The sequence below is a fragment of the Mesoplodon mirus genome (genome assembly GCF_964341445.2).
Source record: "Mesoplodon mirus genome assembly, chromosome: 12".
NCBI lineage: Eukaryota > Metazoa > Chordata > Mammalia > Artiodactyla > Ziphiidae > Mesoplodon > Mesoplodon mirus.
The window spans coordinates 52381961-52525668 of record NC_138988.1 but is presented as its reverse complement, the minus strand read 5'-3'; the positions used below and the strand labels follow the sequence as shown (position 1 = coordinate 52525668).

At 44.7% G+C, this 143708-nt stretch overlaps 2 protein-coding genes across 4 annotated transcripts in view; both read left to right on the top strand.

The window, feature by feature from the left end:
• CNOT10 (CCR4-NOT transcription complex subunit 10) overlaps window positions 1-57817 on the top strand; it is a 66273-nt gene extending 8456 nt beyond the window's left edge. For 2 of the 3 annotated variants that reach the window (XM_082637817.1, XM_082637815.1), the window contains exons 2-19: window positions 2756-2850; window positions 4216-4377; window positions 9344-9494; window positions 11955-12097; window positions 15001-15087; window positions 15642-15725; window positions 17211-17328; window positions 20685-20834; window positions 22606-22808; window positions 27385-27506; window positions 29271-29447; window positions 30397-30477; window positions 47274-47387; window positions 50841-50971; window positions 51535-51570; window positions 51767-51894; window positions 56341-56416; window positions 57381-57817. In XM_082637817.1, the coding sequence (XP_082493943.1) occupies window positions 2756-2850; window positions 4216-4377; window positions 9344-9494; window positions 11955-12097; window positions 15001-15087; window positions 15642-15725; window positions 17211-17328; window positions 20685-20834; window positions 22606-22808; window positions 27385-27506; window positions 29271-29447; window positions 30397-30477; window positions 47274-47387; window positions 50841-50971; window positions 51535-51570; window positions 51767-51894; window positions 56341-56416; window positions 57381-57532 (2210 nt within the window). In that variant the 3' untranslated portion in view covers window positions 57533-57817. The remainder of the gene's footprint in view (window positions 1-2755; window positions 2851-4215; window positions 4378-9343; window positions 9495-11954; window positions 12098-15000; window positions 15088-15641; window positions 15726-17210; window positions 17329-20684; window positions 20835-22605; window positions 22809-27384; window positions 27507-29270; window positions 29448-30396; window positions 30478-47273; window positions 47388-50840; window positions 50972-51534; window positions 51571-51766; window positions 51895-56340; window positions 56417-57380) is intronic. The other variant, XM_082637816.1, reaches the window with a different exon arrangement.
• Window positions 57818-85487: 27670 nt separating this feature from the next.
• Window positions 85488-143154, top strand: TRIM71 (tripartite motif containing 71; the record flags this gene model as incomplete). The annotated part of the gene is made up of 4 exons (XM_082637541.1): window positions 85488-86348; window positions 132399-132566; window positions 137991-138125; window positions 141703-143154. 4 exons carry the CDS (start codon window positions 85488-85490, stop codon window positions 143152-143154), a joined length of 2616 nt encoding a protein of 871 aa, XP_082493667.1.
• Window positions 143155-143708: the final 554 nt, after the last annotated feature.

Genomic DNA, 143708 nt, shown 5'->3' with positions numbered 1-143708 from the left:
ATTACTGTTTGAATCTGCCCTTTGGTACTCAGGAAAGGTCTAGGAGCCTGAAGCTTTTTTCTACAAAGAAGAAAATGGGGTGGGAGGGGTGTTTGGAAGGGTTTTTCTATTCAGGAGGGCCCCACAGACAGGGTCCTGCTCAGTTTCACGATTGAGAAGAATAGGAAGGGAAGTAAAATCTCTCCCTCTTCCGACCCACTCCCTGAAGGTAATCACCGAGTTTGATGTATATCCTTCCAAAGTTTATTCTGTACATATTCAGAAGTACATATCTATGTATATATCTTTACAAAACATGAAGTTCAGTTGTATAATATTGTTTGCAGGACTTCCCTGGTGGCGCAGTGGTTAAGAATCCACCTGCCGGGCTTCCCTGGTGGCGCAGTGGTTAAGAGTCTGCCTGCCAATGCAGGGGACACGGCTTCGAGCCCTGGTCTTGGAAGATCCCACACGCCGTGGAGCAACTAAGCCCGTGCGCCACAACTACTGAGCTGCGCTCTAGAGTCCGTGAGCCTCAACTACTGAAGCCCTCACGCCTACAGCCTGTGCTCCACAGCAAGAGAAGCCACTGCAATGAGAAGCCCGCGCACCTCAATGAAGAGTAGCCCACACTCGCCACAACTAGAGAAAGCCCGTGCGCAGCAACAAAGACCCAACTCAGCCAAAAATAAATAAATAAGGAAGGAAGGAAGGAATTTACCTGCCAATGCAGGGGACACGGGTTCGATCCCTGGTCCAGGAAGATCCCACATGCCGCGGAGCAACTAAACCCGTGCACCACAGCTACTGAGCCCGCTAGCCACAACTACTGAGCCCACGCTCCTAGAGTCCATGCCCCACAACAAGAGAAGCTACTGCAATGAGAAGCCCGCACACCGCAATGCAGAGTAGCCCCCACTTCCCGCAACTAGAGAAAGCCTGCCTGCAGCAGCGAAGACCCAATGCAGCCAAAAATTAATTAATTAAAAAAAAAACTGTTTGCAATCTGTTCCTTTAAGATGTTGAAGATATTTTTCCATGTCAACACATGTAGGCTCAACTTCTTTAACAGTTGTTTAGTGTGCCATTGTATTCCTATACCATGCTTCAGTTAGCAATTTTTTTAAAATTGGAATATATAGTTAGCAATTTCTTAACTGAGGGATATTTAAGGATATCTCTAGTTGTGTTATTTCTAGACATTCACTTTTATAAATAGTGCTGCAGTGAGCATCTTTGTGTATTTGTAGAGTGAATACCTAGAAGTGGGATTGTTTGGTCAAGGCTATTTATATAGACAGGTATTGGCAATTCCTCACCAGGAGGTCTTAACCAGTTTACGCTCAGACCCAACAGGTGTTGTCCTTGAGTAGTTTAAGACTTGGTTCAGCTGAGATTTTTATGTTTATTTTTTTAAATTTAAAAAATCTAATTTTTAAAAGAGTAAATTGGGTAGAAATTGTGAATATTAGAATGTACATTGACAGTTCTGTTAAGGAAGCTTTTTTTTTTTTTTTTTTTTTCTTTTATGCGGGCCTCTCACTGTTGTGGCCTCTCCCGTTGCGGAGCACAGGCTCCGGATGCGCAGGCCCAGCGGCCATGGCTCACGGGCCCAGCCGCTCCGCGGCATATGGGATCCTCCCAGACCGGGGCACGAACCCGTATCCCCTGCATTGGCAGGCGGACTCTCAACCACTGCGCCACCAGGGAGGCCCTAAGGAAGCTTTAAAAAAAAAAAAAAAAAAAATATATTTTTTTTGGCTGTGTCGGGTGTTAGTTGCAGCACACAGGATCTTTTCATCATGGTGCACAGGCTCTTCGTTGGGCGCATGGGCTTCTCTCTAGTTGTGGCATGCAGGCTTCTCTAGTTGTGGTACACGGGCTCCAGAGCGTGTGGGTTCAGTAGTTGCAGCGTATGGGCTCTCTAGTTGTGGGGTGCGGGCTTAGTTGCCCTGCAGCATGTGAGATCTTAGTTCCCCAACCAGGGATTGAACCCATGTTCCCTGCATTGGAAGGCAGTTTCTTAACCACTGGACCACCAGGGAAGTCCCAAGGAAGCTTTTTAAATGTATTAATCTTGGCTTTTGGATTTCTTTGCCTGGAAATTACCTATGAGTTCTTATCAATGTAGTTTTCTCATTGTTAAATGTTGCTGTGTTCCAACTGGATTATAAACTTTTTGAAGGCATTGTATATGTATTTATAATCTCCTTGTGTCTGCAGGGCCTGGCATATTTTCTTGAATATGTAGGATTTTTGGTATATGGCTGGGGGACAGATCTAATATTTTTAAGAGAACACAATATTCTCAGCCTGAATGACCTGACGGACAGAGCTGTAATCCTTACATAAGGATTTCCACAGCAAAAGGAAACATTTCTTAAGTTTTCGAAGGAATGGCTTCTTCCTCACTTATGACATTAATAGCCATTGTGGTTGAGAGAGGTCTAACTTTGGCAACTTCATTAGGAAGAAGACAATTAAGAAGAAAACTAGGGGGCTTCCCTGGTGGCGCAGTGGTTGAGAGTCCACCTGCCGATGCAGGGGATGCGGGTTCGTGCCCCGGTCCGGGAGGATCCCACATGCCGTGGAGCGGCTGGGCCCGTGAGCCATGGCCGCTGAGCCTGCGCGTCCGGAGCCTGTGCTCCGCAACGGGAGAGGCCACAACAGTGAGAGGCCCGCGTACTGCAAAAAAAAAAAAAAAAGAAGAAAACTAGGGACACATTCACTGCATTACTGTTATTTCTAAAGAACTATAAAACTTGTGTGTTTGCAGATCAGGGATCAGAGAAACATGAAGGGACAGGTCAGTCCTCTGGGATCACTGATCAAGAGAAGGAGTTGTCCACCAGTGCTTTCCAGGCTTTCACAGTAAGAAGTGGTTTCTCTTAATCTGTTCCATTTTTAGTAACTGTCAAGCATGAATATTTTCACAGTGAATTTTTTAATTTATAATTTTTGTTCTGTACTAATTCAAGAGTTTTAAGTTTATAGAGTAGGTTTAGGTTTAAAAATTTTTTTTTAATTATAGAGTTTAAATATGGTGAAAGGAATGGGAGTAATTTGAGCCATTCCCAAATTTTTGTGTTTCCATAAACATATTTTAACTGTCATAATGTTGTTTTTAAGTCTCTTAAATTTAGATTTGTAAATATGTGAGTCAGTCTTTTCATTTTACTGCTCTCTTCAGTTCTCTTCCTTGACTGTACTTTATTTATTTATTTATTTATTTTTCTTTTATGCGGGCCTCTCACTGTTGTGGCCTCTCCCGTTGCGGAGCACAGGCTCCGGATGCGCAGGCCCAGCGGCCATGGGTCACGGGCCCAGCCGCTCCGCGGCATATGGGATCCTCCCAGACCGGGGCACGAACCCGTATCCCCTGCATCGGCAGGCGGACTCTCAACCACTGCGCCACCAGGGAGGCCCGTTGACTGTACTTTAAAATGGAACCCCAAAAGTTTATTGTCAAAACTTTAACTTCGGGCCTCCCTGGTGGCGCAGTGGTTGAGAGTCCGCCTGCCGATGCAGGGGATACGGGTTCGTGCCCCGGTCTGGGAGGATCCCATATGCCGCGGAGCGGCTGGGCCCGTGACCCATGGCCGCTGGGCCTGCGCATCCGGAGCCTGTGCTCCGCAACGGGAGAGGCCACAACAGTGAGAGGCCCGCATACCGCAAAAAGAAAAAAAAAAAAAAAAAAAAACTTTAACTTCTCTAACATTAAACGATATGAAAGAAAACATTATTTGATTATCAAGTTACATACATGTAAGTGGAAGAACTTGATACTTGGGTATTCCAAGTATACTAGAAATTAAAATTTGGAGTAATTAATCATATTACCTTTCTTGGCTAGCCTTGGCTATTATACCTTGCTAGCAATATGTACTAATATATATTATATCTAATTATAATATATATTATATGTAGGTATATTACATACCCATATATGTGTGTGTGTGTGTCTTGTAGATATAATGCACATGTATCACTGTTAGAGTTTCATTCTTAGGAAATAAATATCCACAATTTTTTTTTCAGTTTTATTGAGATATAATTGACATATCACAGTTTCTTAATTGGCATGACTCTTACTTCAACTAGTGACTTTAATTAGTATATTTAGGGGAATTATATCTGTCTTTGTAAGAATTTTTAAGTAAAGATCAATGAAATATATTTGGAAATGAATGTATAGTTCTTAAAGTTGGTATGTAATTTTGTTTGTTTTTGTTTTAGGCTGGAAATTATGATGTCTGTCTGCAACATCTTGCCTGCCTACAAGATATAAACAAAGACGATTATAAAATAATTTTGAATACAGCAGTAGCTGAGTTTTTCAAAAGTAACCAGACAACAACAGATAGTTTAAGACAGACACTTAACCAGCTGAAGAATCAGGTGATACATAAATGAATTTCATTATAAAAATATTGTGGTGCTGTCTAGATTGTGAAATAAAGTTAGTTAAGTAAAATTAATTTCACTTCCTATCTGATATTAATAGCATAATTTCTAATATAAAACATTTGTTGGTATTAATTTTATTTGTATAAAATTCTTATTCCAGGAAATGAAAGGTATGTTGTGTGATTTTATTTTCTATTGTTTTTTTTTTTTTTTGGCTGCATTGGGTCTTTGTTGCTGCGCACAGGCTTTCTCTAGTTGAGGCAAGCGGGGGCTACTCTTTGTTGAGGTGCACAGGCTTCTCATTGTCGTGGCTTCTCTTGTTGCAGAGCACAGGCTCTAGGCGCTCAGGCTTCAGTAGTTGTGGCACATGGGCTTAGTTGCTCCGCGGCACGTGCAATCTTCCCAGACCAGGGCTCAAACCCGTGTCCCCTGCATTGGCAGGCAGATTCTTAACCACTGCGCCACCAGGGAAGTCTTTCTATGGGGTTTTGAACTTGAACAGAATAAGCTAATACACAAAATTTGAATGAGCTTTGGAGTTTTGAGAAAGAATTAAAATAGAAATATATGAGAAGAGTAGCTGCCGAGATTTTATCTTATTTATAACTGCAAAGATCTGATCATTAATAATAATGTCAAACTGTTTTAGCATTTCGGATTAGGAGATGATTAACTGATCAAATAGAAGATATTCTGATTTATATATGGTTTGGGACTTGCCTTGGTCATTGGGCATAACAGCATCACAAGGGTAGACCTTTGATATTCAAGAGGGCTAATAGCAGACCTTTAGTGCTTACTGTGTAACAAGACCTTACGTAACTAAGAACCTCGTATAGGACATCTCACTTATTCTTCCCAGTAGTCCTGTGAAGTAGCTACTATATTTTTTCTCATTTTACAGATGGGAAAGCTGAGGTACAGATGGCTTGGATAAATTGTCGAAAGACACAAAGCTTTTAAGTAATAAGAGCTACATGAACCCAGTTCTGTTTGTGTTTTTAGTTACTGCTTCATGCTGTACAAGGTCTTGAGACCTTTTTGAGCCCCCGTCCTGGATTCAAGAGTACCACCATACTGTGGAAGCATTACCTAAAACGTGACATGGTTAGAAATAAGAGACCCCTTCAGGCTCTTCATGACTTTATAGGAGTAAAGTAATTTTTCAACCCTATTAAAATTTGTCAATGAAAAGGAGAATAATAGCCAACATTTATTAAATGGTTATTACTTGATTCCATATTTCATATTAAGTGCTTTTTATGTCATATCTCATATAATCCTCACATTCAACCCTTGTGGTAGGTATTTGTTATCTCAATTTTTATTTTTTTTTGTATTGTATTTATTTATTTGGCTGCATTGGGTCTTAGTTGTGGCATGCAGGATCTTGGTTGCAGTATGCGGGATCTTTCCTTGCGGCACACAGGCTTTCTACTTGCAGCACACGGGCTCTCTAGTTGTGGTGCACAGGCTCCAGAGCACGCGGCTTCAGTAGTTGCAGCGTGAGGTTTTAGTTGCCCCTCGGCATGTGGGATCTTAGTTTCCCGACCAGGGATCGAACCCGTTTCCCTTGCACTGGAAGGCTGATTCTTAACCAGTGGACCAGCAGGGAAGTCCCCTATCTCAATTTTAAATTGAGGTTTAGAGGGCCTACTAATTTTAATTTTTACAGCTAGGAAGGGGAGAAGCAGGATTTGAACCAGACCTTCTGACTCTTGAGCCTCTTCTCATAACTGCCTCAGTCTTTGTAAATGTGTATGTCATCACATTACATCATTGCTCTAGTCTTATTAACCATGATTTATCTGGAGCTCCAGAATCAAAGGAAAGATGATGTTTGCTGATGTCTAGTACTTGTGCCCTACAACCCCATAGACAGTTTATTGCAGGGGACATTAATTTGGGCTTTGAGTACAAGTTCATCCTGAAAACTTTTTTTAGAATAAGAGGCTCCTGGGGACTTCTCTGGTGGCACAGTGGTTAAGAATCCGCCTGCCAGTGTAGGGACATGGGTTCGATCCCTGGTCCAGGAAGATCCCACATCCCGCAGAGCAAGTAAGCCCGTGTGCCACAACTACTGAGCCTGCTCTGTAGAGCCGGAGCGCCACAACTTACTAAGCCTGCGTGCCACAACTACTGAAGCCCATGCACCTAGAGCCCATGCTCCACTATAAGAGAAGCCACCACAATGAGAAGCCCATGCACCACAACGAAGAGTAGCCCCCGCTTGCCACAACTAGAGAAACCCTGCACGCAGCAATGGAGACCCAGTGCGTCCAAAAATAAATAAAATAATTAATTAGTTAAAAAAAAATAAAGAATAAGAGGCTCCTGCAAACTTCCTGTTAAGCCAAGACAACTTGAAATCCTTTCATCAGCCTTTATTCTTTTTTTTTTTTTTTTTTAAATTTTTGGCTGCATTTGTTGCTGCTTGTGGGCTTTCTCCAGTTGCACCAGGCGGGGGCTACTCTTTGTTGTGGTGTGCGGGCTTCTCATTGCGGTGGCTTCTCTTGTTGTGGAGCACAGGCTCTAGGCATGTGGCCTCAGTAGTTGTGGCACATGGGCTTAGTTGCTCCGCGGCATGTGGGATCTTCCTGGACCAGGGATCAAACCTGTGTCCCCTGCATCGGCAGGCGAATTCTTAACCACTGCACCACCAGGGAAGTCCCAGCCTTTATTCTTAATAAGGTTTGTTCAGTAACTAACACACACACACACACAACCCCAGTGCCTTCCAACTCTCTTGAGTTTCCTACAAGTGTTTGTACTTGTGTCTCCTTGCTTTCTGTAAATCATACTTCTGTTCAGTAACATGTTCTGGGCATAGTGACACACCTTGTCAATCTATTCCACTTTCAGTGACTTTTTATCTCATTTAGTGAGTAGTTTTTGTTCTGGCTGGAGCAATTACTAGATTATTTTGGTGAATAAGTTCAACCTTTGCTGAAACCAAAACTCCTTAATTTGTCCAAAACCCCTTTTTCTGGCCGAGAATTATCCCTTTCTTAGCTTATTCTCTCTTCATTGCATAACTACCTAGAAGTGTTATCTTTCTTTGGAAATTGAGTTTTCTCTATTTAAAGAGACTATTTTTAATCACTTGAAGATAGAGACTTGATAAGTGAAAATTATAAAGACCCCAAACTCATTGAGATGCACATGCTATTAGCTAGCTAGGACCAATTGTTAACAATTGAACCCTCCTGTCAGGCTCACCACATGGGTGATTGAAATCTGCAGAAGTCTGATTACAAATCACTATGTATCATGAACTTTCTGTTTCTTATCATTAGCTAGACCAAGGTTGTTAAGTCCCTGTACAGTTGAACCTGGAGGTCCACGGGGGTTTGATTCTGGGACCCCCCCCCCCACCGTGGTAGCAAAATCCACAGTTCAAGTCCCTTATATAAAATGGCATAGGGGCTTCCCTGGTGGCGCAGTGGTTGAGAGTCCGCCTGCCGATGCAGGGGACACGGGTTCGTGCCCCGGTCCGGGAGGATCCCACATGCCGTGGAGCGGCTGGGCCCGTGAGCCATGGCCGCTGAGCCTATGCGTCTGGAGCCTGTGCTCTGCAACGGGAGAGGCCACAACAGTGAGAGGCCCGCGTACCGCAGGAAAAAAAAAAAAATAAAATAAATTAAAAAAATTAAAAAAAATTAAAAATAAAATGGCATAATATTTTGATATAACCTACACGCATCTTCCTATCTTCCTGTATACTTTAAATCATCTCTAGATTATTTATAATACCTAATACAATGTAAATGCTATGTAAATAGTTGCCAGCGCACAGCAAATTCAAATTTTGCTTTTAGGAACTTTATGGAATTTTTTCCCCCAAGTGTTTTCAATCTGTGGTTGGTTGAATCCACAGATGTGGAACCTGTGGATACAGAGGGCCAACTGTATGTCAAAATTCCACTGCTTAATTTAGGAAAATGTCAGTCTTAGAATTAATTACTTAACATTCCTCATTAATTTATTGCAGTCTTTGTGGTGGCAAAGAAAGATAAATTTTAATACAGGTAGAATTCCATTTTAATGTGTTCCATGGGATTACAGAATGGTTGTAAAACTTGATAAAAATTTAAAAGCCTGTTACAGAAAGTGGGTATACAGATAGTCATTAGCTTTAAAATGCTAAGTGTTGTGACTTTTCTTCTTTTGGTATTGGATGTGGATGTTAGGGTTCTAGTAAAGCCATTAAAAGCTGATTTTCACCACCATGTGTGACAAAGTGTATTTTTGTTGTTCATTACTTTGAAAAATCTTTTTTTTTAAATTGTGAGAATAAAACCTGAACATAATAGGAAAATCAGAAAATATACTTTCTAGCCACATGACCTCAGGCAAGATAATTAAGCTATTTTTCGCTTGTTTCCTTATTTATAAAAAGGAAATGATAATATCTATGTCCTTGAGGTATGAGAAGGATTAAATGAGGTATTCTCTGTAAAGGGTTTAATGTAGCAGGCCTGGCACATAGTTAAATAGTATTATTTGTTAATGTTTAAATTTACTTTGGTTTTTACAAAATGGAATCAAGCTTATTATATGTACCTCATAACATCCTCATAGGAAAGGTCGTTTTGAGTTTTGCCCACTCCCTATGTAGCCTCTTGCTACGTGAGGCTGGAAAGTGGGAATCCAACTCAGAAGCCACACTGGCTTTTAGAAAGCATTGAGGATACCTTCACAGTGGCAAGGAAGAGACTCGCCTTGCCTTGGGCGAGGTACTTAATATAGTCCCATCAGAATGTTTTACTTAGCAGAATTTTATATGAATGAAATAATTTTTAGTATGTGAGAGTAATTAAAATCTAGAGGTCCTATTAAAAATGTGGAAAATTTTAGAGTAAGAAATGTTGGCCTGTGTTCCTGTTTATTCATTTAGATTCTTTCACTTTTGCTCTTTAGTACTGTTAGAACATAATCCCTGTTGATTGTTTAATAGGTGCACTCGGCCGTTGAAGAAATGGATGGATTAGATGATGTTGAAAACAGTATGTTGTATTACAATCAAGCAGTCATCCTGTATCATCTCCGGCAGTATACAGAAGCCATATCCATTGGTGAAAAACTTTATCAGTTCATAGAACCTTTTGGTATGTTATCTGTCAAATCAGAAATTTGCCTATCTTCTCATACCTGTGAAGGTCTCTGATACTTTTATCTAGATAATAACCTGAATCAGAATTACATGTGAGTGTTCAAAGAAAGAAAACAAGCTGTGTCGAGTTTTCTTAATGGTTAGAAAAAATAAAAATTATATCACTTTTAGATGAATCCAGGTTTTCCTTTAATATCCCAGTTACCCCCACCCCAGTTTTTGATGATAACCGTTAGAAATGCTATTTCTAATTGAAAAGATTTACTGATTTTTTTTTCTTTGATGTTTAAACACTACCTCAGTGTACTTGATCCTTTCTTTCTTAAGTAGTGTATTAAGGAAGGAGTGTTTTGGAATGTTAGGGGACAATGTAGTATTTTATTTTGTATATTGCCTAATTGAAATTTTTGTGGGTAATCATAGAGTAGATAGTATAGAACACAATTAGCTTTTTTGTTAACTAGCTTACAATTACTAACCTCAAGTGAGAGTAGTAAGACAAGTAAGGGCAAAGAAAGGAGAAGGAGCAAATAAAGCAGCAAAGCTGGACCCAGGAAATGTTTGAGGGGGCCGTTGGTTTCCAGCCTGCAAGCAATCAGATTTCAATTTTCTTTTTCTCCATGGCTCCTTTCTTTTAAATTCAAAACACTGGGGCGAATTCCTGATTTATAAACCCCTTATTGCTGTTATGGTCACCACGGGACGGGTGGTGGTCTGTACTTGCTCTGGTGCTTTGGGAAGGTCCCAGGGTCCCTTGTGCTGACGGCTGGCTGGAGAGCTCTCACTGTGGCTCCAGGGAGACCTTTTCTGGGTGCTCTTCTGCCCCTCAGCCCTGAGGGTGCAGTGGCTGACAGACTAGGCAGGAGACATCAGTGGTGAAGGATTGTGTGCTAGAGACCAGTTCCTTTCCCCTGTAAAGCTGGAAATCAGTTATACTTCTAGGATGGCACAGATGTGCTTTTGCTAGAAAGCTGGTTTTTAGAATTTCCAGAACAGTTAATGAAATGAAGTTCATCTTTACTATGGCTGAGCAGAATATAGCAACCAACTAGTCAGTTTTTAGATCCACTTTTCCTCCTTCTTTGAAAACCTTTTTTTTTTTTTTTAACTTTATTACTTGGCTCTTCATACAACGTAAATTTATTGAGCATACCCTATGGAGCAGACACTGTTCTAGGGTCTGAAGATAATACAGTGAATGAAAGAGAAAGTCTTTACCCTCATTAAGCTTATGTTCTAATGGCAGAAAGAGGCAATACGATAAATACATATGGCGAGGTAGTTAAATGCTACAAAGAAAGGCTAAAATTGGGTAAGAGAATTGACTGGGGATGTTATTTTTAGATAAGGTAATTGAGGAAGGCCTGGGATAAGACAGTATTTGAGAGAGGCTTGAATGAAGAGAAGAGGTGAGCCATGCAGCTGGGGGAAAGCATCACAGCCAGAGGTAATAGTGCGTGCAGAGGCCCTGTGGTGAGCGTGGTCCTGGCACGTGAGAGGAGCAGCAGGAGTGCCGTGGTGACTGGAGCGAGGTGGGAGCACAGGGTTAGCATTTTAGCCTAGGGAAGGACTCACTCTTTTTCAGGTGTAGTGGGCAGCCCTTGGAGATGTGTGACCTTTGCACGTCAACTGCACTGACTTTAGTTCTAAATGGATTCTACTCTGACTGCTGTGTAAGAGCGAGAATGGAATCAGGAAGACTTGTTAGGAGGCTCTTAAGGGCTTTTGAAATGTTCAGTTCTTGATTATAGCAGCCTTCTTTTAGACCCTTTCCATTTATCTTCTCTTTTGAAAGGAAAGGAAAATACTGTTATGTCATATACCAGATTAACCCTCCTCTCTTCGCTGGGCTCTTCTTCCTTTGAAGTTCTTGTCTTTATATTTTCCTCTTGGCTATTTCAATTTTCTGGTATACTCCAGTCCACACCTTGTTTCTTTTGTGTCTGTAATCACCCTGTTTCTTTTCCTCATCTCTGTGCCTAGAAAGGAAGTCTTTTTCCTAGAGTCATAGACCTTTTTAGAGTTAGAAGGAACCTCAGGGGATTGCCTGGTCCACCCCCTGCCTTCAGGCATGTGAAGTATTCTCCCCATTTTACAGGTCAGCCAGCTGAGGTCTAAGTAGTTAAGTGATGTGCAGAGGCTGCACATCTATTAAGTAGCCAAGCAGGCACTGGAACTAGGGTTTCCTTCCATCTAAAGTAACACTCCTCATTTCATGTGCTGGTATTTGGTAGATATCTTGCCAAAGGAATTTCAGACAGTAGAATCCCTGATATGAGAGGCCTTGAGATGCCTAATAGAATGACATTGTCACTTCCATCCACAGCTCTAGGTAATAAACATTCCTTTAAGTCAAGACTCAGGCTTTGCTTTTAGAGCTTTTCTGTGGGGAATGGTCTGAGATACTTGCTTCACTTTGGATTGTGACTTTTCTTTTCATGTTTTTTCCCCCCAGAAGAAAAATTTGCCCAAGCAGTGTGTTTTTTGCTCGTAGACCTGTATATATTAACCTACCAAGCTGAGAAAGCTTTACATCTTCTTGCTGTTCTAGAAAAAATGATTTCACAGGGCAACAATAACAAAAATGGAAAGAATGAGGTGAGTGTTCTGAGGTGATCAGACTAAAGTGTAAAGTATGATTAATATTTATGGTTATTAAATATTATTTTAACAGCTTCATTAAAATATAATTTACATACACAAAATTTATCATTTTAAAGTGTACCATTCAGTGGTTTTTAGTATACTCACAGAATTGTGCAACCATTACCACTATATAATTTCATCACTCAGGAAAGAAACCCTGTACCTGTTAGCAGTGATTCCCTTTCCCTCCTTCCCTCAGCCTCTGGCCACCACTAGTTTACTTTTCTATCTCTGTGGATTTGCCTCTTGTGGACGTTTCATATAAATGCAGTCATACACTATGTGACCTTTTGTGATTGGCCTCTGGTATATTATTTTCAGTTTACCATGTGTAGCCTGTAGCATTCCTTTTTCATGTATTTCATTCCTTTTTATGGCCAAATAATATTCTGTTATGTAGATATGCCACATTTTTTAATCCATTCATCAGCTGATGAATGTTGGGTTGTTTTCCTCTTTTGTGTGTTACAAGTAATGCTTCCATGAACACTGATGTACAAATTTTTGTGGGGGCATATGTTTTCAATTCTCTTGGGTGTGTATTTAAGAGTGGAATTGCTGGATCATTTGGTAACTCTATGTTTAACTTTCGGAGGAACTACCAGACTGTTTTCCAAAGTAGCTGCACTATTTTATATTCCTACCAGCAACTTTTGAGGGTTCCAGTTTCTCCACATTCTCACTAGCCCTTACCCGTCTTTTAAAAATTGTAACCATCCTAATGGGTATGAAGTAGTACCTCATAATAGTTTTGATTTCCCTAATGACCAAGGATATATGTTCACATCTTTTCATGTGTGAGATATTAGTTTTACAGAATGTGAAGATTAGAATGAAGACAACAAAATTCCATAATCTGGGAAAATTTCATCATTAAAGTTCTTCAAAAAGAGGACATATTTATTTCAATTAAGCTTCACCACGTTCTGGAGACACTTGGTGTAAATTAAGAATACATCTTCGTTCTTGTGTTTTTCATTTTGCTTATGCTTCTGGCCGCCAAGGGATGATCCTTCTTCCTCTTCCTGCTTCTTTGTTGAAAAAGGAGTGTTTGTAGAAAACAGATTATCAATACATTTCTTTCTGCCTGTATAAGTTCTTGAGGTTTAAAAATAAACATTTAGCATTACTTTTTACAAGTGTGTGTATCTGAGAGTTCAGTTAAATAATCTTAGCATTATTCCCAAACACTGTTGTGTAGTAAAATATTTCATTTTTATATTCAGTACTTGTAATAGTTGATGAAATATAACTCATTTCAGCAGATGCTGTGTGCTCTATGAGGTGGTACTAAGGTGACAAAAATGAAAACACTGCAGTTGTTGCTTTTCAAGGAACTCACGTCTGTGGGAAGAGAAAGATGGAGCAAAATCTGTTCATGACAAGGAGGAAGGAGGTTAGGGAACGTTTCAGAGCAGTTTGGATGTTTGATTTGAGCCTTGAAAGATGTAACAGTTCAACAAGTCAGAAGAGGAAAGATGGAGCAGGATGACCATCCTGGCAGAGTAGAGAGTCAGAAGGAGTGAGAGTGGTGTGTGGGAGGATTTCTGGTAATCTGACCTGGGGAGTACCTGAGGAATGTGATGGAGATCATTGGGGTGAGATTGGCAGCTCAAATATGGGTCAGATCGTGAAGGACTTTGAATACCTTGCTAGGTATTTAGGGTATGATGTTGTTGGCAGTGTTGATACCAGAGAAAGTTTTGTTTTGTTTTGTTTTTTAATTTATTTACTTATTCGGCTGCGCCGAGTCTTAGTTGTGGCACTCATTATCTTCGTTGCTGCATGCAAATTCCTAGTTGTAGCATGTGGGATCTAGTTCCCTGACCAGGGATAGAACCCAGGCACCCTGCATTGGGAGTGTGGAGTCTTAGCCACTGGACCAGCAGGGAAGTCCCCAGAGAAAGTTTTTAAAGAGGGAATGACATGATCTATTGTGGGTTGCAGAAAGACAATCTGAGTTCTGACCAAGTAATATCCAGGCTCTTTTTTTTTTTTTTTAAATAAATTTATTTATTTATTTTTGGCTGCATTGGGTCTTCGTTGCTGCGCTCGGGCTTTCTCCAGTTGCGGCGAACGGGGGCTTCTCTTTGTTGCAGTGCTCGGGCTTCTCACTGAGGTGGCTTCTCTTGTTGCGGAGCATGGGCTCTAGAACACGCGGGCTTCAGTAGTTGTGGCACACAGGCTCTAGAGCACAGGCTCAGCAGTTGTGGCACACGGGCTTAGTTGTTCCACCGCATGTGGGATCTTCCCAGACCAGGGATCGAACCTGTGTCCCCTGCATTGGCAGGCGGATTCTTAACCACTGTGCCACCAGGGAAGTCCAATATCCAGGCTTTTTAAACCCAGCCCATCACTATACTAAACTATGAGCTTCTTATAAGTAGAGTTTCTTGTCACCCACTCCAAACTATTTTTTTTTAATTTATTGGAGTATAGTTGCTTTACAGTGTTGTGTTAGTTTCTGCTGTACTGTAAAGTGAATCAGTTATATGTGTACATATATATCCACTCTTTTTTAGATTTCCTTCCCATTTAGGTCACCACAGAGCATTGAGTAGCGTTCCCTGTGCTAAACAGTAGGTTCTCATTAGTTATCTGTTTTATATATAGTGGTGTATATATGTCAATCCCAGTCTCCCAATTCCTCCCACCCCCCGTTCCCTGCTTGGTAACCATAAGTTTGTTCTCTACATCTGTGACCCACTCCAAACAATTAAACCTGAATCTCTGGGACCTGGGATTCAGAATTTTGAAAATGTTCTCTAGGTGATTCAGATTAGCTCACTTGGAAATCAGTGATTTCAATTATGGTCAAAAATAATTTTGATTAACTTTGTTTCACCACCCTACAGACTGGTAATAACAGCAACAAAGATGGGTCTAATCATAAAGCTGAAAGTGGAGCTCTAATAGAAGCTGCAAAGTCAAAGATACATCAGGTAGTATAAATTTTAAGAGAAGTTATATGTGACATGTATTTACTAGTAGTTATGAATGATGAAGAATGTGATAGATCATTGAGAGCAGTAAATAATTCAAGGCATGTATGTTTATTTGGCTTTGAAGTATTACAGTTTAGAAGCACATTTATCCTTCTAAATATATTTTGCTCAAGATGATAATGCAATGTCATTTCTTTTACTTCTTTATAGAAAATTGAGAGAAATGGCCTGGGAATGTATTGGATGATAAAAATCGGTTTGTAGAATTTTAAAATTCATTGTTAGTTAGCCATATGCAGTTAAGAATTAATAGGATTTTTGCTTGGAACTTAGTTATAAATTTCATCCTGCCATGTTTTAGTTTTTAAAAGTATATTCCAAGAGTACGATAAAAATAGATTATTTAAGATAATTTTAAACTCGCTTTTGCAAGTAACTGGTATAACTGTTGTGGACAGATTGGGTTTAATTTTCTTAACTAGAAAGTAAAATTGCTTCAGCATCTGTAAATCCACTACAGTTCCTACATACTAACGTTTTTCCTTTGACAGTATAAAGTAAGAGCGTATATTCAAATGAAGTCCCTGAAGGCATGCAAAAGGGAAATCAAGTCTGTCATGAACACAGCTGGGAATGTAAGTTTCTTCTTGAGTTTTCTCTTTTTTTTTCAATTAGCAGCTTTTATGTCCTAAATTTTCTTATTTGGACAATAGGTATTTTCAGTTTTAAATAATTTATCACAGTCTATTATAGTGTATATATACTGCCAGCTGTAACCCTTTATACTGAGTTGTGAAGTAGTTATCATACTGTGTCTATAATTTAACATCGTACTTTTCTCACTTAAAATTATAACAAGCATTTCCCTTTGGTATATAGCCTTCAAAACCACCATTTTGAATAGCTGTCCAGAATTCTTTGAGTGGTTTATCACAATTCACTTAAACACTTACTGTTATTAGACACTTTAGGATTTTTTTAGATTATACTCAAAACATTTATTGAAGATAAACAGTTTGGTTGTAGCCCAAACCTGCCCCTTCCAAATGATCTTTGGCTTGACAATACCTTCAGTTTGATTAGCGCCAGAGTACCTGAGTTATAATTACTCCTTCATTTCCCTCCACCCCATCCCTCCACTAATAAGTAATTTTTTTAAAGACAGTAGAGGGAAGAGACAGATATGTTTAGGAAAACTGTTAATTAAAAGTGCAAAATCATAAAGAGATACGGTTTATAGAAGGAATAGTTCAGGAAAATTGACTCTAGAAATCTCAGGCAGGATCCAGATTGGCCACTGGGTCAGTTTTACTCAAGTGATTTTTGAGAACAGTTGTTGCCTAGACCTGAAGGGTAGACTTGAGGCTAAGAGGGAAAGGCTTAAGTATAAGTAGCCAGCCAGCCGTTATCAAACCTTTTTTGGGAGAAAAGACATGATTCCCTTCCTTAAAGGATGCCATCGTCAGAGGGGAGAGACAAACAGGAAAATAAATAATTGTTAGTCATACCCAAATCAGGGAAAACTTCAGGAGGAAGTTTTAGGAGAAGCAAAAGGTGGTCTGTGATCTAAAGCATGATTTTTGTAACATCAAGATTAGCCCTTGAAAATAAGGAATTCTGTTAGGGAATTTTTCCATTCATAAAGTGACACTTTTTTCCCCCACTTGGAAAAGCATTTGATTATCTGTACTTCTTTGGGTTCTAATGGAGGTGTATTTATATCCTAAAAAATAAGGGAGATCACCAGTCTCTATAATAACCATTAAAATGAAGGACTTAGTTTCTGCTGTTAAATTGGCTTTCAATTAATAGTGTAATAGATGAAGACAGTCAGTGGATATTTTGCAGACTGTATTCTTACTCATATATGTTGTATGTATTTTTTTAGGTAGACCTTTAATAATTCAGTTTGTAGAATTATTATTTGTAGAATTATTCTCTGCCAGGTTTCATTGTTTTAGATTGTGAGAGCGATGGAAAGCTCAGAGACCATAGTTTTTGTGACCGTGGCTTAAGTGACTCATGTAAGCTCTTGACCACATGCCGGTGCAACAGTCTGATTATGATCTCACATTAGGCATCTGAGCACAAACTGTAAGAAACTTATGTTTTCTTTACAGTCTGCACCCTCCCTGTTTCTTAAAAGCAATTTTGAGTACTTAAGAGGCAATTATCGAAAAGCTGTGAAGCTGTTGAATAGTTCAAACATTGCTGAGCATCCAGGATTCATGAAAACAGGTAAAAGAAAATTGTGAAGTTTGGGTATTTTCTTCCTGACTCTTGTGCCTTGTTCCTTGGTTTTTTCCCCTAGACTGCTCTTCAGAGTGATTTTTGCTAATTTTTTAAATGAAAATGTTTTATTACTGCTGCTTCAGAAAATTCCTGGTATTTTATTACTCATTTCCATTTTAAAAGAAGCCTCCCTTCTTATTTTACTTTTCTTTCACTTCATATGCTCTTTCTATCATTTTGGTTTTAATACCAGCTTAGAAATTATGTCTAGGGCATAATGTCCTTGGTCTTTTGCTTTGTGAAATGAGTCCTTTTAAGGAAATGAGATCATAATGTTTTTACTTTTCCCTTCTCTCCCATAAAAGCAGTGAATAATATGATAGTAAAATGAAAGGTAGAATTTGTAGCTGTCATTTAAGTTCATATCATTGCTGTTTTATGGGGAAGAAGGAAAATCAGTTTTTTCAAGAAATGAGAAACTATTTTTTTTTAAGATTTTTTTTTTTAATGTGAACCATTTTTAAAATCTCTATTGGGACTTCCATGGTGACGCAGTGGTTAGGAATCCGCCTGCCAATTCAGGGGACACGGGTTCAAGCCCTAGTCCAGGAAGATCCCACATGCTGCAGAGCAGCTAAGCTTGTGTGCCACAAATATTGAGCCTGCGCTCTAGAGCCTGCATGCCACAACTACTGAGCCCGCGTGCCACAACTACTGAAGTCCGTGTGCCCTAGAGCCTGTGCTCTGCAACAAGAGAAGCCACCACAATGAGAAGCTCGCGCACCGCAATGAAGAGCAACCCTCGCTCGCCGCAACTAGAGAAAGCCCACACACAGCAATGAAGACCCAACACTGCCATAAATAAATAAATAAAATTTCCCTTTTTTTTTGTTTGGCGGTACGCGGGCCTGTCACTACTGTGGCCTCTCCCGTCGCGGAGCACAGGCTCCGGATGCGCAGGCTCAGCGGCCATGGCTCACGGGCCCAGCCGCTCCACGGCATGTGGGATCTTCCTGGACTGGGGCACGAACCCGCGTCCCCTGCATCGGCAGGTGGACTCTCAACCACTACGCCACCATTTCTTTTTTAAAAAAGAAATCTAATTAAAGTTTCTATTGAATTTGCTACAATATTGCTTCTGTTTTATGTTTTGGTTTTTGGCCACGAGTCATGTGGGATCTTGGCTCCCCAACCAGGGATCGAACCCACACCCCCTGCATTAGAAGGCGAAGTCTTTAACCACTGGACCACCAGGGAAGTCCCCAAGGTTAAACTATTGAAAATATTTTGTACCAAGTTCAGAATGCAAAGAATTAATATAATGTTTGTTTCATTTGAGATTCTATTCAGACCAATGCACAGAACACACATGCAAACATACTCAAACCTTCCCACATTCATTCACCCCTTCAATTCAGTGGAGTCACAGAGGATAGAGAAAGTCCGTTTTTTCCATTATAATTCTCTTGGGTACTCCATTTGTTCTGAGTACCCATTTCTGATTCTGTTAAATTTTTATTTTTCATGTTTTTATTGTCATAGTTTCCCCTCAGAGACCCTCTAACACCCAAACTGGAACAGTCTCTCAGACTAAAAAGGTAGTATATACATTGCAGAAACTTTACTTAGAATTGTCTTGACACAGATTTCAGAATTTCAGATATTGTCAGTCTTTAAAATGGAGCAGGACATGTAGTTGACTAGTCAACAGTTATGATAATCTAATAGGATAGATTTTACATAAAGTTATATACTTTAATGTATTGATATTTTTCATAGTATTAATTTTAAAATCTTTAATTTGCTTCCCACACATAAAATTCAGTGTTTGCTGCTGATAAAATAGGCCTATTAGAGAAGATTTGGGAATAGAATTTCTCCTAAATTGTTCATAATGCCACTCGCCAGAAGCAGCCTCCTTTAAAACATTAGTGTATTTCTTACTCTTTTTTCCTCAGCCTAGTTTTTTTTCTTTCTTAAATATTCTCATTGTTTAATTTTAAAACATATCAGAGGCCAACCTTTAGTTTTTAGCATTGAATGAATATTCTGATTATTAATTTTATCAATCTAGTTGGGTGTTTTATATCATTGAGGACAAGACAGACTACCAGTAAATTGTTTTGGAATGTTCGGGAAACCATTTAGAAAAAGAAACAATGTAGAAAAACCTGGATTTCTTTCATTACACCAAAATAAAATCTAGAGAGATGCAGGATTATAATGTAAAAATAAAATCATAAAAACAGCAAAAGAAAACTTGGATGAATATTTTATTTTGTGGTGGGGAAGCCTCGATTAAACATTATCCAAAATCTAAGAACCATGCAGTTTAGAAAAGATTACTAAATTTGACCACATAAAAATGTAAAACTTTTGGGCTTCCCTGGTGGCGCAGTGGTTGAGAGTCCACCTGCCAATGCAGGGGACACGGGTTCGTGCCCCGGTCCGGGAAGATCCCACATGCCGCGGAGCGGCTGGGCCCGTGAGCCATGGCCGCTGAGCCTGCGCGTCTGGAGCCTGTGCTCCGCAATGGGAGAGGCCACAACAGTGAGAGGCCCGCGTACCGCAAAAAAAAAAAAAAGTAAAACTTTTTATGATTGAAAACATAAGCACACACACACACTCTGAACCAAGTCACAAGACAGATGACAAACTGGCAGTGGAGGGAAATAATTGAAACAGATGTGACAGAAGGTTTCTATAACATACACACTCGCAGGTAACCAATAGGAAAAACATCTGTAACCAAATTTTTTAAATGGGTAAAGAGCAGGAAGAGGCAAGTGTACAGGATAAGAAATACAAATGCCCAGCACACATGGGAAGATAGATGCTCAGCCATAGTCATATTTAAAGGAGTGTGAACGGAAAGAAGAGTGGAGACTTAGAGTTGAACAAAGCAAAGCAGGATTTTACATGTTCTGTTTACATACACTTGCTATTCTTCACTTAATATATTTTGACTGTTTCTGTAGCTTGCTGCATTCCTTCCAGTTTGTACATAATATTTTGTTGTGTGGATGCAGTGCATACATATTATGTTACTAATAAATACTTCTTGTCCTTTGCATTTTTGTATCATTTGCCTATGATTATTAAAAGTTAAATCAGAAGAAAAAACTAAACAGGCTAACAAAATCAATATGCAGGATTAATTATAACGTTCAATAAGAGATTTTAAGAGAAAAGGAGTTTACAGAATTTTCAGATGTTTCCTAAATTTCAAATGCCTTGTAAACTGTTCTGTAAGGACTGAGTAGAATTGCACATATAATTAACTCTTGCTCGCTAAGCCTGATTCTTGTATGATGTGTATCAACAATAAAATGTGTGGATAAACTTATGTATGTTTTTCTCAGGTGAATGCTTGAGGTGCATGTTCTGGAATAATCTTGGTTGTATTCATTTTGCCATGAGCAAGCACAATTTGGGAATTTTCTACTTTAAAAAGGCTCTGCAGGAGAACGACAACGTCTGTGCACAGCTCAGTGCAGGTAGCACTGATCCAGGTAAGCCCATTAAAGCGGGACAGTTTATATTTTACTACTTGAGGAAAATATGATTTTAAAGAGCAAGCATCTGGTTATAAAATGCATGCCATGTGTTCTTACATACACTTAACACTGATCCTGCCCAAAAATTTGACTCTGGGGATTTTTAGTAGATGTTGCTCCTTTGAGTAATAATTAAAGAAGTTTAAGCTACATTCACTTTTTCATGGATTTGAAAGTCAGTAATCCCATATGGTAATGCTATAAAGCAAAATATTTTGCTGAGATTTCTTGACTGTGCCAAACTAGTTTTATTCTAGCTTCCTTTCAGGGTTTCAAATGTGATACTGTTGACAACACCTAACAATCTTTAAGCAAATTCCTGGAGTTTATTCCTTTAATATTCATAGGATGTGGATCCTTGATCTGAAATGCTTAAAATCAGGCAATTATTTAGCTTTTTAAAATATTTAAATTTTTTTTAATTTTAAAAAAATTATTTATTATTTTAAAAAATATTTATGTATTTATTTATTTGTCTGCGCCTGGTCTTAGTTGCAGCACACGGGATCTTTGCTGCCTCGTGTGGGCTCTCAGTTGCGGCATGCAGGATCTAGTTCCTTGCCCAGGGATCGAACCCAGGCCCCCGGCATTGGGAGCACGGAGTCTTAACCACTGGACCACCAGGGAAGTTCCGCTTTTTAAAATATTTTAAAGACTATTTAATTGATGGAAAATGTATCCCAAAAATCACAGTCTCTTTTTTTCTTTTTCTTTTTTTTTTTTTTTGTGGCCACGCCACTCGGCTTGTGGGATCTTAGTTCCCTGACCAGGGATCAAACCTGGGCCCCGACAGTGAAAGTGCCAGGTCCTAACCACTGGATTGCCAGGGAATTCCCTAGTCTCATTTTATTATGGCCTGCAAAAGTTAAATAAGTGAGTGGGACTTCCCTGGTGGCACAGTGGTTAGGAATCTGCCTGCCAATGCAGGGGACACGGGTTCGATCCCTGGTCCGGGAAGATCCCACACACGGCGGAGCAACTAAGCCCGTGCACCGCAACTACTGAGCCTGCACTCTAGAGCCCGCGAGCCACAACTACTGAGCCCACGAGCCACAACAACTGAGTCTGCGCACCTAGATCCTGTGCTCCTCAACAAGAGAAGCCACCGCAGTGAGAAGCCCACGCACTGCAACGAAGAGTAGCCCCCGCTCGCCGCAACTAGGGAAAGCCCGTGTGCAGCAGCCAAGACCCAACGCAGCCAAAAATAAATAAATAATTAAAAAAAAAAAAAAAGAATAAGTGAGTGAACAATAGTCATTGTAGGTATAGTACATAAATTTTTTATTTCCGTGGTAAAGTTCCCTAACACCCTAAGATTAACTGAATGCTTCTGGTTAAGAAAACACATAATGATAACATGGCTAACTGAACTGAAAGTGAAAAAGAGTGGAATCTTCTTGCAGGCTCTAAAAGTGTGGAAAGGTAGTGTAAGGTTCAGTGGAGTAAGAGTGGGTCTTTGCCTTCCTGGAACATTGTTGTCTGAGGAGCTGGTAATGAGAAGACACATCTCTGGCCCCACAAGCACAGACAACTGAGATGCCTCTGGAGGATATTTGTGGGGTTGGGGATGGAGATCATCATTGTGGTGAGAGCTGTTTACAACTTCAAATTGGGGATTGGGGTCATTGGTGTCAAAAAGGCAGTAGTTGAGTACTTTGTGGAATAAATGTTTTCAGTGGAGCTGTTGTTTTAAATCTGATGATTCTCATCTGCTTTTTATCATCAGGCAAAAAATTTTCAGGAAGACCCATGTGTACATTACTAACCAACAAGAGGTATGAGTTGCTGTATAACTGTGGGATTCAGCTGCTTCACATTGGAAGGCCTCTTGCTGCATTTGAGTGTCTGATTGAAGCTGTTCAGGTTTACCATGCAAACCCCCGCCTCTGGCTGCGGCTGGCTGAGTGCTGCATTGCTGCCAATAAGGGGGTGAGTCTGTCTTTTTGAACCCCCACCCCACCCCAACTTGTTGCATAGAGAGCAATAAATACTTGGTAACATAAAGACCTCCTCCCCTTTTTAACTCTCAGGGAATTTGTAAAGATAGTCTTCTGTTCTTTATCAGTTGGACAAAACTTAGTTTCATGAAGTCATGTGTTCACTTTCTAACTCTTGGTGAGCACAGCAACATGTGTCAGCAGTCACGTTGAAAAGTTGAAGCCATTAAGAAGGTCATATCTGTTGAAACAGTGGTCTGCGAGCTGCTGGGGCAGGGGCCACGCCATCAGCTGGTGTGAGAGTGGTGTGTGCGCCCAGTGATTAAAGGAGGGCTGCTGATAACGCAGTGAGTGTGGAAAGAACCACATTATGCTGTGCTTCCTCCAGTGCCTGCAGGGTTTACTTTTGATTCAGTAAATGTCCAGTTAGTGGATTACCAGGCTGTTTCTCTCTGACACGTGTTCATCCATGGTGGCCGTGAGAAATAGGCCAGTTTACAGTAGTGTCCATGCCTAGATTATCTCCAAACTGCAGTTGGTGAAAGCCTTTTGAATCTCAAGTGGGGAGGGGTCAGTGGGAGGTAGGGGAAAGACAGGTTGTATCAGAATCACCAGATGTCTGTACCACCCCATTTCCTAGCCACCCCCTACCCCCCGCCGTTGCGGGGCTCAGGCTCATCAGGTCTGTGGAGGTGGGGGGTATGGCATCCTGAGGTTTTGGCTGGCATGCTTGCCATAGGTGATAACACTTCCTGAAAAGCAACTACAGGAACTAAAGGGATTAAAGAGGTGTGTTTGCCTGGCAGTTTTCACACTTGATACTTAAAGTAGTTTATGATTTGAGTATGCCACTGGGGGAAGAGATGAATGTTATCTTTGAGGCTTTAATGGTTTATTTCATTGTCCCTTTTAAGGGACAACATTCTTACTAGATAATTCTTAAATTAGCTGATAAACAACTCTAGGCAGAATTTACACTTTTTTAAAACAAAAGAATCTGTAGAAATTGCTTATTCTGTTTAATGTGATGAATTTAATCAGTGTTGGAGGCCTTAGTAAGGTTTAACATTTTCTGTTAAAATTACTTATTTTTAGAAATAGTACTTTTAGGATTGTCTTTCTTCTATGGATTTCATTCTGAAGGTTTTTTCCTCCCGTTTTTTCTAGAAAGTTCTAAATTTGTAACTTTTAAACGATGGTAAAGGTGACTTGGTTGCCATAACTTGGTGGATACCAGAACACTCACAGTCTGTGCTACTAATAGGAAATTTGCTATAAATAATTATCTGTTTATCTCTGTGCTTCTCCTCTTTCTAAAACCTGAGGTGGGGAACTCCCTGGCTGTCCAGTTCTTTCACTACCAAGGGCCCAGTTTCAGTCCCTGGTTGGGAAACTAAGATCCTGCAAGCTGTGCACAGCACGGCCAAAAAAAAAAAAAGATTGAGAAAAATAAAGTAAAATAAAACCTGAGGTGACCGAAAAGGCAGTAAAAACAACCCCAAATTACACTTGAGGAAAATCCCAACAGGAGAAATTTTGAACTCCAAATAAAATTTCGTAACATTTATTTACTCAGGACAAAAGGGATGCTGAACAGAGCAGTTTGTACCTTCCAAAATAAATTCATTTTTTAATAAACAGAACCAATTTAATTATTAAATTGGTGATGCCAAAGAGGTCATTTTGTCCTCATTATCTGATGCATGTTGTTTCAGACCTCTTCTGGCAGATGCAGGGTTTATGTTTACCTGGGCAGTGTATGATATATAAGAAAAGATTTGCTAGATAAAAAACATAGACTCAGGGACTTCCCTGGTGGCGCAGTGTTTAAGAATCCGCCTACCAATGCAGGGGACCACGGGTTCAATCCCTGGTCCGGGAAAATCCCACATGCCGCGGAGCAGTTAAGCCTGTGTGCCACAACTACTGAGCCTGTGCTCTCGAGCCCACGAGCCACAGCTACTGAGCCCGCACACCACAGCTACTGAAGCCCACGTGCCTAGGGCCCGTGGTCCACAACAAGAGAAGCCACCACAATGAGAAGCTTGCATACTGCAATGAAGAGTAACCCCCGCTTGCCGCAACTAGAGAAAGCCTGCACGCAGCAACGAAGACCCAACGCAAGGCTACTTAGGACTTCCTGGTGGTCTAGTGGTTAAGAATCCACTTTCCAATGCAGGGGACACAGGTTCAGTTCCTGGTCGGGGAACTAAGATCTCACATGCAGGGCAACTAAGCCCACGTGCCGCAACTATGCCGCAACAGAAATCCCACGTGCCACAGCTAAGACCCGATGCAGCCAAATTCATTCATTCATTCATTAAAAATAGTAGAATTTCCTTCCTTCTAAAAAAAAAAAAGAGAGAAGGCTACTTAAAAAATCACCATGGGGCTTTCCTGGTGGTGCAGTGGTTGAGAGTCCGCCTGCCGGTGCAGGGGACACGAGTTCGAGCCCTGGTCTGGGAAGATCCCACATGCCGCGGAGCGGTTAGGCCCGTGAGCCATGGCCACTGAGTCTGCACGTCCGGAGCCTGTGCTCCGCAACGGGAGAGGCCACAACAGTGAGAGGCCCACGTACCGCAAAAAAAAAAAAAAAAAAAATCACCATGAACCATTTACTTTTCTGAAACTGTGCCGTTTATTTTTCTGAGTTCTGAAACTCGTATTTCTTGAGTGCAGTTCCTACTGCCAAGACACTATAAAATTGCAAATACTTTAATTACATATCATTATTTTACATTAAGACTGTTCTGGGGGCTTCCCTGGTGGCGCAGTGGTTAAGAATCTGCCCGCCAATACAAGGGACACGGGTTCGAGCCCTAGCCCTGGAAGATCCCACATGCCACAGAGCAACTAAGCCCGTGTGCCACAACTGCTGAGCCTGAGCTCTAGAGCCCGCAAGCCACAACTACTGAGCCCACGTGCCACAACTACTGAAGCCTGCACGCCTAGAGCCTGTGCTCTGCAACAGGAGAAGCCATGACAATGAGAAGCCCACGCGCCTCAATGAAGACCCAACACAGCAATGAAGGGAGGGAGGGAGGGAGGGAGGAAGGAAGGAAAGAAAGAAAGAAAGAAAGAAAGAAAGAAAGACTGAAAGACTTCTGGCACACTTTTTTGGCTACTGATCTGTTATTGAAGCTATGGTATATTATTGTGGATTTTTAGTTCCATCCAGATCTAGCCGTCTGATCAGCTTCTACAGCCTTAAGGATCAGGGAAGAGAGTATGGACAAACCATCACAAATTTATCACCCCACCAGGAAAAAAGGTCAGAAGAGAAGGCCTTCCAATCATGGTTCAGAATATCCACTCTTTCTTATTTTTCACTAATGTTCCTTAGCCACCTCCTCAAGACAAAATAGTTCCAGTCAGTTTTATTGTATTTTTTGTGTTACGTAATACTTTCTTTCTAAAATGAATCTACAAGTGAATCCTTGTTTTGTTAAAAGTCATACATATATGGAAGTACAACTATATGAAAGTTCAGTTATGGAGCAAGAAGTAATAAATAGTACAGAAACATTTGTGTTTAGAGATGGACTTTTTGCAGGGCAGAGTTTATCTCTGCAAGTTCCTATGAATTGGCTCCAGTTTGTTCCTGTGTATGAGAATCTGCAGGACTTTACAAAATGCAGGTAAATCGGAGACTTAGAGTGAAGGGGGAAGATAAAGGAAAATGGCACCACCAATCTCCTGTAGTGAGATGATGTATTGTAGTGAAATATCAAAAAAAAAAAAAACTATGTATATGTGTAAGTAGCTTTTACTATTTTCAGTTTAATTGTTACAGGGCTTTAGAATTTTAATTTTCTAGAAGGTAAGAATTGTGCCCACGTAAATTTTGACATATATAGCTTGTTAGTGTGTATATATTGTTGACACTTTAATTAATACTTTCAATTAAGAAGGAAAAGATCCGTGTTTTATAGGAAGTGTAGCTGCTTCCCTTCTCTTGTTCACTGTGTTTCTGTGGCTTTTATTTTCCTTACTCTGACATCAACGTGCCCATCACATGCAGCATGGTGCCTGGGGCACAGAATGGTCCAAATAAATCATTCTAAGTAAATGCTTGAGTCATTCATTTTTTTCTTTAATACATTCTTTTTTTATATATATTCTTTTCCATTATGGTTTATCATAGGATACTGAATGTAGTTCTCTGTGCTGTGCTATATAGTAGGACCTTGTTAGTTGAGTCATTCTTTTTTTTTTGGACGCACCTTGTGGCATGTGGGATCTTAGTTCCCTGACCAGGGATCGAACCCACACCCCCTGCAGTGGAAGCACAGAGTCCCACTTGAGTCATTCTTGAATTGCTTTTTTTCCTCAGAACTACCTCAGACCTTATACTAATAAAGTGTAGTGTATATTGCAGACTTTCAGACTCATGTACTCTTCTCTTCACTACCAGACATTTCCTGTATCACCCAAAACTCCACATTGATCTTAAGAATCTTAAGGATCTTAAGAATTTTCTTAGAGTAATTGTAAAAGGTACTGGATTATTTTTCATACCCCATCTTACAATTCCATTAAATTAATTGGAAATTATTTGTATTTTGTAGACTTCTGAACAAGAAACTAAAGGTCTTCCAAGTAAAAAAGGAATTGTACAGTCTATTGTTGGTCAAGGCTATCATCGGAAAATAGTTCTGGCATCACAGTCCATACAAAATACTGTATATAAGTAAGTATTTTGCTAAGAGAAAGTGTATAATAATATTTCATAGTAATGTTATGTATGAAAAATATGCTTAGGAATTACTTCATAGGAGGAGCCACTTTGTAATTAGATTTTATTGCTACTTCAAGAAATAGACTCCTATACATAGGTATGTGGTGAATGTTATTTGACATATGATTTTGGTTTATTACATCCATGGGTGCTGAAGTTGTTGATGCCCTAAGAAACCCTGGTCTATTCAGTGCCATTATTCAGAATGTCCAGAAGAGGGCATCTTGATGTTTCCTTTTTATATAGTTTATCATTGATACTTTTCATTTAGTTATTTTTATTTTCTCATAGTCCCTAAAGCTAATTCTTAGTATCAGGAGAAAAAAGTACTAACACATATATAAACAAAAGTATTATAAAGCTGTCACTTGTAGAACTACTTTCCAATTGAACAACTTTTAAATATGAACATCTTTATCTTTTACAAAGATTCCAATTTGGAGTTGCTCTTATTTCTAAAGCAGTAGGCTTTGTAAGAAACTTGCTCCTTTTTTTTCTTTTCCCAAAAATAAAATTGTTCACTACCATTTAAAAGTTTTCCCAAAGTTTTAAAAAAGTATCTGGCACACAATATTTTGCTCTTAATTTATTTCAACAGTAATGCAGATTTCTTTCAAAAGACAAGTTAAAGCATCACTTTCCTACAGTTTCAAAATTGTTACTACTTTTCACTTTTTTCCCCCTAATAAAGCTGACTTAGTTTGATATATAAAACCAATAGGAAGTTATATAAAATCTCAACAAAGTTATAAGACAGATAACACTGCTTTTTCAAAATGTGTAAATAAGGTATTTCCAAAAGCAAACATCAACCAAAACAAGGCTCAAATGTGAAAAATCTACTTTCTTCCCTTCTTTACAGTTCTGACTGTACCTGTCCTGGCCTTCACTACAATTTTCCTTGTCTATAACTCCTTTGTTAGTTTAACATTGACGTTGCAGATATCCTTCAGGATATCAGGGCTCCTAGCCTCAGTCCCATTCCTATAGACACAATGTGGTGTCTAATGTATATACTTGCAATCTATTATTTATACTTTTTATATCTTATACACAGACATACCTCCTTTTACTGCACTTTGCTGTATTGAGCTTTGCAGATGTTCCTTTTTTTGTTTTTTACAAACAAGGTTTGTGGCAACCCTGCATAGAGCAAGTCTGTTGGTGCCATTTTTCCAACAACAACTGCTCACTTTGTGTCTCTGTGTCACATTCTGGTAATTCTTGGAATATTTCAAACATTTTCGTAATTATTTGTTATGGTGATCAGTGGTCATCAATGGTACTATTGCAAAAAGATTATGACTCGCTGAAGGCTTATGATGGTTAGCATTTTTTTTTAACAATTAAGTATTTTTTAAGGTATGTACATTGTTTTTTTAGACATAATGCTATTGCAAACGTAATAGACCACAGGGTAGTGTAAGCATAACTTATATATCCACTGGGAAACCAGAAAATTCATGTGACTTGTTTTATTGCAATCTTTGCTTTATTGTGGTGGTCTGGAACCGAACCTGTGATATCTCCAAGGTATGCCCGTATAATATTTAGGATTTGGGTTCTTTAGCATTCTCTCATAACTGCTTATATTAAAATTTCTACCTCTTAGATGGCAAAGTTTTTATTTACAGTTATATTGGTTTTATTCCTGATAATAGAAAAGTTTTATTTATTGTTTTTGTTTTCTCAGCTAACTTGGTTTTGTTCTTTTAGTGATGGACAGTCTTCAGCCATTCCTGTAGCCAGTATGGAGTTTGCAGCCATTTGTCTCAGAAATGCCTTGTTGCTGCTACCTGAAGAACAGCAAGATCCAAAGCAGGAAAATGGGTCTAAAAATAGTAATCAATTGGGTGGCAACACAGAGAGCAGCGAAAGCAGTGACACTTGCAGGTATTCTGACCCCTTTGACCTCCCTTGGTGAAATCTTCAGGACTTCATTAGTCAGCCTCTGTCTTGTAGTTGAATTCCTGAAATCTGCACCCTGAATTTCCAAAGTTCTCTGTTTTGAGTAATAAGAAAGGAAAGTATGAATGTTTAAGTATTTCTGGAAGAGAGAAATAAGGTGAAACCTAAGTGAGGAAAGAACCTTAAACGAGACAAGTTGAAAGTCACAGCTTTTCACTGCCAGGAGGAATCACTGCAAGAAATCCGGTTGCTGTCAGGGATGACTTTTTTTTTCTTTTTTTACTTTTATTAAAATAAATACTTAAGTCCCTAAAACTTCTCTTTTCTTACTATCTTCTGCCTTTTCTCTTAACATACTGTAAACCACTGACCTCCAGAACATTTCTATACATTTCTGGTTTCCTACTATCAATTAAATATTATGCCAATCTATAGAAATTGGGAGAGTTTATCTAGTAATAAAACAAACACCATTATATGTAGAGAGTTCTTTTTACACATGGCACTTTTAAACTCAAGTCTTCCATCTCAGCATTTTTTCTTGATTATAGTAGAAAAACATGTTTATTATAGAAAATTTGAAACAAAATTGTGGAATGTTTTTTCCTCCATCAAGGGGTTATGCTTTACTATACTTAGTAAAAGACAGAAGAATGAGAAATGTGTGAAAATACTAGAGTGGTTTCCTTTGTATAGTAGAGATATTTTTTCTGTTAGAGACTTTTTAAAGCGGTATCATGTACTGGGAAAAAGAAACTCATGCAGTGTAGCTTTAACATGTTAGTGATACCAAGTTACTACGCATTTTTCAGTGTTTTGGTTCTTTTACACTTTTTTCATAAAAAGTTGCATGGGAGTGGGTATAGGGAAACAAAATTTTACATTTAATTGTTTATTCGTGTGCTTCATAATTAGCAGTCTATCTTTATTTTAGCAGTAAAAGCCACGATGGAGATAAATGCATTCCAGCTCCACCTTCTTCCCCATTGAGAAAACAGGAATTAGAAAACTTAAAGTGAGTATCTAAACAAAATTAGCATTGTATCTATTAAGTAAGCACATTGTTTATCTCCTTTATTTTGTTAATGTTATGAATTATGTTGATTAAATGTCAAATATTAAACCAACCTTTCAATCTTGTGACTAAACCATACTAGTCAGGATTTATTACCTTTTTTATAAATTGTTGGATTGGATCTGTTAATATTTTGTGAGGAATATTTGCTTCTGAGTTCACGAGGAAGGGTGGTCCATGCTTTTCTTTCTTAAGGTGTCTTGGTTAGGTTTTAGTTTCAGAGTTATGCTGAACATATGAGTGAGTTGGGAAATGCTTCTTCCTCTGTTCTCTGAAAGAGTTTATATAAGATAGGTATTGCTCCTTCCTCAAACGTTTGATAGAATTCACCAGTGAAACCCATCTGGCCTAGGTTTTCTTTGTGGGAAAGTTTCGATAATGAATTCAAGTTCTTCAATCGATGAGTGCTCTTCAGATTTTCTATTTCATCTGTGTCAGTTTGGTTAAGTTATATTTTTGTCTGTGTAGATTATAAGCCCCATTATTTTTGCTTTGAACAGTCATATATATGTTAAAAGGAACAGAGTAGTCTTTTATGTTTAGCCACATGAGTACCATTTTCTCATGATTCTAGTTTTTATATAAGATAGCAAGCATTTCCCTTCCGTCTGAAGATCTCCCTTCTGCATTTCTAATAGTACAGGTCTTTGTTTTCCTAAGGTTTTGTGTTTTTTTGTTTGTTTTTTCTTTTTTAAATCTAGAATTGTCTTTATTTCATCTTCATTCTTGGAGGATGTTTTCACTGAATACAGCATTTTAGGTTTTGTTTTTGTTTTCTTTTCAGTCAGCTCTTTCAGGATGTCCCTGCATTATCTTCTGGCCTCCACTGTCTGATCACAGCCATTGTATTGTAGGTGCCATTTTTCTGTCAACATAGATTGTCTTTGTTTTTCAGCAGTTAGACTATGATGAGTCTAAGTGTGATTTTCTTTTTTTTTCCGTACGTGGGCCTCTCACTGTTGTGGCCTCTCCCCTTGCGGAGCACAGGCTCCGGATGCGCAGGCTCAGTGGCCATGGCTCACGGGCCCAGCCGCTCCGCGGCATGTGGGATCTTCCCGGACCAGGGCACGAACCTGTGTCCCCTGCATCGGCAGGCGGACTCTCAACCACTGCGCCACCAGGGAAGCCCTAAGTGTGATTTTCTTTGTTTTTAATCTTCCTTGGGGTTATCTGACTTTCTTAAGTCTATAAATTTATCTTTCAACAAATTTGGGATATTTTGACCATGATTTTTTCATATTTTGGAAGTAGGATTGATTAATGGTTCAGCATTACTTTTTTTTTTTTTTTTCGGTATGCGGGCCTCTCACTGTTGTGGCGTCTCCCGTTGCGGAGCACAGGCTCCGGATGCGCAGGCCCAGCGGCCATGGCTCACGGGCCCAGCCGCTCCGCGGTATATGGGATCCTCCCAGACCGGGGCACGAACCCGTATCCCCTGCATCGGCAGGCGGACTCTCAACCACTGCGCCACCAGGGAGGCCCAGCATTACTTTTAAGAATGATTTCAATAATAGGACTTCAAATTAAAATGGAAAGAAAACCATCATTGCTTATTTTTTCACCTATTAAGTTGCAAAAAGTGACAAGAGTATAGTTAAGACATTTATATATTGCAGGTACCATTGCAGGTAGTTTATTCACGTTTTTTCCAACAAACATTCTTGTGCTAGTTGCAGGGGATTCAGAGGTAAAAGAAAAAGCACTGGGCTTCCTTGGTGGCACAGTGGTTGAGAGTCCGCCTGCCGAAGCAGGGGTCATGGGTTTGTGCCCCGGTCCAGGAAGATCCCACATGCTGCGGAGCGGCTAGGTCTGTGAACCATGGCCGCTGAGCCTACGTGTCCAGGGCCTGTGCTCCGCAACTGGAGAGGCCACAACAGTGAGAGGCCCGCATACCGCAAAAAAAAAAAAAGAAAGAAAAAGCACTGCCCTCAAAAGCAGATGGCAAACACTTAGGAGAAAATTATATTACTTAGTAGATTAGCTACTAGGTGGTGAGATTCGGGGCATCTTTTCTTCTTATGATAATTTGATCACCCTGATAAGTGGAAAATGACCTCACTTTAAAATTTTGCATTTCTTTCAGTCCATTCAAGGTGCTTAGTCTGATGCCAAGGTTTATTGATCACCTATATTACTTTTTCTGTGAACCTCCTGTTTGTAGGATTTACCATTTTCGTATTGGGTTTTTCATCCTTTTTGTTTTTATAAGAGTTTTTCTATATTAAAGAAATTGGCCTTTATCATTTGTCTTGTAACATTGTTTCTGGTATTTAGTTTAGTTTTGTTTTGTTTTGGCTGCACTGGATCTTCATTGCGGTGCACGGGCTCAGTAGTTGTGGTGCACAGGCTTAGTTGCAGTATACAGGATCTTAGTTCCCCGACCAGGAATCGAACCTGGGCCCCCCGCATTGGGAGCACGGAGTCTTAACCTCTGGACCACCAGGGAAGTACCTCCGGTATTTTGTAAAGCAGAGTTTCATTTATTAAGTATCATATTTATCAATCTTCTTTACTTTTTTTTTCCATTTTGTGCAATGTTTGGAAAGGCCTTCTTGCCTCTAAGATTTAAAAAATAATTTAGCCATGTTTTCTAGCACTTTTACTGATACACTATCACAACCACCAATCTAAATTTTTGTTTTATCTAGAATTTATTTTATATAAACAAGTAAGGTATGGCTCTATCCATAATTGTGTAATTTTTCATAGTATAGTTCATTTGATTAACGTCATTTAACTTTCCAAATAAATCTTGGAACAGAGCTATAAAATGCTAAGATTTGTGTCTAAACAGTTTAAAATTACATTTTTATAAAATAACGTACATATATGTCTGTTGGCATAAAAAAAAGTCTGGAGGGATCGATGTCAGAACCTTCCTAGTAGTGGGATAACTGATGATTTTTATCTTCTTACTGGATATCTGTTTCTTCCAACTTTTAAAAAATGAAGTAACTTCATTAATCTTAGTGAATCCCTTTGGAGGAAAGACTGGCCAGCAGATGTGCCCTTTTCTGCTCATGTATTGTCAGGTCAGTGTGTTCATGGCACTGCATTGCTGTCAACAAGCTCAGGGCTCCAGGCACCCTGTTCAGCAAAACAGCAGCTTTTTATCTATTTTATTCTGTCAGATTCCTACTTTGCAGTAATAACCTTTCTTTCCTGGGTTTTATGTATGTGTATATTCCCACTGTATCCTATTGTCAGGAGGAAAGCATTAATCTTCTGATTATATGGAGGAAAATCTAAAATCTCAAATTTAGTTAGAAATGAGGAGTTGGTCATATAAGGTTTGTTTTTTTTTTTAAGATTTAAATCAGGTATTTGCTCAGATTTTGGAACTATTTTAGGCTAAGCTTTTTTTTTTTAAGATGTTGGGGGTAGGAGTTTTAGTAATTTATTTATTATTTATTTTTGCTGTGTTGGGTCTTCGCCTCTGTACGAGGGCCTCCTCTAGTTGTGGCAAGCGGGGGCCACTCTTCATCGTGGTGCGCGGGCCTCCCACCATCGCGGCCCCTGTTGTTGTGGAGCACAGGCTCCAGACGCACAGGCTCAGCAGCTGTGGCCCACGGGCCCAGTTGCTCCACGGCATGTGGGATCCTCCCAGACCAGGGCTCGAACCCGTGTCCCCTGCATTCGCAGGCAGACTCTCAACCACTGCGCTACCAGGGAAGCCCCATATAAGGTTTTGAAAGCAGTGTTTTGATTTTTTAAAACTTGACAACAGTAATTGTTTTTTTCAATAACCTTCAGTTATATTAAAATTTCTTGAATTCTTATTTCTTGTATGAGTCATAAGATAGCAAGAAAATAAAAAAATACTATGACAAATTACTGGTGAAACAATGGCAAAAACAAAACATACAAAAGAATATTGTGGGACTTCCCTGGTGACGCAATGGTTAAGAATCTGCCTGCCAATGCAGGGGACACAGGTTCAATCCCTGGTCCAGGAAGATCCCACATGCCACAGAGCAACTAAGCCCATGCACCACAACTACTGAGCCTGCATTCTAGAGCCTGCAAGCCACAGCTACTGAGCCCACATGCCACAATTACTGAAGCCCACACGCCCTAGAGCCTGCACACGGCAACTGCTGAGCCTGCATGCTGCAACTACTGAAGCCTGAGTGCCTAGAGCCGGTGCTCCGCAACAAGAGAAGCCACCACAATGAGAAGCTTGCGCATGGCAACAAAGAGTAGCTCCCACTCGCCACAACTAGAGAAAGCCCACGTACAGCAATGAAGACCCAATGCAGCCAAAAATAAATTTAAAAAAATTTTTTTAGGGCTTCCCTGGTGGCGCAGTGGTTGAGAGTCCACCTGCCAATGCAGGGGACACGGGCTCGTGCCCCGGTCCGGGAAGATCCCACATGCCGCGGTGCGCCTGGGCCTGTGAGCCATGGTCGCTGAGCCTGCGCGTCCGGAGCCTGTGCTCCGCAACGAGAGAGGCCACAACAGTGAGAGGCCTGCGTACCACAAAAAAAAAAAAAAAAAATTTAATTCCATTTTATTTCACTCCACAGCAATACTTTTTTTCTTTTTTTTTTTTTTTTTTTTTTTTTTGGCTGCGTTGGGTCTTCATTGCTGCCCACAGGCTTTCTCTAGTTGTGGCGAGCGGGGGCTACTCTTCATTGTGGTGCGCAGGCTTCTCATGGTAGCTTATCTTGTTGAGTAGCATGGGCTTTAGGCGTGCAGGCTTCAGTAGTTGTGGCATGAGGGCTCTAGGGTGCACAGGCTTCAGTAGTTGTGGCGTGTGGGTTCAGTAGCTGTGGCTCGTGGGCTCTAGAGCACAGGCTCAGTAGTTGTGGTGCACGAGCTTAGTTGCTCTGAGGCATGTGGGATCTTCCCAGACCATAGCTTGAACCCGTGTCCCCTGCATTGGCAGGAGGATTCTTAACCACTGCGCCACAGGGGAAGTCCCTAAAATGGAATTAAAAAAAAAAAAAAAAAAAACAGTCAAATTTGGGGATTCCCTGGCTGTCCAGTGATTAGGAATCTGCCCTTCCACTGCAAGGGGCACAGGTTCGATCTCTGGTCATGGAACTAACATCCCACATGGCACGGCCAAAAAAAGAAAAAAATCAAATTCCAACCATATAACTAAAATAAACTCACTATGCTAGATTTTCATCCGAGTGGAAATGTGTAAAAACAGAGCCAGTTAAGTAAAGCTAAACTGGGTTTGGTATAAAGTGAGCTGATGGGAAGGGGTGGATTGTAAATTTCAGCCAGGACCATATTTGGGAAAATGCTTTAATTTGCCCAAAAAATGTACCATTTCTTCCCCAATATGCCTGATATTTTCTATGCATTTCTCTGTTTATGGAGCCACCTGCATTTTATAGCTATCTCCGGGTTCATCTATCTTTAATAGGTTATTTTATATGGTAAAAATACAAGTAAGACAAAAGGTTCTGCAGTGTGAAGTGAATATTGGCCAGTCCCAGTCCTCTGCTTCCTCTCCCTTGAGGGGCAACTGCTGACCAGTTTCCTATGTGTCCTTCCAGTGAGATTTCTCATTATCATCCCAGTATATGTATATATGGGAATTTTACACTACAGCTGCAGAGTTCCACACTGCTCTATACCTTACTTTTTGCATTTGACAATATGTCTTTAGAGATTGTTCTATTTCAGTACAGAGCTCTGTTTCATTCTTTCTAATGGGTGCATAGAATTGCATTATATGGATATGACAGTTTATTTAACACTGATTTATATTTAGCTATTTATAATGTTTTCAGTCTCGGCTATTACAAATAATGCTGCAGTGAATATCACTGTGCACAGTTTTTAAGGGGAATCCTTAATGATGAAGGTATTTGAAACGATATTTAAGGTTAACTTAATTTTTACAAATATATTTAAATGAATACTAATCTTAGGGTTGCTTTATGTATGCATATGCAATTTAAGAAGTTTATGATTCCACACTGGTTGAACAGCTGCAGAGTTGTGTAATTTAACTTTACCTTCTGTAAGTGGCATTAAAGAGAAGGGTATGTGCAGGGTGGCATACCTCCTCTCAAAGAGTTTTGTGCCTTTCACAACTCTTTTCTTTCCACACACCCTAGTAGGAGGATTGGTGGTTTTCAGAGAAAATAAAACTACTTCCCTATTTTTGTGGAAAGGGGCAAAGGGTCTCCATAGGGAATTCCGTCATCATAAAGTGAGGTAAAGATGGGTTTGCTGATATATATTAACCTTTTTTTCTTATGGAGCAGATGGGAGAAGGGAAATGGAACAAGACAGAAGGAGCCTTAGGGTAGATTTATAAAAAGAACCGCTCCACAGGACAGTAGTAACGGTAATGTGGAGACAAATGGTGTGGGGGAAGGAGTCGTAAAAGATTTGTGTCGTAATTTTCAAAGCTATAAAAGCTCCCAGCAGCAGTTGGGTGTGTTAAAGGGCAGTTCCCTGGCAGGAGCCAGCTGTCTTCTACAGAAAGGGGTCTGAGCACAGTGGTTCTCCATTGAGATCCTGGAATTCTTAGAGATTTCATCCATTTCTGACCTGAATTCTTTTATGTGACTGGAAATGTGTGTGACTAGTGTATAGTTTAGTTTTTATGGACTATTATATTTGACCCCTCTGCTCTATAATACCCAAGACACCAGTGCAAAACCTCATTTCCTATTTCCAGCATAACTAATATGCTGTAAATTATCATGACTGTTCTAATGGCCACTTCTTAGCATATGGTTCAGAGCTTCTTGACTATTTTTTTTTCATTTGTATGTAAAAGAAGATGGGGCCAAAAAAAATTCATTCTGAGTTACAAGTATGTTTTCAGAAGGCATAGGACACCTGAAGCAATTATGAGATTCTGTATTAAAATCAAGGTAGCTTTCAGAAAAATATTCTCACAATTAAAACAGAAATGTGTCCTCCAAACAGGAAAATGTCTCAGAAATCAACTAAATAGTTTAATTGTGAGGCTCAGATGAACTTAGAGATACCGATACAATGGATGAAGAAAAGCGTATATATAATGACACTGTGAGAATATTGCTTCAGTTCCCGAACCACCTAAAGCTCTGCAAAGCCATTGGTTTCATTCAATTAAGAAAACACACACAGGGACTTCCCTGGTGGCGCTGTGGTTGAGGGTCTGCCTGCCCATGCAAGGGACACGGGTTCGGGCCCTGGTCCAGGAGGATCCCACATGCCGCGGAGCAACCTGAGCCCGTGCGCCACAACTGCTGAGCCCAGGCACCACAACTACTGAAGCCCAAGCGCCTGGAGCCCATGCTCCACAACAAGAGGGGCCGCCGCAATGAGAAGCCCGTGCACCAAGCGAAGAGTAGCCCCTGCTCGCCGCAACTAGAGGGGGCCTGCATGCAGCAACAAAGACCCAACACAGCCAAAAATAAATAAACTAATTAATTAATTAAAAAATAAAATAAAATAAAGGTAGCTTTCAGAAAAATATTCTCACAATTAAAACAGAAATGTGTCCTCCAAACAGGAAAATGTCTCAGAAATCAACTAAATAGTTTAATTGTGAGGCTCAGATGAACTTAGAGATACTGATATAATGGATGAAGGAAAGCATATGTATAATGACACTGTGAGAATATTGCTTCAGTTCCTGAACCAGCTAAAAGCTCTGCAAAGCCATTGGTTTCATTCAATTAAGAAAACACACACAGGGCCTTCCCTGGTGGCGCAGTGGTTAAGAATCCGCCTGCCAGTGCAGGGGACACGGGTTTGAGCCCTGGTCCAGGAAGATCCCACATGCCGCGGAGCAACTAAGCCCGTGTGCCACAACTACTGAGCTCGCGTGCCACAACTACGGGAACCCACGTGCCTAGAGCCTGTGCTCGGCAACAAGAGAAGCCACTGCAATGAGAAGCCCACGCACTACAACGAAGAGTAGCCCCCGCGCACCATAACTAAAGGCTGTGCACAGCAACGAAGACCCAACACAGCCAAAAATAAAATAAATAAATAAATTTATTTTTTTTTTTAAAAAAAGAGAAAACACACACACTCTGTAGCCTTGAGTTAAATAAATGCAATGACTTTAAATTTTTAAAACAGAAGATTGTATTTCTAGGTTTTGTCTAAGAGAAATGAGAACTTGTCCATACAAAAATTTCATAGCAGCTTTACTTGTGATAGACAAAAAGTAGAAATAGCCCAGTCATGCATCAGTGGGAGAATGGATAACTAAGTTACAGGCCAGGAATTCCCTGGCAGTCCATTGGTCAGGAATTCACGCTTCCACTGCAGGAGGCACGAGTTCGATCCCTGGTCAGGGAACTAAATCCCACATGCCCCGCAGTGCAACCAAAATTTTTTAAAAAGTTAAAAAAAATAAAGAATAAAAAATATATTGCAGGCAACTCCATGTATTGGAATGCTACTCAGCTGTAAATAGGAACAAGCTGCTGATGCACAAGTCAACATGATATGAAACTCAAAACATTTCGTGTTTCTTCTTTTACTCAATATAAGGTACATGCTGTATGATTTTATTTATACTATTTATACGACAGGCAAAACTATACAAAACTAACTTACGTTCACAGAAACCAGGTGAACAGTGGTTGGGGAACTGACTGGAAGAAATATTTCTCGGGTGAAAGAAATACTCTGTATCTTAATTGGGCTGGTGGCTACTTGTGTATATTCAAACTTATCAAACTGTACAGTTAAAATGATGTATTTTAAGGTATAAAAATTATACCTAACTTAAAAATTTTAAGGTATTTTGAAATTTTTCAAAATTAATATAATTTTAAATATATTATTTGGGGAAATATAATTTAACCACTAATGATAGATAAATGGTCAGTTTCTCTAACATATATGTCACTTATGGGGTGATATGACATGGAAAACTTGGTTTCTTGACAACAACAAAAAAAACCTTTCTTTGTATTTTACATGTATTCCTTGGACCCTAAGGCCGCAGTGTCCGGTACCAGAACCACTCATCACATGTGGCCCCTGAGCACATGAGACGTGGCTGGTGAAAGGTCAGATGTAGGACACACACTGTATTTCAAAACTTTAAAAAATGTAATATATGTCAGTAATTTTTTATATTGACTGTATGTTGAAATGATATATTGGATTAATTTAAATCTATTAAAATTAATTTCACCCGTTTCTGCTTTTTTTAATGTGTCTACTAGAAAATATAAAATTACACTCATGGCCCCAATTATATTTCTGTTGGACAATGCTGCCTCTAAGGTTTTAGAACTGTTTGAAGTGTTTGTATTTGTTGATACATGGTTTCTACAAATGTGTAATATTGTTCCTATGCCAGTTTTCTCACATGCCACAAAATTTAGCTGAATATCTCTTCTGAAAAATTTGTCTTTAAAAGGCCTAAGGTCCAAATGAATCTTAGAATGTAGAAGCATGTGTGGGATTGATATGTTGGCCATTTGCTTTGATTTAAATATTAATGTTGCCACATGCATTTGGGAGATAATGATTGTCATATAGTGATTGGTTATAAGGATGTACTTTTTTTTAAAAATAAATTTATTTATTTATTTATTTATTTTTGGCTACATTGGGTCTTCGTTGCTGCGCCCGGGCTTTCCCTAGTTCCGGCGAGCGGGGGCTACTCTTCGTTGTGGTGCGCAGGCTTCTCGTTGCAGTGGCTTCTGTTGTGGAGCACGGGCTCTAGGCACGTGGGCTTCTGTAGTTGTGGCTCACGGGCTTTAGTTGTTCCACGGCATGTGGGATCTTCCCGGACCAGGGATCAAACCCATGTCCCCTGAATTGGCAGGTGGCTTCTTAACCACTGTGCCACCAGGGAAGTCCCAAGGATGTACTTTTAATATTTTTTTTTAAGTCAAACATTTATTGACTGTCACTCATATCTTATATTTTTAAAACAGCTTTATTGAGATATAATTCACACATACCATACAATTCACCCATTTAAAGTGTACCATCCAGTGTTTTTTAGTATATTCACAGCATTGTGCAGTCATCAGCACAGTCAATTTTAGAACATTTTCATCACCTCAAAATGAAACCTTGCACCCTTTAGCTGTGACCCCTTTATCTCCAGTCTACTCCCCAGCCTTAATCTACTTTCTTTCTTTATAGATTTCACTGTTTGGGACCTTCCTATGAATGGGATCATATAATACATGGGCTTTTATGACTGACCTCTTCCACTTAGGATAGTATTTTCAAGATTTATCCAAGTTGTAGTCTGTATCAGTACTTCATTCCTTTTTATTGCTGAATAATATTCCATTGTATGTATATACTACATTTTGTCTATCCATTCATTGATAGACATTTGGATTGTTTCCATCTTTAGGCTATTAAGAATAATGCTGGGCTTCCCTGGTGGCGCAGTGGTTGGGAGTCTACCTGCCAATGCAGGGGACACTGGTTCGTGCCCCGGTCCGGGAAGATCCCACATGCCGCGGAGCGGCTGGGCCCGTGAGCCATGGTCGCTGAGCCTGCGTGTCCGGAGCCTGTGCTCCGCAATGGGAGAGGCCACAACAGTGAGAGGCCCGCGTACCGCAAAAAAAAAAAAAAAAGAATAATGCTGCTGTAAACATTCATGTACAAGTTTTTGTGTAGACATACATTTTTCTTTTTCTTGGGTGTATACCTAGAAGTAGAATTGCTGGGTCCTATGGTAACTGTCTAATCATTTGAGGAATTACCAGGCTGTTTTGTAAAGTGGCTGCACCATATTACAATCCTACCAGCAGTGTAGGAGGGTTGCAGTTTCTTCACATCCTCACCAACACTTGTTATTCATCTTTTTGAATATACGTTGTAGTGGATATGAAGTGGTATCTCACTGTGGCTTTGATTTGCATTTCCCTGAAGACTAATGATGTCAAGCATCTTTTCCTGTGCTTATTGGACATTTGTATCTCTTCCTTTAGAGAAATGTGTATTGAGATCCAAGACCCTTATCAGATATATGACTTGCAAATATTTTCTCCCATTCTGTTGGCTGTCTTTTCGCTTTTTTGGAGGTGTCCTTGAATCGCAAATATTTTTCATTTTGATGAAGTTCAATTTATGTTTTATTCTTTTATTGGTCGTGCTTTTCGTGTCATATCTGAGAATCCTCTTCCAGATTCAAGGTCGTGAGGTTTACCCCTATATTTTCATCTAAGAGTTTTATAATTTTAGCACTTAAGATGAGGTCTTTGATTCATTTTGAGTTAATTTTTGTATACAGTATGAGGTAAGAGTTCAACTTATTCTTTTGCATACTAGTGGTATCTTATGATAAAGAAATAAGTTCATAGGATTAGTCACATACTAACATTTTAGGGAATTCCCTGGTGGTCCAGTGCTTATAGGACTCGGTGCTTTCACTGCGTGGCCCGGGTTCAATCCCCAGTTGGGGAACTATGACCCTGCAAGCCAAGTGGCACAACCAAAAAAATTTTTTTCATTGTCGCATAGTGTTTTAATAACTGTCATGGATGTGTACGAAGTCTTATATGTTGCATAATATAGGACATCTTTGTTATTCATTCTGAGATTGTGATATCAGCAAACTTTTAGTTTCTAAAACTAAATTGGAGGCTTCTCTAGAACCTGGAAAAGAGTATAACAACTAGAAAAGGGTAGGAAATAACACTGGGGCCACAACTACTGAAGCCCACGTGCCTAGAGCCCGTGCTCCACAACAGAAGCCACTGCAACGAGAAGCCTGCGCACCGCAACGAAGAGTAGCCCCCGCTCGCCGGAACTAGAGAAAGCCCGGGCGCAGCAACGAAGACCCAATGTAGCCAAAAATAAATAAATTAATTAATTAATTAATTAATTTTAAAAAAGTACATCCTTATAACCAATCACTATATGACAATCATTATCTCCCAAATGCATGTGGCAACATTAATATTTAAATCAAAGCAAATGGCCAACATATCAATCCCACACATGCTTCTACATTCTAAGATTCATTTGGACCTTAGGCCTTTTAAAGACAAATTTTTCAGAAGAGATATTCAGCTAAATTTTGTGGCATGTGAGAAAACTGGCATAGGAACAATATTACACATTTGTAGAAACCATGTATCAACAAATACAAACACTTCAAACAGTTCTAAAACCTTAGAGGCAGCATTGTCCAACAGAAATATAATTGGGGCCATGAGTGTAATTTTATATTTTCTAGTAGACACATTAAAAAAAGCAGAAACGGGTGAAATTAATTTTAATAGATTTAAATTAATCCAATATATCATTTCAACATACAGTCAATATAAAAAATTACTGACATATATTACATTTTTTAAAGTTTTGAAATACAGTGTGTGTCCTACATCTGACCTTTCACCAGCCACGTCTCATGTGCTCAGGGGCCACGTGTGATGAGTGGTTCTGGTACCGGACACTGCGGCCTTAGGGTCTAAGGAATACATGTAAAATACGTGGGGCATACAAGATAAAAATGAAATTTCAGTTTGTCTTTTTTTTAAATAAGAGGCTCAAAATGGATAAAAGGAAATGTTCAGACCAAATTTAATTAGGCCCAGTTATTCCACAGGTATAAATTATGGAACCTTAATTAGTTCTTTTAGACTCTGATGTGACACTCAGTGAATTATTTCCCATTCAGTTAAAAGGGACCTCCCTTGGGCCAGTGTTTATAAAAGAAGATGAGTCAAACAAATGGTTGATAACATTAATATTACAGGCAGTTTTAGTGTACTTAAGGAATCATATTTCTTTGGGTCATACACAAGTGGTTCTGTTATAGCTCATGAGACATTCCTAAAACAGGTTTATAGCTAATAATCTTTTGAATCTCATATTGCTCTTGCTAGAGACTTGACCCCATTTCAGTCTTACAGCTGGGTCTGGTCCTACTGAAACTTTTTTATCTAATAAACTCTGCCAAAGCGGGAACCTGCCCATGTGACATATCCTTCACCTTATCAGCAGTTTGGGTTCACATCGGCATGATTCACACCTGAGTCCCAGGACCCCATTCAGCTGAACTGATGTTCACATTGATCACAAGCCAGGGTTAGAATAATTCTTCAGTGGTCTCCCACTCTGAAAAAACCCCACAGGGCTCCTGCTGACATTAAACAAATCATTTAACCCCTTTGGGCCTTTCATTCCTCTTCTGTCAAATTGGATTGCATGATCTTAAGGTCCTGTCCATGTATAAAATGCAATGTCTGTGACTGTTGCATTTTATTTGCCACCAGGGGTAAGACTGGGTTCCTTGAGATGCTAGATTTGGTTGAGGAGGAAAACTTCTTCAGCTTCTTTGAGCTGGGCTTATATTAGTGTTGGATTTGGGGTGTGTTTGTCAGTAAGAGTCTTTTTGCACAGAACTGTTATTAGAAAGCAAAATGTTAAAAAAAAAAAGCAAAGTGTTTACAGAAGACATGAAGTGAAAAACTTATCTAATTTAACTTTTTAATTTTCTTGAATTGGAAGTTGACAGGTTTAACATTTTCTAGATTTTTGTAGCTAAATGGGAACAGCTTGTATATTTTTTTTAATTTTAAAATCCAGTACCATGTTCAGTTTATTGGAAGAAATTCTTTATAGGATTTTTTAAGCCAGTTTTTCAAATAACATTTGCCATGAAGTTACTTTGAATTTATTTTCCTTTGACCGATGGTGACTGACTGGATTTACCCCCATTTTAGCCTCTTTTGATATGGGTTGAGCTATTTCAGACACTTGGTTCATTTCACTCACAGAATATATGGCTTGACAAATTTTAATGCCCAGTCTTAACATAGCTTGTTGCTATAGTTTGGTCCTTTAAGGAAAATTATTTCCCCATTTCTCTTTCTTCTTCTTCATCTTTTTGTTCCTTTCTTTTCCAAGGGTTGGCATTCTGTGGACCTAAAACCAGCTCCTCCAGCATGTGGAGGAGAGGGTGGGGCTGTGTCAGATCCGCCGCAGTGGTGGGGAGAAGCTAGCGTGTCCTTTCCCTTGAGGTATAGTTCTTCCAGTCTGATGAACTGTCAGATCCACTGAGTGGCTGGTAAAGCAGATTGGACAGTGACTCAAGGAAGTAAGAAAGTAGTGGGGCAGGCTGGTGGGTGGGGGTCAATATTTTAAGTAGCAGCTATCAGAAGTAAAGTGATTTCTCCAGAGGCTCAGTAGAGAGAGCCGTGCGTGTTTCTACTGTGACTGGTCTGCAGGAATTATGTAGAGTGGAGTGTTGTTTTCTAAGAGGAAAAGGAGGATGAGTGAGAGGGTGGTGAGAGATGAGTTAGGGTGGGTTGGAAGGCACTCTGAGAAGAGGAGCATAAATGCCCCAGAGTTTTGCATTCACATATTCAAGTATTTTTTAATAGGAGGCTTGTATTACTAGTATAAATCTTTCACTCTGTTCTAATTTGATATGGTATCTTATGGGGAAAGAGGTAAAAGCTAAGGAAAACAAGATTTTTACCTTATACATAATTATAGTTGGGAAACAGAATCCTGCTGCAAATCTTACATGACTGATTTCTGGACCCAAAGTGGGCTTGACAGTGGGATGGAGCAGTAATAGCCCCCCTACTGTCAGGAGAGGCCGGGGCAGGCTTTTCCCAGCAAGCCTGCCCGAGGTGAGACCTGTCCTAGACTCTAGGACCTAGAGTGTGCAGGTTGACTCCCCTGTGTTTGGGAGCCGGGAAGGAGCTGGCCTGGTCAGCAGGGTGGCCTGCCAGCAGGACAGGTGGGGGTCTGGGTGCCTGGAGAAGTAAATCTAAAATGTTGAAAGCTGTGGTCTTCAGTGATTACCTGTTAAACACCTACTGCAGATGGTGAGAAATTGCTCTCGTCTTTGTGTAGGAAACAAAAGATGCAGGCTTCTGCTTTTAAGGAGCTATGCTTTACCGTGGCCTTTGGCAAAGTCACAGATGAAAACGGATATTAAATTGTATGACTGCCATGAGCTGATGATGGTGGTCTTGGGCCTCTGGAGACTTAGGCCTTTAAACGTCATTCTTTGTCTTCATAATGCATATCTGGCTGATGAATGAATGTTTATTGCCATTTAAAAATAAAACTACAAATAAACCAAAAGAGGAAATTAAGTCACCTAATCTCACCACACAGAGCTGAAGTGCTCCTGAAAATGGGAGATAATTAGCCAGTGCCTCCGTCCTGTGGGCCCTGGAGTCTTCCATCAGGGAGAGGACTCCCCCCGGGGCCGTGGCTACAGGGTAGCTTTGCTAAGTGAAGACAGCTCTTGGAGACACAAGGATGACAGTCGTCTTGTCAGGAAAATCCCTTTGGAAATAACACTACTTGCCTGCTCTTAAATTACTCTCTTCTATGAACAGGGTTCAGATTTTACATTAGGTGCTCAGTAACAAAATTTAAACTTGTAATGTTTCAATTAAATTCTGTTTTCTTCCTTTTTAAAAAGACAGATTACATATGCGTGCATAGTTATGTATGCATTAGGGAAATCATAATGTAATCTTTTCTTTCTACTTTATTTTTAGGGCAGTCTTATGAATTGACAGAGAAGCAGTGTGATAGGATGGGAAGAACTGTGAACTGAGAGTCCACAGTGTTGCCTGTTAGTCCAGACTTTAATTACATACTCTAAGCGAGTGAATATATTTAATCACTTTGGATCTCAGTTTCTACACTGATATAAAACAAGGACCCACAGTGGGCCATCTTCTAGCCCTTATCATCATAAGCTAAGGCCATAAATACCAATTTCCTTGTGCCAGTCTACTTTTCTGTGTTGTTAGGAGTTGAGGGGCTGCTTTTCGTTTAGTAGATAATTTTCTAAGGTTCCAGCAACCAGGAGTGAGCCAGTAAGGAGGAAACAGCAGGCTGCTTCTGATTTTGCCTGGCTGTGCTTTTACCAGAGGGGCATTTCTGGTCAGAGGATTTCAGAGTGTTAGAAAACTCTGTGTTTGTTGCCAGGATGGTTACATTCTTCCTTAGACTGAAATTACAACCCAAGTGCACTTCATGATATACATATGTATTGTAATTTGTAAACATAATTCAAAACCCTGCATCTAAGTCAGGTCATTTGTGGTCGGCCATTCAGACCTCATTTCTATTTGACAAGGGTTTATTTTAAGATTGCTTTGTGGAGCGGTTGTTTAACATTCAAATGATCTATTAGTGTCAAGTCTTTGGCTAGACTTGTTTTAAATGAGCTGCCCCTTAAGTAGAAAACAAAACAGAAATTTAGGTTTCCAACCCAACCTAGCAAAATCGGTGTAACTTAAAATTTTTTATCTTCACATGTATTTATTCAGCCTGTTTTTTTTCTTGAATACTCATTTAGGATAATAGTACCTATGTGAATGAAATTCTTTTAGTTACTCTTGATACTGTTGCTTAGCAAGACCTATAGACTTCTTAATAGTTTCAGAGGAGAACACTTTACAGTAAGCTGAGCTAAATGGATTTTTTGTATTTCTTAGAGTCGCAAGTGTGCTTCCATAGCATTTCTAGGATGTTAAAAGAAATGTTCTATGGAAGTAAGTTCTCACTAGGCCATTAACTATATTATTTTTTTACAGGCTAAATATATATTGTAACTCTATTTGGTTATTTTGTTGGAGATGGGATGGAAGCTAAAGATGATTTAGGTAAAGAGCTAAACTGAGCCTCAGATGGTAGTTTACACATAATTCTAATTCTTACCATTAGTACCATGGCTTCCTCTCTCCTTTCCTGGTGTCCAGATTGCCACAGCTATAATTAGGGAGTTCTTTCCTGTTTAACAAATATCATCATTGTCACTTTGTAACTCAGGTCTTCAGCCCTCGCCTTTTGTGTTCCAGGTGCTCCATACTCGCCTGTAGTGCTTACGTGGCTCTGGCTTTGGGTGATAACCTTATGGCTTTGAATCATGCAGATAAACTTCTTCAGCAGCCCAAGCTGTCAGGATCCCTGAAGTAAGTGTGACTTGCCTGTGTGTCCCTGGTTTGTTTTCTTTGGAGAGTTTCGGTTAGTTTGTGATGCATATTGCTTCTTTTACTCCCCCAGTGGAAAATTATCTTAGGGAAAGCAAAAAGTTTTTCTTAATTTGGTAATTGTGTGTTTGGTAGTGAAATTTTTTTCACTTGTTGCACCTCAAGGGTTATTGGAAATGGCATTTGCTGTTCTGAGCATTGGGAAGCAGAATCTTTGGGCTCTGTAGTGTCCACTGCTGGGTCTGACTGGAGCATGTTATCACATATTAGCTCCCAAACAAGCCGAGTCCTCAGGGAGAAGACCCACACAAAAAGGAGTTTGGTCAACAGGATAAATCTGCTTTGAAGAATGAAATTAAAGTAGACAAATAAGAATTTTAAAATATTTTTCCAGACTACTGTACCATTTCCTGAGTACATGAGTTTTATTTAAACTCTTCAGATGCCTTTTCAATATAATGTCATTGTCATTCTAAAATTTTTCTAAAGCACATCATCTTTTCTTTTATGGAAATTGAGGAAGATGCAGCATTCTTTGAATCTTTGTATGATGCTGATGCTAGAAATTTTACCCAAGATCACAAGTACTCTGCATAGCATTAGGACAGTTGTTTTTTCATTCATCCTGTGGGTATATAGTTATAATTTCAAAAATATGTTCTTTTGCCTTTTAGCGCCCTTTGTTTGTAACATGCAACATTCAGAACTGTGAGATCGTACTCTGAGGAACAATTCTATAAATGTTTAATTATTTTTGTCGTTTAAAAAAATATTGCTTTATACAAGCATCTAAAATTAACATTGATTAAGGTTGTTTCAGGTCAGTGTTCCCCAAACATGCCTTGTGTTTTATTATTTTTTGTTTTTTTCATGCTTTGTGTTAAAAAAAAAAAAATTAAAAGAGCATCCAGGAACATAGGAGACTTTGTCACAATTCAAGTGTGAGCGCTCCTGCTTGCCTGTGAGAAAACCTTGTCTAATATCCAGGCCTGGAGGGTCCTGAGCTGGAGGTCAGGGTGGTCGCGTTACCTCTCAGGCGCCTTCCCTCCTTCCCGTGGCCCAGCCCCGTGAAATACCAGTCAGGAACATCAGCCTGCGCCCCACTGGACATGCGCTGCTCAGATGTGGTGTGCATGTCCGTCAGTAGAGCAGAGTTGTGTGTGTTTTTTTTCTTTTTAACAAAAATGAAACACGAATCCTCTCTGCTTTTTTTAATCCTCTGGCTGACACTGTGATCACTATTCTCAAATAATCCCAGTTAGATTCTTTACTTGGCATTTATTGGAGGGTTTTTAACCTCATTTATCAACGTCTTCCCTCTGAACGTCAAAACAATAAAATTCTTAGATTTTATGATTTCTTAGCCAACCCTGAGGGGTTGGCCAAGCCATGTCTGATAACTTCATCTTTAATTCTCTTAACTATTCTATCCTATGCATTGGTTTCTAATTACTGGCCAGACCACTATCTTTCCAGTGAGGATGAGCATTTTCTGCCCGTGGCAGCCCAGATACCACAGCAGCTTTACCCAGCTGCTTGTTGCCTTCCACACACCTCATCTGGAGTTCTGGGCTCTGAGTGTCAATGAAGGCATTTAATTTGGTTTAAAAAAATTTTTAAGTAAATTCACAGAAAACAATTTGAAGTAGTTCTTTGAATTTGTGTGTTTGTGTTTTATAATGATTATTGGCTTATAGATACTGCTTTAATGAAGTTTTTTAAAATATCTTATTTCAAAATACATTTGAGGTTACTGATTTTTTTTAAAGCTGTCATTTCTTTTAGGGTATTTGGTGGGGAAGCAAAATAGAAGGGCATTACAGCTCCTGCTAGTTAGAAGAAAGAAACTGCTTAATAAAGAAATAGCTCTTGAGTGATTAATGTGCATAAATCCCAGAAAATGGCCAAACTGAAAAGAGCCTAAGATTTGAGGACCCAAGATCCATGTGGACAGACTCAGTTGGGACAGGCCAACTAAAGGAGGTGAGAACTGAGCTGGCCTTTAAAAGGAGTTGGATTTTGGCCTGGCTTTGCACCCCAGGAGGCAAGGCCACAGGGAGCACAGTGGGGTGTCCCACCCAGGACACTGTGTCTGGTGGGAACAGAAGAATCTTTGGGGGAGTGAGAATGTTGACTAAGTACAGGGAAGTGGGACCAAATTGTGGAGAGCTTTAAATCTATAAGTTTAGCTTTGTCTTATTTTGTTCTCAAGTAGAAAAAGTCATTAAGATTTTGAGCAAGGGTGTAATATGGCTGAGGCTGTTTTAAATTTTGAAAAATCAATCAGATGATCATGGGGAAAATGGCTCAAAGGAAGACACTGGAAGAAGCAGGCTGTTGTAAACCTGGGGAAAGCACATCTGCCCAACATCAGTGGACATAAAATAGACGATGTGAAAAGGAGGACACCTTTGGAATAGAAGTAAAGCTGATCCAACCCAGATCTGGTCTGGCGTCCTGGTGCCTTTTGACTGTTCCAGCAGCAGAGGCTGGAGGACCCTAATTCTTTTTTTTTTTTCTTTCTCTCTTTCTTTTCTTTTGCTGTGCTGAGCAGCTTTCGGGATCTCAGTTTGCCGACCAGGGATTGAACCCTGGTATAGCAGTCAAAGCCCAGAATCCTAACCACTAGGCCACCAGGGAACTCCCTGGGGGACCCTAATTCTGATCCTCCACTCCCGGGGAATCCGTGCTCAGATCTGCCTCTTATTTTAGAACTTCATTACCTTCTTATGTTATTTTCTGTATAAACAGAACAGCGTAAATTTGCCAACTTTATTTTATTTTATTTTAAATTTTTATTGAAATATAGTTGATTTACTGCCAACTTTAAACTGCTCTCTCTTTTTTAAAATTTATTTATTTTGGCTGTGTTGGGTCTTTGTTGCTGTGCGTGGGCTTTCTCTAGTTGCGGCGAGTGGGAGCTACTCTTCGTTGCGGTGCGTGGGCTTCTCATTGTCGTGGCTTCTCTTGTTGCGGAGCACAGGCTCTAGGCGCGCAGGCTTCAGGAGTTGTGGCACGTGGGCTCAGTAGTTGTGGCTTGTGGGCTCTAGAGCTCAGGCTCAGTAGTTGTGGCGCATGGGCTTAGTTGCTCCACAGCATGTGGGATCTTCGCAGGCCAGGGCTTGAACCTGTGTCCCTTGCATTGGCAGGCAGATTCTTAACTGCTGCGCCACTAGGGAAGCCCCTAAACTGCTCTCTTAATTGATATGTCATTTGTTCTTACTTAGCGAACATAAAATTATTGTATATTTAAGATATTTTTGAAGAGATAAAATTTAAATGACTCTTAATCAATCCAGTTATAAACTTAGATTTCAATTGAAAGACTTGAAATATGTGAAACACACATACACCAAATTCTATTATACTTGGGTATTTTTGTGATGACCTACTTTTCAGTTTGGAATCTGGTTGGTTTTTTTTTTTTCATTTTAGGTTTCTGGGCCATTTATATGCTGCAGAAGCCCTCATCTCTCTGGACAGAATCTCTGATGCTATTACTCATTTGAACCCGGAGAATGTCACTGATGTCTCCTTAGGGATCTCTTCAAATGAGCAGGACCAAGGTTAATGAGGACACATTTGATCAGAACTATTCACCATTTCCACTGCCTTTCCGTTGTAACTCAGGATGTGTGGAAATTTAAGAGCACGGTTGTAAGGGAAGGGAGTTTTAGGTCGGCACTGTACGGTTTTGGCTGTACTTACTTTATACTAATTGTTTGCTGAGGAGACCTAGGAGTTGATAATCACATGGTCTAAATTCTAACTTTTGAAAGGCTGATAGTGTTAGAACAGTTTGTTTTTGATTCTTATATTTTTCTCTTCAGAGGGATTCCACAATCCAGGGGAGAGTAAAAGTATCGCATTCAAAAGTCAGTTTTAAATCATGGCTAAGTTTTTGAGGGAGTGAGACTAGTTTTCACTTTATTCAGGGTTATTTCTCAGGCCGTGGTGGTGGTGGTAGGTAGCATTCTCATATCTTTTATTAGAACCTCTACTACATGAAAAGGAAATACTGTGGTAGATTGCTTTAATATTAAGATTTCCATTTCATAAAGAAAATTAGGTTTTTAGAAAATAAACTCTGTTGTCCGACCCCCTCAGATTTATTTTCATTTCTTTGTAGGATCAGACAAAGGTGAAAATGAAGCAATGGAATCCTGTAAGTAAGACGTTTTGTAAAGACTTAAGTAGCCTGGCCGGCTTCCCAAAGACTCACCCTCGAGCCTCTGCGTCCTTCCTTTGTCCGCCTGAGGAGTAGAGCTAGGCTTTATTCTGGGCAGCTTTTCGGGCAGTAGAGGGGGTTACGCCCTGGCCCGTGGCCTGGCCTCTTCACATGTGTTTGGTCTTCTCCCCAGCTGGGAAGCGGGCCCCTCAGTGCTACCCCAGTTCCGTCAACTCAGCCCGGACCGTGATGCTGTTCAACCTGGGCAGCGCCTACTGCCTGAGGAGCGAGTATGACAAAGCCCGGAAGTGTCTCCACCAGGTGAGGCTGGGCCAGTGCCAGACCATCTTGCGAGGCAGCCAGCAGAGGGTTTGGAGTTTCTAGGCTCTGTTATTTTGTTTGAGGCTTCTGATCAGTTTGTTAAACTTTGGAATATTACTCCTCCAGACATGTTCTTGGAAGCTACACAACTGATTGTTGTTGCAAATGAATCTAGGCACCTAATGGAGAGTTTTCCTGAAGATTTTAATCATTGAAATTTCAAAAGATTGGAAACCATCTAAATAAGGGCTCACAAAAATTAATAATGGTGTGTCCATATAGTTGAACACAATGCAGCTGAAAACCCTATATACTAAAATGGTAACATATCCAAGACATATTAAGTGAAAAGAACAAGATGCAAAACAGTTTTTATATAATCCTGTATATGCAGAAAAGATCTCCAAATGAACACACCACAAACTGTTAACATTGACTGTAGGGCTGGCAAGATAAGTACTGTGTAGATGGAGCACTGAAATGGGAGACTTTTCACTGGATACTCATATGCTTTTTAGCTTTGAATCGTATGAATCTCTGTCCACTCAAAAAGTTAAATTACAAATACATCTTTTAAGAAGAAGGGTTCACAAAGTCAGTACCAAAGAAACTCCATATACAATAAAGAAAGCTCCTGGCAATGTGTAACTAAAATAGACCTCTGACTTCTACCACTGAGAGGGGCCTCATCAGCAGGTCTCAAGGAAGGTTCTGATTGGGCCTCTTTAGGTCACCTGCCCATCCCTGGACTGATCATGGGCAGGGACCCATACCTGTAGTAGGAGAACCGGTACTGCCATTGGCAGCCCCAGAGGAGTTTCCCAGAATTGGAAAGGGATAATTCCTCAGAAGGATATTAATTCAGGACTTCCCTGGCAGTCCAGTGGTTAAGACTCCACGCTTCCAATGCAAGGGGCGTGGGCTCGATCCCTGGTCGGGGAACTAAGATCCCACATGCCGTGCAGCACGGCCAAAAGAGTTAAAAAAAAAAAAAAAAAATTAGGGGGAAGAAAAGGGTATTAATTCAGCGCATGTACTTCTGGGCTAAGCCAAGGGAATAAGACAGTAGTAAGTAAGTGGACATGATACAACCTTGCCCCCATGGACCTTCAGTTAGATGTCTTCCTAAAAAGGGAATTGCAAGATCAGGGGTTATGCAGAACTTTCAGACTTCTAATATAGTAAGTTTGTGCCAGGGACTTCCCTGGTGGCACAATGGTTAAGAATCCGCCTGCCAATGCAGGGGACACAGGTTCGAGCCCTGGTCTGGGAAGATCCCACATGCTGCGGAGCAACTAAGTTCATGCGCCACAACTGCTAAGCCTGCGCTCTAGAGCCTGTGAGCCACTGAAGCCCATGTGCCTAGAGCCTGTGCTCCGCCACAAGAGAAGCCACCGCAGTAAGAAGCCTGCGCACCGCAACGAAGAGTAGCCCCCACTTGCCATAACTAGAGAAAGCCCGCGTGCAGCAACTAAGACCCAACGCAGCCATAAATAAATAAATTTATTAAAAAAGAAAAAAAAAAGTTTGTGCCAGATGGTGTATTCACCAGCAGCACATAAGAGAACCCACATCCCCATATGTTTGCCAGAGTAACTGAAACTGAAATTAAACCTATTCTCAGGAGGTAAGGCAGCTTCCTATGAAGGTGACCTTGTTGTGTCTAGAAGTGAAGATTTACCACGTGGAAAATAACCATGAGTGATATTTCGTCGACTTAATGGCATCTGGTCAGCATTTCTGATCCAAAATCAGCAAAGTGAAGTGATGGACTGTCCAGGGAACACGTTTGATCTTATCTAGGAGTTGAGTGCAGGAGTTAAACGGGAAGAGTTAAAATGTTGCACTGTTCTCCGTGGCAAGGCTGGGCTGTTGAACAGCCCTTTGGAAAGTGCCCCTGGACCTCAAGGCCTGCAGCACACAGGCTTTGGATGTAAAGTTGCAGTGTGTACACTGTAGCTCAGGTTCTTGTGCAGCAGGTGGCCATGGCGGCAGCCACGCTGGGAGAGACAGATGGGGTCAGGCCTGGTTTGGGGTCTGAAGGGGGTTTTGTTTTGGTCCCTTGGTTTTTAGGTTAATCCAGTGGCTGGACCTTGTTAATGGGGAGGCCCACCGTGCCTGGGAGGGAGAACAATGATGTGTGAAGAGTTGGAAAGGGCTCAAGTAGAGGTTTCCTAGGTTGCCTGCCCACCACTAACCATTATGAACAGCCAGTAAGCAAAATACCATTCTGTCATAAAGTTGTTGCCATGAGTTCTTGTATTTTAGAAAAGGCTGCAGTCAGTGCAAAGAACAATAGATGACCTGTGTTAACTAGCCAGTTGGAAGGAAAATGGAGATTTTAATATCCACAAAATGATGTAAAGGTGGTCTTGCCTATTTAAAGCTAGGCCAAAAGTATAAAATCTCATTTTTTGAACTGAGCTGTGGTATATCAGTGATGTGGTAGGAGGAATAAAAAGCCTCCTTGCTTCATTCACGAGGAACCTGGGAGCATGTGCTCTGGACGAGAACCACCACTAGTCTGAGATTTCTTCTAATGCTGCCCGGACCCGACCTTGTGCCCGTTTCTGGTCCCCCAGATGTCTCCCACACTCACCCCGTGGCCTGCACTGCCTTGCCTCCCTGCTTTCTGCCTCTCAGGTATCCACCCCTTGGAGGACAGAGACAGGCTTCCCTTGCCCAAAAGCTCTGCATTCGAAGAAACTCTTCTCTCTCTTCGTATTCATACTACGTTCACTTTCCTCTCTCCCTAACAGTAAATTTGTTTGGATTACTGTTAGTTATTTGCATGCTGTTTATATCAGGGTAAGTCCCTGTCTTACACCCACCTTTGGTCAATAAATATTTGTAAAGGACACTTTCTGATTAGATTAAGGGAAGACGCAAAGCAGTCTGGAAGCATGAGCACCTGAACCTGGATGAGGGAATACAAGTTGATGGTAAGACGCGGAAGAGGCTGCGGCCCAGAGGGGCCCAGACTGAGGGAATAAACCTACAATCTCAGCACCTTCAACCAGAACAGGACTAAATCAGAAAACGGCAGGCTGGTGTTATGGCTCTCAGATCTAGGAAATGACAACATGTTGCCTAAACAATTTTATTTGACTAAATTGTACTATTTCAGTCCTTAAGAATGGAGACATTGAACATGCTTTTTTTTTTTGGCTGCGATGGGTCTTCGTTGCTGCACGCGGGCTTTCTCTAATTGTGGAGAGCTGGGGCTACTCTTGGTTGTGGTGCGCGGGCTTCTCATTATGGTGGCTTCTCTTGTTGCGGAGCACGGGCTCTAGGCACGCGGGCTTCATTAGTTGCAGCACACAGGCTTCAGTAGTTGCGGAACGTGGGCTCAGTGGTTGCAGCGCATGGGCCCTAGGGCACGCGGGCTTCAATAGTTGTGGTGCGTGGGCTCAGCTGCTCTGCGGCACGTGGGATCTTTCCAGACCAGGGATCGAATCCGCGTCCCCTGCATTGGCAGGTGGATTCTTAACTACTGTGCCACCAGGGAAGTCCTGAACATGCTTAGTGGTATATTTTTTTTAATATTTCCAGCCTTTTAAGTTTGAATTCTTATTCCTGACATTGGGAATTTGCAGCTTACAATACTAAACTGTTACTTAGGGGAAAAAAATAGACATGCAGATTTGGATAGAGGTGCAACTGTGTCTGGTGAAGAACTACCAGCAGACCTGGATGGCTGACTGGAGTGTAGAGTCAGGAGTGTCTGATCACCCATCTCAAAACCAAATACAGCCAAGAGATAGAAGAAAACCAAGAGGGAAGGAAAGCTTTCTACTATTAAGAACTCATTATGGATTAGGCAAGGGAAGATAAATATTTAACTAAAAATAACATGTCTAGTTTAATCGAGAGGGATCAAGACAAAGACAGCTGGATTTCCGTGGTGGTCTAGTGGTTAAGAATCCACCTGCCAGTGCAGGGGATACGGGTTCGATCCCTGGTCTAGGAAGATCCCACATGCCACAGAGCAACTACTGAGCCTGCGCCACAACTACTGAGCCTGCGCTCTAAGGCCCGCGTTCCGCAACTACTGAAGCCCATGTGCCTACAGCCCATGCTCTGCCACAAGAGAAGCCACCGCAATGAGAAGCCCATGCTCTGCAACAAAGAGTAGCCCCCACTCGCCACAACCAGAGAAAGACCGCTTGCAGCAATGAAAACCCAGCGCAGCCAAAAACATAAATATTTAAATTAGATTAAATAAAAAATAAAAGAGTTATAATGAAGTAGCTTTTTAAAAAAAAAAACGACAAAGACAGCTGAGGACCATCTGAGCAGAACTGTAGTGTCCCAGTGAGGTTGAGTAAGTTTGCTAATTTGTCATTGGTAGGTTGACATTCCTTTTTTTTTTTTTTTTGACATTACTTGGAGTTTGTATCTTAAGCTATCAGTTTTTCATGGGTCTCTCTTTTGTTCTGAGCAAAGGCGGCCTCAATGATCCATCCTAAAGAGGTGCCCCCTGAAGCCATCCTGCTGGCCGTCTACCTTGAGCTGCAGAATGGTGAGTGATTCTTCTCGAGTTAGGACTGGAGCCCTGCAAAGAGCCCGAGATTTTTGGTGTCTGCTTTTTCTCTTTGAAATTTAAGAGGTATTACCCATCAAGTTCTGCTAAACAAAAATGTAGCGAGGGAGTTTTTGGTATCTTGCAAATTCCTACTTCTTGCAGGTTAAGCATATTTCCTTTTATCTGTGAAAATGGAGAATAGCATAACTTCTGACAATTATAATTAATCTCTACTAATTAACCTTTCTCTTAGGCATCCAAATGACTCTAATTGAGAACCTGAGTCAGAATGCTGTGGGTTTGAGTTGTATACCTTAGTGTTTTAAACATAGGTGTCGTTAATGAGTTTTACAGTAAGCCATTTCCTGCTGAGAATTTTTTATTCAGACCTAAATCCAGGTCATGCCTCTGGGGCATATACAACCTCCAGGATGTAGCTTACTGGAAGAAAGGCTGTGGGCCCTACATAAGAGAAGGCGTGCAGTAGAAAAGGAGAGCTGAATGGGGGAAATGAGAGGGGACAGAAGTTTTAAGAGTTCTTAGTCATACCCCCTTGCTGAAATCCTTCCAAGGCTCCCCTCTCTTTATAGCTGAAGAAGGAGCATTAAGTGCCTAGCACCCAGCAGGCCTTGTCCTCCTAAAAGGTGTGGTAGGGTTAGTGCATGGTCTTAGAGCCCTTCTTTTGCACGGTCCACCTGTAGACAAGTTCTGAAACTGAGCTCCACCTTAGAATCAGTGTAAAGCTTTTAAAAATCCCGTCACCCAGGTCACACACGAAATTTCTTATATCAGAATTTCTGGGGATGGTGCAGCGGGCATTACATGATTCCAGTGTACAGCAAAGGTTGCAGACCACTGCTTTTCTCCATCACCTTTTACCCCCTTGCGGGATTCTAACGGCTTGCTTTGTATGTGGTGGTATTGTTATATGCTTTTTTTGTGATGGGAAGTGTTTTTATAGGTAATACCCAGCTGGCCTTACAGATCATCAAAAGGAATCAGCTGCTCCCTGCAGTGAAAACACTCTCTGAAATGAGAAAGAAGCCAGTGTTCCAGCCTGTCCACCCGATCCAGCCCATCCAAATGCCGGCGTTCACTGTACAGAGGAAGTGATATTTTGCTCTTGGAAAACTGTTACCTGAGACCCAGGGGAGTATTTGCAGGCCTTTTTAGTTGTATCACAGCAAAATGAATAAAAGATAGATGGTAAAGGATACTAGTTTTGAAGACACAATTTTGAAGTGATTCTAATCCCTGATTTTTTTTGCCGGAAGCTTACATCAAATTAAGGATTCACAGCTCATTTTCATCAGTTTTCCTTTCATCTTTGCTAGACTATTATTTTTGAGCCATTATGTGATATATCTATGTCATAGGCAATTAAAACACACTCTTACCAGAACAGTCTTGTATAATACATTTTGTCTTTCTTGCAACGGTTAGAGTATTTTGGCGTCTGAGATTTAGTGTTAACGTTTTAAAAATGGAGAGAACGGTATGAGCAGGAGATGAGTAGCCAGTCCAGAAGCCGATCAGAGGGGAGGGGAGGGGAGGGGAGGCTGGTGTGCTGAACGCCTAGTTAGGACTAAAAGGGCCAGAAAATGCGTAATAAAACCCATAGGGCTAGTCAAATTGGGTTGAGAAGAGATGACTGATCTGATAGGAATCAATCATTTGCTTAAAAATTACAGATGAAGACAAACAGAGTTGAGGGCACTGGTCTCGTTCACCCTCCTGTACCCATAGGCAGAAGCACAGGTTCTGGACCCTGTTAGCAGGGAGTTCAAGGTTCATTGCTAACCCCTTTGGAAATGCAAACAGGAACTTAAAAGCTTCTTTCCAAGACAGGTATGTGTTGCAGGATTGACATGGCCAAAATTTGTCCATAGGGTCGATACACTAACTGTAAGTAGGAAAAACAAAACACACTACAGGCTTGCTTTAGAAAAACTGGGTGACTCCTAGTCAAGAGCACATTTGGTAGATTCATCAGAACTTGCCATTTAGGATCATCCCTTGCTGTCAACATCTCTTCAGTTCCCAAATTTGGAGAATAAGTTCAGATAGGGAAACTCACTCGCTGAAGCTACATGGTTACTCAGTTTCACAACTGGAGAGGGGAGTGTTTGGATAAGCACATGAATTTATCTGAAACTTTATCTGAATCATTCTGTTGCTGATATCAAACAGTTTAGTTAGGGATCTACACAAGAACTGAGTATTTGTGATGTGACTAGACATTGCCCACAGATGACTCAGAAAGGGAGCAATTCTTCTTTCACTTGAACACGGGATGGATGTGCACAAGGGCTCGACTGCTCTTTTGCCACGTTGCAGTTTTATATACAGAGTAGATTCTTCCCAGGAGGATACAGGAAACAGAGGTGGCCTAGCTCCCTTGGGCCTCTCGAAGGCTTTTCCAAATGGGATGGGAGTAGGACCCGTAAGCTGCACTGGTGCTGGTCCAAGTCTGCAGGTGCTGCTTTCCCAAGCTCCAGACAAGCAGCAGCACCGTGGGACCCCCTTGTGTGCTGCAGGGTGGTAGCATTGCTTAGCCAGGGCATTTCCTGGACAGTGTCCACATGCTTCATAAACTGCTGGGAACCCACAGGGTCTTGGGCAGTGTATGGTGGTAGAAGGCCTGTAATTGTACTCGAGGGCAGTACATCTTTGGAGAAATCTCAAAAAAATTAGAACTTTCCCTGCTTGCGGGTTGGTTTGGGGGCAAAGCAGGAACAGCTATGAGGCAGATTAGGCCCCACGTTGCTGTGTTAAATAATACTCTTGGCTGCACGTAGCACAAAATGGATCCGTGATTTAAACAAAGGTAGTTTTTCTCTCACTTGAGAAGGTGGTACATAGGCAGCTGGTGGCCTTTGCTCTAGTGCTCAGTGATGCCATCAGGGACTCAGCTCTGTTTTTCTCACACCACTGTCTTTAGCATTTGGGCTTTTGTCCCCGTGGTCACAGGATGTTCCAGCATTACATCTGCACTGAAGGCAAGAAGAAGAGGGCAAAGGCAGCCTATCGTGACAGGAGACCATCAGGAACAAAGTTTTCCCAGAAACCCCCAGCAGACCTCGGCTTCCCTCTCCTTTGTAGGGCAAGTCATGTAGCTATCCTTAGCTGCCGGTGCTGGGACAGCCCTGCACATCTTACGGGGAAGCCAGTGAAGTGTTTTCCCAAATGGAGAACTCTATATATGATGTGTTGTCAAATTATGATCCCAGCAGCCCAGCTTTGCCTTCCACAGTGGCCCTTGGCAGATCTGGGCACAATACATGTAAGCTCTTCACCTCTGTGACTTGTCATATGGAGTCCATCAGCCAGATGGCTTCTCCGACCTGTTTTTCCTGCCCCAATCCGTTAGCACCACGTCTGCTAACAGAGATAATCCTAACTGTACTGAGAAGGTTTAGGTTCCACATCCCTGAAGTTTTTCCTAGCTGTCCCAGTTTCTCCCCCGCCTTTGTGTCCCTTGATCATACCTTTTCTTCTATGGTATATGGTATTCTGTAGTTTAACAGGTGCAGGTGCTCAAAGGGTGGTGTCATATCTGATGGGGTTGTGAATTCTGAGACGAGCCTCGTTAGCTTCTGTTCAGGCTCCATCACCAACAAAATGGGGCAAAATTCACTGCATGGGTCCCTTCACAGACCCAGAGAGAACGTGATTGTGAGTGTCCCCAGAACTGCAAGGCATGAACCCTCAGAAGAGCTGGAGTAGTCTTTCATTTTGCCCAGGCCCTTACCCCACAAGATGACGCCCCTGCGGAGCCAGCGCCTTCAGGGGCCTCTCCTGCCCCGCCTGCACCCCAACCCCACTCTCAGAACAACACAACTGCTGTTCCCACCACGCAGAACCCCTTATCGACTAAAGCTGGGAGCTCTGCCCCTTACCCAACCCAAATGACTTGATCGCTCTCGAGGCTTCTGATGGGTTTGCACAATGAGGCTAATTTTCCTCAGGGCCTGGTGTGAAGATTAAGACGAGATGATGAATGCAAAGGGCACCGGGTGGGCATTCACTACAGGTGAGTTCACGTACCCTCCTGTTGCCCAGAGGACCTGCTCAGCCCAGTCACCCTCGACACTGCCTTCCTTTCAGCCTTGCCTCTCTCAGGCTCTCATCCAGCCCCCTTCTTGGAAGCCACCTGGAGGAAGGTGACTGACGACATTGTGGACCCTGGAGCCAGATTCTTGGACTGGCTTCAAATCTCAGCTCTCTCACTGGGACAAGCTTGATCCGGGACAAGTTATTTTGCTTCTTTGTGCCTCAGTTTCTTCATCTGTAAAAGGAGGACACTGACAGTACCTACCTCACAGGCTTGGAATGAGGTTTAAGGTCCTGGACATTGTTGCTGTATATGAACTCCAAATATACAAAGGGGAACTCTATAATTTTTTACAGTATAATATAAGGGATAACCAAAGCAGAAACTGTTTTCTGAGCCGCTGACACTGTAGAGTTGGGTGGTAGAGAGCAGGGGGACTCCTCCAGGTAAATGGCTGTCTCCTTCACTCTGGATACGTCCAGTGTCTGGGCTGTAGGAGTTGTTCGGTAGATACTGGCATCCTGTGTTCTCAGCCCATTCTTACCTGCCTCACCCAGGCCCTCATCCTTGGATGACAAGAGGTCTCTTCCCCACCCTCTCCTCCTCACCTCGGCCTGTGGCCTGTGACTGCCTGCAGCACAGCCCTGACTCCCGCTGGGGGCCTCTTCATGGTAACTGCTCCCCTTTTCCTACTGAGCTGCTGTTGATCCCTCCCTTACACCCCATGTGTTATCCAAACTGGAATCTGCTGTCTCCCAAAAATGGTCACCATTTCCCATCCCTAGGACTTTGCTTCAGTCTCCTCCACTCCCTAGAACTTCATTCCAGTTTCAGTGTGTACACATCCTGGCTGTCTCACACTAACTCCCAAGGAGATACCTGTTACAAACCAAGTCTTCATTCATTCCACATGTGCTTACTGGAGGCGTGTTCCGGGTTGGTGAGCTTTTCACAGAGCCCTGTGGTAACCTGGCAGATCTTCAGGCTCAGTCTATGTTCTGTTCTTTGTCATCTGTTTCCTTCCCCTTCCTGGATTGTGAATACTTTGAAGACAGGGCTGTGCATTATACAGTGTGTGGATTGTTCTAGATAAACAATAAAGTCTGCAGAACAGAACTTTGGGTGCTTTCTTTCTAGGTCTGGCAGTGTCACAGGAACTACTTCTTTCAAGGTGGGGATGGCTTATTAACATAATCCCAGGGTTCACGGGGCCTCAGCATCCTTGACCCTCTGAGCCTCATCAAGTGAGTTAAATACTGACCCAGGATGGGTGGGTTACTGGTCAGACTCAGCTGGCCCAGCCTAAAGTAACCAAACCTATACCTACACACAGCAAGCAGTTTGCACACTCGGCTTCCCTTCCTCCCTGGGAAGAACCGGGCCGAAGTGCAGGCCCTGGGGTGGGAGTGGGAGTGCCCGGGGGGGAGGGGAGGCAGCGAAGTTCATTAGTCCCCTCATTTGGGGCAAAGGGGATCCGTGTGGTGACAAACAATCGTCCTGGAGGATTTAGGCGGATTTGGCCAAGTGTCCCTGTGGGCCCCAAGCCTCGTCCTAATCCCGTCCACATTTCTGGCTACTTAGGATCGCATTAAATGTCAAAGCCAGCGTTTAGGGAAATATCTACATTTCGTATGCATCGCCCTAGTCAAAAGAAAAGCTGGAGCGAACCTTCGAGCAATTGGCGCGAGAGCCGCTCTGTGTGGTCCGGAGGGTAAATGGAGAGAGGGGGGGCGGCGCCCTCGCGGCCTCCCCGCCCAGGAATGCGGGCTTTTCACATGTAGAAAATGCTAACGCTTTGTTCCAGCCTCGGCCTCCCGGAGGTACGGAGGCGCCCGACCGGATTGTCACTGCTGCATTTGCATGTGGGCGCCCCGTCCCCGTCCCCACCCCCAACGCTCCCTTCCCCTCCCCCCAGCACGGCTTTCCTGGGGGCTTCTGAGACTGGGTGAGGGAAGGCCGCCTGCAAATGTCCTCTGCCATCACTGAGTCCCCGCTAAAGCCACAGGTAGCTATTCTGGAATTCTCTGAATGAATATCCTTTCCCCTGAGGCACCAGGCAGGTGAATTTTTTTACTCCAATTTCAAGGTGTTATTTTACACTTTAAGTTATACGACACAATTTATTCCATCGAGGAAGATCAAGGTGTTGTATGAACCATCCTGCAGTCCCGTTTCACACTACTGTTCTTGTGGCAAGAACCCTGCTTTTGATGTGACACTGCATGGGCTCCAAAGTAACCATTGTGCGGCTCATCCTCCGAGGGAGCAGCCGAGAGCCCTCAGGTGGCGGGGGGGAGGGAAGAGTCCAAAGGGTTAAGCGGGGCCGGTGGTCCCGCGGGCGGGCCTCGGGGCCCAGAGCGCCACCTGCCGGTAGCAGTGTCGGCGCAGTGAACCAGCCCCCGAGGAGCTGAGACAGTGCCGACCCGGGGGACCCCTCGTTCCCGGCGAGACTCCACGTTTACCAGCTCGGAAAGCCACCCCATCCGAGGGCACCACGCGTTAGCTCTGGCCGACACCCGGGGCCCCAGAGATGCAGGAGGAAAAACGAGATCCGGCTCAACATACTGTTTCCTCCGATCGCCACAGTGTTTCTTTAATTACATTCCTTTTCATTTTACTAATTTTCTTATATTTATTGTATTAGCTTTATTATTATTTTAGTTATTTCCTTTTATTTCGTTTTTATTTCGCTTATTCCACTTCGTTATTTTACTTGATTATTTCATTTCATATTCATTTTGTTTTACTACTTTTATTTCATTACTTAATTTCGTTTATTTTGCTTTGTTTTTATATTGTCTATTATTTTATTTTATTTTATTCATTTTATCTCATTGATTCATTTCATTTGTTTTTATTTTCTCTTATTTTACTTTATTTGTGATTGAAGGGAAAAGATGGATATCTTTTTCATCCTATTCTAAGGTTTATGTATTTTCCTGCCTCTGAGTTTTGAGAAATAGTGAAAATGAATACAATCTCAGCTAATTATTCAGGGTGTTTGTCTAATCTCCACAACTAAATTGGAAGCACCTGAAAGTCAGGGACAAGGTTTGATGTCATAATTGGACCAGGGAAATGTGTTCACCAAAAGCCATTAATAAATATTTCTCCAGCTGACACAATGTGAAACGCTCGTTGCATGTCCAGTCAATCAGATATTTAAACTCCATCAAGGTATCTTCTCTGGATAGCTGCCTCTAGAGCTCCAAGCCAACATGAGGATGGGAGACAAGGACCCAAGAATTCAAACAAACTTCATGGAGGAAGTGTCACTTCAGGTGGGCAGGTAGAGGGAGGGGGCAGGAGACAACTACAGGTGACTGGACCATAGGGGGCATGTTACAGATAAAACTAGGAAAGAAGTTCCTATGGTGTCACACTGCGGTGGGTCTCAACTGCTAGAGGGAGAGTGGTCTGTAATTTGAGGTAGGCAAGGGGGTCATTGTCAGGGAAGTCTCAGCTCTCAGACACTATGGTTCTTTGGGTTCCATGGAGGCCATAGCGCTTGTGACCCACCCACCCCCAAAGACCCTGTACATATGGTGTAAGTAATTTCAGAGAAAGGGAGAATGAGTCACTATTTATTTGCTATTAATTGTCTGGAAAGCACTATGAATTGCATTTCTGAATTTTCACCTTATCATCCCTCAACCTTTTATTCTGAAAAAGATTAAATTTATGGAAAATATGAAAAAGTGGTTTAGTGAACACCTTTATACCCTAGATCCACCAGTTACCACTTTGCTAACATTTGCTTTAGCTTCCTCTCTTTCTCTCTCTCTCCTACACACACTACACACACATACACCTCTCCTCTCTCTCTCTCTCTCTCTCTCTGTCTCCTTCTCTCTCTATTTTTCAAATGAACTTTTGAGAGTAAACTGCAGACAGGATGATACTTCACCACTGAATACTTAAGCCTGTATCTCTAAGAAGAGGGCCATTCTCTGCAAAACCATAATAATTTTATTATAATAATTGTCTTTAATAAGTCACAGTACATATTTCAATTTTCTCAGTTGTCCTCAAAATGCCCTTTGTTGCTGTTTTTCCACATCAGGATCCTGCATTTCATTTGGTTGTCCTAAGTCCTCTTTAATTCAGAACATTCCCCCAAACTTTATGGTCACTCATGACATTGATGGCTTTGAGGGTTCCAGGCCATGGTCTTGGAGAAGTTTCCTCCATCTGGATTTATCTGATTATTTTTTGATGACTACATGCATCTTTATGAGGAGGGGGCCCATTGCTTCCGTTCCTGACACCTCCTCCCCCCAACTGAAGGACCTCTCCTCAGAAGCCTAGACCCTGGTTTCTTGAATGTTCTGCTCTTGCTACCCTGTCTGTTGAGGTTCCAATACCCCTATCCTTACACCACGCCCAAAACAACCCAAAAAGGAAAGCACCAAGACATCCAAGTTTCCCTTTCTAAAAATGGAACTCTTCCTGGATTGAGAAACTCAACTTTGTATTGCTGTTTAATGATTGCAGCTTTCATTAGCACTGAGCACTGGAAAGGGAAGGATCTGGGAGGTATGGGAAGTGGTTGCAGACCCAGGGCCGTGGCCAAGATGCTGGTTGGAGGAAACCTACTGGAATCAGAAGTACCACGGTGGTAAGAAGGGGTTGGCCCGGCTTCCCACAGTGGTTAAGAATCCGCCTGCCAGTGCAGGGGACACAAGTTCGAGCCCTGGTCCAGGAAGATCCCACATGCCGCGGAGCAACTAAGCCCGTGAGCCACAACTACTGAGCCTGTGCTCTAGAGCCCGTGCTCCACAACAAGAAGCCACTGCAATGAGAAGCCCGTGCAGCACGACGAAGGGTAGCCCCTGCTTGCCACAACTAGAGAAAGCCCACATGCAGCAACAAAGACCCAACGCGGCCAAAAATAATTAATAAATAAATAAACAAACAAACAAATAAATAAATGAGTTGAAAAGAGAAAAAAAAAAAAGAAGAAGGGGTCGGCCATGTCTATTCATGCCTGACCCGCATATGGTGAAACACAGGGTGGACAGCAGTCCTGAGTTGGGGGTTAATCCATCTGCAGGTGGGAACAGGTCTTTGGGGACCTCCACTCACATAGGGCTTTTAGAACTGGCATGAGTGGGAGGGGCAGAAAGAAAGAAGCCTCCTTTCAGTCCTTAGACCTCGTGGCTCCCGTTGCCACAGTCAGTAGTAGGGCCAAGGGGCCTGCGTGGACAAGAAAAAACAAACAAACAAACACAAATTCCAGTCTTGTACCAGCTTACTATTAGTAACAAAGTTTATTTACCTAATTAAATCCAATCTAATCTTAATGGCTCCTGACAACTTACAAAATTCTTCTCTCAAAGTTCCCTTTTTTCACAAACGTTTTATCACTTTTTGTATCCGTATGATTTATCCCTTATTTTTCCCCCATCCAGAAACAAACAGCTCTAGGACAAAATTATTATCATCATTTTTCCTCAACAAAAATATCTCCATTCTTTATACCTTCCCTCGCCGATGACAAATATCCTACTTGCTTTACACACTGAAATGCTTCCCTTATCATTTTTAGTAGCTTTAATTACATATTACAATTTTTAACCCTTAAAAGCCTTAACAAAACCAAGAAACAAGTAATTGAACTATTATACCAGCATTCACTGACTGGCAAACTTAGGAATATATTCTATAACCTCTAAAAACTTACATTCTTCTCATATCATAATTTCTCTTTAATGTGGTACAAGATACATATTTAATAAACCCAAATACCTTTTGAAATTCTACTAATTAACCCAAGGCTGAAGTCTCAGTCAGGCAAAGTGGGCTTTGTTTATATTTTAAGGACATGATGAGAGTTAACTTCAAGCTTTCTCCTAGGCATATTTTTGTTCTCTCGGGGTCAGAATTCTGAAAACAGTATTTTATCAAACTAGCTTTCTCTAAGTGTACTTCCCAACACAAACGGTCCTCGACGTCAGACACACATCAGAACCAACTGGCAAAATGCCCCAATAGCACTTCGCGCTCAAAAGAGAAGTGTGCCGGGTGCGCACCACTGGACTTACTTGATCTTGGAGCTCCTCAGCTCGTTCGGAGGCATCTTTCCGTTTCACCAAGGAAAAGCGTACATTGGCAGCCAGTGCCAAGCAGGGGAGAAACAGGGAGGAGCCCCGAAACAACTGGTTTGGGCAGCCTCTAGGAATGCCCCCGCCAAAGCCCTCTCAGGGCAGGGCCAGTGAGCCACAACCAGGAGGCTCCTCGCAGCCATCCCAACGCGTCTTCATGCCGGCTGCCCTGCTCAGGAAAACCCGGGAGCCAGATATCGCGAGAGCCCAGCCCCATGCTGGGAACCAAAATCTGTTAGCGAAAGTAGGTCCAGCTGCCCGCTGCTCAAAAGCCAATAAAGAGACAAGGCTGGTGGAAAGGAAAGCTTGCTTTATTTTGGAGGCCGGAAACCCAGGAGGATAGGCAGACTCCTGTCCAAAGGCCACTCTCCCCACTGACAATCAGTGGGCAAGAGCTTTTATAGAGTGAGGGAGGGGGCTACATGCAGAAACAGCACAGTCAGCTCTGACAGTCATCTTGAAATTGATCATCGGTGGTCTGGACACCATCATCTTTTTTTTTTTTTTTTTGAATTTTTGAATTTTATTTATTTTTAATGCAGCAGGTTCTTATTAGTTATCTATTTTATATATATTAGTGTTTATATGTCAATCCCAATCTCCCAATTCATCCCACCACAACCACCACCACCCCACCACCAGCACTCTCCCCCTTTGGTGTCCATACATTTGTTCTCTACACCTGTGTCTCTATTTCTGCCCTGCAAACCGGTTCATCTGTACCATTTTTCTAGGTTCCACATATATGCATTAATATACGATATTTGTTTTTCTCTTTCTGACTTACTTCACTCTGTATGACAGTCTCTAGATCCATCCACGTCTCTACAAATGACTGTTTCGTTCCTTTTATGGCTGAGTAATATTCCATTGTATATATGTACCACATCTTCTTTATCCATTCATCTGTTGATGGGCATTTAGGTTGCTTCCACGACCTGGCTATTGTAAATAGTGCTGCAATGAATATTGGGGTGCATGTGTCTTTTTGAATTATGGTTTTCTCAGGGTATATGCCCAGTAGTGGGATTGCTGGGTCATATGGTAATTCTATTTGTAGTTTTTTAAGGAACCTCCATACTGTTCTCCATAGTGGCTGTATCAATTTACATTCCCACCAACAGTGCAAGAGGGTTCCCTTTTCTCCACACCCTCTCCAGCATTTGTTGTTTGTAGATTTTCTGATGATGCCCATTCTAACGGGTGTGAGGTGATACCTCATTGTAGTTTTGATTTGCATTTCTCGAATAATTAGTGATGTTGAGCAGCTTTTCATGTGCTTCTTAGCCATCTGTATGTCTTCTTAGGAGAAATGTCTATTTAGATCTGCCCATTTTTGGATTGGGTTGTTTGTTTTTTTAATATTGAGCTTCATGAGCTGTTTATATATTTTGGAGATTAATCCTTTGTCCGTTGATTCGTTTGCAAATATTTTCTCCTATTCTGAAGGTTGTCTTTTCGTCTTTATTATAGTTTCCTTTGCTGTGCAAAAGCTTTTAAGTTTCATTAGGTCCCATTTGTTTATTTTTGTTTTTATTTCCATTACTCTAGGAGGTGGGTCAAAAAAGTTCTTGCTGTGATTTGTCAAAGAGTGTTCTTCCTGTTTTCCTCTCAGAGTTTTATAGTGTCCGGTCTTACATTTAGGTCTCGAATCCATTTTGAGTTTATTTTTGTGTATGGTGTTAGGGAGTGTTCTAATTTCATTCTTTTACATGTAGCTGTCCAGTTTTCCCAGCACCACTTATTGAAGAGACTGTCTTTTCTCCATTGTATATCCTTGCCTCCTTTGTCATAGATTAGTTGACCATAAGGTGCGTTGACCACCATCATCTTGATTGTTTTAAGTACAGTTAATTTTCAGCTCCAGGGTCGGTTTGTAACCATTTCCTTGAGGCCAGTTCTTGGAATTGTGGCAGCTTATGTCATGACTACAGTCTGGTCATCATGTAGTTAGCTTCTTCCACCTGGTGGGGGTTTCAGTATCTATAAGGCAGCTGTAGATAATATTCTGAGCCATATCTTATAGATATGGCTCAGAATATTATCTATAGTCCCTTGAGAAGGAACTAAAGGTCCTTGACTCTGCTTACTGACTAATCTATTATTATTTAGTCTTGCTGGACTGTTTTCCTTTGTTTCTGCATTTTCTCACTTCTCAGATTAAACTTATTCTTTGGCTAAAGTTTTTCCATAGACAAAAGGCAGGCTGGAGAATTCCCTGGCAGTCCAGTGGTTAGGACTCCATGCTTCCAATGCAGGGGGCGCAGGTTCAGTCACTGGTCGGGGAACTAAGATCCCACACGCTGTGCAGTGCAGCCAAAAAAAAAAAAGGCAGGCTGAGGACATGGGGGGCAAGGATCATAGGGTCCTGCTCTGGTTTAGGACCTTCCTTTCAGGGAAAGGGCCTCACCTGGCTGCCCCTTGCTTGGAGCCTCTGACTTTTCCAGGCCTTCTCTCTCAGAGAAGGAAATAGGTGTTTTCTTCCTTTCTGGCCTTTCCCAAGAACAGTGTGAAAACCCCTGAAAAACCTAACAGTGGCTAGGAATTCCCTGGTGGTCCAGTGGTTAGGGCTCAGTGCTTTCACTGCTGTTCCCCGGTTTGGATCCCTGGCCAGGGACCTAAGATCCCACAAGCTGCGTGGCATGGCAAAAAACAAAAAGAATAGAGTGGCTTTGTGGATCAGGAATCTGAGGTCACTAGCAGCCCCTCATTTGGCCTCAGTCAGCCTCTCAGAGGCCTTAGAAGCGGAGTGGCTGTAGGCTAGCCTGGTACTTCTGTGATAATTGTCCTCTCCACTTGATGTCACAATGTTTTATAGAACTCTGAGTATGGGTTGTCTTACCCATCTGTCTGTCTATTCATCTATCTATGTATCTATCTATCTTTAACTCAAGTCCAGACCAGGCTGATGAGGAAAATAGTGGGCAGGATTCTTCTGGGAGGAAATAACAAGCTTTGGTCCCTCATCCATGGATTCATGCAGTAAAATTCATACAGCAAACGGGTTCAAGTCCTCTGGAAACCGGCTTGAGCCAGAAACAGCTATGGATGGTTGGGATTGAGGCCAGAATTCGAGAGAGAAAGTCTAGACTTTTCTTGTTATAGTCTTTTGTATTTTGGGAATTTCAACTATGTTTAGTTGTTCAAAAAAATTTTTAAAGGAAGCAAGGGGACAAATAAGAGGAGCCCCCCTGCCCATTGAAGGCAGGAGCCTTAAATATGAGAGGCAACCAGTTGGAGCCCAGAAAGCCCTGGTGGTTGGCTTCCCTTCGTAGGCCATCCAGGTTTTCCTTAGCTGAGAAGGAAAAGGGAATTTCATTTTCTTTGTCTTTCCTTTTTTCTTTCTTGGCCGCGCTGCACAGCATACAGGATCTTGTTTCCCCAACCAGGGATCCAACCCATGCCCCCCCAGCTGTTGGAAGCATGGAGTCCTAAACACTGGACCGCCCGGGAATTCTTAAGGGGTTTCTTCATTATGATCCAAAATAGAGATGAGTTTAGGGTGCTGCATGGCTGGACTTTCTAACCTTCAGAATCCCACTCTGCTCAAGAAAGGCCTTAATTAGGTCGAGCGGCCCTAACTTGACCTGCAGAGCCAGTGTCGCTCTTTTTAGAGGGTGATCCTACTGAATTAAAATTCAATTAATCCAACTTTAAGGGCAAGAAAGACGATTTGTGAAAAATCATTAAACAGCACATAAAACCCTTTGAGGAAGGGGGAATACAAGTACAGCCTGGCTTTTGTTAAGATACTTTGGGGCCAATGAGTTAACTTTTTTGAGGAATTTTAACAAGATAGCGGTCAAAGTGGAATTTGTTCGTGTGTCGTTTATTTAAGGTTTTACAAGGCCCTGCAAAGAGTCCTCCCCTGAGTCTGGACAAGAAGAGGGTTTGGTAACAATGTGGTGAGAGGTGAAATCTTAGGGGGCATTTTGAAACCTGTGAGGAAACCAAACAACTGGCCTGAATGCTTCAAAAATGTCAGGTCCTAGGAATACCTGGCAGTCCATTGGTTAGGACTCCGGGTTTCCATTGCAGGGGGTATGGGTTCGATCCCTGGTCTGGGAACTAAGATCCCCCATGCTGCACGGCGTGGCCAAAAAAAAGAAAAAGAAAAAAAGTCAGGTCCTGAAAAACAAAGGAGGGCTAGGGGACTGCCCTGATTAAAGAGGATTGGAGAGACAGGACCATGGACGGCGGCCTGTGATCCCAGACTGGGTCCTGGGAAGGGAGAAACAAATGTGCCTGGAAAGGACATAATTGAGACAACTGGTGAAATGTGAATACAGTCTGTGGATTAGATAGTAGTCTTGTAGCAATGCTAAACTTCCTGATTTAGATACTGTACTTTGGTTACATAAGATAATGTTTGTATTCTTAGGAAAGGCACAGGAAGTGATTAGGAATAGAGAAGGGCATTGTACCCCCTCCCAAATGGTTCAGAAAAACAATTTTTAATCTATATACGTATTTTATTTAATAGATATCTGGGGCTTCCCTGGTGGCGCAGTGGTTGAGAGTCCGCCTGCCGATGCAGGGGACGCGGGTTCATGCCCTGGTCTGGGAAGATCCCATGTGCCGCGGAGCGGCTGGGCCCGTAAGCCATGGCCGCTGAGCCTGTGTGTCCGGAGCCTGTGCTCCCCAACGGGAGAGGCCACAACAGTGAGAGGCCCGCGCACCGCAAAAAAAAAAAAAAAGATATCCGTATTTTATACATAGCTACACATATAACATATATACATATACTATATATATATATTATATACTATGTACATATTATATGTATATAATAATACATATATATGGGGAGGAAGAGAGGGAGTGATAATGAAAATGGGGAAAAGGTTAACCTTTAGGTATTCTGGGTGAAGAACAGATGGGAGTTCTTTATATTATTGTAATTTTTCTCTACATTTAAAATTATTTCAAAATACAAACTTAGCAAAAATAAAAATCAGTAAAAGTAAATAAATTAAGAAGAGATAAAAGCTAAGGAAGGAAGGAAGGAAGGAAGGAAAAAGGAAGGCAGAGAGGAAAAGAAGGAAGGAAGGAAGAAAAGGTGTGGTACTAAAGGAAATAGACACAATGTTCATGTCTGATGGCAACATTTATTGGTTTCCTCCTGCCTGAAAAAAGCCCTAAAATAGGTACCAACAGGCTGCACAAGAAATAGGAACCTCCTAAGAGAGGCTTGTAACTACACTGGGAAGACTGAAGGCATTTGCCTACAGTCACTGAAAATCCATGGTCATCCATGCGTCCAGAGCCAGCATCCAACCAAGAGTCCCTGAGGGCCACCAGTGCCCAGACCACAGCTGATGTCTTAGCCCCGCCTCCAAGGAGCTAGCAGTTGTATATGGGAGACAGACATGTAAAATGACTGCAGTGTGGTTTGCCAAGAACCGGGACAGCAGCAGGAATATGGGAGTTTGCTTCTCGGTCTGGAGAGGAAACCAGCCAGAAATTACTTACTCCCCAGGTGGGACACTTGAAGTAGGTTTTGAAGACTGAGTAGGAATTTTTCAGTCAAGGGAAGTTGTGAGCGATGGTAGAGGGGCCAGTCTGCTGAGCACAGAGGTGGGAGACAGGATGCAATACTGAGTGATTTGTCAGCAAGTGATGTTTTATTGAGCCAAGGCCACAGGCTGGAGGCTGGACAGGTGAGTCATTGGTGACAGGCTTAGAGGAGGCCACGGGTTCTGAGCTGGGGTTGGAGCAGGGATTGCCTCGGATATGCAGAAACCACATTTTGCACACAGATGGAGGGAATGTCTGGTACAAAAGTGCAGAGGTCAGGAATGAGCAAATCCCAAGGTGAAGGTCTGGTAAACACCTTGGAGCCTGGGAGTCTGCCCCAGGTGGGGCTGGGCAAGGTGTTTGCCACTCACTGGAGCCTGCACACTTGCACTTGAGTCCTCAGCCTAGAGTGCCATGGTCAGGGGCAATCCAGCAAAACAGAAATGGCTTTACATATTTATAACAGAGGGAATTAAATGGAGAGTTTTGATTGGACAGGTGATAGAACCCAGAGGTCAGCTAGAGCGGGAAGCTGCTACCACATCTCGGCTGGGTGGAGGATCAAAGGAGGGGATGGAGTTATCAGAACCCAGGAGTCCCCTGCTGGAAGCTGAAATCACGGCAGGCCTGGAGATGGAGCCAGGAAGAGATGCAATCATGGCTGGAGACTGGAGTTGCCACCCAAGGCAGAGAGGGTGATGGGGAGAAACCCCTGGCCTTTCCCTTCTTCCAGTTCTCTAATCAGCTGCCCACCTCCTATTGGCCAAACCCAGCCAGAAGACAGCTGACTCAGGAACCTGGGGAGTAGGGCTGCAAGGATCAGGCCCTCTGAGACTCAGAACGGAGCTGGGAAGGGCAGGGAACAGATCTGAGGGCACACAGGTCCCAAAGCAGCCCGGTCAGGACATCTCCAGGAATTGTTTTCTGTCCTACACATAAGTTGCACATTTTTAGTGCCATGATCAGAATACACTCATTCAATCCCCCAGCATTCTGTAGCTCAAGAAATGGTATCACCATGTATCCAACTGCCCAGGCCAAAAATTTTGGAATCATCCCCACTCCCACCTCTTGATTTTTATCATTCTCTCATCCAAGCCATCAGCACATCTTACTGGCTCTACTTTCAAAATATAGTGTATTTCATTAATTTGAATAGGCACATTTTTTCATATGGTAATAATGGTATATGCTCCAGTTATCCACTGCTGCTTTACAAATGATTCCAAAATGTAGTTGTGTAAACAACGACCATTTTACTATGCTCACAGATTACATGGGTCTGGAATTCAGACAAGGTACAGCAGAGGTTGTTTGTATCAGCTTCACGATGTCTGAAATCTCAGCTGGGAAGACCTGAATGGCTGGAGTGACTCTAAGGGTTTGAGGGTAGAATCATCTAGAGAGGACTTCACACACGTGTCTGGTTCCTTGGCTGGGATGATATGAATAGTTGGAGCTCTCTGGATTTCTATCTATTTATCCATCCATCCAGCTATCTATCTATTCATCATCTACCATCTATCTGTCTATCTATCCATCCATCTATCTACCTATCATCTACCATCTGTCTACGTATCTGTCTCTCCATCCATCATTATAAATGTTCAGGACCTCTCCACATGGCCCCTCTATTACAGAAGCTCAGGGTTTCCGGGGTGAGTGTCCCACTGAGCGAGGTCTTGTCACAATGTTGTGTTAGTTTCAGGTGTACAGCAAAGTGATTCAGCTATATATATATATATATATATATATATATATATATATATATATATATATACATATTCTTTTTATATATTCTTTTTCAGATTCATTTCCATTATAGGTTATTACAAGATATTGAATATAGTTCCCTGTGCTATACAGTAGGACCTTGTTGTTTATCTATTTTATATAAAGTTGTGTGTATCTGTTAATCCCAAATTCCCAAATTGCTAGCATCTATTTTTTTTTTTTTTTTATTAATTATTTATTTATTTATGGCTGTGTTGGGTCTTCGTTTCTGTGCGAGGGCTTTCTCCAGTTGTGGCAAGTGGGGGCCACTCTTCATCGCGGTGCGCAGGCCTCTCACTATCGTGGCCTCTCTTGTTGCAGAGCACAGGCTCCAGACGTGCAGGCTCAGTAATTGTGGCTCACGGGGCTAATTGCTCCGCGGCATGTGGGCTCTTCCCAGACCAGGGCTCGAACCCGTGTCCTCTGCATTGGCAGGCAGATTCTCAACCACTGCGCCACCAGGGAAGCCCCGCTAGCATCTATTTTTATCCCAATTTTATAGAAAAGGAAAACAAGGCCTAGAGAAAGACTTTTTAGATACAATAACAAAAGCACAATCCCTAGAAGAATAAATTGACATGGCTCTAGCTTCTTCAGCATTCTACTACTAAATTCAAGCACTGGTCCTTGGGTGTCTGACCTCGATGTTCTAGTTTACACAGTGTCTTTAGAGAATTCTGTGCACTGGCCACTGTGATGGAACCATTGGGCCAGGAATGCTCTGAGTTTATTAGTAGTGATTCTGCCAAAGTTGATGCTGTAACATGAGTATGTAAATGTCAAAAAATTAGCAAAAGCCTTAGTCTACATATCGCAGACTGTTTTGTCAGCATATTTTGTAGCCTTGAAGTCCTCAGTGGCAAGTTTCTTCTGATGTGTTCTAATTCCAGTGTTTTAACCCTTTGCATCTTTAATGTTAAGACTTGTCTGCTAGAGGGCTTTATTCTTTAAAACTCCTTTTGTTTTCTGCAGAACTATGTGTGGTTAACAAAACAGATTCTTCTTCCGCTTTAATATTTGATAGCTTACATCTAAAGGGAATTCTCAGGCTTCCCTGGTGGCGCAGTGGTTGAGAGTCCGCCTGCCAATGCAGGGGACACGGGTTTGTGCCCCGGTCTGGGAAGATCCCACATGCCGCGGAGTGGCTGGGCCCATGAGCCATGGTTGCTGGGCCTGCGTGTCTGGAGCCTGTGCTCCGCAACGGGAGAGGCCACAACGGTAAGAGGCCCGCGTAGTGCAAAAAAAAAAAAAAAAGAATCCACCTGCCAGTGCAGGGGACATGGGTTCAAGCCCTGGTCCGGGAAGATCTCACATGCTGTGGAGCAACTAAGCCCGTGCGCCACAACTACTGAACCACAAGCCACAGCTACTGAAGCTGGAGCGCCTAGAGCCCATGCTCTGCAACAAGAGAAGCCACTGCATTGAGAAGCCCGCGCATTGCAAGGAAGAGTATCCCCCACTCGCCACAACTAGAGAAAGCCCACACGCAGCAACGAAGACCCAATGCAGCCAAAAATAAATAAGTTAAATAAAATAAATTAAAATAAATAAAGGGAATTCTCCATATATAAAACCCATAGCCTTTGAAGATACGGAAAATGGCATCTTTCCGATTTCTAGAAAACAGGAACCCTCTTTACTCTCTCTCTTTTTTTCTTTTTGGTTTATTATTTATTTATTTATTTTTGGCTGCGTTGGGTCTTTGCAGCTTGCGGGCTCTTCGTTGTAGTGCGCGGGCTTCTCTCTAGTTGTGTGGTGTGTGGGTTTTCTCTTCTCTAGTTGTGGAAGGCAGGCTCCAGGGCACGTGGGCTCTGTAGTTGTGGCCCATGGGCTCCAGAGTGTGTGTGATCTGTAGTATGCAGCACGCGGGCTCTAGTTGAGGCGTGGGAGCTCAGTAGTCATGGCATGGGCTTTGTTGCCCTGCGGCATGTGGGATCTTAGTTCCCCAGTGAGGGATCGAACCTGCGTCACTCTTTGTTGCGGTGTGTGGGCTTCTCATTGCGGTGGCTTCTCTTGTTGTGGAGCATAGGCTCTAGGCGCATGGGCTTCAGTAGTTGCGGCACATGGGCTCAGTAGTTGTAGCTCCCAGGCTCTAGAGAGCAGGCTCAGTAGTTGTGGCGCACTGGCATCCTTGCTCCACGGCATGTGGGATCTTCCCGGTCCACGGCTCAAACCCGTGTCCCCTGCATTGGCAGGCGGATTCTTAACCACTGCACCACCAGGGACGCCCCCTCTTTACTCTTATGGACCTCATTTCAATATATCATTTACAGTTTGATAGAATTGTATAATTCAATATTTCCTGGTACTGTAGTTTACATTTATTTACAGATTTTTTTGTACTGTGTGATTTAAAATTTTTGTTCCTTGCTATGATCCATGTTTATTTAGTAGAGCACTTATAAACACAAATTAAGTTTTTTGGTCTGATTGCACTACATTAAATATTTTAATGCAGTTCTGATTTTTGACTGGACTAAAATAAGCTGTGGGGCTTCCCTGGTGGCGCAGTGGTTAAGAATCTGCCTGCCAAATGCAAGGGAGATGGGTTCGAGCCCTGGCCCGGGAAGATCCCACATGCCGCAGAGCAACAAAGCCCGTGCGCCACAACTACTGAGCCTGAGCTCTAGAGCCCACCAGCCACAACTACTGAGCCCACGTGCCACAACTACTGCAGCCTGTGCACCTAGAGCCCATGCTCCGCAACAAGAGAAGCCATGACAATGAGAAGCCCGCGCATCGCGAGGAAGAGTAGCCCCCACTCGCTGCAACTAAAAGAAAGCCCGTGCGCAGCAACGAAGACACAACACAGCCAAAAATAAATAATTAAATAAATTTAAATAAATAAAATAAGCTGTGTCTTAATGTATGTGATGAACACATGAAACTTTAATCCATGAGGTCCCCTTTTTTGCTCTGTATGTCAAACGTGCTAGTTCTTTGGTGTATGTGTAAGATTTAATGGTTCCATTGTGTTACTTGACCGTGATATTTTGGAGAAAAATTCCCAGCTATAACGTTGTGGATGGTAGTTCTCACTGGATGCTAGACTTTTCAAAACCACTCTTTTTTTAATAAATTTTGCTGTGAAAACTGTTAAAAGAACAATAAATTGATAAATTGAACTTCATCAAAATATAAAATTTATTCAAAAGGAAATGAAAACACAGGCTACAGACTGAGAGAAAAATCTTTGCAAAGCATGTATCTGAAAAAGGACTCATATCCAGAATATATAAAGAACTCTCAAATAGTAAGACAGCAAACAACCCAATTTAAAAAAGGCAAAATCTATGAACAGACACTGCACCAGGGACTTCCCTGGTGGTCCAATGGTTAAGAATCCTCCTTCCAATGCAAGGGATACAAGTTCGATCCCTGGTCAGGGAACTAAGATCCCACACACCGCAGGGTAACTAAGCCCAGGCACTCTGGAGCCCACATGTCACAACTAGAGAGAAGCCCGTGTGCTGCAAGAAAGATCCTGCCTGCCGCAACTAAGACCCGATGCAGCCAAATAAATAAATAAATAATTTTTAAAAAGACCCTACATCAGGGCTTCCCTGGTGGCGCAGTGGTTGGGAGTCCGCCTGCCGATGCAGGGGACACGGGTTCGTGCCCCGGTCCGGGAAGATCGCACATGCCGCGGAGTGGCTGGGCCCGTGAGCCATGGGCGCTGAGTCTGCGCGTCCGGAGCCTGTGCTCTGCAACGGGAGAGGCCACAACAGTGAGAGGCCCACGTACCGCAAAAGACCCTACATCAAAGAAGATCTATGATTTGTAAATAAACACATGAAAAGAAGGTTAGACATCAGAGAAATGAAAATTAAAACCACAATGAGATACCACCATACAACTATAAGAGTGGCTAAAATTAAATAAAAAAACATAACTGACTATACAAAGTTTGGTGAGGATGTAGACAAAACTGAACTCTCATACACTGCTAGTAGGAATGTAAAATGGTACAACCACTATTTAAAACCACACCTGCCATGTGATCCAGCCATTTAATGAATAGGTATTTTTCCAAGAGAAAAGATATACGTGTCCAAAGAAAGATTTGTACATGAATGGTCAGAGCAACCTTATTTTTCTTTTTTTTAATCTTTATTGAATTTGTTACAATATTGCTTCTGTTTTATGTTTTGGTTTTTCGGCTGCAAGGCATGTGGAATCTTAGCTCCCCGACCAGGGATCAAGCCTGCACCCGCTGCATTGGAAGGCAGTCTTAACCACTGGACCGCCAGGGAAGTCCCAGAGCAACCTTATTTGTAATAGTCAAAACTTGAAAACAAACCCAAATGACCCATCAACCCAAATGATCCTTCAAACGGGTAAATCAGCAAATTGCAGTACATCCATACCATGGAATACTACTCAGCAATATGAAGAAAGGAATTACTGCTCCACGCAACACCATGGATTAATCACAAAGTTATTATGCTGTGTGAAAGAAGCCAGAGCCCCACCACCAGAAAAAAAGTACATATTGTACAAAAGAATACGTATTATATGGTTCCATTTATGTAAAACTCTAGAAAATGCCAACTGATCTATAGTGACAGAAAGCAATGAGCAATTGCCTGGGGAGAGGTTACATGGAGGTTTATTAAGGGGTCCAAGAAAACTTTTGGGGGTGAGATGTATTCATTCTCTTGGTGTGGTGATATCCATATATCCAAACTTATCAAACTGTATACTTTATTATTTATTTATTTATTTATTTTTGGCTCCATTGGGTCTTCGCTTTCTCTAGTTGCGGTGAGCGGGGGCTGCTCTTCATTGTGGTGCGCAAGCTTCTCATTGTGATGGCTTCTCTTGTTGCAGAGCACGGGCTCTAGGTGCGTGGGCTTCAGGAGTTGTGGCACGTGGGCTCAGTAGTTGTGGCTCACGGGTTCTAGAGCACAGGCTCAGTAGTTGTGGTACGCGGGCTTAGTTGCTCCGTGGCATGTGGGATCTTCCCGGACCAGGGCTCGAACCCGTGTCCCCTGAATTGGCAAGCGGTTTCTTAACCACTGCACCACCAGGGAAGTCCTCAAACTGTATACTTTAAATGTGTGTAGTTTATTTATTTTATGTCAGTTGTACCTCAATAAAACTGTCTTATTTATTTATTTATTTTGGCTGCATTGGGTCTTCGTTGCTGCGTGCGGGCTCACGGGCTTTCTCTAGTTGCAGTGAGTGGGGGCTACTCTTCGTTGCGGTGCGTGGGCTTCTCATTGCGGTGGCTCCTCTTGTGGAGCACAGGCTTTCGGCACGCGAGCTTCAGTTGTTGTAGCATGTGGGCTCAGTAGTTGTGGCACGTGGGCACTACAACACGCAGGCTTCAGTAGCTGTGGTGCATAGGCTCAGTAGTTGTGGCACATAGGCCTAGTTGCTCCATGCCATGTGGGATCTTCCCAGACCAGGGATCGAACCGTGTCTCCTGCATTGGCAGGCGGATTCTTAACCACTGTGCCACCAGGGAAGTCCAAATCTGTTTTATTTTATTTTTAATTTTTTTGCTGTGGGGCTTGGGGATCTTAGTTCCCTGACAGGGATCGAAGTCAGGCCCTCGGCAGTGTAAGTGCAGAGTGCTAACCACCGTATTGCCAGGGAATTCCCTAAAGCTGTTTTGAAAGAAAGGAAGGAGAGAAGTAAGGGAGGGAGGGAGGGAAGGGGAGAGAGAAAGAGAGAGAGAGAGAGAGAGAGAGAGAGAGAGAGAGAAAGAGAGAGAGAGAAAAGAAACTTAGGGATGTTAATCTTGCAGAAAATATGGGGCAGGTGGGGGTGGAGTGTCCCAATTATCTACTGCTGTGTAACAAATGACCCCCAAATTTAGTGGCTTAAAACAACAACCATTTTATTATATTTCACAATTTTGTGGGTCAGGAATTTAGACTGGCTCAGTTGAGTGAAGCCTTGTGGAACCAACTGGGTTATATTCAGGCTGGGATTGTCTAGGGGATCCAAGGTGGCTTCACCCACATGCCTGGTACCTTGGTGGGGATGGCCGGGAGGCTGGGCTAAAATGGGCCCCTTTCCCTTTCCATGTAGACTCAGGACCCCCCACGGGGTCTCTCCAGAAGGAATGAGAAGCTGGTCGGGCTTAACGGTATGCACTGATTTATGTATCTTTTGATTTTCTGCTATATTTATTTTAAAAACAACTTTTATAGTTTTTTGCCCTTTATTATGAAAGATACACATTTCATTTTAGAAAATGTAGGCTGAGGGACTTCCTTGGCGGTCCAGAGGTTAAGACTCTGCACTTCCAATGCAGGGAGCACAGGTTCAATCCCTGGTAGGGGAACTAAAATCCCACATGCCACATGGTGAGGCCCCAAAAAAAAGAAAATGTAGGATGAGAGCTTAGCTTAAACGTGGCGGACCACAGGCAGCCACTGCGAGGTCTTGAGCTGTGAGTGACAGGAGATGAGACCACAACTCTCTATTATGGAGGGGAAAGAGGACATGATTGGTTGCCTGAAATGCTGAGGTCCAGGGGAGGGTAGTGATTAGGCAATGACAAATTTAAGGGGTAGGCAGGCAGTAAAACACTCTGCTGAATAACCATAATGAAAACAAAAAGCTAATATTTAACTGTGTGCTTGAGCACTTACACGTGATCTGTACTATATTAAGCCCTGTACATTTAGTAGCTCATTTAACCCTGATGGGCTAGGTACTTGCACCAGTCCCCTGCTACACGCATGAGAAATCGGAGGCACAGAGAGGTTAAGTAACTTGCCCAAGGTCACACAGTTAAGAGTGTTGAGCTGGGATATAAGCCTGGCTGAGCTCTGAACTAATTTAACTAACCAAGCTGGATGTTGACTTTTACCTCTCCTATGTGCAATTCAAGCTTCTTTACTATAGTCTCTGAAGTTCTAGGTGACTAGAGCTTATATGATATCCTCTTACTTGTTGCTATTCTGAACTCTGGGTTGTTGAAAGCAGCTGACACACTTCTCATAATGACCCCAAGGCCAGAGTCAGGGCAGAGTTAAGAGTTGGCCTGGTGTGTCGAATGCCATTCCCCTTCAGCTGGCAGAATGCAGACAATGATTCACGGGTAGTCTATTTGGCTGGTACCCCCCCCACCCCTGGCCCTAACCCCAACGGTTTAAAAGAGTTATTGTGATGTAATGTTTGTTTAATGTTTAAAAAGAATACTCTGGTGATTTATGTATTTAAAAATTATGTGAAAGCACCCTTAGGATGATGGTGAAAGGTGCAAGTTTGACATCAAAACAAGCGGGTGCATCAAATATTTAATTAAAGGATCAGATGCAAAAAGCAGATGCAGATTGACTTCGATGGAAATGTGGTGGAACCCCAACCCCAGGCCTGAGAGAGCAGCAGGGGCCAGTGTCATCTTTGAAAACAAAATATGGTTATGGATGAATTCGAGAAAGACTGTGCAAATTTACTGCCTACATCATTTTAGGGCTGGTTTCTTTTAATAAGTAGTTACTGATTAAAATACAAATGATTTATTTTCAGGATTAGGAAAGATATATACATACTCTCTTTCTAATGTTAGGGAAAACTGGATGGCTGCTTGCTCCTCCCTTGCTAAAAAAGGGTGTTTATTAGCTAGGATGGCAGTGAAAAATTTAATACTAGTTTACAGAAAGGGACGGTCTTTGGCCTTTCATCTGGATATACGGCTCCTGTTCCTCTCATGGATAAGCTATAGTCTTATTAAAATCTCATCCTAATTTGTTCTTTATCACTATACCATATTTTAAAAAATCATAACTGTATTTCTATACAATTGAGATTAAATTAGTTGCTTTAAAAATTTCCCTCTTTCCCACCAATGGTAAATTAAGTCTTAATGGAAATTAGAAAAGTGCTAATTTAACAATTTACACTGCAGCCCTGTTTCCTGGCAATGTCCTGTCAATTCAAGAAAGGAAGGGGAAGCTACTTCATGAATAGAAATCAAGACTTTTTTTTCTCCTCCTCTTTCTTTTTTTCTTTTCTTTTTGGCTTATTCTGAGCAATTGTCCCCAGGAAACTAACCCACCAACTGCTGTCGAGTTTGATTCCTCTTTCTGGAGTTACAGCCTTCCTGCTCCTCTACAGTGCCTCAGCTGACTTTCCATCTCTGCCATCCACTTGCAAGATATTTAGAGTCATAGGACCAGGAGGACTGCTAATTCTCCCCTCCCCCTCTCTGGTCATCTTTTTTAAACCTTTTTAGATGCTGGTGGGTGGGGCCAACCATGAGGGAGACAGCAGGTCTGGCCCATCCCTTTTCTGACCCTCTGGGGCCATCTTCCTTCTGGCAATTCTCTTCCCCCATCTGTTTTCCTCTTGTTTTTGTTAAAAAAAAAAAAAAAAAAGAAAGAAAGAAAGAAAGAAAGAAAAGGAAAGAAATTAAAAACAATCAAAGAAAGGAAAAGAAACAAAACCAAAGAATACATACAACACCTCTGCTGAAGCAAGGCCAGCATGGTACAAAATCTGTAGGAAAATTCATGTGTGAGCATGTACCTGTTTACACGCTGGTCTCAAACTATGGAAGAAACACAAACACGTATTGGCAATAGATAGTTGCATGAAAAGCTCCTAATATTTATTTATTTAAATTTTAATTTTATATTGGAGTACAGTTGACGTACAATGTTGTGTTAGTTCTAACATTTAAAGTATAAAGTGTTTACTTCTCTTTCATTGGTCAAAGAAGGAAATCTGTTCTTTTTCCCCCCGGTTTTATTGAGATACAATTGACATGTTCTGGGTTTATTTGATAATAATTTTTGCACTCCTCACACATTTCGGTGAATGTTCACTGAGCTTAGATTTACTCCAGGTGCTGAGGAGAGCCCTCTTGACAGCAGCTGAGGACTTTGGCTGCTAGCTTGTCCTAGAATTCTTCCCATCTGAGGACAGCACCGGCCCCACAATGGCTTTCTCCCTTTAGGGTGGTGTTTCTGCAGCCTGGGGCCTTCAGCATGTTTGTCCAGCAGGTTGATCTAAGAGTTCTTTCCGGGTTGATAGGAATTCTGGGGAGCAAATTCAGAGGAGGAGTTGGAATTGTGTATAAAGTGTTTTTTCTTTTTTCTTTCACTTTTATGATACAGGCATGATTAGTAGGTTGAATTCAATTTAAGTATAATTTACATAGTGAAATTTTGCACAGATCTTAAATGGCAGATCTATAAGTTTTGACAAATGTACACACAAACATATTTCTACTTCACGACCCTTGAAGGTTCTCTCCTATTCCCCTTCCCAGTCAATACTCCCTCACCCCCAAGGGTTCTTTTCCTATCCTCAAAGCTTAGTTTTGCCTGTTCTAGAATTTCCTGTATATGGAATCACACACTATGAACTGAACTTGTGTTTGGCCCCTTTCTTCTAACATGATGTTTTTGAGATTCATCCAGGTTGTTGCTTGTAGAAGTGGGACCCAAGATGTCAGTCACAGCTTGATGGTGTTAAGACAGGGACAATTGTTCCACCCGCTGGCCTCCACACCAAATACCCTCTAAATCCTGGTATGTGGCCCTCTCCACTCTTCCAAGTTAGTCTCTCTCCAGGGCCCAGCGAGTTCCTTTCCCAGAACCGCCCAGGCAGCCTCGGGCACCACTCAGATGGCCGCGGGGCCTTCACCGGGAACCTCCCCAGAACAGCTGCCCTCTGCCCCCCACTTCCCCCAGTAAAACTCAAAAAAGAAACCGGCCCCTCCGCAGATCAAAATTCAGATTCGTTTAATTCCAACTGCGTGATGTTTTGGTGTTGATCACAGATATGCAGTCTTTAAGAAAACGTAAAAAGGAGAAAAAAAAAAAAAAGGTCTTGGTCGGGGGACCCCAGATCTCACGGGCAGTGGATATCAGCCTCTGCAGAACCGGGATTCAGAATGAAATCTTTTCTTTTTTAAATAAACGGAAGAGTCGCTCTCCACTCTTCGCTCGGAAGGTTTCAAAGGTCGTCACACTGAAGCCCGGGGGCGTTCATCTCCCCTGCGGCCCGGAGAAGGGAGGAGGTTAGAGGGAGGGAGCACACAAAAGCGAGCCGTGCCGAGAGGGCTAATGTTTCCTGTTTGCCTGGAACCCCCTCCCCTGTGTCCCCTCCCCCAGCCCCCTCCCAGCACTCGGGCGGAAGTGAGTTTGCTCCTTTGGAGATTAAAAGGATTCCGAATTCCGATCAGTCCCAATATCCAGCGTACTGAGAGGAGGAGGAGGAAGAGGCGGCAAAGCAGAGAAAGAGGGGGCACGCGCGCGCGTGCACGCAGGCAACCCGAATTGGGGAGTTGTTCAAAGCCCCAGGAGGCCAGGGCGCAAGGCGCGAGCAAAGCCCGGTAGGCGCAGCAGCGCTTGCCGGGGCCACCCGAGTCTTGCTCGGCGACTCGTTTCAGAAAGAAGATGACGCGGGAGCGGGCCGGCGGCGTTGACCACGCGGCTCCCGAGCTCACCGCGCTGGGCCATTGCCGGTTCCACTGATTCCGGCGCGCCCCGGTGGAGGCTCCGTCCCCGCCGCTCGGGATCGGAGGGGGGGGACCAACGCGAGGGCGAAATGGCCCGATGACAAAGGAAATGTGATCCCCCTTCGCTGCCAAGGTTTCAGAGAGGACGGACGCGAGGAGGAGGAGGGGCGCGGGGCGCGCGCGGAGCTCGGATAGCATTGCACGACGGCTCGCGCGGAGCGGGCAGCGGGTACATCTAATATCTTCCTGCCGATGAATAATTCACGACGGCCCGCGGGGACCTGTGGTCCCGCGTTACGGCGCGGCTAAACCGGAGAAGGAGCTCGCTGGAGGCGCCCAGGCCCGGCGAGGCGGGGGCAAGAGGGCCCAGGGCCGCGTGGGGCGCGCGTGCGTGTTAAGCGCCGGCAGCGCGGCCGGGCTCGGCGGGCGCGCGGGAGACTCGAGGCGCGTGGGGCGCGCGTGCGTACTACACGCGTGCGGCCGCAGCGGGCTCCCACTAGCTGCAGCTGCGGCGGGGCCGACCGCCCTGCAGGGAGGCCGCGCCGGGCCGTGCGCAAGCCCGGAGCGCCGCACGCCGGGCCACCCAGGAGCCCCTGGCCGCCGCGTCATGCGGCGGGAAGGTCGGCGTCGCGCGGGGGGACACGGGCTCGGCATCGCGCCGCTCCCGCCTTTACTAGTTTGGGGAGCCTTCCTGTCCCAAGAAGAGACTAAATCCGTTTAAAGAAAAGCCACGCACCAAATACTCGTCGAACCAAATTCTGCTTCTCCCGCCGGGACTGGGATTGCACAGCAGACTCGACTTGGGGGGACTCCCCTCGGCTGGCGAGAAGCTAAGCTACAGCTGCTCCAGGGAGTCCTCTGACCTCCCTGCCCCCCGCTCGCCCCTCGCGTGTCGGGACTTGTTCCGGCGCTCCCGCTTCGGGAAGGCACGCGGCCCCCGCGTCCTTTTCCGGGAGGAATCTGTGTCGCCTCCGGAGAGGCATTTAATGCCCGCAGCGTCGGGGGTGGCAGCGCGCGGGCCGGACGCGGCGAGGCCGAGCGGGCCGCGCCGCTCTGGTGCCGGCTCCTGGATCGCAGGCCTAATTGATGCCTTTTTCTGAGTGAGTCGGCGGCTCCCCCACCCACCTCGTCCGCGCTCTCCTCTCCTCCTCCTCTTCCTCTCTGGTCTCCTCCCTCCTCCGGGCTTGGTTGCAAATGGCTTCGTTCTCCGAGACCGACTTCCAGATCTGCCTGCTGTGCAAGGAGATGTGCGGCTCGCCGGCGCCGCTCTCTTCCAATTCGTCGGCGTCGTCGTCGTCCTCGCAGACGTCCACGTCGTCGGGGGGCGGCGGCGGGGGCCCCGGGGCTGCGGCGCGCCGCCTACACGTCCTGCCCTGCCTGCACGCCTTCTGCCGCCCGTGCCTCGAGGCGCACCGGCTGCCGGCGGCGGGCGGCGGCGCGCCGGGAGAGCCGCTCAAGCTGCGCTGCCCTGTGTGCGACCAGAAGGTCGTGCTGGCCGAGGCGGCGGGCATGGACGCACTGCCCTCGTCCGCCTTCCTGCTCAGTAACTTGCTCGACGCCGTGGTGGCCACGACCGACGAGCCGCCGCCCAAGAACGGGCGGGCCGGCGCCGCGGCGGGCGCGGGCGGCCACAGCAACCACCGGCACCACGCGCACCACGCGCACCCGCGCGCTTCTGCCTCGGCACCGCCGCCGCTCCCGCCAGCACCGCAGCCGCCCGCGCCGCCCCGCTCAGCGCCCGGCGGCCCCGCGGCCTCCCCGTCGGCGCTGCTGCTGCGCCGGCCTCACGGCTGCAGCTCCTGCGACGAGGGCAACGCGGCCTCGTCGCGCTGCCTCGATTGCCAGGAGCACCTGTGCGACAACTGCGTCCGCGCGCACCAGCGCGTGCGCCTTACCAAGGACCACTACATCGAGCGCGGCCCGCCCGGCCCCACAGCCGCCGCCGCCGCGGCGGCGCAGCAGCTCGGGCTCGGGCCGCCCTTCCCCGGCGCGCCCTTCTCCATCCTCTCGGTCTTCCCCGAGCGCCTCGGCTTCTGCCAGCACCACGACGACGAGGTGAGTTCGGGGGCCGCTCCCGCGGGGGCTGCGGCCGGGCGGCGTGGGGCGCTGGTCTGGCACCCGGGGAGCCGCGTGGGTGCTCGCGCGGGCATCCGGGCAGGCCCCCGAGCAAGGGGAGGGGGTCCTCTCCCTTCCGGATTTCTCGTTTTTCTTTTGGCTACGCGGCAGTCGCTGCCCCAAGCAGATCCTGACCTGGGAAGTGTGTGTGGAGAGGACCTGGCCTCTGTGTGCGGGCTGCGAGGGGTTCCAAAACGCAGAGTCCCCCGCTTCTGTATCGAATTTTCTGTGCGGCAAAATGTGGCAGCCGCTGTCTCCAGTTAGGCATGAGCTGGGAGGAGGTAGTTGTGTGCGACTGTGTAGACCTGGCCTCCGTGTACGGGGGTCCCTCCTCTGCCCTCCGACGGTTCCCGAGGTTGGAGACACCCCCTCTTCTTTAGGGACTTTGATTTCCTCATTCCTGTTTGACAAAGCGTGCAGGCTATTGTTTTAAGTGAGACACGAGATGGAAACGTGTGTATGTGTAGACGTGGTCTCCTTGTGCGGGCACACCAGGGGCCTCCCAGCATGCTGAGGGCTCTCCTTTAGCTTTTTTCCTCAACCTTATGTTTGTAAAACTCGTCGATTGTTGCTTTTAAGTAGGGCATGAACCAGGAGGAGATAGATGGTCGTGTGGGTGAGTGTGGGGTGCGCTTGCGCGTGTAGACCTGCTTTCCACTTGCGCGCTTGTGAGGGGAGAACTGTGCTTTTTGTTGGGACACCGTAGCAGTCGTTGCCTCCTTGTGTGGAGTAAGAAAACAGCCTTCCGCGGTTCTGTTCCCGCACCGTGGAAAAAGCGTGTTCTGGCCCCTTGAACCTCCCTTGTATGGAATCGCCCTTCGGCCTCGTGGGCCCACCGCTGCACAGGGAGCAGCGGAATCGGGGGGCCTTGCCCATTGCCCTCACCAAGCTGGAAGTCCTTGGGCCGCCCCCGCCTGCCCCGGCTTCGATCGCTACGGGAACCGGTTTCCCTGGTTGGGAGGTGTCCCCACCCCGTTCAACCTGGGGCTCGCGGCTCGAACCGGGTGCGCAGAGTCCGAGGGCTGCACGGCAGCCTTTGAGCTTATTTGGCTCTTTTGGCTGTTTGTTGAATAAACCTTTCTTGCTTATTTTTCACATCTTGTGCCACCTTCCACTCACCCGAACCCATTGGAGGAAGGGGCCAGAAGTTTTGAGGCGCAGCCTCTGCTGAGAGGGTCGGTGACTTAATGCGATCTACCTGTAGCCCTTGGTGAGACCTGGTGCTAGTCTTGCCTTGGGCGCGGGCAGGAGACGGCTCCTGGTGCGAGTTGGCTGCATGCTAGGTGGAGTGGGCGTTCTGGTTCCGAACGCGGCTGAGGCTTGCCGAGCGCAGCCTTTTCCACGCCTAACCTGTTATTTGGGGAGGAGGGCGGAGCTATTGCCTGCTGGCCTTAAGCCGGCTTCTCCTATTGGAAAAAAGAAATTCTAATCTACTTGTTGTGGACGCCTCATTTTAAAAGTTTCTTTCTCGGTTTGAAGCCTAAGGGGCAGCTATTTTTTTCCTTCCTTTTTAAAGCTTTGAATGGACTCATCTTTGAAGTTTTCCCACATTTATGGCTGAATGTGTCTAGTAGGTTCTTTCAAAACTGGATTGAGTTAAATACTGATCCGAATCCCGGGAATGGAAAGAGGGAGCCAATTCGCCGGGAAGATTAGCGTCGAGGGGGAGGGGGAGGGAGAGGGCGCCTTGAATCCGCCACAATTTCCCTCCTGGCAGGGGCGTTGATTGAACCCTCCCTCCCAGCAGTTGAGTTTAAATGTCAGGTTTTATTTATATTCCCAGTTAAAGATCCACATACGTTTTATTTGGGTTAAAACAGTAGATGCTCAGTGTTGCCAGACTTGTAAAAGGTTTATACACTTTTTAAATTATTAAACCATTCAAACGGTATGGGAGCGTGTGAAGTGTAGCACCCCTCACCCTGGGAGGTACCTGGATGCCCTGAACATTTAGATTTTTTTTAACGTGTGCAATACTAGGTTGAAGTTGTTTGGCAAAGGCACTAAGATATTACACTGTTAGACCAACTGTCCTTTTAAAACATGACATTTGCTCAGTTTTGAGCAAAATTCTACTTCCCTTTCTTGGTTTTTCATTAAAAGAAGAAAACTTGGAAAACAGTTGTTAAATCTCTTTAATCTTTCCTGGATTTGGAATGTTAGGGAATTTAAGTTTAAAGGGACAAACCAATGCTGTGAATGGAGAAGTCAAGTGTTGGGAGGGAAAGCACCAGGTTCACAGAGGGGATCCCACCCATGGCCTAAATTCTTCGTTTTCTTCCAAGGGAGTGATCCTTCAGAGTTTAGTAATATTGTTCCTTTAAAAAAACCATTCTTCGGATTGGGAAAAGGAGACTGAGGGCACTGTGGAGGACGATCGTCCTGTCTTCTGTTTGATTGTGTCGGACTGGATGCCTAAATCCATGTGTTTTACAGTAGGTACAGTCTACTTCAGTTTTTGAAACGTGCTCCTTTACTGAGTTGCCTCCCGGGTCAACAGGCTCCATTAAATAATTCAGGGCGCCCTTGCCTGATGGTGACTAATGCCACCTGACCTTGGGAAGAGGGCCCCGACGCCTGGCTCTTCTCCTTTAATTTTAAGGAGGGTGCCTCCGACAGTTGGCCACTTAGGGGTGCGGGGAGCAGCCGGTAGGGTCTCTTCCCAGACTGCTTTCCTTAAGCATTCCCCGCACCCCCCCGGAAATGGCCCCTCAGGACTAACAAGGTGGTGTTCTGATCACTGGTTTAAAACTTAATTTTAAAATCTAAAAGGAGGGAGCTGGTTTTCCATCGGAATGATGAGGGTTGTTTGCTCTCACTCTGTATTTGGTCCATTTAAAAAACAGAGTTTGGGTTTTTCGCTTTGGTGGTCAGTCCGAAAGGCCTGCAGGCGCCGAGGCCGGCGGTTAGCCAGGCCGGGAATTGGGGGCCCGCGCTCCTGACCGCTGGCCGCGCGCCTCCCGCGGGGCCTGGGAGAGGCGGGCGGAGGCGCCGCGGCGGTGGGCCGGCCCCAGCCCGGCCGGCCCGGAGCCCGCCTCGGCAAGCGGGAGGCGGCGGGGCCGAGACGGGGTCTGCACGCATCTGGCGGGGAGAATTAGGGAGTTGAGTGGGACTGGAGCGCGCTGCTCCCACCTTCATGAGGTGCCTTTTAATGTGTTAATTGCACGTGGGATGTGAGCCCTTGGCTGCCTTGTAGGCGACACTGGAAGCAGAAAGGGTGTGTGAGTGTGTTCAGAGCTCGGGCGGTAGGATTCTGTAAATGGCGAGAAGCCGAGTGGGGTCTGAGCCTGTTCCGGTCCCCGGGAAAGGCCCTGTCAACTGAGTGGGGGGGCGAGGAGGGTGGTGGTGACCCAGTTGCCAACTTGAGCCGAGGGATATTTTGTAGCTCGAGGATGGCAGTATTGTTCCCCGTTATGAAGGCAGGGGTGGGGGTGGATTTTCCTGAGTCTCCCGTATGGAAAATGGGGTGTAGGTGCTGATACACTTTATTTTCACTCCCTGGAAATATAGGTTCTAGAATTCCAATCCAGTGTGACCCTAAGTATTGAGCCATCCTAGGCTTGGGGGGGACTATCTTTCCCCAGGAAACCACTCTCAAAAAATCAGCCTCAAACCACTGAGGAAGACGGTTTGCTGCCTCAAATAACTGGTTGTGGAATGAATTCTTGTATCTTATTTTGAATAAATTCCTGTAAATGGGGATTGTACTAGAATTGGCACCAATGTATTTTATTTTGCAATCCCAGAGTCTAAGTTTTTTCAGGCATGCATACTCTCAGTGTATACGTTTTAAAATAATATGTGTGTGTTTTGTACATTGTAAAATTTATAGCAAGAGCCCTTTTTTTTAAGGACAAGAGAGAAAAAGTGAGTAGAAATGTGCATTCTAGTTGTTTCTGTGCCCCATCTTCAACCCGTTCTATAGGACTAGGTAGATGTGTGTCTGCATAGCACACACATCTCACCTATTTACCAGAAAACCAAATTTTCCATACCTTGGAAATAATTGGAGGTTCCTGCTTTGAATCTAGTTCAGCAGGTGGATGTTTGTAGATTGAAATCTGTTGAATTAAGAAAATGCTTGATGAATGGGGAATTCCCTGGCAGTCCAGTGGTTAGGACTCCATGCTGTCACTGTTGAGGGCCCAGGTTCAATCCCTGGTTGGGGAACTAAGACCCCACAAGCTGCGAGGCATAGCCAATTAAAAAAAGAAGAAGAAAATGCACACATATGTAATTTTAAAACATATTTCAGGTCACTAAAACCAACATTAAAATGTGTAGTTTTCTAATTTCTCCTAACATGTAAAATTTTGAGCACAACTGTTTGGCTTTTTATGTTTTCATTTAAAAAGTTCTCTGCGTATATAGAAAGGGAGTTCGTTTCGGAGGAAGCCTTAAATGAGGAGGTGAAATGGTTAAAATGCTTTTGTTGTTGAGGTAGTTTGCCAGAAGAAAGGGTTTTATAAGTTTTTCTGATTATGAGGAATTTTAATTTACTTGATAATTCTATATAGCTCTGAAATTTAATCCCCTCCAAATTTTATTTCCTTTGGTGCTAACTGAAGTCACATGGGTTGCTTACTCGCCAGCTCCTCACACAGGGCAAGGTTTATTTCAGATGTATTCATTCTTAGCTAATAAAGGACCATTTCGATGTCATTCTTCATGACACTTAAGCGAAAGGTTGAGAAGAATTCTACCATGCAAGCGGTTTCAAAGTAGTGTTTCCTCCCCCTTTTCCCCATAACACTGACCAAGAGTCGAAGGCTTGACTCACTAAGGCTGTTTGTGCCATCTCTCTTATTTTGGAAGAGAGCAGATAAAGAATTACAGTTGCCTAAAAGGAGCAAAAGGTGCCACCACTGCAGCCCACTCTGTTCCTCGTTCTTTGACCTTTCAAGCTTTGTGACTTGCAGGAGGAGGCTTGAGCCATCTTTCCTCTTCAGTTGATGTGACCTCCTGCTTCTTCAATACTAAATTATGCTTCTCCCTTTGAGGTTTTGTCTGTACCCACAAACCTAGTTGACTGAAACCAGATTGACTGTTTTGATTGACAAGACTCTGGCTTGTTAACAGAAAAATTGGGAGGGGTAGGGGGGGTGAGCGTGGGCAATTTACATCTGAAACTTTGGGTTAAACCCTATTCCAGCGTAATTCCTTGCCTCTTCAGATTGCATCTCCAGTTTCCTTCATATTTTAGATAGTTGGCTTACAGTTGGCTTTGAAGGTATGGTGGAATGAAACAGGGGAAGACCCCTAATGCCTGGGTTTAATCTCCCACTAACACCCAACTGAAATTTTGAGAGATTCATATTTAATCTGAAGACATCGGGCCAATTTTTAAAAATTAATTTATTTTTTGCTGCGTTGGGTCTTCCTTGTTGCGAGTGGGCTTTTTCTAGTTGTGGTGAGCGGGGGCTACTCTGCTGGGGTGTGTGGGTTTCTCATTGCAGTCGCTTCTCTTGTTGCAAGCATGGGCTCTAGGTGTGTGGGCTTCAGTAGTTGTTGTCATGCGGGCTCAGTAATTGTGGCTTGTGGGCTCTAGAGCGCAGGCTCAGTAGTTGTGGCGCACGGGCTTAGTTGCTCCGTGGCATGTGGGGTCTTCCCGGACCAGGGCTCGAACCCATGTCCCCTGCATTGGCAGGCAGATTCTTAACCACTGCGCCACCAGGGAAGTCCCAAGGGTGCAATTCTTGATTGTGATTATTTATCTGACAAGCTTTTCTTGATCCGACAGGCTTATGCAAAATTGCACATTCTGTCATCGTTAATGGGATTAAAAAAAATATTTATGCGATTTGAATGAAACTGAGCAGTGTGCACAAGACAATGAAGTGGGTCCAGGTCAGTTGTGTCAACTGAGGGCTCCCCTCATGGCTCCCACATCTTGTGAATTTTGAGGGTCCCTGAGTGGGCTTTGGAAACTCCCCTGCCCAGCCTCTGTCAAACATCTGTCAGCAACTGTATCCTTAGTTGTGATTGTTGCTTCTGGGAAGTTCGGGCAGCCATTTCCTTCCATCTAGCCTTGTTGAAATGCCAGTTGAGTTTGCAGATTTCTTTAATGTCTTCGACTAATTGGGATAGTTATAAAGATGTTCTTCTAAAAAATCTGCACATGGAGATTTTGCTGCTAAATATGGATCTGATAGAACATCTTCAGCACAGGTGTTTAAAAAATGAGAATTGTGAATAGGTTGCGTCAGCAGTCACGATTATGGTGTGTTTATATAGACCACATCCGCAGATTTTGTTCTGTGCCATCTGCCTCTCTTTGAGATCAGTGTCAGAGGGAGATCTTTCTCTTAGGATCATCTGTAGGCTTGTACTGGGTAAGTGTTGAGCAGAAAAGTGGATATGGTAAAGGAAGTTTTAGTAGGAGTTGGGATAATGTTTTTGTGATATTTCTTATTAAAGCTGTCTGTTTATTTAGCTTTATTTTTACTTAAGCATTTAGGCAGTGTGGTTTTAGGTTGAGATTTCTTGCTCTGCGTTAGTTTTCTCATCTGTAACACTTTGCAGTGTTAAAGATTCCAGTTAACATATTTAAAGAGTCTGTAGCACAGTAGAAGCCAATTGTAAACACTTGTAATAGCTTTGCTTTGTTTTGTTTTATTATAAATTTATTTATTTATCTTTGGCTGCGTTGGGCTCTCTCTCGTTGCATCGAGCGGGGGCTGCTCTTTGTTGCGGTGCGCAGTTTTCTCATTGTGGTGGCTACTCTTTGTTGCGGAGCACAGGCTCTGGGTGCACCGGCTTCAGTAGTTGTGGCACACGGGCTTAGTTGCTCAGTGGCATGTGACATCTTTCGGGACCAGGGTTTGAACCCGTGTCCCCTACACTGGCAGGCGGATTCTTAACCACTGCCTCACCAGGGAAGTCCCAGGTTTTTCTTTTTAATTAAGAATTTCTTAAATTGAAGTATAGTTGATTTACAACGTGTTAATTTTTGCTGTACAGCCAAGTGATTCACTTATACATATATATATTCTTTTTTTAATATACTTTCCATTATGGTTTATCATAGGATACTGAATATGGTTCTGTGTGCTATACAGTAGGACCTTGTTGTTTGTAATAGCTTTTATTAATAAACTGTTGAGTATTGCAGCAAACTCCTCACCCCACCCCTCTTTCCCCCAGAGGGGATGCTATAGAAGAAAACTAATGTCAGTGTTGGAAATTGTGGCTTCTGTCAGTTTACTGTGATCTAAACGGAAGGATGTAGTGATTCTTTCAGGTGATGCAAAGTGAACTGGAGAAACATGCATATAACTTGTTTCACCTTAGAAAAACTGGACCTCAACTTTAACTTCTGGTCTAGACCATCTTAGAGTTATGGCTCCCCGAGCCTATGGGAAAAGATGGGCACAACTGTGTTTAGAGGCTACATCAATGCCCTCAGCTTTTTTTTTTTTTAAGAGATGGAAGGTCACTGTTTCTGTTCACATTTTATATGATGTATTTGACAACCATTAATCTTTAAAGACTTGATCTTTTTTGGCACCATGACATTTCAAGGAAATGGATCAACTTGCTCAAGGGAACAGTCTGATTTCAGGGACTGGAATATTTTATAAGCTTTAATTTCACGGTGTTGTCAGGTGTGTGTTTAGGTGTTCCTGAAAAGGAAACTTCAGTTATCAGAAGAAAGGCCTTAAATCGTCATAGAAAAACTGCTACTTTACAAATGGGGAGACAGGCTGGGGTGATGAAATGACTTAAGCAGGAACTTACCTAGTCTAGCACTCTTTTCACACTGCTAAGTTATTTTTTTTAATTTTTAATTAAAAAAATTTTTTTTCTTTGGCTGTGCTATGCAGCTTGTGGAATCTCAGTTCCCCGACCAGGGATTGAACCCAGGCCGTGGCAGTGAAAGCCTGGAATCCTAATCACTAGAGCACCAGCGAACTCCCCACACTACTATTTATATACAATATTTGGCAAATTTATTATTTTTTTGAAACTAGTAATAAAAGTCTGATTTTTAAAAAAATAATTAATTTTTATTTATTTATTTTTGGCTGTGTTAGGTCTTTCTTGCTGCACGCAGGCTTTCTCTAGTTGCGGCGAGCGGGGGCTACTCTTCATTGCGGTGTGCGGGCTTCTCGTTGTGGAGCACAGGCTCTAGTCACGCGGGCTTCAGTAGTTGTGGTGCACGGGCTTTGTTGCTCTGCGGCATGTGGGAACTTCCTGGACCAGGGTTTGAACCCGTGTTCGCTGCATTGGCAGGCGGATTCTTTTCTCTCTTTCGCAGGCCTCTCACTGTTGTGGCCTCTCCCGTTGCGGAGCACAGGCTACGGACGCACAGGCTCAGTGGCCATGGCTTACGGCCCCAGCTGCTCTGCGTCATGTGGGATCTTCCCGGACCAGGGCACGAACCCGTGTCCCCTGCATCGGCAGGCGGCCTCTCAACCACTGCGCCACCAGGGAAGCCCAAGTCTGATGTTTAATATTAAATTTCTTGCTTGAATCTTTAGCTTTTTGTGTTTTATCTTGTTTTTGGTCTTCTTAAGTTATTAAGGAGAAAATTAAATAGCACACAGGTAGTTACAAATGGGCCACAGTATGGTCTCTTGGCAAAAGTGAGTGTGACCGTCATTACCGTGACTACTCCTTCCAGAATGAACTTAATGCGAAGTATTATCAGAACAATGATTTAGCAAGGAAGAGGCCTTAATTTTTTTGTGTGTTTTAAAAATATATATATATATATTTATTTATTTGGCTGCATTGGGTCTTTGTTGCTGTGCACGGGCTTCCTCTGGTTGTGGTGAGCAGGGGCTACTCTTTGTTGCGGTGCACGGGCTTCTTATTGTGGTGGCTTCTCTTGTTGCAGAGCATGGGCTCTCAGCGGCGCCGGCTTCAGTAATTGTGGCTCGCGGGCTCTAGAGCGCAGGCTCAGTAGTTGCGGCTCATGGGCTTAGTTGCTCCGTGGCATGTGGGATCTTCCCGGACCAGGGCTTGAACCTGTGTCCCCTGCATCTGCAGGCGGATTCTTCACCACTGCGCCACCAGGGAAGTCCGAGGTCTTGAGTTTTAATTAGTCTCTTGAAATAATGTCTGTCTCATAGCAGATCTCTACAGTATCAAAGTGAGAAGGGTACTTCCTCTGTCAACCAACCTCTAACGTAGGCCTGTTCTTCCGTGATCTCAGGCAGTGGAGACTCCCACCTGCTCTTGCCCCAGTACTCTCGCTCTGTGGCCCCAGCACTTCAGAGAAACTACTCTGGCACTGGTGGGGCTCTTACACCAGATCTGGCCTTGGTTGATGTTAGTGGACTTAAGGACAAATTCGAGAAAGATGTTGCCAGGTTGCTGGTTCTCAGTGGTGATGCAAGTTGGGTTTAATCAGAATATGCTCGTGATGTTGCCTTGATCCCTTTGCCAGAAACAAAGGAGATCTCTTCCTTTTCAAGCCACAGAATGCCCTGAAAATGTTCTCTCACATTATGTAGTTGGGGGATTAAAAGGGGAATAGTAAATGGGAAAATGCTTGTAGCTTCTTGGTGTAAAGACAAGAGCACGAGCTTTAGAGTAAGAAGACCTGGGTTCACAACCTGGTGTTAAGCGGAAGTAGCTGTGTGACCTTGGACAAGTCACTTAACCTTTCAGGTGGAAATGGTAGTAGTAGTATTAGAGACCTATTTGTGGAGGGGAGTTATGATTTATACGAAGATGCTTTGAAGAAGGAGTTAGAAAAATTTGTTTCAGTATACATGTACATAACTGTGTGAGTCTCCTGAAAAAAAAATTTGGCTTCAATTTTTCCTGCAAGTTGTAGCCAAACGGGTAAAATTCCTTCTTCATGAAATTAAATATGTTGCTTATCCTTCTTAAAAGAATACTTGCTGGTTGATGGCCAAGCGATATTTGATACCATGAAATAATTTGGGCGGTTTCTCATTGCTGACAGGACTTGATGTGTTAAGATTTGTCATCAAAATATTTGAATGTCTGTTTTCTGCTAGGAATTACGCTCCTTGCTGAGGATGCTGGAGCCTTGTGGTTAGTCTACTGGGAAGACAGAACTGGAAGAAAGTAGTTGATGGGGAAGGGGGATTCTTACCTTCCTGGGTGGCTACTTTATATATGGTCTCATTTACATTACCAGAGGAAATATAAGTGTTAAAAGCTCGTGGCATCTAAACAGAGGTTCTGACTGGGAGATGAGTTTGGGTTGAAAGAGAGGAGTTTAAGATGAATCTTGGAGAATGGTGGGATTTAGGTAGAAGATGGAAGAAAGGCAGGAGTGGTTTCGAGGAGCCTGCATTGGATTGACTGTAGCAGAGGGTATGTAATGTAGTCTTGATCTTTTATCTAATTTTTCCTTTCAGCATCCCTAAGAAAGGTGTTAGGGTCCCCTCACCCCCTTTTATTTTATTTATTTATTTATTTATTTTTTTGTAGTACGCAGGCCCCTCACTGTTGTGGCCTCTCCCGTTGGGGAGCACAGGCTCCGGACACGCAGGCTCAGCGGCCATGGCTCACGGGCCCAGCCGCTCCGCGGCATGTGGGACCCTCCTGGACCGGGGCACAAACCCGTGTCCCCTGCATCGACAGGCGGACTCTCAACCACTGCGCCACCAGGGAAGCCCTCCTCACCCCCCTTTTAAATTGAAGGATAGTTGATTTACAATATTATATTAGTTTCAGGTATATAGCATAGTGATTCAGTATTTTAGGTTATATTCCATTAAAAGTTATTGCAAAATAAAGGCTATAATTCTCTCTGCTGTACAGTATATCCTTGTTGCTTATCCATTTTATACATAGTAGTTTGTACCTCTTAATCCCATGCCCCTATCTTCCCCCTACCCACTTCCCTCTCCCCACAGGTAACCACTAGTTTGTGTTCTTTTTTTTTGTTGCTGTTCTTTTTTTTTTTTTTTGCCTCACTGCTGTGGGAGGGATCTTAGTTGCCCCACCAGGGATCGAACTTGTGCCCCCTGCAGTGGAAGCATGGAGTCTTTAACCATTGGACTGGCCAGGGAAGTCCCTAGTTTGTGTTCTATGTCTGTAAGTCTGTTTCTGTTTTGCTATTCATTTGTTTTATATTTTAGATTCCACAAATAACGGATGTCTTTGTCTGACTTATTTCACTAAGCATAGTATTCTCTAGGTCCATCTACATTGCTGCAAGTGGCAAAATTTCATTCTTTTTTGTGGCTGAGTAGTATTCCATTATATATTTATTCCACATCTTTATCCATTCATCTGTTGACAGACACTTAGGTTGCTTCCATATCTTGGGTATTGTAAATAGTGCTACTGTGAACATAAGGGTGGACATATCTTTTCGAATTAGCATTTTCATTTTTTCCAAATATCTACCCAGGAGTGGAATTGCTGGGTCATTTGGTAGTTCTGTTTTTTAGGGATCCCCTCCTTTTTTATCCTTCTTAGCGGGGGTGGTTACTGATATGTAGAAGAACTAAATATCAGTCTGGAGCCAGAGCCACTTTAGTTACTTTAACAGGTCATTTAACGTAAAGAATTGTTGGTGTTGTTTGAGTTAACTGAGAAGCTGCACTGCAAGGAGAGAGCACTTGGGTACCTGGGAAGCCGCAGCTGTGGGAAGCAGCTCCCACCCAAGGGCTGGGAGATCGGAAGAGAAAAGGTTGGAGTCGTTAAGACATAGGAGGGTACCTGTGGGTCTGGCCAGGGACCCATGACGCTGGAGTAAGAAGTCTGTTGAGGGTACCACCCAGGAAGCAAGACAGCAGAGAGCGAAGCCTTTTTCCCCCTCAAATCCCCTATTGTCGGAGTCACAGGGATTCAGTGGGCAAAGCAGAGATGTGGCCTACTCGGGAGGGTGGGTTCGAGCAAAGCAGAGATGTGGCCTACTCGGGAGGGTGGGTTCGAGCTGAGAGACAATAAGAATTCAGTAAGCAGCACAGCTGGGAAGATGGAATCGCGCTTGGGTCACTCCTTCCGGCAGCACCACTTGGTGCTTGATTCCATTTGAAAATTTCTTGAAAATACGGGGGGAGACCTCAGGCTAAGGAGGACTAGAACGTGTCCAAAGTTAGCAGTGCCGTTCCTGTCAGTGTGTTTCCAGTCTCGACTAACCCAGCTTGCTGTTGACTTGCCAGCAGGCTGCACCAGCCAGGGACAGCCCACTCCCTGCTTCCAGCTCTCTTGAGTCATGTATGTGTTTACCAAGAGAGGCTGCTGCTTTTGTTCCCAGACCTATGTATGTTCTTCGTACTTGTTTGTGTAATTACACAGTTTAAGTAAAAATGGAACAAGTGCAGAGAATTTCTAGGTAAGCAGACCTGAATTTCTATGAAATCAGATTTGGTGTAAAGCAGGAGGCCCTGGGGAAAGAGCAGTGAGCAAAATCGCCCCGAATCCCTTTCTTTGTGGAGCTTACACAACCAGTTTGGGATTGGGGGATTCTCCTTGCCTTCCCCAAAGGCTGGTGCACCGGGGCATCCGTGGGTACCTCCTTGGTGTGAGCTAGACCCGTGCAACCCATTATGGTTATAATCTTGAGTGAGGGGAGGAGCCTCGGCCCTGCAGGAAGGAGCTCCGTTCCCTGCTTCCCCTTCCTCTCCTCGGCCTTTGGGACGACCTGCCCCCACCCCACCCCCCTGGCTTTGTCCTGCAGTTCAAGGGGCAGTTTGTGCTGCAGAACTTTAGGCTGAGAGCGAAGGCCTCACTTCTTACTAAGTCTGGTGATTTCCTATTTTGATTTTTTGGTATTTGTTTTTTTGTACTGAGGTAGATACGCACACTGTAAGATTCACCTTTTTCTCGTGTACAATTCTGCACCTTTTGACAGGAGCATAGAGTGCGGTCACCACCGTGCTCAGTACAGAGCATCCCGTCACCCCAAATGCTCCAAGCCACAGCCTCAGGCAGCCCTCTACCTGTTCTCCAGTCCTATGGTTTTGTCTTCTCCAGAAGATCATGAATCTGACAGTGTTGACTCCTTGAGTCAGGCTTTTTCCACTTGCCAAGCTGCCTTCGCTTGAATCAGTGGTGCCTCCCTATTTGTTGCTGAGTAGTTTTCCATTGTATGAATGTACCACAGTTTATACGTTCGCCAGTTGGAGGGCACTCGTGTTTCCTGTTTTTGGCGATGGCGACTGTTTATGTTAAGTTAATGCCTGGAATATGAGCAGCGCTGTGTTGAGTGTTGGTGGTCACTGTCTTCTGCTGGAGCCTCCTTTTTTTTTTTTTTTTTTTTTTTTTTGCGGTTTGCGGGCCTCTCACTGTTGTGGCCTCTCCCGTTGTGGAGCACAGGCTCAGCGGCCATGGCTTACGGGCCCAGCTGCTCTGCGGCATGTGGGATCTTCCCGGACCGGGGCACGAACCCGTGTCCCCTGCATCGGCAGGCGGACTCTCAACCACTGAGCCACCATTTTGATGAGGAATATTTGTCAGCAAAAGTGTGTGGCTTTGTGCCTCCTGTTTCCTCATCACTCTACAGGATGGTAACATTTGCATTCGTCTGCCTAGGGCTGTCTTTTTTTGTTTGAGAATCAAATGAGGTATTTTCTGATGAAAAATTGCAATGTGTGCTATATATAAATGTAAGTGAACAGCAAGGACCTACTGTATAGCACAGGGAACTATACTATATATTTTGTAATAACCTATAAGGGAAAAGAATCTGAAAAGGAGTATATATACATATATAAACTGAATCCTTGTGCTGTATACCTGAAACTAACATGATACTGTAAATCAACTCCACTTCAATAAAAGAATTTCTAAAGTAATAAATAAAAGTGAAGACAGAAATTCAAAGTGAAGGAATTGCTTTGGGGACAGTGCTGCAGGGGGCAGTGGAAGCACCTGCCAGCCACCCACCAGTCTTGCCCTTTATTTTTAATAACTTCTCAGAAAAATTCCCTTTGGTTTTTTTTTCTTTTATAAATTTATTTATTTACATTTATTTTTGGCTGCGTTGGGTCTTCGTTGCTGCGCGTGGGCTTTCTCTAGTTGCTGTGAGGGGGGCTAGTCTTCGTTGCAGTGCGTGGACTTCTCATTGCGGCAGCCTCTCCTGTTGCTGAGCACGGGCTCTAGGTGCACAGGCTTCAGTAGTTGTGGCTCGCGGGCTCCAGAGCGCAGGCTCCGCAGTTGTGGCGCACGGGCTTAGTTGCTCTGCAGCATGTGGGATCCTCGCAGACCAGGGCTCGAACCCGTGTCTCCTGCACTGGCAGGTGGATTCTTAGCCAACCACTGTGCCACCAGGGAAGCCCCCCTTTGGTTTTTATTTCCCTTTTTGTTGTTGTTAGCTTTATCAGAGCTTTCAGAGATGTAGAGGAATATGCGAAGAGGAAAATTTATTTTACCAATTTAACCAGATTTTTAAAAAGCCACATGGGTGCAAATAAAAAATAAAAAAAAACATAGCTCTCATCAGCGATGGACCAACCCAAATATCTGGAGCTTTGAGAGAATTTTGGAAAGAATCGCCTCCAGGGAGTGTAAATGAAGTTAGGTTTGTGTCTCCACTTTAAACTGAAGGTTAGTAGGGGAAAAGGGGGTATCGTGTTTGAGTTTATATTTATGGTGATGAGTGGAAACCAAGTTATAAAGGCGTAGCAAAATCCTCTCTTAGCAAGAGATAGTGGTTAATTGTGGACAACATTTGGGGTTCACAACAGCTATTAATCTTGTGATCTTATTCATCCTTAAGTATATTGTGCAGTAAAAAGACAGACGTACCTTGAGATCCAAGAACTGAGGTATAGTTGCTAATTGTATTGAAATGTTAGTAACTAACGTACAGAAACATGCAAAGAAAGGCGCTGAATATATCTGGGCATCTCAGACTGTGAAAATGCTTCTAGTGCAGCTAGTTTTGAAGTTGGAAAGCAAACATTTCCCTTGCTCATAAAAGGACGGATGGTGTTTCACATTTGCTGTTTTCAGCATTCATATTAGTGGTCCTTTCCCCGCCCCCCCCCCCCGTATTGGTTGTATCGTGTTTACTGCAGAACCAAGCACAGAATTTGTCTGAACTTAATGTTCATCAGCGCCTTTGTTCTAGCCCCACAGAATTTATTTTCAAGGCTTTTTTCCATTTCTTTGCTTGTTGGGATGCAAAACCAATTCTCTTCTTCTCCACCAAAACCAAAACAAAACAACAACAACAACCAAAAAAACGCATGAAAAGCAATAGATAACTAAATGGGAATAAAATCTAAGAAACATGTAAGATCAAATGATGAAGATGAGGAGGGGATATTGGGCCTTGGTTTGGGAGAAAGGATTGAGTTTCAGGCTCTGTTGAGTCCTCGACGTTGGCTTGTATAACATGATGGAGGGGGTGTTGCATGGGGGGGAGCCAGAGTATCCAAGGCATAACATTCTATGGTTTCAGCAGATGAGGGGGTGTTGCATGGGGGGGAGCCCAGAGTATCCAGAGCATAACATTCTGTGGTTTCAGCCCATTAAGAAAAAAAAAATCTAAAAAACTAACTGGGAGAGGTATCCCCATCCTGTCTGCCAGGCCCTTCTTATTTCAGCTCCTCGACTTTCAGTTGGCACTTGTAAATGTTGTCACTCACTGTGGGAGGGTCTCACCCCTTCTTGGTGCTAAATGCAGATAGGTTTGCCACAGTGAACACAAAAGCGGAACACGGATGAATGAGTGCTTAATATAAACCATAGAACATTTGCAAACACTTGACAGGGGCTATAAAGGGGGAAGAGGTAGCAATTTTGTTTTAAATTTGTGTTCTTTTTTTTTTTTTTTTTTTTTTTGTGGTACGCGGGCCTCTCACTGTTGTGGCCTCTCCCGTTGTGGAGCACAGGCTCCAGACGCGCAGGCTCAGCGGCCATGGCTCACGGGCCCAGCCGCTCTGCTGCATGTGGGATCTTCCCGGACCGGGGCACGAACCCGTGTTCCCTGCATCGGCAGGCAGACTGTCAACCACTGCGCCACCAGGGAGGCCCTAAATTTGTGTTCTTTTAACAACATTGAGAAGTTGTTTTTTCCTTAACAGACTTTTGTTTTTTCCTTAACTGACTTGTTTAGACTTCACAGCACTTGTCATTTTGGGTGGTAATTTTTCTGAATATGTATGTCTCTGTGACTTTATTTATTTGACCTTTCCTTCCTTCCTTCACCATCCTCAGTTTGTAGCTGCTGGATGAATGGAAAATTGAGATTTTTCTCAGGGCTACCTGTATTCCCTCCCAGGAAGTAACTTGGACCACTTAACTCTAATCCTTATTTAATTACGCAAGTAATAAATATCTTTGTTCAGGTTATCTGTAAAAAATTTTTTTAAGTGTACCCCCAGTCCTACTTCTTCCCAAAGTGTGTGATCTGGGTGTGTTTTCTTCCAAACCTTAACAGCCATTCACATACACACACGAGTATAGACATACAGTCTTTAAAAACATGTAGACATTTTCCTGTACTTACTTTGCGAGTCATTACTGCTCCAAATTTGGCATTCATGGTGTGAAATTTATTTAGCTGTTCCCTTATGTGGGATTTTCTCTGCATTGGCCATTGCCATCAATTTGTGTCCTTGATGTTTCCGGAGGGAAGATCCCCCTGCTCCCTCTTCTCCCCCCACCGGGGACTTGCTAAGATGCTGGAGAGGCACATTTGAAATGTTAATTTGCCTTCTCGCCAGCCACATTTCCTCCCACCCCACCCGGCCTTGTTGCCATCAATCTAATGGGAGAAAAATGGCTCGTCCTGTTGGCTTACTTTGCATTGCTGCGATGACTGTGGGGTGGGCGTCTTTTTGTTTATTGACCATTTGGGTTTCCTCCTCAAATTGCCTTGGTTCCCGGGCCTCTCCCTCCTGGGTTTTTAAAAAATCAATTTGTAGGCATTTTATCCAAAATATTGAGTACTGGCTCTTTCTTGCAGTGGATTCCTCAGAGTCCTTGGCTTGCCTCAGTTTAGTTTAACTTGGTATACATTTTAAATGTTACTGCGACTGATGATCGTCTTCTACTGTCTCTACATAGTGTGTCTTTAATCCTACCTTAGAATACATTCTTAGGGTATCATAGGAGGTGGGGTCTAATTTTATCTAGAGCAAATGATGAGCCTGGTGTCCTGACTGTTAGTGAATGGTCTCATTTCCCCTTTTTCTCTGAACCCGTACATGAAACAGTTATGAATATAGCTGTTAGCTGGGGGTGAAGAGAAGGGTGTGTTAAGGTCTGTACTCAGTGAATGCCGACTGGGTTGCAGTTTAATGTATGTATATTGAGTGTTCATGCTTTGTGGTCATAATACCGGTGATCTCTGAAAAATCTCTTTGATGTTTGGTGGCTATTAAGGAAATAGATAACAGATAAGTGGCACTGCTTGATTTGGTGTAGGCCTGTTACACATCAGTCAGTGTTTAAGCATGTGTTGCTCTGTTGCCTACTGTGTACCAGTTATTGGGCAGGGCCCTACAGACCTGCCGTTTCTCCGCTTGGTTTTTATCTTCATTGGGCTTTTTAACTGGAAGAGAAGTAAATAGTCATTTTAACACAGGCAAGTGCTAAGTAGCTAAAAATACACAACTTGCTGATTCCACTCCCCAGATGTAACTACTGGTAAGAGGTTGGAGTGTATCACTGGTCTCATTTCCTATGCTTCTGCAACATTATCTTTATGACGGTATTTATCATTTAATAATTTTTTTTTTTTTTTTTTGCGGTATGCGGGCCTCTCACTGTTGTGGCCTCTCCCGTTGCGGAGCACAGGCTCCGGGTGCGCAGGCCCAGCGGCCATGGCTCACGGGCCCAGCCGCTCCGCGGCATATGGGATCCTCCCAGACCGGGGCACGAACCCGTATCCCCTGCATCGGCAGGCGGACTCTCAACCACTGCGCCACCAGGGAGGCCCTCATTTAATAATTTTTTTTTTACGTTTAAAAAATATTCATTTATTTATTTGGCCGCACCGGGTCTTAGTTGTGGCACGTGGGGTCTTCATTGCTGCATGCGGGATCTAGTTCCCTGACCAGGGATTGAACCCAGATCCCCTGCATTGGGAGCGCGGAGTCTTAGCCACTGGACCACCAGGGAAGTCCCTATTATTTAATCTTTAATTGTGCACACACTGATGTTAATGAAGTTGTTGGGAAACATTTGTATACTGCACCCGTAGTTCTACATCTTGCTTTGTTTTTTTAAATCTAGCACATCCTTGCATGACAATATACAGTTTGTTCATTCATTATCATCTTTATTGAGGTTTAGTGTAGGCACAATCAAATGCACTTGTTTTTAAGCATGCCTTTTGATGGTGAGTTCTGACAAAGTTATACATCTATACTACCACCATCATAATCAAGACACCCTGGAAAGTTCCCTTGCTGTAGTACCTTTCAGTGCTAATCTCTGGAGAATTTGGTCTGCTGCTCTGGTCATGGGTGTTGGGGAGGATTTATGGAAACTAGAGTGAGACATGGGCCTTTGGATGTGAATGAGTCTCTGATGACGGAAAGTTGCCATGTCTGATGTCCTGGTTTATTGCTGAGGTGGAGGTAGCTGTAAAACGCCCTAAAATCTTTACCTTTGAGGCATTTTGGCCTCTGCAAAGGCCCAGAATTCACCCCCCCCCCACTTTCTTTTCCTGTTTTAAACATTTGCTGTTTCAGGGCCACAATGCAAATGGTCAGGGAACATTGTTTTCCAGCAAGCACTTGCCTGCTGGGAGGCAAATTCCTCAAGGATTGCTCGGAAAATGTGGAAGTGAATTCCGTTCAATCAACACACTTCTCATTGAACACCGGCCATGTGCCTGCTCTCTCCGGGTGTTTGAGGACACAAAGGACCAGAACAGAGGTTGCCTTCTCGGGACCCTTACATCACTATACAGGGATATAGAGTGCCCGGGGATCTGGGGGTATTCTGGTGAATGATGTACATGTAAAGTACTAAATTGTTTTTGATTAGGTATCACATGCTTATGTGTAAAAAAAAAAAATTTCAGGGTTCAGGAAAGGGTAAATCGGTAGAGGAGTGAAGTCCTACCAGCAGAGTGCCAGCGTCCTGGGTGTCCTTCAGAGGGTTCTTATCCTTGAGTCTAGGCTTGTGGTCCTGAGCATTTCCGAGAAACTTCATAGCTTCCCAGGCCTGCCAACTCAACTGGAGGTGACAGGTTGGTGGCTTCCATTCCCAGAGACCCTTCCTTTTCAGAAAATTTTGGTTTTGAGCTTCTTAGAAACTTTGAGTTATTACCAGAGGATGCTTCACTTAGGGGTTAGGGGTGGGGGCAGTTCCTTGCCCTGAACCAGCTGTTTTAAGTGTCATTCAGAACCACCTTCCCCTGGTTTTAGGCTGTTTCCCGAGTGCAGAACTGTTGAGTCCTTTGATCATTCAGTGCTGCTGTGGGGGGAGGGGTCCTTGACCGCCCAACGCTGTCAGGATCCAGAGTTGGTTTCTGCCCTCTTCCTTCTCTTTCCTGGTGTTTGGTATCTGCCCCCAGTGAGAACTGGGCTGCTGAAGGAAGTAGTAGGTTGCTGAGCTGGGACGGAGTAAGGATTGGATACTGTGAGAACCGGAGTAAGGATTGGATACTGTGAGAACCGGCTACAAGGCGTGAAAATGTTTTTTTTGTTTGTTTTTTTTTTTTTTTTGCAGCGAGAGTGAAGTGAGGGTGGGGAGGGGACTCAGGTGGAGGGCGAGGACCGGTCGGTCGTGGTCTCCTGGAAGAAAGGCCTGGGAGCCTTTGAGGGCATCTGAAAAACTGGGAAGCACTTTGCTGAGGACCCCTTGGTGATTAGAACTTTATCTGCAAAGCAAATGTTCAAGCAGTGTTTACGGAGTTAAATTCAGACAGGCTCCAGGGAGCTGTTGGGCCCCTTTAAAACCTGTGGTTGGGGATGGTGAAAGGGGACTTCCACGGGAGCGGTGTCACCCTTGGAAACACCTCTGCCCTCAAAGCAAAAGAGAACCTCGCAGTCGTCAGTCTGTCCGCAGACTTCTTTACCGAGACCCTGGAGTGCCCAAGTCTCTCATCTCCCCTCCAGCTGTTTGAAGAGCCTGTCCACTGTGGTCCCCAGAGGTGGGTGCCCCCCGCACCTGGGTCAGAGACAAGGCCGATTCCCCCAGTTCTCACCCGCACCTGCTCCCCCCCTTCCGAAGTTCCTTTGTGCTGGGGATCTGCGATTAGAATCTGCCTGGGAGATCATCTGTGGTGACGCAGGAGCTGTAGTTTAAAAAACAAGCCCGCGAATCCCACCCTCTTTGAAGGACAGTGAAATGTTCGCATTGGTTACTTTAAGTAAAAGCCAGCCGGGAGCAAGAATACAAAGAAGACCCTCAAGGTAAAGTTAATGATTAAATTCGGAACTTTTGGCCTGTTTCCTTTAGGGTTTTTTCTCTCTTGAACTTTACTCCATCGCAGATAGAGACTTAGCCCCCAGATTGCATTCCGTGTTTGTAAGGCTGAATTTTAATATCCGTGCTGGAGGCTTTCCTTGGGCCTTCTCATTCCTCTTGGAGGGAATGGGCTTCTTCCTAGCGCCTCTTGCTGGGGGCACTCCTTTCGGCCCAGTTTTGTTTGGATACTACCCCACCCCCATGCTTGGGGCGGCAGGAATTCCTCCCCAGGCCCTTTGTTCCTCCTGAAGGGCGGGAATGCTGCCTCCTGGAATGTTGATGCTTTGGCTGAGTGGCCAGCACCATTGAAGCCTCTGTCTCTGCTCTTGGGCGGGGGGTGGGGTGAGGTTTGCATCTCCCAGCTTAGTCACCCCTGGGCGGGATTAAGTGCCCCAGCTTTAGTCCTAACCACAGTCAAACTAAAGACCCCTCCCCTCATGAAAAAATAAAATAAAATAAGAACAAACAAAAAAACCTTGTCACAAAGCCAATGAGGAGTAATCTCAAAAGTTCTGGCAAGAGATTTGCTTCACTCCACTGGAAACCTCCCCCCCCCATAACTCAGCAGGAAGCCTCCTGACCAGGATTGCCAGCTCTAGCTCCCTCCTAGACCCCCACCCGCCAGGATGCCTAGTTCATAAACAGCAAGCAATTTTTTAGTACAAGTTTGTCTCATACAGTATTTGGGACACACACAAAAAATTGTCTGTTAGAATTTAAAATTTAACTGGGCTGTAGTGTTGTAGTTTATATGGCAGTTCTCCTGGCACTCCTTAAAGCTATTGGAGGGGCTGAAATCCCCAACCTGAAAGTCTCCCCACACCCGCTGCAGGATCCACCCCTCCCCCACTCTGCATTTGGGTCCTACAGACCCTTTTGTTGCAGAGTTCCTCATAGGTGACTAGTTTTTCACAGGACAGAATACCTAGAACAGGACCCCTCTGACCTCCTCACCCCCACCCCAATCACTGCAGGTTCTGGCACAGGAAGGGGGGTCCTGGCTAAAAAGTGGAGTGGGGAGATGGAAAGTTAGCTTGGAAACCAAATACCAGCTCAGAGGTGGGAGAAAGCTTAGCTCTTTCCCGCACTCCTGGTCCATTGCTGCCAAACACGCTGGGGTCTTAGTGACCACCCCTCCAGGCCGTCATGGGGGTGCGGTAGATTGCACTCCTGTTTGAAGGGTTTGGGCAGTAGTTTGGGAAGAGTAGTTTTTGAGATTTCTGGAAGAGGATTTTTGGGGAAGCTCTCCTGTACCTGCTTTTCTCTAGCAAGAAAAAGAAAGACTGTCCCTGGAGGATTTCAGCAGGGATTTCTGTAACTCGGGGGAAGGGAAGCCCAGAGAGCAGGTTACACGAGTGTGTTTCCAGCTGTGTATTTGTTACATGTACAGACCTTAAAGCGTTTCCCGGAGGAGGGCAATTTACAGGCTCGCTGCTGTGTCTGAATCTGCTGCCAGGAGAACTATTGGCCCTCTCAAGCGGATGGTTTGACAATGACATAGTTGTGGCGTATTGCCCGTTTTGCTCTGACTGCCAGGAAGCTCAGAGCCAAACTCCTCGTTTCAGTCCAGGACGGCTCATTGACATGCTTCTCCTTTGCTGACTCAAGCTTGGTTCTGCATGTTGTTGGCTTTCTTTGTAAGCTGCTCTTCTTAGATTTGGGTAAGAGTTGCTGAAATAAGTTTCAATAAAAATTGAGTGAAAGATGAGGGGGGTGTAAACTGCCCAGGATAGGGACAGTTTTTAACCCAGTAAATCTGGCTGATGTGTATGTAAAAGAATTAAGCCATTGTACCAGCATATTACTTGTCAAATAAACACGTAATCCTCGTGTACGCCCTGTCCCTCCCTGGACAGAGTCCAGACCTGTGCCGAGGGGCGGTGAGGAGACTTGCTAGAATGTGCCCCACAGAACTGCAGGGGCAACAGGACCCCAGAAGCCCTCATCTGTAAAAATCAAAGCAACTTGAGAGACCCCAGGGTTAGTCGTGTCCCCTGGTAGAGGCCATGGCCCGGGTATGGGGTCTTCTGACCCACGTCCCCCGTTTCTCCTGCCCTGGGAACCCTTCTATTCTGCAATTTGGTAGAGCTTGGAACCCCTTCTTGAGGGGTGGGAGGAAGTGGTTAATCCCCACTTCCTCCCCTGGGAGTTTTATGGGCCTCTAGGAGCCTGCCTTACTCTGGCCTTAATGCTCATAAATGACCCTCTCACAGGGCAGGGGCCAGGCTCCTGTGAATCTTTGCCCAGGCTTTAGGCAGTTAGGTGCTTAATAAATGCTTTTTGATGGTGATGCCCTTGGTTTTCTGTAATTGGGAGGTGGAGTGGGGAACCTTTTGGGATTACTGGGGTGGTGGCTTGAGCCCTTCCCAGCGGGGCCTGGGCTGGAAAGTTTGTGACCGAGCAAGGGCCCCTTGGTTGCTGGAGCTGGGTGTGACTGGCTGGGACAGCAGGGGAATCCTGGTGGGTGGGACAGGGTGGGGCGGGGAGAGATGGGAAGGGCTGAGTGATTATTGCACTTCAGAGGATCCCTCCCCACCTAGTTCCCTTTTTTTTCATTCTTCGGCATTTTAAGATAAAGCAGTAAACCTCCTCAGTAAGCTTCATTTTTTATGAAGAAAGCATTTGAGGTTGCCCATCTCTTGGGACAGGCTTTACAGAGTGGCCCTTAAGTAAGGGATGCTGGGTCTTGTCAAATGGAGTGATGGCTGGTGGGGTGCACATTGGATCTTGATTAGGGAGAGAGCTCTGGGTAGGCAGGCATCACCTCTCCTGCTAGCAGGTGCCCCCTTTCCCCCTACAAACTAATCCCCTGCCTCCCATTCTGCAGGGTTTTAATTAACTGTGTTTAAACTTCCCTGGGAAGCAGGCTGCCGCCTGCATGCTTATCCTGTTACCTGCTGGATTTTCTGTTCCAGCCTAGCCAAGGACAAGTAACATTCAGGGAAGGAGTCCTTTTTCCCAAGGGCTGTTAGCACCTCCCTGAAAACTGTCTTGCTGCCTCTTGGGAAGGTGCAAAGCCAAACCAGAAAGCAACCAGGGTGTGGGCTCTGCCCACAGTAACACAGAACACCAGCCCTCCTTTTTGTGGAGGAGCTCCTGGATTTAATGCTATGCAAATAACATCAGATAATGTACTTTTTCTGTTAAGGTGCCTGGAGGTGAAATAAAGAAAAAAGTGTCCTAAACTATTGGAGCAGAAGAATTAAAATATTTTATGCAAAGCGCATTTTTAGTGACTGCCTACTATGAGCTCGCTTATATTTTTCATTTCATTCTTCTTGTTTAAATCAGCCTTTTCCAGTTTAACAACGACTGGAGTTGATTAACCCCAGGGCTCCCTACCTACCCCACAGAGATTCTGATTCTTTAAAACTGGGATGGGGTTCCAATTTGCATTTGTAGCTGGCACCTTGGGGTTCTAATGCAGGTGGCCCCTTTGAGAGAGAGGTTTTAAGTGGTGCCCTAGGAGAGGAGATTTAAGGTCACAGCAGAGCCCCAGGCACACTTTTGTTTTTTCATTAGCATTTTAACCCCAGTTGTCAATACACCTGTTTATCAAAGGATGCCCTGATTTCAGCAGCCCTTGATAAAAATGATTCTTTAACATACTATTTGGTGTTTCACTTCAAGCTATAACGTTTGTTCTGAGCCACTTTTGAAAAGAGGGTCAAGGGGTCCATTACTTCATATCCCCAAAGTTCTCCAGTCTTACTGACATCGGGATGAAAATCCAATTTCAGCAGGTTAACGAAGTGCTTTGGCCTGTGCTGGAGTGAAATGCCCCACAGTTGCTGCCCGCGGAACTGCGGAACTGCTACGGACAAAAGCAGCTGGAACTAGGTTAGCCCCTCTGGGACGGGGCGCCAGGGCCAGAGTCCCGGTGTCCGCGCAGCTGTCCAGGGCGAGGCTGCGTCTGTTGCCAGGTCTTCAGCTGCTGCTCCTGCTGCCAGTTGGCACCTCCTCTGTCTAAATAGAGCCACATGGGAGCCACCTGGAGGCCTTCCAGGTACCTGTCTGACAGGCACGGGGCCCGCGGGGCCTGGCAGTCACTTAGGCTGCGAGGAGGCCGCAGGAGCATCTCAGGGCGGCTTGTCAGGGAGAGTAAGGGCCATCACCCCGTGCCCAGTCGGGGAGACCATGTAGCAGCCCCGAGGAAGCCCTGGCCTTCCTCCCCCGCCCCCCTTGGTGGGGGGTGCTGCACATTCAGCTTTCCTTTTGGGTTAAGAAATAATCATTCTTTTAGAGCTGCACTGTTCTTCCTTGGGAAATTGATCTGTTAATATTATACTATATCCCAGTTTTTAAAAATTCCATGTTTCGTTGAAAGACTAAGTCAGTAAGTAAAGCTCTTTCTCTTTTTTCCCTCCTCTGTCTAGTTGTTTCATCCAGACTCTTTACAGTGGCAAAGGCCACCTTGAATTCATCCACTGCCACCCACCCCCAGGAGAGGAGTCTCTGACGAGTGCAGGGAGGAACGTGCTAAACAGGACACATCTTCCCCAAGTGTCCCTTTCATTTGAAGATTGTATTAAAGCAGCCACCGCTATGCCATGGAGGGAGTACAGTGATTTTTAAGACAAGGCTGAAACGGTGAGCTTGTGGATGTGTGCCCCCAGGGCTGCCATTTACTGCCCACGGTGAATTCCACTGCTTAGGTGGAGATAGTGGCCCATACCCTGCTCCTGATACAGAACTAGACCTACAAAGACCTTGCGAAAAACCTGGGATTCCCTAGGGGCACAGAGGATGGAAGAATGCAGCTGCTGGCTGCTCTGCTCACAGCTAGTTTTCAGTCCCCGTGTCCTTCATCTGGCTGAGCAGCTCCTGCTACTACTCCAGGGGTGGCTTCCTTCCTCCCTTCCTCCCCCCCCTCCTTCATTTCATCATTCCTTTCTTTTTAAGTCTTGCCTGCAAAGCAGTTAGCTCTTTTATAAACCGATATTTGTGCCTTTGGCACACTCTGTGTTGTAGGCAGTTGTTTAGGGTTATACATACAGACCTTAAAGCAGTGGGCACTAGGTAACTTGAGCTTTACATGCCATCACAAACCAGTTGTGCATATTGTGGATTAATAATATTAACATGCCTAGCCCCGTGAGGGAATAAAAATAAAGCCCCTTGGTGTCTTTCGTGCAATTTCTGGGTCCCATTGCGTACCAGCCCTCTGACCTGGGCCAAACGTCAGTTTCCACCATCTGTAAAATGGAGATGGGGCTATGGCTCATGAGTTGTGCTTTTTAAACCCGTTGAGGCAGGGCAGCATCCAGCCCAGCGCCTGACGTACTATGTCCATCGAGTTGGCAAGTATCCACCGAGTATCTGTGCTCCGTTAACTGCAGCCCCTTCCTCATGTGGCAGAGGAATGTGCTAACAACCAGACGGGTCTGCCCCACAGCCTCTTGAGTCTCAGCTCAGGTGGCTCTCCATATGGGGCTCTGCTCTTTTCTTTTTAGTTGTGATAGGACACATTGTGAAAGGAATGTGTTTGGGTGTCCTTTATGCGAAAGTGGCAAAGGGCCACCTACAACCGTGTGACCTTGTGCAGCGTCGTTCCTCTCTCCTTTTGCCCCGGTTTCCTTACTTGTTGAGTAGGGATCAGGGTAGGTGCATTCCTATATGCACAATCTGAAATGTTTGAGTTTTGACAGTTGTACACCTCGGGGTAGGGTGCATTTCTCTCTGCCCTCTTGGTCTTACGGGGCGAGGAATCCTGCCAAGGGAGTTCCACAGGTCTGGCCCATCTGCTGTTAAGGTTTCTGCAGAAGTCAGCTGGTTTCCTCACTGCTATCCTGGTACTGCCCCTCTGCCCCGGGGCAGGGGGCATGGGGCCCTGAGTCATCAGGGCATCGGATTGTTGGAAATGTCTCTCTGAAGACACACGGAGATGGTTTTTGCTGATGCTTTGCCCCCTCTTCATCATTTCATATTCCTAAGGATTGCTTCTTTCCATGCTCCTTTTGGGACATGAGGCTCAGAAATACACTATACTGCATCCGTGAACAGGAGTATGAGGTTACTTTCCCTTTGCCCGGCATTGAAACAATGCTGGGTGTTCTTCATTTTTACCCTTTGGCCACCAGTCCTGGCATCTGGCTGAAGCCTGGGCCAGTAGCCAGGCTGCGGTGGAGCCAGTGGAGGAGCAGCTGGGACTCAAGGTGGCAGGAAGACCCAGGAAGCCAAGCAAAGCCTCCTGTGGCTGCAGCTCGCAGTGGTGGATGGGTTGCTGTTCCTTCCCTGACCCTGGCTGAGCTCCACCAGAGGAGCCACCGCACTGCCACCTGGGACCCACACCCCCCAATGCCCCCCACCTCCGCCTCAGCCAGCGGGCCCCCTGCAGCCTCGGTGGCTGGGGTTGGGGGAGGGTTAAGACACTATTTTAAAAATTTCAAGGATTCTCTTGTTTTAGGAAATGGGATCCTGGGGATCCTGGCCCTGGCAGGTGGGGCGGGGGGGCTTAAGCAGAGAGCTGGGGGGATGGGCACAGTGACTGCAATTTAAAGTTAAAAGCTGTGCTTTGGGAAATGGGCCTCGGTTTGGACGGATAAGGTCAGAAGGGAGCAAGCAGATCTTTTCTTGTGGGGCTGAGGGAAGGTAGAGCTGAGTCCTGTGGTTGGCTTTGGACTATAAACCTGGCATTGGGATCCCCTACTAGGACGGATTTGTAAACATCCTGGCTAGAGAAAGGAGCCTGGATCGGGGGCCCTGGAGGACCGAGTTCTGATCCTTATTCCTATATTAACCACGCTTGTTTACCTGGACAAACAAGCCTCCTTCCACTCCGCTTTTTTGTCTCATGGAAGGGACAGAGTTGAGTGCATTAACTGGATTCTTTACCTTTTTCTATAAATTTATTTATTTATTTATATTTTTGGCTGCGTTGGATCTTCGTTGTGCGCGGGCTTCTCATTGCGGTGGCTTCTCTTGTTGTGGAGCATGGGCTCTAGTAGTTGTGGCACGAGGGCTCAGTAGTTGTGGCTCACAGGCTCAGTAGTTGTGCACGGCTTAGTTGCTCCGTGGCATATAGGATCTTCCCAGATCAGGGCTCGAGTCCACGCCCCCTGTGTTGGCAGGCCGATTCTTAATTAACCACTGCGCCACCAGGGGAATCCTACCTTTTTCTATTTAATAGTCAGGGACTTCTGAGAATCTGACACCCGTGCACCTTCACAATTGTGGATGCAAATTGAGGGCTGCTCCCCTGTAATGTGTAAGATTTTGTGGCTCAGGGACTTCCTTGGTGGTCCAGTGGTTAAGACTCTGTGCTGCCAATGCAGGGGTTGAGGGTTTGATCCCTAGTCGGGGAACTAAGATCCCACATGCCACGCAGCCAGAAACAAAACAAAGCAAAAAGATTTTGTGGCTCAAAGCATTCTTGGGGGATGTCTTGAGTGCCTTTCAATTGAGATAGTCATCTGTTACCATGAAATTTTAAAAGTGGAACGGAGCCCCACCCAGCCTGGACAGTGTCAGGATTGAGCCCCTGAGGCCCTTGGTGAGGTAGCCTTCCAGTCTCTGGGTTCTTTGGGGGATGAGGTAGGTAAAGGGAGCAGAAGGGTGTTGAGGCCAGACTTAAGCTTGTTTACAGTGCCAGCCCTGTGGCCAATCTGGGCTTTGTTTGAACAGGAGAATGTGGTGATTAGAGGGGGGGAAATGTACATCATTAATTAGAAATATGAATTTTTGCATGTGATGCTCTAAAAGCAAGCAAGCATTAGGGAGGGTGAAAAAAGCTAAGAGGAAAATTGTCTCCCAGAGGATTTTTGTAAGGCATTTCCCTCCCCACTCCTTGTGTTTGACCTATTTATGTACTTTCAGAGTGTTGATGTCATAGCATTTCAAAGGGATATTGTATGTCTGGACTGCTAACTTCTTTTAAGTAGGCCTGAAATATCCCGTCTCCATTAATGACAGCATGGTTCTCTCCAGTAATGGAAATTGTCATAGAGTGTCTAGTCATCCAGATGACTGGGGTTATTCTCCCCTGATTCTGGACCCCCTTTGGCAACAGCTGGAATGTAATCAGCCAATAAAAATAACCCGAAGGAAAACTGGCTTGTGTCGACTAATGTTCTTTGGATTCTAGAAACTATTTTAGGATGAACTGCTGAGTCTGGGTTGGGGAGGAAACCTTGCTCACCAGAGGTTTTTTTTTTTTTTTTTTTTTTAATCTTTTGACCTATTTATTAGTGAGGCTTTTGTAGGGGAGCCATTCCCTGCCCCATCCGCCTGTTTCTCTTGTGGGATTAATCATTTCCTTTTGACCTTGCGCTCTGCCCCTAACATGTTGCATTGATCAAATCCCGAAATCTCAAGTCATTTCTCCACCCCCACCAGCAACCCCATTCACATTAGAAAACCTGAGGGGGAGAGAGGGGGAGGGGTTTGGATAGAAAAAGTTACTTGTCAAAATACACAAGATGAGGAAAACATTATTAGTTTTTAAAAACAACCTTCTCCACCTTCCTGTTGTTTTAGGACTTTCATGAACAGGCCATTAAAAAAGCTCCCTTTCCCGAAATGTGACTGGAAACGTCCCTAGTTCAACTCCTGCATTTTAAAACCTGTTTGACAGTGTTTCTTCGGGGGAATTGGGAAAAGTGTGTTCTTTTTTGATAGGCGTTGGTTTTAATTCCATCCCCACCCCCGCTCCTACTTAAAAAAAAATTCCCCAATCCTGAAATTTAAATTTCAGCCTACAGTGAGCAAAGAAAGTGAATTCAGTTGATAGATGAACGCAGTCGGTACTAGTTGAAGGTAAACAATTAGCAGAAGAGCTGAGTCCATAAATAAGAAGCTTGTGCAGAGTTGACTTTGATTGTAGGCCTTCCTCCTCCTCAACTGAATTCACTCGGCCAGCAGAGAGTTGTTTGAAGTCTCTTAGTTGCTGTTACCTACACCTTTTCTTCTGACTGGTAATGATGTTAGAGAGCTGGCAGCTTTGAGAGGGATGGGGCGATTCGGGTTTAAAGTAATTACCTCCTGTGTGACAATCCCAGAAATTCCCTTTTTGGAGCTTAACGATTTCAGGGTGGCAAGTATTGAAGTTGCAAAAGAGAAAGAAAGGAAACCTCCTTTCACCATCCAGGCATAAACAACTGTCTCTTGGGGGGGGTGGGGAAGGAATTTTCTGTCAACTTCCCTCTTGCAGGGCGGGAGGGAGATTGTGACGCGGAGGGAGTCGCTAGGAACAAAGGCTCCGTATTGGACCAGCCGCCATCTTGGACCCAGCTATTTTATGATTGGCCGTAAGCCTTGGACCAAATTGATCACAGATCCCCTTGGGGGGCGGGTAGCCTTTTGGATTGTGGGGCCTGAGTGAAATTAGGGGCAGTGTTGTGGCCTGAACTGGAGCCCTGGGGCACATCCTGGAGAAGGACGTTGAGCCGTGCTCCTTCCCTCGGACCACAGGGCTGGGAGGGCTGGGAGATAGACGAATAGGTTCTTCCAGCTCTGCCGCCTGTTCACTAGGTTATGCCTGGGGGAGGTGTTGTGTAGAAACTTGATGAGTGGTTGGGATAAACCCTCTGTAGAGGGTAAGGGGCTCCATAAGAGCTAGGAGGAGGGTGGGGCCCTCAGAGGCGAGCGGTTAGGAGCAGAGGCCAGAGCAAGACAAAAACCTCTGCCCAGAGAGGTTTCATCATCCTGAGTTCATTTTAGGGTGCCTGGGGAATATGCTGTTAAAGTAAGACGTGTTCAACTTGAGTTTATTCTTGACCCATAGGCAGTGTGGAGCCATCGAGGGTTTTGTTGAGTTGGGGATTCATGAAAAAAAAAAAATTGAGTCGGAGGATTGATGTTAGCAGTGGTTGTTGGCACGCAGGTTGCCTGTGTCACAGTATTACTAAACCCTAGATGGGTGGTGGGAGATTACAGAGGTGAGTTTTCCAAGGCTGTGCGGGAGGGAGTGTTGTCACCGTTAATAGAGGTGGCAAACCCCTGTGGTTTCTACATTGACTCTGGAGCCAGGCTCTGCCACTTTCTACTTGTGTCCTTGGGCAAGTCACTATCTATGCCTCAGTTTCTTCATCTGTAAAATGGATACTAATCATACTCGCTAACCAATAAGGCTGTGATGAGGAGTAAACAAGTTTATGTGTGTATGGCATCTGGTCTAGGGACTGACCCCAGTAAACACTTCGAGACGTGTTTGCCATTATTAAATTCCTTCTGGCTCTAACGGTGCTTGGGTAAATGAACCTCAGGGGAGAGCCCTATGCTTCATTCGAGCCCCCTAATAAGATGCCCTATGTAGAAACAAAAAAATATAGAAAACTAAGTGGCTGGTCATTCTAACCCATAGTTAGCAATTTGGTTTATATAATTCTTTTTCTGCCATGCCGTGCGTCTTGTGGGATTTTAGTTCCCTGACCAGGGATTGAACCCGGGCCCACGGTGGTGACAGTACCGAGTCTTCACCACTGGACCACTAGGGAATTCCCTGGTTTATATCATTCTTGATTTCATGGTTTAAAAGAAAGTGGGCACCCCTCCATTCCCCTATGAAGATCATCCTGTGCATACTATTTGTATTCTGTTTTTCACTTCACATTATATCATGTTAATATCTGATATTAGTTATTTATTGAGTGTAAACAGTAATTAAACATGTAGCTATCTCAGCAAATATTTTAGGAATGTGTGGGAATAGCAAAAAGTATTTACAATTTCATTAGGTTCTAAATAACTACATTGGGACTTCCCTGGTGGCACAGTGGTTAAGTGTCCGCCTGCCAATGCAGGGGACACAGGTTCAAGCCCTGGTCCGGGAAGATCCCACATGCCACCGAGCAACTAAGCCTGTGTGCCACAGCTCGTGACCCTTCATGCCACAGGCTACGGAAGCCCACGTGCCTAGAGCCTGTGCTCTGCAACAAGAGAAGCCACCGCAATGAGAAGCCCGTGCACTGCATCGAAGAGTAGCCCCCGCTCTCCGCAACTAGAGAAAGCCCACGTGCAACAACGAAGACCCAACACAGCCAAAAATAAATTAATTAATTAAAAATAAATAAATAACTACATCAACACACTGCAGTTGGGTGTGGGGTGAAAAATACTACACAATAGTATCCTATGGCATCTAAGCACATTCAGGTACTCCTGAATTCTTGAACCTATTTTCTTCCTTCACTCGAATAGTAGCACTCTACTCTTTCCTTATTTTCTCCTCAGTAGTGTATTTTGGAGTTCATTCCATGCGTCATATTCTTTTTCATGGTTGCCCAGTAATCAATCTATTTAACAGTTGTTTAACTAGTCTCCTATTGGTGGACATTTAGTTTGCTTCCAATCTCAAACATGGTGCTATAAATCATCTTTTTTTCAAGGAAGTACCGAATTCCTAGCTGGATGGCCTGAATATAAAGCTTGAAAAGGTTCTTGTTGCCGGAGGAGTGATAAGTATGCCCTCTCTTTTTCCTGAGAAGAAATGGAGATTAAGGCTTTTCCTGAGATCCACAGTGGGCCGGGGTTGAGAAATAGGATTATAGCTCTAGACCCACAGGAGTGTCAGATCTGGAGTTTGGTTTTGTCAGAAGTGTGAGACAGTGGCTTAAGGATGACCCCTGGAAAAACATCATTTTGGAAGCTTACTGGGGATTTACACTCTCCTTTCTCCCACTTTAATGGTTTTCTACCACGTTCTGGGTAGTTATTTCTGGAGAACCACCTGTTCATAGACCTGGTCTCAGACATGGAAAGATGCTTCTGGGTGGGCTTAGTAGGCTGTTGTGGCTCTGAGAGGTTGTGACCAGCTCTTGGGGTTTTAAGAATCTGCATTTTCCTCAGGCTCTCCCTCTGTGGTTGCTGCCTGATCAGGGTCTGCAGTGGAACCCACGAATTGAATTTTGATGGAATTAGCTGTGGGCAGAGCGGGGAAGGAACCTTGACTATCTTATTCTATCCCTAGGCCTTACTCGAGAAGGGAAGAAGGCGTTATTTTCAGTGAAAAACTGTTCTATCTTTTCTCATGGATAAGATTGAAATGGTGTTAAGATTATTGATTGTTTCTCATGACTCCACAGTATGCCTTTTGGCCTTGTTATTGAAGGTGGAAAGTCAGCTGGTCTGAAAGGTCTCCGGGGCCTGGCTCCCCTGGCTGGTGGTCCGCTAGGGCTGGCAGCCCGGGGTGCATGGGTTCTCCCTGTGGCCTGGGTTTTTCAGGGCACGGCTGCTGGGCTCTGAGAGTGAGTGCTCCAGCCAAGCACATTAAGGCTTATAGCGTGACCACCACGCCTTTGACTGGGCAAGGGAAGTTGCAAGACCAGCCCCAATTCAAGCAGAGGGGAAGTAGATTTTATATTTTGATGAGAGGTATAGCAAAACATGTGCAACCATCTGCAGTTGCACACAAGTGGCTTTTCCTGGAAAAGTTAATAAATTCACCCAGATACTACCTGCTAGTGATGGGAGCTGGATTTCCCAATTATAACCTAGATTTCTGTTCACATTTTAGACCTGCACACCTTGGAACAAATCTCCCACCGTCTCCTTCCCCTTCCACTTTCCTTGTTTTTTGTTTTGTTTTTGTTTTGAAGTGGGGTGTTTTTCATCAGCAGTTAGTGAGATGGCTAAACAAGGTCAAACAGGTGGCCAGAACATCTCAGTTCATCTGGGGACCTGCTGCAGAAGTGCTGGCCGTCACCCCTTTTCTGTGTGTTCTGGTGGATATAACGCCAACCCCTCATCTAAGTAGAGTTATTACTCAATTGTTTACTGATCATCCATGTGCCAGACATGTAGGGGCTGGGAAGGAAGCGTTGAACAAGACAGAATTCGCAGCGTTTGCAGTGCCTAAATTCCAGTGAGGAGACAGACCATGAACCAGTGAATAGATACTTTCAGGTAGTGAAAAGTGCTACAAAGAAAATTCAGCAGGGGAAGCCAGTGGTCAGGGGAAGTGTCTTCCTGAGGAAGTGATACTGAGACTTGAATGAACTGGGGAAGGGAACCTTATATGGATGGGCGGCGGGGTGGTGGTGGTGGGCACAGTTCTCAGGCAAAGGAAACAGCAGGTGGAGTCCAGGACAGGTGGCGTCCAGGATGACCCATCCAAACAGTGGCACGATGGGAGCCACTGGAGGGCTTCAAGGAGGGGGTGCTGTCTCTGACTTTAAAAGGTGCTCTCCCCGTGGAGAAGAGACTGTAGGGCAGTGACGGTGGAATCTCAGGCAGAGTGAGAAGGTGTCTTGGTTTCCCTGCCAGAGTCTTCCTTGCCTGGACCTTTTATCCCACCCATTCCTGTTTGCACTTTTAGACTAAACTCAGGCTTCCCTTCCTCCAGGAAATGTGCTGAGATTTACATCGAAGCCCCAGTGTTAGCTTTCTTCCCCCAGCCCTGAACTTGTTGGCCTTACTCATCATCCCTTCTGGTGGACTGTCACCTCTTTGAGGGGAAGGGCCTGGTGCCAGGAGCGGGTGCATAAGGAAATGTGCCTGCCTTGGGGATTCATGTTGAATATATGACATCTGTTGGAAGGGCCTGAAAGAGGCTGATCTGACTGATGAGAGTGGAGGGGCAGGCAGCGTGGCTGCATAGGAAGTTGGAGACATGTATAAGTCAGAGGTGGTCTTCCAGTATGGCTTTTCCAGGCTTATTTATGGAATCTCTCAACATTCCATTCAGTGGGCAAAGAAAGTCACAGCTCTGGTGAACAACGGCCCGAAAGGCCATTGGAGTGGCTTTACAGCCCTTATCAGTCCTGCCTTGCAAACATATCCAGCCCTGCAAACAGGTTCTTGGAGTTGATTTAACTTGCCTGGCCACTTACCAAGCTGGAGCCCTCACAGGCAGGCCGACACCCCGCTCTTTGCTGCTGGAACTGCCGGTCAGCATTTGCATTTCACACACTTCTCTTATGAATTCTTCACCACCGCCCACGAGATGAAGTGTATTCTCCCCATTTTATGGGTGGAAACAGCTCAGTGAGCCCACTTAACCAAAAGAGCTGGAGAAGGAAGGACCACATCAATATCTGAACCCAGGTTTTTTGACTTAACAAAAAAGGTGACCCCAGGCTGTGCCCTGGCCTCCTTCCATGTCATCCCCGCAAGGCCACCTACCCCCAACTCCCTCGTCCCCCCGCCCTTGAGCTCCCAGCTAACTTTCCCTACAGTCTACTCCAGATTCTTCCCTGCACTTGGACCAAGAACAGTGTGCTTCTCTGCTGGAGGTGTTCCTTTTGTTTGGACTTGTAAATCTTCCATCCCATCCTTTCTTTCTAAGAAGCCATTTCTGACTTATCTACCCCACCCCCAGGCCATGCAACCACAGTAAGTCCTATGAAGGGATTTGGTACTTCTCTGGGTGGCAGTTTTTCCTATCTGCCCTCATGTATTTTGGTTAGTTCCGCATTTGTCTTACTGATCCTGTCCAGTGGGTTTCCAAACTGGGCCATTTTTGAGAGTGAAGAAGGGTGTTGTTAATAATTATGCTTAGACAACACAAACAGACTGGACTTCCCCAAACTGACCACCCAAGACTTGTAGGAGATTGAAAACCTCTTGAGTTGTTTTTTAAACCTCCCAAGGCTCTTAGCTGAAAGCCTTGAGTCCAGTATAAATGGTTTAAAAAAAAAAATCAGCAAATGTTGCAATGTATCTTTACTAGGACAGCTTTCCCTCTATGTTGGTTTTTTTGCAGTTGTTGATGAAGTATGGTTGATTTACAGTGTTATGCTGATTTCTGCTGTGCAGCAAAGTGACTCGGTTATACACATAGATACATTCTTTTTTTTATATTCTTTTCCATTATGGTTTATTCTCTGTTTTATAAATAGATCTACAAGTGCCTAAGTTTAGGTGTTTTGAAGGAAAACAAGTTTCTGAAAATTAAAGGAAAATGTTCAAAAAATCTGCAAACACCGCATACTTGTTAAGGACATCACGGCCTCCAAGACTACAACCTGTATTAAAGCTGTCTCTAAAATAGATGAAGTTACCATCCAGGAGGCAAAGGTTGGGAGAGCCAGGCTGACCCAGAAGTGGACAGGCCAGCCTGAGACTCCCAGTGGGCCTCTTGCTTGGGGAAGGCCCTTGGAGTTCGAGGTGCAGTAGGTTTCTGTGTAGGAGCACTGAGGAAGAGCCACGTGGGGCCAGAACTTCAAAATACAGCAATTTGAGGATCCATCACAGACAAACACCTGCATCTTCCTGGCCTTGCACCTCACCATTCCTGGTTAGGTGCCAGCCAAAGTAAGGGCGACTCCCCGCTCCCTCTCCCACAGAGAGCCAAACAAAGCAGGTCAGAAGTTAAAAAACCCAAGGAGAGACCAATTTAAGAGCTGTTCCTTTATCATCTGCCTTGAACTTTAGCTTACATAACACTCCACCTGATTGTTTCCCAGCCCAGAGCTTGTACATTTTCTTTCCCCACCCTGTCAGGTCTAGCCTTTGAACTGGAGTTTATCCTTGAGTATCTGCTTGGGGGATGCTGGGGAGGTTCTGCCCCTCCCCTCCTGTGTCTCCTGGTTGCATTACCTGCTGGGTCAGGGTCAGCGGGCTGTCAAGTTCTACTGAACAGCACGCAGGTGCAGTGCAAAGAGGTGACGCTCAGGCTTCCTTCGTTGGAATGAAGTGGGATTTCTGACGAAGCTCCATCCATATCTGAGACCTGAATTTTTTCTCATTACCATTATTTTCTCATTACAACTTCATTCACGCATGATGAGTGGTCCTGGGAATTCAGGCTTCTAAACAGGAGTTTGACTCCAGTGGTTTTCCCCGTAGTGTCCCCAGACGTTGATCTTTTTTCAGATTGTATCTTATTCCTGGTTAGTTGGCATTCCCCTGCCTGAAATCACGCTGCTGGCCCGGTGTTGGGGTTCCCCGACTCCTTGCCAAATCCTGCCGTAATTAGTGCTTTAGGACCGCAGCTATCAGGATCTGTGCACACTGGTGGGAAGAGGGGTGGGTGAACTCCAAGGGTTCAGGGCTTCATTGCTAGCCTGAGGTCTCCACTGCTCACTGCAGTTTGGATTTTTTCCCCTTGGGACGGGGGTCGGGGGAGGGATTAAGACCCACCCTGTAGACTGCCTGGACCACAGAACTGGCCCCGGGGCTCCTATTCCTCCCCATGTCACCTAGCCCAGCATGGGTGACAGGTGACTCTTTAAATAAAGCTGGTCTCCCGGCCTGGCCTGGCTCTGTTTCATTTGTAGGGGTGTCCGTGGGATTAAGTTTCCTGTTGTTGGAGTTGAAGGAGGGTGTGATTTAAATGAATTGCCTAACAAAGTGCTAGCTTGAAAAGGGTTTTAAAAAGAAATCCATTTCTTGATAAGACTGAGGGTTTTCCTTTCACCCTCAGCTGCTGCACTGGAGCTGTGGTTTGAGGCCCCTCTGCTCTTGGTCGCCGAGGAAACTGTTGAGAAAGCCTCTGGTGATTCCTGAGGTGTCACAGGGGATAGAGGAGTGTGTCTGTCTGCTCTCTATTTGATGCTCTCCTTGATGGGAGCAGTTTTGAGGGGTGCCACCAAAGAGCCTAGGCTTAGGGCTCCACAGACACGCGGGGAGCCCTCGCCCCAGCCCCACGCCAAGGGGCGGCTCTTACTGGCATTGAGAGAATTCACAGAGTCCATCTACTGCTTCCTTGATGGGCCCCCTCCCCAATTTAAATCATTCCTGCCTGTGAATAAGATTCCTACAGCATTAAATATTCAGTTAACCTGCTGATTTGGAGGCAGTGCTTGGTAAGGTTAGCTGGCTCTTAAAATTGTCACCGAGTGTGACAGTGTCACACGGGGCCGTCGGGAAGGCCAGTGTTGGGCCTGTGTTGCCCAAGGCAGCGGACAACTGAGTAACGGAGACGCCCAGCTACTCGGGATTATAGAACTTGCCAAATAGGGGAGAGAGAGAAAGGAACAATTATATTGGGTTGTTATCCCTTATTGGAGGGATAAGATACGGCTAGTAATATTTCAAAACCTTTTTTGTTATGAATTTTCTTTTCTTACCTCTTTATTTCTGCTTCCCTTCTCGAGATGAGTGCTTTCCCTTGCTTTACATCCACCTGTCCACATGATCTCAGCCATGCAGGCCATTGAGACCCTTTTTGCTACTTCAGGGGGTGGTGGTGAAAGGTTTCGGGTGCACAGCGTCGCCCACTGTTTAAGAGGTGAGGACTGAGTTACGTGGCCACCTACAGTCTGGCCATTTTTTACAGTCAGCCTCCCAGTACCCCCGATTCTGGTCTAGAACACAACAGATTAAAACTGGGCCTTGCTTTTGCGACAGGAAACAGGAAAACTGTGTATCTGTGTCAAAATCCATCTTTTCGTGCCTGATTTGAAAGTCTATAATTTACGTGGGCGGTGATCTCCGTGTTGGAACAAATCTCTTTTATTTGCTGCTGGAAGCTGCCTGGACCACTCATTAGTACATCAGAGGTCAGGTGCAAGCCTGGGCGGCAGCTGGCACACTAATGATTTCGTAGGGCTTTGTGTGACCGCTGGCCGCCTGTGGGGCTGTAAATCGGACTCGGGGTTCTAATTTTTATCAAAACCTCCAGGGAGTTAGTCCGACTTGCCTCTTGTGAGATTAAACTTAAGATAATATTTATAGTGGAGGGCAAAGGAAAAATAATACCTAATGGGAACATTGTGGGAAGAATGGTAGTGACCTATTAGAAGTAAATTATGTGGGGCCATTGGAGTAACTCATTTATGGGCTCAAAGAGTATTTATTAGGTCTTTAGCTGTGAGGAGCCCGTGCTGAGGCTGGGCTCCAAGCTTCACCCCACCACCGCTAGGTGGTCGCTGGGAGGGTTTCCCCCTCACGTATTATTCTTTAGGTATAATTTACATAAATAAAAAGTATACATTTTGACAATTCTTTTTAAATTTTTTGGTCATGCTGCACATCTTGCGGGATCTTAGTTCCCCCACCAGGGGTCGAACCTGAGATCCCTGCTGCCGCCATAGAAGCGCTGAGTCTTAACCACTGGACCGCCAGGGAGTTCCCCATTTTGACAATTCTATACACCTGTGTACCTACTCCTTCCACCAAGACAACATAAAGACACATCCATGGCTCCAGAACATCTCCCTTGAGTTCCTTCCAGTCACACCTGTGTCCACCCGCAACTTCTTTGATTTTTTTTTCACCTTAGTTTTGCCTTCACAGAAATAGAATTATGCAGTATATACTTTTGTGATTCTTGTTTTTCCATCAGGCATCTGTGTGATAGCACAAAATCAGTAATTCGTTCTCATTGCTAAAAGTATTCTACTGTGTGGACATATACCTGTCTGTTTCTCTGTTGATAGGGAAGTTTGATTTTTATTCTTGAACTGGAAGAATTTTTAAACACCCACATTTTATTCAAGTCAACAAGTTTATTTGTGAAAAACCATTTGGTAGGCAGTAACCCCAAACACAGTTCTGGTATGTTCCAGAGTGTCACTGAATGTCATGTAACTTGGATCTGTTGGAGGAAACCCCCCAGCACAGGGGTGTCACCTGCTCTTTTGTGGGGGCCATTGTTAAAGCCTTCCAGGAAGGAGAGAAACTGCAGGCTGTGGGCAGTCAACCCTGCTGGCCTTGGTGGTGGCGGCCAGCCGTGACTGTGCCTCAAAGCTGTGTGGTTGGGCAAAGATACCAAGACTCCAGCCTGAAAACCAGAATCCGACCAGCAGGCAAATGAATAGTCCAGAGAGCGAAGGAGCTCTTGCAGGTTGGGTCCCCCCAGAGGTTTGGATGGAGAACTTGTTTATCAGCATCTGGGGAGGAAGCAGGATGGATACGGGCCTATGAGGAGGCTCTCAGTGATGCCAGTGCGGCTGCCGGGGGCCTGAGTATAGCCGGGCTGGCATAGGGAGGGCACTCCAGGTACTCGAAGTGCAGGGACAGAGGCATAGCTTGTCTCTGGAGTTCCCACGTGTATTGTCCCACACTGAGTATTTTGTGACATCCTGATGATACCTTTATAAAACATGCTTCTTTGGGGGGCTTCACAAAGGCTCTGAGAAGTGCTGACTGTAGCTCTACGTGGGAAGCACTGTCTTCTGCCTGCTCTTTTTCCTACCCTCCTCGTCACCTCGACCTCTGCCCTTAGAGCTCCCTTGGAGGATTCTCCTGCCCTGAAAACCCAGCTGCACAGTCCCCGAGTATCATCAGGATCCCAGAAGAACACACACACCTCGGTTACATGTCCTTCCTTGCCTCCTACAGGCCCTACTTGAGTCAGACGTACTGCTGCAGCCTCAGGTTTCGGAGGGGAGCTGTGGTGAGAAATACTTGTAAGGCTCTTTCGTCTATGACTCTGGCAACACTGGAGGAAGGCGGTGTGTGTCATTGTTCTCTGGGGCTTCAGTGCTACAGGGGAAGTGGTTTCCTTTCTAGGATGAACTCATTTTCATGCTTTTTAATAATTCTGACAGTTTTCTGAGCCAAAAATTGAGGTGGTTTTTTTCTCTCTCTTTTTCACCAAATCTGCAAGTGAGCTCAGCCAAATTCAGTCATTTAACTGTAGAAACAACTTACTCCTTTAATTACCTGTGGCTTTTTATAAAAAGGCAGTGGTTCTGCTTTTTGCATGTGTTAATATTAGAAGCTGTGTGCCCAGGGTGGGTTCTTCCTGGAGGAGGGCCCTGAGACAGGGAATATAAAGTATAAGACATAAATGCTGCTGGAATATAAAGTGGGGATCCCATGTGCCTGGCTCTGGGGTGTTGGGACCTTGGTCCCACAAGCAGGGGAGCAGGTGATAGGGAGGAACAGGAAACTGGAGGAAGCCTCGTGGGTTGAGGCACTGGAGGAGCTGGGTCTTGCTGGGTGGTACATGGTGGTTGGTCGGTGTTGGGAAGCAGTGGTCATTGGGAGTGTGAAAATTTTCTTCTGAAAAATAGGAAAGGGATCATGATGTAGCTTTTGCAGTGGTACAAAAACCTCCGGGGAACAGCATGGGACGTTCAGTTATCATTGAACTATGCTTTCCCTTGGCACCAGCAACCACATTGAGTCTAAAGTTGTTAAGAGCTGGGCTGGGAGTTCCCTGGCGGTCCAGTGGTTAGGACTCAGCGCTTTCACTGCTGTGGCCCAGGTTCGATCCCTGGTCGGGGAACTAAAATCCTGCAAGCCGTGCGGCTCAGCACAGCCAAAACCAAAAAAAGTTGTTCGAGCTGATAGCATTCCTGTTTCCAACCCTTGCTCTTCAAATTTGCCTTGTCCACAGGAGCCAAAAAATTTGGCCTAGAACTGCTCTGACCCCACTTGTACACCCCCATCCCACTCTACCACCTGGTAGTCTTAACTCCTTCTCTTGTCTGTTGAGCCCAGGAATGACTCTTGTTCAGCTAGCTGGCCTTGGCAGGTCTTTTACCCTAGCCCTTGGGATTAGATGTGCCTTGACAATTCAACGTTTATGATTTTGGAAAGCTTATACTGCGAAACAGCACCACAAAGTAATGAATATTAGCAGTTCTTCAGTAAAATATATGAAAACTCACACTAAATGGTATAGATAAAAATTTGAGATCATTTTCACACCAGTTCAGGTTTTGCTGCCAAACAGCTTGTGTAAAAACTTTTGGTTTCCAGATCTGTTGAATTTGGGGATTGCAGAAGGGGGTTCTGGGCTTGTATGGGGCTACCCATGTTTGTTTCACCGGGTGTTTGAATGATACCCTCTGGGACTGCCCTCTTCCTTTACATTGCCTGAGACCACCCTCACTGTCCACCTCTGGAATCATCCCAACAAGCGAGCCCACTCGCCTCTACCCTTGTGTTTTGGAAAATCTAACAGCCAATCCTGAGCACACAAAACACAAGCCTTGCTTTCTTGCTGCTCCTCTGGGGCTTCTTTTCAGTCTCAGCCTCCACCTTCCACCTTCCAGCCAAGCAGAGTGGACCTGGACTCCCAGTCCCACATTGCCCGGCTCTCTGGTGTCCCCATGCCGGCCTTTCGTGTAGGTCTGATCTTGTTTGGGAACAGAAATTGGCACTTGACAACCTTTGTTCTTCACATGAATGGAGGTTGACCTGACATCAATTTATTAAATTTGAGAAGCCTTACTGTCCACACATGCAAGTAGGTATTTTCCTTCTGATTTGTCCAATGATGGAACAGTTGAATATATTATCAAATTGACAATTCTGGGCTTTGTAAAGAACAATATAAAAGGATATTCACTGCGGCATTGCTTGTGAGTTTTCAAAAATCAGGAAACAACATTAAAATCCTATCATCTGCAGGCGACATACCATGCAGCCATTCATAAAACAGGCAGCCCAACTCAAAACATTCTCCCAGTTAATATAATTAAGTGAAAAGGTCTAGTATAATGCTCTCCTATTTGTGTCTTTAAAAAGTTCACCTATGCATAGAATATAGCATATTTTTGGATGATTATATAAAAAAGTAGAAACAACTGAAAATTGGGTCAGATTTTTTTTTTTTTTTAATGGCTGCGTTGGGTCTTCGTTGCTGCGCACGGGCTTTGTCTAGTTGCAGCGAGTGGGGGCTACTCTTCCGCGGGCTTCTCATTGCCGTGGCCTCTCTTGTTGCGGAGCATGGGCTCTAGGCACAGGGGCTTCAGTAGTTGCAGCACCTGGACTCAGTAGTTGTGGCGCACGGGCTTAGTTGCTCCGAGGCATGTGGGATCTTCCTGGACCAGGGATTGAACCTGTGTCCCCTGCATTGGCAGGCGGATTCTTAACCGCTGTGCCACCAGGGAAGTCCCTGGGGCAGATTTTTTAAAAACGACTTACACCTGTGTATCTTCTTGCATTAAAAATGCATATGTGTTCCCTAACTTGTCTTAAAAAGTTTCCGACTCCTTTCCCCCAGAAAGAAGTAACTTGTCCACAGCTGGACTCTACTGTCTTGAGCTGGTGGTGATTGTGTAAGAAGGAGGGTCCAGATTCCTTTCTTTCACCTCTTCCCAGGCACCCCCCCAAGACCACAGCTCTGGCCAGAGATGTAGGAGGGCTTCTGTGAGTTTGAGAACACCGGCATTCAATGTATTTTCCCTAAATCAAGTAAAGCTTGGTTTTGGTGTTGTTGGATAGACTTAGTTGCGTGGCTGGACTTTACTCCTTGAATTTGGTTTACTATTTTTTTAATAGGAGAGCCTGCCGAGTGTTACATACAGATAAGGCTTCTGGTTGTCACCAGCCCACCTCCGCTTCGTGTCTGTAGTGGTGGGTGGAAACCTCCTTGTGTCAAGGCCTGAGTTTGTGGGAGGCCACATGTCCCCAGTCATTTTAAGGGATGTCAAAGAAATCTCAAAAAGTAAGTTTATAGCAGTTAATATTTATTATTTCAGTTGGGGGATCTTGACAATGAGAGGCCCCCTCCATACTTTTCTGTTTACACTTCTCACTGATGTGGATAGTTGTATTTTAACCTGGTGCTCCAACGTGAGTGAGTGAGTGAGTGTGTGTGTGTGTGTTCCTTGTTGGATCACATGTATCGATAATATAAAACTTAGAACATTCTTGTTCATTAACAGAGCACACTTTGTTTAAGCCCTGGCTAAGGTAAACCTGCCTGCTTGGTATTTTTATTTATTTATTTATTTCCTCTAACCCCCACCTCCCACCCCCATTCCTCTCCTTCGGGGCTCACATTCCTAGGTCTTTGTCTCCACTGGTATTTTAGAAATTTTGGGAGAGGAAGGCAGTGGGTGGGGTGTGTTCTGGAAGCTGGGGGCAGGGGAGAGGGTGGTCACTTGCAAGGTCAGAGGTCAGGCCTGCCCCATTCAGCTGGGCAGCCAGATTGTCGCCATGTGGGGGGGGAGGGGGCGTGTCCGCACATCTGCCCGGGAAGCCCCAAACAGGCAGCTCAGGCCTTGGAATTCCTGCCGCCAGAGGACTGCTCCTTCCCAGAGCCACAGTTCATGGCCTCTGCCACATTTCTTTCTGGCGGTTGGCCCTCTGAACAGTCATCCAGTTTATTCTTTTAAAATAACCTTAAGTAAGCTGGTTCAGAGAGAGTTGCACCCATGCACACCCGTGTGCACCTTTGCCTATTCACCGAGTCTCATAAGCTCTAAAATTGTAAGTTTTTGACCTTAGAAATTGTCAGGTGAGTGAGATGTGGAGCTTCTAAATGGAGTGTGACATCTTCCCAAAGTTTTGCTCTGATATTTCACTAGAAAGTTTCCAAAATGTGGGACTTCCCTGGTGGTCCAGTGGTTAAAACTCCATGCTTCCACTGCATGGGGCCCAGGTTTGATCCCTGGTCCGGGAAACTAAGGTCCCACGTGCTGAATGGTGTGGCCAAAAAAATTTTTTTTACAAAATGTGATCGCATTTTCAGGTTTTAGACAGTGTGTTCTTTTTAAAAAAATCAACAGTTGATTAAAAGCACCACTGAGGCTCTGCTTTTACCCACTTATACTGTCACCCCCAGCCCCAGCCCCCGTGGTCCTACAGTCAGTCTGGAATGGCAGAAGCACTGGCACTTCCAAGATCACAGGGTGTTCTAGGCGCTTAGAGCTGCGTCAGTCCCACGTGAAACACTGTCAGGTGGGGTCACATCCCAGGACCCCCGTTTGCCCATTTTAGAGGTACCTGGGCTCTCAAGGCTGGACATGTGGGGGCCTGCAGCCTAAGGTTCTTCCCTACTCGCAGGAGCCCCACAGACTCCTAAAGCAGGGGGACACTAGTCAGTTCACACAGTTGTCCAAGAAAAGGTTAACTCCTGAGCAGAGGTAAAGAGAAGATTGCTTAGCTGTTTGGTAAGAGCAGGGAGCCTTGTGCCAGGAGATTTTCACACTTCACATTAGCAGGAGTGATCCCTTTATTCCCGTGACAAATGGAGGGAGCAGAGGGGAGGGATGTGGTTGAGTCATGGAAACTGGCTGGAGAATTGCTTTAGCACCATGTCGTAAAATGAGAGTGTTGGGGCTTTTCCCCACAGTTATCCAGTTTAGCATTTTTCGGTTCGTATCTAAGGCTGGCTTGGGAATTTTAGATTTATCAAATGAGAAAGATTAGATAGTCTCTAAATGGTGGACCTTCTTCAAAAAGTGATTAGCCTTCACAAAGGAAGGCAGATGCCTCCAGGGTTCCGTCTCCCACGGCTGCTGGAAACGTACAGTACAGGACAAAAATCGGGCACTAAAGTTACAAACCCGATCACGTTTCCCTCCTGTAAAATAGGGTCCAGAAAACTTGCCGTATCACAACCATTTCTTCAAAGTAGGAACGTGATATCCTAAGTCTTTCCTTTTTCCATTCCTGGACCCAGAGTTCTTGGAGAAGCAACCTAACCCCTGCTGGATCACACACCCCCTACGTGGAGCAGGCTGTTCAGCTGACAGTCATTTGGGCAGTCATTTCCTCGTGGACACGCACTACGCCGAGACTTTGGTTGGAATAAAATAAATAACCTGGAGAATGAGAGGAGCCGCGTTCTCGCTCTGCCCCAGGCCCTTTCTGTGTGCGACTTTCAGCCTAATAGGAACTTTCTGGGTCTCTGTGCTTTGGACAGGGTAACCAGCCTCTGTGCGTTGGGACCAGCCCTTGCTCCCTATGCAGCCTCTTCCCCTGGAGATTGAGTGCTTGTGTATGTGAAAGACACCCCCCGCCCCAGCCCCGACACACACACATGCACCCTTCCCTGCCTGTCTAGTGTTGGCTCGCTTTCCTTCACCCCAGGTGTACCAGAGGCAAACTGAAGCTCTGCTCTTGAAAGCAAGCCAGCAAACATTTATAGACAGCGGCCCTAAGTGCCGGCTCTGGGGAGGGATGCAGCGGAACTGGCCCCGTTCTGTGCCAAGGTGCTTTGGCTCCTGAGAGCTCAGCTCTCAGCAGGTTTATCAGCAGGTGGAGGTGGTGCCAAGCCGCTCCCACCTCCCAGCAGCACGCAGGGCCCCAGGGAGGCACAGAGCATCGTATAAAGCAGCGCTGTCAGCACCGGCTGCCTCCCAGGGTCAGCTCCTTGGAACAACTTGGCAGGAAGAAGAAAGACAAGAAGCTGGCTGACTTTACCATTAGCCTTTGGCCTCTGTTCCAGAAGCTTAAGTCTGCACCTTGCTTGAGTGCCTTGGGTGCACTCGTGTCCTTGATGGGGGGACGGTGGCAGCCAACTGCCGTGTGAGGGGGATTGATCCTGGCCCCCAGCCTGGTTTCCACCCCAGAGCGTGGGGTGGCAAGAGGAACTTGTCGATTTATCCTTTCATTCCGGCCACCAATCTCAGACCATGGAGACAATCTTGGAACCTTTCTGGGTAATTAATCTCCGATACAGGGAAATCTCTTATGGAGGATGATTGTTTTCTTTTGTTTTTGTTTTAAATAGTTTTATTCATAGGACTGTATAATTACTGTCAATTACTAAGGTCAGTTGATGAGCACCACATTTAAAATATTTTTTTTTACCTTTTTTTCAGCCACACTGCGTGGCATGCTGAATCTTAGCTCCCCAAGCAGGGATCGAACCCGTTCCCCCTGTAGTGGAAGCACAGAGTCTTAAGCACTGGACCCCCAGGGAAGTCCCTGGAGGATCATTTTGTTTTATCTTTGCCTTTGTGGTGTCTCAATTGTGGTTGTGAATGGAACTGGAGTAGAACGAGGGTGTTGGTTGTTTTTTCTTTGGGTGGGGATGGGGGGAACAAGTTGTCCTCACAGTCGCCTGCGGGGCTCCTGCTCCCTATGGGTGTGCTTGTTTATTGTGGGGTCCTGGGATCCAGAGCACCCCGCCACCCACCCCCTTGTCATTAACACCTGGCCCTCTCTGGTCCCCAGGTGCTGCACCTGTACTGTGACACGTGCTCAGTGCCCATCTGCCGAGAGTGTACTGTGGGCCGGCACGGTGGCCACAGCTTCGTCTACCTCCAGGAGGCGCTGCAGGACTCACGGGCGCTCACCATCCAGCTGCTGGCTGATGCCCAGCAGGGCCGCCAGGCCATCCAGGTCAGTCCCTCCCCACCCTTCACCTGTTTCCCTGGTTCTTTCTTGCATATAAAACCTTCCCCACTCCCTTTCAGATGGCGTGTGTAGATTATTGGGCAGACTCCAGTGTCTGGAGGCCATGGGACAACGCCCCACATGAGCCCACGTGACACCCATGCAGCAGCAATCACATGGGGGGGCAGTGCATGGAGACCTCACAGTCTGGTGAAGATGACAGTGATGTGGCTGGAGTTACTGGCTGGTCAGGGCTTCTTCCAGATACCCTGGCTGGACCCCTTCACATCAGCTGCCTGTTTGCCATCCAGCTGCCTCCCCAAATCCAAGTGGATATTAGGGTGTTCAGTCAGGACTATAGAAAGACTGGGTGCTCATCTTGCTACTCAGATTTGTTTATAGGTGAGAAATAAGTGAGCATGGGAAATTTCATTTAAGGTTGAATCTCAGACTCTTTCCTGGGTGATAAATAAAGGTCATGCCATGGTTATTTACTTTTATTTTTAATTTTATTTTATTGGAAGCACTAGCTATTGCTACGCTATGCCATGCTATTTTATTCTATTCTATTGGAAGCATTAGATGTCCTGGTAATTTAGACCCTTGTTTCTGTTGAATTCCCATCCCTCTGGGGCTAGGAAGGGACACGTGTAACTCTGAGATATAGTGAAGTTCTCTTACATAGGCAGGTAATAAATACTGTGCCTTAATTTTTGAATCTTCTTGCCTGATCCAGGTGACAAGGTTTTAGGAAAACAAAAAAAACAGGTTGTTTCCCTCATCTGGTAGGATAAGCTTGAAAGTCAAGAAACATTGCTAGGACTTCCCTGGTGGCGCAGTGGTTAAGAATCCACCTGCCAGTGCAGGGGACACGAGTTCGATCCCTGATCCGGGAAGATCCCACATGCTGTGAAGCAACTGAGCCTGCAAGCCACAACTACTGAGCCCACGTGCCACAACTGCTGAAGCCTGTTCTCCGCAACAAGAGAAGCCACTGCAATGAGAAGCCTGCGCACCGCAATGAAGCATAGCCCCCCACTCGCCACAACTAGAAAAAGCCTGCGCACAGCAATGAAGACCCAACACAGCCATAAGTAGATAGATAGATAGATAAATATTTTTTAAAGTAATCGAATAGGAAACTGTTTAGAACGAGTATTTGAATACATGAATTATTTTTAACATAAGACTTTTTTTGGAAATGGTAAAGAATCAATCGTGTGTTCTAGGGTGGGCAGATGGTTTAGGATTTTAATAAGTTTCCCAGCAGCTATCAGCATTCCTATGTGTGATACTGAAGTGATCTTTCTGATGAGTCAAGTAATCTGATATCCAAGTCACTTTCACTCTTCACGAAAGTACATTTTGGTCACTTATGTAATTAGAGGATTTCATAAAGGTGTACAGATTCCCCGGGGGACATCCAGAGTTTGGGTCAGGAATATAGTTGCTCTCCATGTAAGACCGCCTTGATTCATTACTTTTATTTCTTTCATCACATTTAAGATGCCATTAACTGTAAGATATGCACATTTATTTTATGTACAGCTAACAAAGGGAAAAAACCCACTGACAGTGTTAAGATGAATCATAGTTTCAAAGATATTAAATGTGATAAAAATTACATTTTAGAGTGAACTACAGTAATTCCCCCATCTGGTACTGGTATGGTGGCCTTTGAGCTTATGGGTGACACTTGCATTCTCTAGTATCTTCTATCAGGACACTTTAAATACCTGTCATCAGGCCACCACTGTTCTCCATGGCAGACATCACTAATCACTTTCTGCACCCTTCCTTGTGAAACCCAGATTTGGCCTCAGACTCCTCCTCAGTACTAAGTGGCCACCACTCAGCAGTCAGCTGGCATCACTGACTTGCCTCAACTTCAAGTGTTTGATTGAATCTGTTAACATTTGAAGTTAACATTTTTTCTCAAGCCCCCATGCTTGTTAGGTGACCCTCCCTCCCTCCCTCCCTTTTTCCTTCCTTTCTTTCCTTCTCTTTCTTTCTTTCAAGTGTGTGATTCTGTTTTCAGAGTTTCCCCAGCCCTTTTACCCACTGCCATTTTCCCCCAACCCACCTGCCTCTTGGCGTCCTTCAAATGCCCTGCTTAGATAATGGGAACTAGTTAAGCAGGTCCTGGTCTGCACGTCTTGGAATGCAGTGCTTGCCGGCGTGTTGTGTAGGATTTGGAGAAGAAAGATCCATTTGGTCTCTTCACATAGGACTTTTATGACTCTAGGAATGGGGATGACTCAAATTATAGCCAGAGCTTTGCTCCCCTTTGACCTATTTGGAAAATGGAAGAAATAGTTCCTGTCATAGGATGGGAGTTAACCCAAGGGCCTGCTAGGGACCTGGGAGGAAACAGTGGGAGCAGCCTGGCTAGGAGGGTAGGCGGCGACCACCCCTGCTCTCTGGCCAGTTCTTGCCCTGTAGGAATGTGGACCTGTTATTTCCATATCTTCTGATTTTAATGGAAATTCAGTTTGGTTAAGTAATACGATGTTAATATAAACAGAAGGCAGTTTGCTGCCTTTGCTTTCCATCGAGGAAGCGTTAAAGAAATGTTGTGGACCTAGGCTTGGTTGCCTCAGTCAGATGTTGATGTGGATACCAGCTCTGTACTAATTAATAACCAACACATCTGAAAACAGGGTATACCGGTTAATAACCTACCAACCTACCCTTTCACAGTCATGCTATGTGAGGCTGGGGCTGCAGTGTTCATTTCAAACCACGTGTCTGGAAGTGGGGAGAAGGGACTTGCTTCTTCCTTTTGACTTCCTGTTCTTATCAGCAGTATTTTTTTACCCTGGCAGCAGAAGTTGGTTCCAGTTTCCAGCTTTTGCCACTCCCAGAATGAGCTGGGCCTGGGGTGTCCTTCCCTCATACTTCTGGGTCCTGGTAACCCCTACTTTCTTTGTTCTCTGAGCCCAAGGAGTGGTAGCTACTGACTGCAGTTACTGTCTGTCTTAATCCTCAGTATGCCCTTTGCATTAGCAGTTCCCCGCTTCCTGTTTAACCAAATTCCCTGTATTAAATCGTCTCTGCTTGAATGTCTAGTGAGGTTTCTCTTCCTCTGAATCAATCCTGACAGACAGCCCGAGACACCCTGTTATGGTATCTGCTTACATGCACACTTATTTGATCCGTCAGTCTAACTTTCTGTGTTTCGGGTAATTTGGATACAGCCATCTATTTCAACTTGTTGGCTACTGTATTAGTTTCCTAGGGCTGCTCTAAACCAGGTAACTTAAAACAATAGGAATTTGTTTTCTCACGATTCTGGAGGATAGAAGTCAGAAATCAAGGTGTCAGCAGGGCTATGCTCCACGTGAAGGCTCTAAGGAAGAACCTTCCCTTGCTTCTTCCTGCAGGTCGTGGTCTGCAGGTCTTGGCTTGTACCTGTGTTACTTCCAGTTTCTGCCTCCATCCTCACGTGGCCCTATGGGATATCAGTCACTGCATTTAGGACTTACCTAGCCCAATACGACCTCATCTTAACCACGTTCTGAAAATTCAGGCACGCCTGAATTTTGGCAGGACGATATTTAACCCAGTGCAGTTACGTAGTGCTTTGATAGGACATGGTTATGGCCGTAGACACGAGCAAGTATAAAATGTATAGATTGTTCCTGTTAGAACCCAGTGCTAAGTACCGTGCACTGTGTACCTGGCCCACCTTAGTTCAGTCTGTAATGACACTTGGGACAGGATAGTAAAGATGGAACGGAAACACTGTGGATAGGTGTCCTTTACTTCCGATTTTAGAGAAGAAGTGGCATCTGAGCTGGGTTTTGAGATTTCAAGGTGACTTTGGAAGAGAAAGGCATCCCAGGCCAAACTGTGAGCCACCCAGATCGGCCAGGTGCCAGCTCCGATCCGCTCAGTGGATCCTTAGGCCTCACGGGGATGGGGGCAGGGAGTGCAGTGAGCAGGTGTCATCAGACTGAGAGGGTGAAAGGTGGTCAGTTAGGGGTCCCAGTTGTAAGTGACTGAATGAGTCATAGCTGATTAGCCGGGAGCATATTCATGAAAATAAGCCTGGTCATGTATTGTTTGATCCATTTGTGTGAGATATCCAGGATAGACAAGTCTGTAGAGACTGTAGGTTATGCATGCAATGGGGGAGAGGGAGGGGAGATGGAGAATGACTGCTTCACAGGCGTGGAAGCTTCGTTTTGGGTAAAGGTGTTCTGGAGCCAGATGGTGGTGGTGACTGCACCACATTGCATGTGCTGAATGTCACTCGTGGGACATTTTATGCTGCATGTACTTTATTACTACAATTTAAAAACAAAACAAGGTAGGAAGTGTGAATAGGCCTATCTGTATGATGTGAGCTAAGTAGGATGAGGGGAGAGGATGACCAGGGGCTGGACTCAGCTCTTCCCATATATTGTCCTGCATTTTTCTCACTTTCACTCTGAAGTTGGAGAAGGCCAGGAGCTTGTCTGAACTGGTAGGAGGTGGAGCTAGGATTTGAACCTGGGTTTCCTGAGCCCTAGGATGACCATCCAGCCTAGCTTGTCCAGGACTGTGCCTGCTTTAGATGTGTTTCGTGTCCCAGAAACCGTTCTCTGCAGGGCACACAGATGACTGGTCACCTGTAGCTGATTCCTGAACCCAGGCAGGTTCTAAACCCTTGAGGCTTCCCTGGGTCCCTCCTAATCTGGGCCACCTGCTCTAAAGCCTGTTGCAGCATTTGCAGTCAGTTTGGACTCCCTGATTTAATACCTCAGTATCTCCAATCCTTGTGGCTTTTCAAGGCACATCATGTAATATTCATGAAAACACCAGGCCTCTGTCTGGATTAATTTTTTATGAACAACCATACGTCTGATTAAACGGGCTGATTTACGGGGGCTGATGGTACAGGGTCGGGGCATGGGGCTGCAGAGGTGGTCTCTGGCCATAGGCATGGCTTCTCAGGTGCATCAGACACTGTTTCCCAGTTTGCACTTGGTGTTGGTTCTGAGCTGGGCTGCGGCCTGTTGCACACCTTCCCCCGAGGGATGTGCCCGGCCTGCGAGGTTTCCCCCAGGTGGGGAGCCTGTCTGTGGGAAGTTGCTCGTGCACCTGCAGTCGTACATTTCACATCTGATCCCCAGTCCGTTTTGGGCTGTGACCCAGCTACACTGGTTTCACTGTGTCAGACTATCTCTTAATAGTCCTGACATTCACTGTGTAGGTGCCATTTCTCATACAAAGAAATGCTGCCCTTGCCAAGCAGCTCCTTCAGTTACATGTCAAACAGATGCCCTTCTCTCCCCCAGTGCCTGCTTTCTTTCCAAGGAAGTGGACCTCGAGGTCTGGGTTGGGGGCCTAAGGCGTTAGCTTTTCGGGGCTGAAGAAAGCAGCCTTAAGTGTTGCGTGTGAGGAGGGAAGGTACTTCTTGCTCTGAGGTTGTTTTTGGTTTTCCAGCTGAGCATCGAGCAGGCCCAGACGGTGGCGGAGCAGGTGGAGATGAAGGCAAAAGTGGTACAGTCGGAGGTCAAAGCTGTGACTGCGAGACACAAGAAGGCCCTGGAGGAGCGGGAGTGTGAGCTGCTGTGGAAGGTAACGTGGTGGGGGGGCTTGCATGCCCACCCCACCCTGGGGCTCCTCGGTGGCCGGCACGGCCTCTGAACCACAGCAGGGTGACAGCGTGCTGATGTCACACCCTGGATCCCGGCTCTGAGTTTAGAACGCTTGGTAGTTTTCTCCTAAGTCTGTCTGCAGAAAGATGCAGGGGTCCCCCTCCGAGTAGTAAGACGACAAGAAGCCTTTTCAGAAGCAGTCGGGTCCCCGAGACTGGACAGAGTCTCAAGTTTTCTCTTGCAGGCACTCAGGTGGAAGCAGAAAGAAGGGAGTACAATGGAGACTGCTGTTAGGAAAGCAGGCTGCTAACACACGTCCTTAGTTTTGGTGTCCCGGCTGGTTGGACTTCCTGACCCCTTGTGGAAAACCAGTTTTCCACTGGTGGGGGCAGTGAACGTGTGCCCTTTCTTCCTGTTGGAGCCGGAAAGAGCACTGAGCACGCTGGTGTGCTGTTTAGATAAAATCAGCTGGAGGGGTGACTCGCCCCGCCCACGTCCCCCGCAGCATTTTCTTCTCTGATCTTGCGCTCTCACTCAGGTAGAAGAGGGCAACATGCCTAAGAGGGGCCAGTACCTCATGCCAGTTCAACTGGGATCACCTTCTCTGAACCCAGGAACAAGACTATACAGAGCTGATGTGAACGGGTGTGGTGCTTGTTTGGCTTATTGCAAACTATATGATGGTGGGGACCGCATGTCGATTTCTGAAAGTGATCCTCGCCAATTTCCTGTCCCCTAAGAGAGTAAATTGTATTGGCCTTTGGGAAGGTTGTGTGGGCTTTTGCGTTGCCTCTTCCTTTGAGTTAGCTCTGTATCTAGCTGCTTTTGCTTCTTCTGACTCTCTACTGCCTTTTGACAGAAGAGAAGAGTCCTTGGATGGAAACAGTCCAAGATTTAATTCACATGATTTGTTCAGGCACTTTTGTGGGCCTGACACAGTTTTCAGACCCTCCGATGTCCCCAAGGTCTGCCAGTCCCATGCCACCCACGAATGTTAATTATAACTGAAAGGGGGCCCCTTCTTGCAACCTGAGAGCTCTGTGGTGAACTCTGCCACAAACTTGCTCTTCTGGATCTGCTGATGAAAAGGCCTTTGTGTGCAGGGGTTTCTGCAGATCTCACCTTAGTTACCCTCCCTCCGGTGGGGCTGAGGACCTCTCTCAAGGCAGTTCTCTTTCAGGAGGAATAGAGAGCACTTTTTTTTTTTTTTTACCGTAGGAGAAGCAAGTTGGGAAGGACAGTCAGTCTCTTATTCATGTTATCAATTTCGTTTTTACTTGCCTAAAAACTCATTCTTGGATAAATCCAAAATCAGCTTGCTCATTCTGGACACACCTCAGTCCAATTTGTGCTTGCTGTTTTGCCGGGGTACCATGCCCCAAATCCTGTGGGAGTCCCCCTTCTTCTTCACTAATCACTGATTTTTCTGCTCCCTCTTGCCTGGCTCTGTCTGGGCACCTCCTTCTTACACAGTGTTGTTGTTTTTTTTTCTTGCATCCTGGTTATTGGAGATAACTTGAGTGCTGGGTGACCCAGTTATAGGTATCTGGATGCATGTCCTTTCTTGTGGCTTGTGCATTTCCAGTGGACATGGCTGCCTCTTGGCGGGTAGCTGCAACCATCCGGTTGAGGAATCGGAATCGAGGCCGAGAGGTTTGGCCCAGTGCAAAACCAAACGACAGGGCTTCTCTTTGATCTGTCCCCCCATGGGCTTCTCTGCACACACACGTCCTTCCAGAGTGGACAGATGAATACACATGAATCAGGTCCAAAATCATGTTATCCACCCCCCACAGGAAAATCGGATTAAAATCCAGCCCTTCCAACAGTGGACCCTTATTCTGAAGTAGACTTTCTGTGGCTTTCAGATTGGTCAAGCACTCAGAAGTCATGGTTCTCTCTGCAAAACAGCACGCACTGGCTGGGCGACTGATCTGTTCTTTTCAGAGGAAACCACTTAAACTTAGAGGACTGAGTTATTTCCTGCAAAAGAATGGAGAACTGAACTGATTAGTCAGACAAAAATCCCACGTTCCCTAATAGTGTGAGCTGAGTCAGAAGCAGGTCAGAACCCGTGTTTACATATCACGGTGTTTTAGATTTAGAGGCCCCTTTGGAAATAATACAGGCCAACAGTTGCTAAAAAGCTGGTATCTCCAAATTTGGGGTGTGGGACCTCTCAAGCTCCCTGATGAAGATTTCTAACCCCCGTGAAGAGAGAAAACGGGACAAGGAAAGAGCTGGGTTTGTGATCCTCACCAAATCCTTCATTTTATTCTCTCCACACACAGGCTTTCTGTCTCTGATTTTGTGTGTGTGTGTGTGTGTGTTTATGTGTTTATGTGTTTATGCGTTTATGCGTTTATGCTGAGAGACCGAGAGAGAAATATCCTTCAGGAAACTTCAGGCCCTCTGTACATAGGAGCATTTTCGATTCAGTCTGTTGGGAGTGCATGACCAGCCTTGTACTACAATTTGTTGGTCTATCCTGCCTCTGGTCCCCTTTCTGCCACTTTTCTCTCCACGTTCAAGGCCACCTGTTCCTGACAACCCTCTGTCTAAATCAGGCCTCCCTCGTCACTGTCTGTCACACTCTTTTTCTACCCTCTAACCCCTAGCACTGTCTGAAATTGTCTTGCAGCATTTCTTTGCTTGCTTAGTATCTGTTGCTTTAAACTCTAAGCTCAGTGGGGCGGGGCCCATGTTTTCTATGGGCCACATGTACCTCCAGCGCCTGGCACAGAGTAGGTGCTCAGTAAACGTTTCTTTGTTACATGGCTGTTTCTAACTTCTATTTAATTTCTAACGGAGAGAAAATTTGCAGGAATAATAAAAGAGCCCCTTGTATCCTTTACCCAGATTCACTGATTATTTACCTCTTGCCCCATTTTCATCATTCTCTCTCAATAGGAGAGTGTGTGTGTGATTTGACAGTAAGTTGGAGTGTTGGAGACACTTCCCCTTTACACCTAAATGTTTCAGTTTATTTCCTCTGAGCAAGGATATTCTCTTAATCACAGCTAATCAAAACCAGGAAGTTGAATCTTGATACAACACCAATATCTAATCCTTAGTCTGTAGTCACATTTCACCAATAGCGGGTTGGTGTGTTTGTTTGTTTGTTTGGTTGGTTTGGTTTGGTTTGGTTTGGTTTGGTTTGGGTTTTTTTGGGCCGTGCCGCATGGCTTGTAAGGTCTTAGTTCCCTGACCAGGGATCGAACCCACGCCCCCTGCAGTGGAAGCGCGGGGTCCTAACCACTGGACCATCAGGGACATCCCACCAATAGTGTGTTAATAGCAGTGTCCTCCCAGTCCAGGTTCAGTTGTTGCGTTTAGTTGTCAGGTCTCTGTAGTCATCTCCTGTGATCAGAGACAGTTCCCCAGCCTCCCTCTGTCTTTGGATTTTGCCACTTTGGGGGAATGCAGACCAGACGTTTCTGCAGACCCTCCCTCAGTGTGAGGTTTCCCTCGGTATGAGTATGTCAGCCGATGTGCTGTTTTCTCTCCTCGTTCTAAGCCTCTGTGTCCTCTCTCCCGGCTCTCACCTTTCCCTCCAGGTAGAGAAAATCCGCCAGGTGAAAGCCAAGTCCCTGTACCTGCAGGTGGAGAAGCTGCGGCAAAACCTCAACAAGCTGGAGAGCACCATCAGCGCCGTGCAGCAGGTCCTGGAGGAGGGGCGGGCGCTGGACATCCTGCTGGCCCGAGACCGCATGCTGGCGCAGGTGCAGGAGCTCAAGACCGTGCGCAGCCTCCTGCAGCCCCAGGAGGACGACCGGGTCATGTTCACACCCCCTGACCAGGCCCTCTACCTCGCCATCAAGTCCCTCGGCTTTGTCAGCAGCGGGGCCTTCGCGCCGCTCACCAAGGCCACGGGCGACGGCCTCAAGCGGGCCCTCCAGGGCAAGGTGGCCTCCTTCACCGTCATCGGCTACGACCACGACGGGGAGCCCCGCCTCTCAGGAGGCGACCTCATGTCGGCTGTGGTCCTGGGCCCTGACGGCAACCTGTTTGGCGCGGAGGTGAGCGACCAGCAGAACGGGACATACGTCGTGAGCTACCGGCCGCAGCTGGAGGGCGAGCACCTGGTGTCGGTCACCCTGTGCAACCAGCACATCGAGAACAGCCCCTTCAAGGTGGTGGTCAAGTCCGGCCGCAGCTACGTGGGCATCGGGCTCCCGGGCCTGAGCTTCGGCAGTGAGGGCGACAGCGATGGCAAGCTGTGCCGGCCCTGGGGCGTGAGCGTGGACAAGGAGGGCTACATCGTGGTCGCCGACCGCAGCAACAATCGCATCCAGGTGTTCAAGCCCTGCGGCGCCTTCCACCACAAGTTCGGCACTCTGGGCTCCCGGCCCGGGCAATTCGACCGGCCCGCCGGCGTAGCCTGTGACACCTCCCGCAGGATCGTGGTGGCCGACAAGGACAATCATCGCATCCAGATCTTCACCTTTGAGGGTCAGTTCCTCCTCAAGTTCGGTGAGAAGGGCACCAAAAACGGGCAATTTAACTACCCTTGGGATGTGGCGGTGAATTCCGAGGGCAAGATCCTGGTCTCCGACACGCGGAACCACCGGATCCAGCTGTTCGGGCCCGATGGGGTCTTCCTGAATAAGTATGGCTTCGAGGGGGCTCTCTGGAAGCACTTTGACTCCCCGAGGGGGGTGGCTTTCAACCACGAGGGCCACTTGGTGGTCACCGACTTCAACAACCACCGGCTCCTGGTTATTCACCCGGACTGCCAGTCGGCCCGCTTCCTGGGCTCAGAGGGCACCGCCAATGGGCAATTCCTGCGCCCACAGGGCGTGGCCGTGGACCAGGAGGGGCGCATCATCGTGGCCGATTCCAGGAACCACCGGGTGCAGATGTTCGAGTCCAACGGCAGCTTCCTGTGCAAGTTTGGCGCCCAGGGCAGTGGCTTTGGGCAGATGGACCGGCCCTCCGGCATCGCTGTCACGCCGGATGGGATGATTGTCGTGGTGGACTTTGGCAACAATCGAATCCTCATCTTCTAATCACATTCCTAGGCCTCTCTGTTTGGGGTGCGCGTGTGTACGTCTCTCTCTCTCTCCCCCTTTTGAAATTCAAAGAAGAAACCGTCTCAGGGAAATTTTTTTTTTCTTTTGTTTAAAGACAACAAGAAAAGTACAACATTGCTTATGTCCTACCTCATCTTTATTTTTTTACAGATGAATGTACGTATCTTTTCTGCAGGGATTGAGCCTGTGAAGTGATGATCTCTATCTACCTCAGAAACCTTTACATTTCCTTCTCCAACAGGCCCTCTGCCCTCCCAGCCTCGCTCAGTGGAGTTCACGTTTCCTCTCCCCTCCGTGGGGCGTGACATGCACAAGCCTAGCATCTCTGTGGCTGGGAGGGTGCTGGATGTGTGCGGTGGGGTGCATTCTGTAGATTGAGCCAAGCAAACACGAGAAAACTACTAAGTTAAAAAAAAGAAAAAAAACTATAAAACGTGGAAAAATGGGATTTAAGATGCTTAATTGTAGAGTATTTGTGTTCTTGAGAATACTGTGTTTATGGGGTTAGGCTGTGTGGTGTGATCTTGATC